The sequence below is a fragment of the Megalobrama amblycephala genome, linkage group LG9 (genome assembly GCF_018812025.1).
Source record: "Megalobrama amblycephala isolate DHTTF-2021 linkage group LG9, ASM1881202v1, whole genome shotgun sequence".
NCBI classification, from domain to species: Eukaryota; Metazoa; Chordata; class Actinopteri; order Cypriniformes; family Xenocyprididae; genus Megalobrama; species Megalobrama amblycephala.
In genome coordinates, this window is record NC_063052.1 from 41919243 (window position 1) to 42052491 (window position 133249).

The 133249-nt window shown below is 37.5% G+C and overlaps 3 protein-coding genes, 2 long non-coding RNA genes and 2 pseudogenes across 6 annotated transcripts; 2 read left to right on the top strand and 5 right to left on the bottom strand.

The window, feature by feature from the left end:
• The first annotated feature begins 29990 nt into the window (after nt 1-29990).
• On the top strand, nt 29991-30108 carry LOC125276301 (annotated as a pseudogene).
• Nucleotides 30109-30956: 848 nt separating this feature from the next.
• On the bottom strand, nt 30957-61118 carry LOC125275965. The gene is made up of 10 exons (XM_048203340.1): nt 60890-61118; nt 57540-57866; nt 51529-51828; nt 50832-51143; nt 41087-41386; nt 40150-40476; nt 37702-38010; nt 36532-36618; nt 31817-31855; nt 30957-31423 (listed from the first exon to the last, which is right to left on the bottom strand). Exons 1-10 carry the CDS (start codon nt 61116-61118, stop codon nt 31398-31400), a joined length of 2256 nt encoding a protein of 751 aa, XP_048059297.1. The 3' UTR covers nt 30957-31397.
• LOC125275967 lies at nt 61053-89665 on the bottom strand. The gene is made up of 7 exons (XM_048203343.1): nt 89265-89665; nt 88552-88896; nt 82620-82736; nt 72747-73076; nt 72000-72302; nt 65807-66118; nt 61053-61191 (listed from the first exon to the last, which is right to left on the bottom strand). Exons 1-7 carry the CDS (start codon nt 89545-89547, stop codon nt 61130-61132), a joined length of 1752 nt encoding a protein of 583 aa, XP_048059300.1. The 5' UTR covers nt 89548-89665; the 3' UTR covers nt 61053-61129.
• Nucleotides 89666-94362: 4697 nt separating this feature from the next.
• Nucleotides 94363-100021, bottom strand: LOC125275973 (annotated as a pseudogene).
• A 1273-nt stretch (nt 100022-101294) lies between these two features.
• Nucleotides 101295-110929, bottom strand: LOC125275974. Of its 2 annotated transcripts, XM_048203350.1 has the most exons (8): nt 110702-110929; nt 110580-110615; nt 110354-110407; nt 110191-110247; nt 109906-110120; nt 104276-104435; nt 104033-104129; nt 101295-102350 (listed from the first exon to the last, which is right to left on the bottom strand). In XM_048203350.1, coding segments are annotated over exons 3-8 (549 nt in total). In that variant the 5' UTR covers nt 110373-110407; nt 110580-110615; nt 110702-110929; the 3' UTR covers nt 101295-102349. The 2 variants fall into 2 exon arrangements, with proteins under 2 accessions (XP_048059307.1, XP_048059306.1); XM_048203349.1 differs by having other exon boundaries at nt 110580-110929.
• Nucleotides 110930-117686: 6757 nt separating this feature from the next.
• LOC125275975 lies at nt 117687-123751 on the top strand. The gene is made up of 4 exons (XR_007186560.1): nt 117687-117818; nt 118787-119393; nt 119541-119676; nt 122843-123751. It is a non-coding gene; the product is annotated as an uncharacterized LOC125275975 (long non-coding RNA).
• A 4730-nt stretch (nt 123752-128481) lies between these two features.
• On the bottom strand, nt 128482-133242 carry LOC125275976. The gene is made up of 4 exons (XR_007186561.1): nt 133090-133242; nt 132754-132829; nt 128930-128998; nt 128482-128634 (listed from the first exon to the last, which is right to left on the bottom strand). It is a non-coding gene; the product is annotated as an uncharacterized LOC125275976 (long non-coding RNA).
• Between the last annotated feature and the right edge of the window lie 7 nt (nt 133243-133249).

A 133249-nucleotide genomic window follows, 5' to 3' on the forward strand; every position in this document is an offset into this window, starting at 1 on the left:
TGGGATCCCTAAATGTTAATGGGATGAGAGATGGGAGAAAGAATAGGTTACTTTCAGAGATTACACATTTGAAAGATACAGGTGTGATTTTGTTACAAGAGACTCACAGTGATCAAAGCAATGAGGCTGAATGGGGCCTATGGTGGGAAGGAGAGCATATCCTTAGTCATGGATCCAGCTTGAGTGCTGGAGTAGCAGTACTTTTGTCCCCTGTGGTTAAAGTGAAAATTTTGTTGATCCAGGAAGATTGCTGATTGTCAGGGCAGAAATTAGTAATCTTATTTTTCTTTTTGTGAGTATTTATGCTCCAGAGAGAATTTGTTTGTTCACTAAATTAGAGGATTTTTTAAGACAACAACCTGAAGGCGATCTCATTATCCTGGGGGAGATTTTAACTGTACTTTGGATTTCACACAGGATAGAAATAGTGAGGAAGCTCATGCACAGAGTGCTTTGTACTGAGCCAATGTGATTAAAAATATAAAACTATCTGATGTATGGAGAGAACACAATCCCCTTTACGTCAGTATACATGAGTGAAGATTAGTGATGAGAAGGTTTCTGCTGCATGTTTGGATAGACTCGATGTGTCATATAATATGAGGAATAGAGTTTTAAATTCAACTATTTTTCCCACTTCAAAATCTGATCATAAATGTGTCACTATAGAGTATACTTTATTAAAAAGAATGCATAAAAGTCATTATTGGCATTTTAATGCAAAATTATTAGAAGATAAATATTTTTGTGAGAATTTTAAGTTTTTTTGGGGAGTCTTGGAAGAGTGAGAAGAATTTCTATGAAATTTGCATTCAATGGTGGGAAATAGGGAAAGTACAAATAAGATTTTTGTGAACAATATTTATCAGATTCTTCGTTTTGTATAAAAAAGTCATTGGAATGTCTTGAAAAAGAAATCATTGGTGTTGAGCAAAGTATGATTGCAAATGACTCTGTAAATCTTAAAGGTCTGTGGACTGAAAAGACTAACCTGCTGAGCTCAATTTGAAATGAAAGAGTGAAAGGAGCTCTTGAGAGGAGTCGGTTTTTAACAGTAAGAGATATGGACGCTACTACTTCTCTTTTTTTCAACCTCGAACGTAAAAAAGGACAAGAAAACTGATGTATTGTTTAAAAGACTCTAATGGTCGAGAGACTTCTGATCAAACTGAGATGCGTAGAATTGCTGTGGACTTTTACTCCAGTCTATATGCTCCTGAAAAATCAGATGAGCAATGTAGGAATGAACTGCTTAATGACCTTCCGGTTTTAACCTCAAAGGACAAAACATTTTTAGAGACTGAACTTCCCTATGAAGAAGTCACGGCTGCTGTTATGGGACTCTCTGTAGGTCGTGCACCTGGAATAGATGGACTGATTTCTATAAAGCTTTCTGGCCTCTTCTCGGACATGATTACTTTGAAGTTCTTCAAAAAGTATTACTGAAAAAAAAGAGATTTCAGCGTCCAGTTTTAACGCTGCTTCCGAAGAAGGGGATTTAACACTTATGAAGAACTGGAGACCTGTGGCAGTTTTGTGCTCGGATTATAAAATCATTTCCAAATGTTTGGCAAATAGATTAAATAATGTGTAATAATACATAAAGATCAGTCTTACTGTGTAAAAGATAGATCTATTGTAGATAACATTTAATAAGAGATTTGTATGACTATGCTTTTGATAATAAGATTGAAATGGGGTTTTTATCATTAGATCAAGAGAAGGCTTTTGATCGGGTGGATTACATTTTTCTCTTTGATGCTCTGAAGGCCTTTGGTTTTGGTGATAATTTTATTCAATGATAAGGTTATTGTACACTGAAGCCACATGTATGATAAAAATGGCTGGTGGCTTAAGTGTTCCTGTGAACGTTCAGAGGGGAATTAGACAGGGTTGTCCTCTTTCGACTTTATAGTATAATTATTGAACCTTTGCTATGTAAATTAAGAAAAGAACTTACAGGTACAGTTAATTTTTTAAACTCTCATCAAATTATCTGCATATGCAGATGACGTTACAGTTCTAGTCAGAGGAGATGACGATGTTGATGTAGTAAAGTTTGCTCTAGAGTGTTATTGGAAAGGCATCTTCAGCCAAAGTTAACTGGTCCAAAAGTGATGCCGTGTGGTCAAGTTGTTAAAAGACCGACACTTCCTGGTGGATTACAATGGGGAAGGGCAGGTTTTAAATATCTGGGAGTTTTTTTGGGGACAAATGAATACAGAAGGCAAAATTGGGAGGGCGTGTTGGAGAAAGTACGTGCGCGGTTGTCTCATTGGAAATGGTTGCTGCCCCAGCTGTCCTACAGGGGAAGGGTGCTGATATGTGATAACCTTGTAGCCTCTTCCCTTTGGCACAGAATGATGATCCTTGAACCTCCAGAACACCTTGTGAGACAAATTCAGAGATGTCTGGTGGATTTTTTCTGGTCGGGCCAGCGTTGGTTAAAGGCACCAGTGCTGTATCTGCACAGACAGGAAGGAGGACAAGGCCTAGTGGATATCATCTCTAGAGTAAAGACCTTCAGACCTCAAGTGGCTCAGAGACTCCTCTATGGGAAGGATGTGAGCTGGGCTGGGATAGCGTGTGCCTTATTGAGGAAAGCAGGCAACATGGGACTAGATCGCCACCTGTTCCTGATGGAAATAAACAAGTTGGATCTTGCAGGACTAACGTCATTTTATAGATCACTTTTAAAAACATGGACACTTTTCAACTTTTCCAAGAGAGCCAAATAATGTACAAAATTTGTGGCAGAGGGAAGAGCCATTGCTTTTTAACTCTGCACTGAATCTGGACATTTTTAAAGTCTGTGGGCGGCAAAAATCACAAAAATAGGACACTTGATACCTGAAGGTGAATGGTTATCAGCCAAAATTTTTGCTGAAAAACTGGGCATAAGATCAATCTGTGTGGAAAAGAAGATTTTGACTCAGTTTTTGCCACAGAGTTATAGACTTTCCTTAGAATCCTATAATGGAGAGATGGACACTTTTGATTTTCCAGAACTGGAATTTTACAGCCTGAGACTGAAAACTGGGAAGAAACTGAAGGTGACTATTATCTTTTAAGACACCTCAGTTAGAAGTCTTCAGCAATACAGGGAAAAATCACTGTACATGTTGTGTGTCAAGATACTGCATCTTCATGCTCTCACAAATGCACAAGAATCTAAATGGCAAGAGGTGTTTGGATTAGGTGCGTCTCCTAATGGCAGCTGGAGGACCTTGTACAAACCTCCTATTGAAAAAAGAGCTGGAGATCTTCAGTGGTATAACAGCTACTAACAGACACAGAGCACGTCTTGATCCGCAGGTGAGGGAGGGATGCCCTTTCTGTGGTGTACAGGAAACTGTTTTACATTATTTTTACATTGTGCTAGATTACAACTGTTGTTTCCGACAATGGATGAGTGGTGCCAGTTTTTTCACCTATGCGGTTTATATATGGGTCTGAATATAAAGCAAGTAAAAAAGAGTCTCAAGTCTTATTGAATTTCTTATTTGGACAAGTAAAAATGGCCATTTGGTTAAAGAAAAACGGTCTGGTAATGAGTCTTGTGAAGCTGATTCAATCCTCAGGGGTTTAGTAAGATCACGTTTAAAAATTGAACACACTTATTACAAACTAGTTAATGATGCTGAAACTTTTAAATATAAATGGGGTGTAAATCAATGTATTTGTGATGTTGATTGTAATGGAAATTTGAAATATTTATTTTAATCTCTTTTTTTTCCCCTCATATGTGATAATGTGAAGGTCTGAAATGTGATACTTGGTTATCTTTATGTTGTTTCTATGGGAAAAAAAACAACTTTTTAATTGTTGGTATTAAAGAGCTTTTTAAAGTCTCTCTCTCTCTCTCTCTCTCTCTCTCTGGCCAGATTCAGTCTGGTATCTTAAGATTTGATTTTGTACATCAGTTACTGAATATACAGTATGAACCAACAGATTTCTAGGACATGACATTAAAAATAAATAGATAAAAACTGTTGATCTACAAATGTATATTTATTTATATTGTGTAAAAGGAAACAGCTGTATCGGTAACTGAGTCAGTATTTCACACTAAAGGACAGACATGATTCATGACGGACGACACAAAGATCATACGGACCAGCAGTTTATCAATATATCTGACATCAACATTTATTAATTCAGTAAAAGATTTAATACGAATAACTTACAGATGAGAATAATGCAAACAGAAGTAGATTTGTACAGTAGGGCATACGGTATACGGCAGCGAGTGGAAAGAAACAAATCATTTTTCCTTGAGAAAACCTGAGAAGTGTAAAATATAAAGTGCATTTCTGCTTATAATCAGCTCTAGTGTTTGATAGTCTGAATTTAAGCTGGACTCACAGACTTTTGTATTACTGATAAATACATTTTAATATGGTACTTTATTTTTATGTTGGGAATGTTTTATTTGTCAAGTAAATGTCTGATTAAAACATTTAATGATTAATGGCATGAGTTATGGTTATTATAGGTAAGGTAACATAAGTATTATTGCATAATCAGAAAATAATCAATAGATCTATCAGTAGAAAAATAACAGATTATTTCTCACTTTCAATGGATGATTCTAGAGACATTTCCATCTGATCCTGTTTTAACAACAATCCCAGACTTCTTATATAATGCGCTTTAAATTCATCAGACATGATGGTCACATGACACTAGAAAATGCATGTTTAGTGTGTGTGGAGAGGGGAATGAGACAGAGACGAGCGTTAGAAAGCAGGTCAAGCTCAGGATGAATAATTCCAGGAAAGAGAGACTGAGGGAAGGAGGAAATGGGCGGATCCTCCAGTGTCACATGATTCATGTGTTTATCAGCAAAACCACATTGCAAAGATGACGTGAACCTTAATAATGTCGTACTAGAAACTGTTAGTGTCACATGATGAAACAAAACAATATGTTTGAACATAAATACAGTATTATAATATCTATGCTTGTACATTATTTATGATTCTGTGCAGTAATAATATTGGATAAATATTGGGTAAACTGAGGACAAATTACAATATTTATCTGATTTTATTTCAGCTTTATTTTCAATGAGCAAAAATGGTTTAATAGTTTTGTTGTAGGGTGTGTTTAAACACAAAACCATTTTCAACTAAAAACTGAAACGTTTCTTGTGTTTTGTCTGTTCATAACAGCGTTTGAGAGCCTGAAATCCCAAGCTTTTGAAAACAGGTTTTGGATAAGGATGACGCCTCCACGTGAACAACAAAAACATGAATTTGTGGAAACGGTGATGTCATGCGTGTGCTCATCATGAGTTCGTCCAATAGGAGTGTGTGTTTCTGTACAAAACATCCATCAGAGATCGCCACAAACCAAGAACAAACAGACCAAAGTGACGAGCCCTGACAATCACAGACATTCACACTCAGCTGGAGCAGAATAAAGCTCATTTCTGTCTTCATCTTCATTTATTACTCTCCATGGATAACAACTCTGAATTTCTTGTAGGACGTCCCTCTGCAGCTGCTGATCTGTAGTTTATAAGGTCCAGATTGTTCAAAATAAGACACTTTATCAGGTATTCGTCCTACACGACCCCCGAAGATGCAGCTTTGACAGAAACACAGATGTGAACAATAACATGGAGACGGGACTGCAAGGCTTGCTCACTTTGTTGTCCTTCCAGTTAAACTCTGTGTTTCATAATACTGCCCAGAGTGCATGAATGGTCATGTGACATCCTCTTTTGGTCGTGCTGTCTGGACGAAGAGCTTTTCTGAAACTCCAGTATGGACGAGGATCATTTTCATTTTAAAATGCTGGGTTAAGATTAAAACGCTCTAGTGTAAATGTAGCCTGAAAGTGTGAATTTGATTCAGGTCAAGTCTATCCAGTAGAAACACACACTGGGAGTGTCATTGGACAGCAGCGTGCCCAGTACATTATGGGCGTCTCTCTGTCTGTTTGGCAAAAGGGAAGACAACAGTCTCTTTTCTGAGGTTTCTCTAGTCAGACAGCACAGTTTTTATTTCCCTGTATACCACATAGTTTTTTTGAAAGACCATTTTCTATTAGTTCTTTGTCTCTTTAAATACCAAGAATAAACAATAAATACCCTATAACAAATAAACGAGTGTTGATGGGTGTTTAAAAGTCAAGATCTAATATTTTATTTAGTTTTTTAAAGACAGTTTACTGACACAGTTCTCGCTGTCTTCACCACATCACTTCAAAATGGCTCCAGCTTCTCTCATTGGCTGGATATAATATTTGCACATCATGCAGTTTACAAATAAGTTATTTTAAGTTAGGTTTACTTCATTTTAACTGAATTGTAATGCTAGCTGATGTTACTTTTTCACGTACTTTACACATACCCTTATGTTCACCTTTTAGTTTACATTTTTGTGTTGCACACACTGTATGTGAAAGGGTTAGTTCACCCAAAAAATGTAAATTGTCATTAATTACTCACCCTCATGTCGTTCTACACCCGTAAGACCTTCGTTCATCTTCTGAACACAAATTAAGATATTTTTGATGAAATACAATAGTTCAATGAGGCCTCCATCGCCAGTAATAGCACTCCCTTTTTCAATGCCAAGAAAGCTGCTCAAAACATATAAATGTCGATTGTTCTGTCAGTGTGTAATGAAGATTTTTAGAGAAATCCAGCAGTTAAACTCATCCAGTAGCTCCTTCCACACAGACAGACCTTTTCAGTAGCCTAATTCTTTTGTTAAGAAGTATTCATCCAATCAGAGCGCAGTTTACTGAATGACGTCAGTCAGTGCCTCGCAGTCAGTAAGAGATGAGCTGTGAATGCTCTGCTGCATCCTTTCCTTGAGCAGTTAACTTATGTGAGCGAGTTAATGACCAGAAAGTAAGTTGTTTGTTTCCTATTATCCTGTAAACTTATTGATGTGTATGTAGGCAGATTTCTTAAGGTGACCAGATTTCTGAAATGGAAACCGGGGACATTTCCTACACTGTAAAAAATGACCGTGATTTTAACAGTAAAAGACTGTAAAAGTGCTGCGGTGAAAAACTGTTGATTGGTTTACAGAAAGTTTCCGTACTATATACGGTGAATAACTGTAATAGATCTAATGGTACATTTAATGTAATTTTACGGTAAAATACCGTTAAATTCACAGTTTTTGGAAGTGAAAAATAACAATTCATTGTAAAATTGACAGTGAAAAACCGTATATTGACATTCCCACAATTCCCTGCGTGACACTTCACATTTGATATATTTTCGTTGAAATAACTCTGTTTCTTCTTAGTTTTTCTCATTTTTTTCTAATCAGTTATGTACATTAGGGTTTTATGTTACATCTAATGTTGTTAAATTAATGTTTATTGCATTTTTAAAATTTCATGCATGTTACCATGATGGTGTTTAGTGTGTGTGTGAATGACACTGTGTGCACCTTCTATATATTAGTATTGTGCTTCTCGGAAAAGCTGCTTGTGATGAACTTTGATTCATCATGTAACTCTCATCACTACTGTGTTTGGTGACTGTCAGTGTATTATAAAGGTACAAAACAGATATTAGTACTTCATTAGGTTAGTAAATTAACATTATATCAGTTAATGAAATACATTATTTTACCGTAAATTTAACAGATTTAAAATGTAAAATTCACATGTAACTCCGTAAGTATGTTTACGGTTTGATGTCATTTTTACAGTATTGTTCTGGTAACCACAGCTGCCGGTATTTTTCCGTAGAAACAACGGGATTTTTTTTTACAGTGTATGTAAGTGGTCAAAATACCACCAAAATCTCATTTGTTATTATCTATTAATTAAAAAACGGGGACATTTCTGATTTTTTTTTTTTTTTTTTTATTGTTGTGGGTTTCACATTTTACATTAATAAATATTATGATTTGTTAGTATTTTTGGTCTGGTTTTAATACAATTCACCAAAATAACTAGCCAGTAGGCCTAACTACAAAAAACTATTAAACTATTACACTATTTTGAAAAATCACATTACAAAATATAATGTGAGATAAATAACACAAATAATATTTGCAACATTTATTATTGAATTGAATATTTTAATTTTCACAAGCTGTTTATACTGTACGAAATTACAACTTTTGTCCAATGACATTTTAATTTTCTGTTAACAGCTTTACTGACATGAAAGGAGCTTTGTTGTGGTATTCTTGAGTAAAGTTCATAAAATGTAGACTACATTATTTCCCACTGGAATTTGTAAAATGTTCGGTATACCTCCTCTAGGGGGGTCCGGGGGGCATGCACCCCCGTAAGAAAATTTTGTACATTTTAAGGTTAAATGCATCAATCTGGTGCACTTTGGAAGCTCAAAATTAAGAGCTTCAACCCATGTACAGTGTGCAAATTGAACAAAGAAACAGCATTAACTTGTACCTGGACATTAAAGAGGGTTCAAACATCTTTTTAGCTGTGATATAAAGTCTACATCGTTTTAGGTGTTTTAGGATGCCAAACAATTATTACAATAAAATAATAATATAATAATGTTTTAGGCCTAGCTTTATAATTACTCATATGACAATAATATCCATATAGGCTATTGTAACAAATGCACTTTTTTTGTTTTTTTTGGTTAGGCTACTTTACATAACGTATAGGGAAATTAAAATACTATTTTTAGCCAATTTCTAAGATAAATCCTTGAGCTTTAATTTTGATCACCATGTCACCAGCTGATCGTGTGAGCAAATGTGCACACTTCTCTTTAAAACACGCAGCACAGACAGACTGTATACTTAATCACTGTATTTTGCTGTTTTATAAAGGCACAAAGCCATATCACAGTTTCAATTTTAGTTCGTTGGCAAAATACAACATAGAGACCATTTATGTTTTATATTTTCGGTTCATTATGAAATGGTGGCACAGGGTCATTAAGGGGAAACATTGAATGAATGTTTAGCTGACACATGTGCTAAAGTTGTCATATCAGTTGATATTGAAAACCCTTCAACCCGACCGAGAGAGAGTCTCGAGGCCTGCCGCTGCTCTGAGTGAGTGACAGGAGGCGTGTCTCTACTGAGTGAGTGACAGGAGGCGTGTCTCTACTGAGTGAGTGACAGGAGGCGTGGCTCTACTGAGTGAGTGACAGGAGGCGTGTCTCTACTGAGTGAGTGACAGGAGGCATGTCTCTACTGAGTGAGTGACAGGAGGCGTGGCTCTACTGAGTGAGTGACAGGAGGCGTGTCTCTACTGAGTGAGTGACAGGAGGCGTGTCTGTGTTCAACTGTGAACTCGCTGCCAGTGTATATGGATACTGTAGAAAAGCGGGATTGAACATATTTTAATAGAGAGATATGTTTAGAAAAAATATATATTTTGACAGCACTATTAAGAAACCTCTATGCTGTATGCTGGCCAGACTTTTATTGCAATGTATTTGCGGATTATTTTGAAGGAGATATAAAACGGGGACATTTCCGGGGACAGCTCCAGTCGGGGACGGAGCACCAAAAACCGGGACTGTCCCCGGAAAACGGGGACGTCTGGTCACCCTAAGATTTGTGTACCATGGGCTCATTTGTCCAGCATTGTGGCAGTCCACGTTAGGGCCTAAGCGCCAACTTGTTATGTTATATATGAGTCATTCTACGAAACCGGTGCCATTTCCACTTTGCATTTTTCAAAATTTTCATTATGAACAAACTTTTTTTTAAACAAACCTACAAATTGAAAGATATGTTAATCCTCCAAAAAACATATTTTCCCACCTCAGGCACAACATATTTATAAATATTATCCTGTTTATTCAGGCAAGGAAGCCATTCTTGTACCACCCCCTCACAGACAATATGTATGCTATTGGAGGAGTAAAACAAGAAATAGATTTTTAAAATCCAATGTTTTCCTAATAGAAAAATGTCCCTTTTTTTGGAAACCATCAATAGAAAATCTGTAATTTAATATATATTTTTTATTTTTAGATTTTTAATCATGAAACATGAATTTGATGTTTCAATGGCCTCATTGTTTGTACTGAAAAAATGAATTTACTTAAAAAATACAAATAAAGTTACATTTATCTGATCAGTCCACACAACAAGAACATCATTCAACATTAATTTATGTAATATTTCATTTTTTTCTATAAACTTTTAACAAAATGACGCTGTGACGGGGTAGTAAATGTGACGGGTGGTATGGACAAAGTGTTTCCCTATATGATCTGCTGGTTTTAAACCTTAAAAACTGGGGGAGGAGAGACATTCAAATTGAGTAAAAAGTGTGTGAGTGATATAGTGAGTGAGTGAGTGAATGAATGAATGAATGAACCAAACAGTGTTGCCAAGTCTGCGGTTTTCCCACGAAATTGGCTACTTTTACACTGTTGCCGCGGGTTGTTTTTCATGTCCACAGGTTGAAGCGAGCCCAAATAACATGATATTTAGCCCTTGGAATGCTCATTTTACCAAGGAAACCCTGCCAAATAAGAAGTTTTACTCCCCAGAATGTGATTTTTATCAGTGGACATTTTGGGATGAAATTTACCACCCCGTCACGTTTTTGTGGTAAATTTCATCCCATAATGTCCGCAAATCTCCCATGTGGTCAAGTTTCTCAACTAGCATACATGCATTCAATCTGAAATATAATTATCTTTGTATTAATAATGTTAAAAAAATGAATAAAAAACAGTTTTCCCTATCTATTTTGCGTGACGGGGTGGATGGTTTGAGCTTGACGGGCCCTGCCTAACATGAAAAAGCAACAAATAAACAATGTAAAAAAAAAATGTACATAGTTGCCTGCTTTTGGTGGCTATAAGGCTCAAATGATGTCACTTAGGCTTTGTGATGTCATTTAAAGGAACAGTGCATTATTTATAGATAAAACAAGTTAGTGTGACGGGGTGGTAAGTCAAACTGAGGGACGTGCACAAATCATAAAATATTTACAAAAAAAAAAAAAGGTTTATTGTGAATAAATATATTTTGTGTAAACAGGGTCACACATATAATCCTGAAAATAGTATATGTTTGAAAAAAAATATATAACTTATTTGGTGATATTTTAGATGCAAGTGTCATGTTGGTTAACACGGACATGTGAAATTGGCTATGTAATAATGAAAAATGATTAAAAATAGTATGCTAATCTTCAAAAAAAAAGCATTTTATCATATATCATGTTAAAAAGAGCACTTGAATGAATAACTTTAAGCTTTGGAAACAAACTTTGGGACATTTTTTGTGCCTTATGCATCTGATCAAATGTTGCGGGCCCAAATGGCACCCGTTTCGTAGAATGACTCATATAACTAATGTCTGAGTGCCATTATAGTGTGAGTAATATCTCTGGATTGTGATTTATATTGTTATTTGCTCATATTTGTATATATTACGTTATTTTTAGTTTCTTTATCTGCCGTTACTGCCTGTAATGACACGTTAAAATGGCGTCTTTCATATTTCCATGTGTGAGCTCGCGATGCCGTCTTGTGGACAGATTAAGTACTGCAACAACTTTAATAATGTGACCTGGATTGTGAATGTTATTGATTTAGCTGTATATTATTTGATATTTTCAGACCACTCACTGTTACCACTTCCTGTTCAACTTCCTGTTCAAACTCTGGTTCAACTGTGTCTTATGTGTTCTTGCCGACACACCAGTGCGGATACAAATCCACCTCCTCCAGCACAAGTCCTTACCCAATTCTTCATAATATTTTAAGTTTCACAACTTTTTCTTTCTCAAAACAGAATTAGTCTTTCACTTCATTTCTTTTGGATCTTGACGGACACATCCCAGCATCTGAAATAAAAATGTCTCTAAATGTGATGTGATGTTGTTCCTGGAGAGCCTCTGCATGTCTGAACGTCTCGAGTCTGACACACTCAGTTCAGTTCATCAATCTTTTTAAGAGTCTCTGACCTCTCGTTTTAATAAAGCATAATATTTCAGTCATATTATTAGAAATAGTTCCCATTCTCTCCTTTCTGTAGCTCATTTTGAGAAGGCATGGCAGTATCTGAAGGAGGAGTTTAGTTTCACTGAACCACTTTACAACAGACCTGCAGATTAATTCGCTTTAAGAAACATTTTCACGAGTGTCAGGATACGACTATTATCACAGTTCTGTTTCAAACTATTTCATAAAATGTTTGTTTTCATCTGTTTGTGCTTGTGTCAGGCTGGTGAGTATTTTTATAGTCTCACTTCAGTTTATTTGATCATTTAAACACATTATTCCATCATTCATTAATATTTTCCAGTTGTATAAGATTAATATCATCAGATATTTTTGTTGATGCTGCTGCTCCTTTCATTGACTGTATATTGAAATGAGTGAAGAATTAATTTGAGTGATTATGTGTGTTTGTGTTCAGGTGTGTTTGTTGCTGATGCAGTGAAGTCAGAGTCAGTGACTGAGGGAGAATCAGTCTCTCTGAACTCTAGTTTCACTCAAATACACAGAGATGAAGAGATCGAGTGGAGGTTTGGTGAATTTCTCATAGCTCGAGTAAAGAACAACAAAGAGAGCAAGTTTTGTAAGGAAAGTGTTCAGAGTCAGACTGAAACTGGATCATCAGACTGGATCTCTGACCATCATCAACAGCAGAACCACAGACTCTGGACCTTATACAGTCTCCAGAGACACAACGATCAACACGATCAATCTCACTGTCTATGGTGAGGAGAGAATTACTATCCTGTTACATCTGTTGACTAAATTCACCAGATAATGTTACTGAGAATATGATCAAATGATGGAGAATTCTGTGATGATGCTGATCATTTTATCCAGAAGATCACAGTGATTTCTACTGAATCTGATTCATTCTGTCATGTTTTCAGCTCGTCTGCCTGTTCCTGTCATCAGCAGAGACTGTTCTTCATCATCTTCATCATCATGTTCATTGGTGTGTTCAGCTGTGAATGTGAGTCATGTGACTCTCTCCTGGTTCAAAGGAAACAGTTCATTGTCCAGCATCAGTGTGTCTGATCTCAGCATCAGTCTCTCTCTTCCTCTGGAGGTGGAATATCAGGATAAAAACACCTACAGCTGTGTGCTGAACAATCCCATCAGAAACCAGACCAGACATCTCAACATCACTCAACTCTGTCACACATGTGGTACTTCACTGGCACTCTTTGTCTATGTATATTTTCACAAATTAAATATTTCTAGTTTAACATTGCTCATTTCTTCTCTCACAAGAGTTCTGTGGCTTCACTGAAGCTGTGATCCGATTGGCTCTCTCTGCTCTGGTGGGCGTGGCTACTGTGGTTGTTCTGGATAATGACATCAGATCCAGAAGTCTCCAACAGAAGAAGAGCGTCCAGAAATATCCATCAAACTCTGATTAATCAGATATCAGGAAGGTAGAGATGTTCTCGAACAACTGTAGACTTGATATTACAAGAAATAACTCAACACACATTAAAGGGTTAGTTCACCCAAAAATGAAAATTCAGTCATTAATTCCTCACCCTCATGTCGTTCCACACCCGTAAGACCTTCGTTAATCTTCTGAACACAAATTAAGATATTTTTGATGAAATCCGATGGCTCCGTGAGGCCTCCATAGGGAGCAATGACATTTCCTCTCTCAAGATCCATTAAAAACATATTTAAATCAGTTCACATGAGTACAGTGGTTCAGTATTAATATTATAAAGTGACGAGAATATTTTTGGTGCGACAAAAAAAAAAAAAAAAAAAAAAAAACACTTATTTAGTGACGGCTGATTTCAAAACACTGCTTCAGGAAGATTCAGATCGTTATGACGCTACTTTACTCACTACTTCAGTGTTGTCACATGAAAAGATATGATAAAATATTTACAAAAATGTGAGGGGTGTTCTCACTTCTGTGAGATACTATATATAAATTTTAATATTTTGTATGTCCTCCTCTGGCCTTGATAACAGCTTGCATTATTGTGTTCATGTATTTTACACAGTCTCTGTTGTTATTGACTGTAATTGGACATCTGAATAATTTACTATTTTTTTCTGCCTTTCTTGTAAAACAGTACATTTGAAAAGTTTCGAGCTCAAAGAATCGATGAGAAAATGATCTTGAAGTCCGTTATCTAAATAAAAGCATTAATAAGATTATTAGTTGTTTGCTGACAGATTGTCGGGTTTTGCTACTGTTCATCTGGAAATTATTCACAGCGCTTCACTTTTTGCACATTTTGTTATTTTACAGCTTTATTCCTAAAGGGATTAAATTCATTATTTTACTCAAAATTCTACAAACAATTCCCTTATAATGACAATGTGAAAGAAGTTTGTTTGAAGTCTTTGCAAATTTATTAAAAAAAAAAAAAAAAAAAAAATCACATGTAAAGTATTAACAAAGAGACGTTTTTCTTGTTTTTTTCTGCTGTTTCTCAGTTTTTAATCTCTCTTGATGATGTTTTTAGTGTGAACAGACAGTCTTTAATAAGTGCAAATCATTTCCTTTGAATAGACAAGTGATTATATTTGTTAGATTATTTAGTTTTTAGTCAGGAGAGATTTTTTAATGGTTATTTTGGGTCAAGAGCACATTTTAAAGATTTGTTCTTGTGAAATAAAACAATAAATCATTTAAAAGTTTGTCAGGATCTGCATGTGTCTTAAATGTAGCAATAACTTGACAAGAAGGAAGAAGGAAGATGGATGATTTGACACCAGGACAGAGATGAGCAGAACTGAATAAATCTGAACTATATATTATTTACACAAACAAGTTCAAACTATTGCATTTTTCTTTAATACATTAGGGGTTTTAATGTACAAGTTATGTATGAATCCAACACAAAACTTGCCTTTGAAAAGTAGGGCATGTTTAAAGCATAAATCATTTTTGTGCTATTTTTTTTTTTTAAATTTTTTTATATATATATATATATATATATATATATATATATATATATATATATATATATATATATATATTAAATGAATAAAATAGGCTAACATTAGATGCTCATGAAGAATCATCTGCAGAATCAGCTGTCAGATACATGAAGGAAATAGGCTATATATACAAAACGTGAGAAAAAAAACAACTTTTTTTCTTTCTGCTGGTAAAACATCCTCTACCCATTTTACCGGAGTAAAAGCAAGGTACAATCTTGGTGTGAGATGACTAACTACTGAGATAATGTTGATGAACTCATCGGCTCAGAATTGGATTTCATATCATATCATATATCACATAATATCATATATCATATCATGTCATTTCATATATCATATCATATCATATATCATATAATATCATATATCATATCATATATCATATCATACCTTGCGAAAGGGAAGACTACTTACACATCTCATGATGTTTAACACCTTCTGGCATTTCTCAACTATTTTGTTTATATGTTCAGCCCATGTATGTTTCATATCAAAATAAATAACTACCAATTTAAAAACCTTTACCCCTCCAACAATCTCTCATCCAGAAGATTTGTAATAGCGCCCCCTAACATATAACAACAAATCATGGATTGCTAGAGTAGAAGTATAGGCCAAATAAACTTTCTGTCAGTATAAGTCAAGTGTACTTTAAAGTGATTTAAAGCATATTTCTGAGAAGTACATAAAAGTAGACTGAAAGTATACTCTCGTTTTTAGTTTTAAAGAAGTATACTAATAGTACAGATGAATAAACTTCTTTTTCATAAGGATATCCTGCATTCTCCAAAACTCTTGGACCCGTTGTGAGGAAATTGCTGACAAAAGTATTTCTGCTGTATTTCCTGTGCTTGTGGAAAGAGGATGGACAGATGTGCCAATAATGTGATGAATACATTGATGAATGGTGCTTTTGTGTTTTCTTTCAGAGAGCTACAGAGGAGGATCATGTGGTGTACGCAGGAGTCTCGAGACGTTGATCAGATCTTGATCATTTGAAAGATTTCCCAATAAGTTTGCAGTTATGCATAATACCGGCCTGCATCATATTTGCTGAATGACATCTAGCACTTGTTTTGTATTGAGCCAGATGTTTTCTGTTACAGATATTATTAAATTACATTCAATAATTAAATTACATTAAATTACAAATATTATGGAAAAGCTTTATATATATATATATATATATATATATATATATATATATATATATATATATATATATAAATTTTTTTTTTTTTTTTTTTTTTTTTTTTTAATAAGTAAAGTAAATAAGTAATAAGTTAAGGCACAGGGTTAAGTATTTAATGAAATCATTTGATCAAAAAAAAAAAAAAAAAAAACGTTTCCAAATGTGCTTTTATTTGTGTTTTGTTTAATTTAAAGTTTCTGTGAATGATTTTTATCAGTTAATGGTTGTGGTGTTCACAGTCCATGTCAAAAGGTCAAATATTAATAATGTCATATTAATGATTTTAACAGTGTTTTAGTTTTATTTTATTTATGCTTGTTCTGTTCATGCCACATCGTAATTACTGTAATTAATGTAAATTATAATTTGTAATTTTCTGAGAGCTCCAACTTCTACCTGACTGCTGGAGACTCATTTTGGGATTAATAGTGTTGTGACAGAAGCACATAATTCTGAATCTGATGACATGAACAAATAAAATCATGTGTTTTCTCATCTCGTGATAACAGTAATCACGACATGGTGTGAACAAAGCATGTTTTCAATAGATTTGTCAGTCTTGTTTGTCTCTGTTGAAGCGACAACTAATGTGTTACTAACAGCTCTCTCTCTCTCTCTCTCTCTCTCTCTCTCTCTCTCTGTCCGACATTTTATAAAGTTCTTAAAAGTGTTCATGCAAGATATATCAATATTTCATATTTTTCCACATTTCTACATGCCTCCTTTTTATACATTTTTAAATAATTATGCTTTAACATAATATTACATTCTCATCACGGCTGTGGGTGAAAACACTCTGTTAAACAGTTCAAAGAAGATGCTGACGACTGGAGTGGAAAAAATGATGAGTGTGAAATGAGATGAAAAATAAACTGACCACACAGTCTCAAAAATAAATGTGTGAACTTGAGTCATTTCTTCAGTTTATATTCCTCTCTGCTCTTAGTGTGATCTTTATCTCTCATCATGACTATATTTGAGCACATTTGTTCACATGTCAGTTGAATCCACAGATGTTTGGCCTGATCAAGTGTCTCTACATTCATCTTTCAGCTGTTAAACTCAGATTCAGTTGATCGTTTGGTTGAGATCTGTCTACACAAACTACACTCAACCAAACCACAGATGTCGGGTGTGTCAGTCAAGCATAACCTGATATTGCTGAGTTCAACATGTTCCTGGGTCAACATTTTTGTTGATCCTGGAACAACATTCAAATCAACCAATCAGATTTGAAGGACAAGTTTACAGATTATGTCAAGTTTAGGCTTAAAATCATGAATTGGTGCTTCTACATCAGTGTTATTCATCTATCATTTCCCTCTGATTTTTGGGATAACTTATGGGTAGGGTTAGGTTTAGGGGTAGGAATAGGGTTAAGACTAAATTTTCAGACTAGAATGTTGTTCCAGGATCAACAAAATATGTTAAACGCATCTAACTCAGCAATATCAGGATGTGCGTCAGTCAACAACTCACAGCAAAACAACCACAGATGAGTTCAGTGCAGCGATCTGAGTGATTTACATCAACTAAACATGCATTTTTGAGCAAATATAGTAGCAAGTGATCAATTGAGAGTCGATGAGAGAGAAGAACTGTGAGTGTAGAGACACTTTAACCTTTAAACACACTGTGGTTTAATACGCTTCTGCTAAAACAAACGTTCATAAACAGTTTCAGATGTCACTGATGCCTTCAGGAGCCACAAGTGTCAAAAAGGTGACAATGTTTCTGTGTATTTGCACATGAAGGTGTGTGTGTGAGAGATGAAGTGTGAAAACCAACAGAAATGCAGTGCACAAGAAAATTATTTTTAATATTGAGCAATGAAACTCAATAAGACCACTGCATCTTAAACCTCCAGAATCAATCAATAAATAAATATATATATATCAGTCTGCAGTGATCAGTATCTATCAAAAGTGCTCCAAGGAAGGAACAGTGGTGAACCGGCGACAGGGTCATGGACGGCCGAGGCTCATTGAAGGCTGGCCCGTGTGGCCCGATCCAACAGATGAGTTACTGTAGCTCAAATTGCTCAAGAAGTTAATGCTGGTTCTGATAGAAAGGTGTCAGAATACACAGAGCATCACAGTTTGTTGCGTATGGAGCTGCAGATCAGTCAGGGTGACCATGCTGACCCCTGTCCACCACTGAAAGAGCCAACAGTGGACACGTGAAGTATTCCCTGGTGTCTGTGGCCTCTTTCAGCAGGATAATGCTCCTGCCACAAAGCAGAAATGATTCAGGAATGGTTTGAGGAGCACAACAACGAGTTTGAGGTGTTGACTTGGCCTCTAAATTCCCCAGATCTCAATCCAGTCGAGCATCAGTGGGATGTGCTGAACAAACAAGTCCATAGTGATGTCCGGTTCACGAACGAATCGTTCTTTTTAACCGGTTCTTTTCAGTGAACCGGTTGAACCAGTTCACCAAATCGGACTGAATCTTTCCAAACAGTTCGCATCACCAGTAAAAAAAACACTAATCCACAAATTACTAAAGTTACTCACTTTTGACGTGCCGAAATAAACCAACGTCCCTGAGTTATTCAGTTACTCCAACAGTACAGTGACTTAACCTGCTGTAAAGAGAGAAATGATGATGATGAGCAGCAGAGCAGCTGATATGAGTGCGCATGTGCAGCGCACAAGAACGAACTTACACGGCCTGTCACCGTTCTCGTTCTCGAGTCAAGAATCGGTGCAACGGTTTTTGGATCACCAGGACAACCGAGAACCGCTTCTTTCGAACATGTCCGATTTGAGAACCGATGAGCTGATGATACTGCGCGTGTGTGTGCTTTTTCAAGAGAACAAAAAGCACGTTAGTCAAGTTTTGTTGAACATCGGACAGTGTGATAATATAAAACACACTGGAAATATGTTTATGACTTAATTCAAAATACAAAAAGTTTATTGTGCTTTTCCAAATACACCAGAGCAGATTAATAGCATACAAAATACTGTACATAATAAACTACATGCCAGCATGAAATAGTTCTACAATTTTTTTTATATTAAAAGGCAATATAGTAAAAGTTGTGCAGTTGTGCTTTCAATTTAATTTTTTAAAAAGGTTGGAAACAATTAATTGTTTGTAAAACTATCAAACTAAACATTTATTTGTTTCATAAATAATCCATGGACAGCTTATTTAATTTCAAAACAAGGTGATATAAAGATTAAAAAAAATGACGTGGTTCGCGGTTCTTAAATCTCAATCTCAAAAACGTTTTTTGGATCACAGGTACACAACCACTTCTTTCCGACGGGTCCGATTTGAGAACCGATGAACTGATGATACTGCGCATGCGTGATTCAGCGTGTGATCTGAAGCTACCGAACAATAATGACTGTCAGAGCACTGGTTAACTAGGACAACTGATGCTATGAGAGGACTCGAATGAGGGGCCATGCAGGGGAAACGTAAGTTTATTTAAATACAAATAAATCGTAATGTAAGAGAATCAAGGTTTCTGCTTTGATGAAGACTAATTTATTCACTTTATAACTGTAAAACTTAGTTTGCACATCACTGCCTGTATATGTGTTTGAATGCTTTAGATGCACAACTAAGTTGTAAGAAATGTTTCAGATTAAAATGAATATTTTAGCTGACTGATGTTATGATTACTGACTTTATATATTCGAATGTGTTAAGTGTTTTTTCATCCCGGCCTGCGATGATGACGTCATTACGTCAGAGCGTAAAAGAACCGGTGAACCATTTTTTTCAACTGGTTTATTGAATCGAACTGTCCGAAAGAATCGGTTCACGGAAAATAACCGAACTGGTTTGTCCATGGAGGCTCCACCTTGCAACTTACAGGATCTGCTGCTAACATCTTGGTGCAGATCCCACAGCACACCTTCAGGGGTCTAGAGGAGTCCATGCCTCAACGGGTCAGGGCTGTTTTGCAGCAAAATATTAGGAAAATGCTCATAATATTAAGCGTAAGGGTCTCCAGCAGGCTGCCAGCGCAGGGAACCTGAGAATTTGCTCATTGGCAAAATGTTGGCCCCTTAGTGCTGGCTCTGCACGAGCAGCCCTCACTGAACCCCATGAATCCCTCACTGGACCCTCAATATTAATCTGCAACAATAAATCTGCAGCACAGGGTGCCAAACATTTACCATTAATGAAAATAACAGTTAATGATCATTAAGAAAGAAATGGTCAATGACTGCAGGAGCGTCTGTCACTCAAACACTCCCTAAATCACACTCTGTAAAATATAAATCTCTCTGATTCTGATCATTGAATCATCAATAAAGTGATCAACTTCATCTAACCAGAGTTTCTCTTGCAGTTTTTGTTTAATCAAAAGTGTTTCAGAAACACATTTACAGCAGCCAGAGAAACATTAAAGTTAGGAAGTCAAGGGTCAAGAGCCCAACTAAAGCAAACACTGACCTCCATAACGGTGACTTCAACTGTGATTTTCAATAAAACATCAACATCTAAAAGTTTAGTATGAAAGAAATAGTCAAACTGGATTGTAGTAAGTGAAGATGTTGAGATCTAGACAGATCTGTTAGTGTTTAATGTTCTGCCTGCTGCTGATCATGTGACAATGTTTTCAGCTTATTTAAATAAGGAGATGTTACTTTATTCCAGTCATTTGACCGTTTTATCATCTAACTGTTTTGTTATTGTATTAATTACAGATTATTTTTGTAATGTTTAAAGTTGCTCTGGGCCTGATTGGGCTGATCCACACTGGGCCATCATGGGTTAATGTGGGCAGTTCTCTGGTGTGGGCTGATTACAGAGAGGCCGCAGTGAGCCCAAAGCTGTAGGCCTCGCCTGAGAAAGCCTGTACTGGGCCTGTTTAGGTTTGATGTGGGCTGGACCTAGAGCACTGTGCCTGCAACGAGTCAGTATGGGCCCCACAAGAGCATGTTTGCAGGGATGTGAATAGCTCCCCACGTTGCTTACATAATTTAACACATTGTTATCTTGATTAGCAGCTGCTAACATAATTGAACATGTAGGTAACATGAATAACATGTTAACTTAAAATGGCATTAGCATGATTAACAGGTTAGGATGATTAACATGTTGGTAGCATGTTAGACTGTTGTTATGTGGTTGCTAAGGTACTCAGAGTGGTTTAATCTTATCATGGTTTCTAGGGTACTGGGGTGGTTGCTATGGTGTTGCCCTGCAATTTCTAGTGTATGCTATGGTATTCTGAGTGATTTCTGGCATGCTATGCGGTGCTAGGGTATTCTGGGTGGTTTCTAGGGTGTCGCTATGCAGTTGCTAAGGTACTAAGGGTGGTTGCTAGGCTGTTTATATGCAGTTGCCAGGGTATTCAGATTGGTTGCTAGGGTGTTCCTATGCAGTTGCCAGGGTGTTCTGAGTGGTTGCTAGGGTGTTGCTTTACAGTTGCTGAGATATTTGGGGTGGTTGCTAAGGTGTTGCTGTGTGGTTGTTAAGGTACTCACGGTGGTTGCTAGGGTGTTGCTATATGATTGCTAGGGTGTTATACAGATTCTAAGGTACTTGGGGTGATTGCTAGGGTGTTGCTATGCGCTTGCTAGGGTACCTGGGTTGGTTTGCTAGGGTGTTGCTAAGGTATTCTAAGTGGATGCTAGGGTGTTATGTAGATGCTATGGTATTCAGGGTGGTTTTTAAGGTGTTGCTATGCTGTTGCTAGAGTATTCAGGTTGTTTGTTTGGGTGTTGCTATGTGGTTGCTAGGGTATCTAAGGTACTCAGAGTGGTTGTTAAGGTGTTGCTATGCAGTCACTAAGGTACTCAGCTCAGTTACTAGGGTGTTGCTAGCATGATTAGCAAGTTATATTATTATTATTACTACTATATATTATTTAAAACATCCTCAATCTCATCCAACCCCCCTAGGAAAAGCCATTAAATATGAATAATAAAAACTGATGTCAATCCTTTAACATTGAATGGGGTCAAATAGACTCCAATAGGAACATTAATAACAATGTTCAGCTAACATGATTATTGATCCAGGAAATCAATAATCTGTGAATATGTTGCCTAACTTTACCAATCTGATCCAGTTCAGGTGTCTTTCACTTACGTCAAAACTGTCATTGAACTATAAACACTGAACATATTTCTTTATATTAAAGGATTAGTTCACTTTCAAATGAAAATTAGCCCAAGCTTTACTCACCCTCAAGCCATCCTAGGTGTTTATGACTTTTTTCTTTCTGATGAACACAACCTGAGAAATATTAATAAATATCCTGACGCATCCAAACTGTTTAATGGCAGTGAACGAGATCAACGAGTTTGAGCTGAAGAAAGTGTCTCAATCCACATCCATCATCATAAACATACTCCACATGGCTCCAGGGGGTTAATAAAGGCCTTTTGAAGCAAAGCGATGCATTTGTGTAAAAAATATATCCATATTTAATGTTTTAGTTATGAAGTAAAATATGTAGCTTCTGCCTGATCGCCTTCCGTATTCAACTTACTTTTTCAGCTATGAGCAGCCTGGAAGACAGCAGCTTCATCTGATCCTCCACAATCCTGTTCAGCTCCAGCAGAGTTACATTGGGGTCAGTGCGTGTGTTCAGAGAGGTTTAGCAGCCACTAGATGGCGCTCTGGCAGTGTCAGACATCTGAAATTATGTGTATCATTTCTAAAGCACTGAGAACTACAGTGAACAGAAGTTAGTGTGTGTGTTTGGAGATGGTCTGTGTTCCAGTCAGTGAATCTCAAGTTTGAAATGAATATGGAAAGTACGTATATAAAGGGGTCTGCAGATGGTTAACTGTTCTGATAGACCAATATTATTATTATGATGTTCTTTATTTTTGTTATCTTACCTTCATATTTAACACATCATGCATTGACATTCATGGCCTCAAAAATTAAGATCTGAGTAAAATGACGCCCCCTGATACACACGTTCATCTCAGAGACGTCCATCTGTGTTTGTTCATCTGCGTCTCTCTAAGCTGAAGACTAACTGCTTTTTTTAAAATGTGTTTATCAGTCGTTTTTCCAGATTTTTAGATTTTAGTAAACATCTTAGAGAAGTATTTGTGGATCAAAACACAAATGATGAAATGATTGTGTGTCATCAGCCAGTTTTCCCTCCAGAAGGCCCAGATTCAGTGCTTTATCTCCCCCTTGTGTCTGAACACGAAAATATGTTATGTCAACACTCTCACCAACATACCAGCTAATAAAGGTTACATACTGCAAATTGTCTGTTATTTTTGTGATTGTTTGGGGTATTCTGCAGCCCTTCATCAAACCTTTCAACACAGAACACCTCAGATTGCATTTAATCAATGCACTAATCGTAAAAACAGATCAAATATGTTCCTAAATTCTGATTGGTTGAGCAAGACAGACGTTCAGGTGGGCTCAGCCCTGTCCATGCCTACAACCGACCATGGGAATACTTTGGATAAAAATCAGAAGGTGTTGTTATCCTTGAGGACATGTCCAGTTTGCAAAAACTGTGCAAAGCGGCTGCAAAAGGAGGAAACTTGAAAAACGTTTACCTACATTCAAGAAAACAATCCTTCCATGCAGATAAAGGTACATGAAATGAAACCATACCCAATCAAAAGCGAGCAGATGGAAGACTCACCTCCAGCTCAAACTGCAACATTACATGTTCACACCATCTTCACGACTTCATCTATTTTTCTCCCCCCATCCCTTCAGCAAATTTTCTGTAAAAAGTAGTCCATACACTAAAGCGCAATGTTTGTTTACTTTAAAGTCACGTTAAATGCTAGAGATTTTGCGAGATGTCCCGTGTTCACAGTAGAGGTCTTTTCGAGCGGGTTCGGTATCAGTGGCCTCAGGCGCGTTGGATTTGGGTCTAATTTTATCGGGTCTGTCTCGGGTTGGGTTTTTCTTTAAAAAAAATTACCAATGTCGGGTTCGAGTAAGAAGTGATTCAGGTCAGTTCGGGTCGGGTACAGATTTTAGGACCCAAGAAGACTTCTAGTTCACAGGCGGGTGTGTGGTGTGCTTTCCTGGTCACATCTCGGCACTCCACACACCAGAGGAAGAACACGGTTAAAACTATGATTTCTTATCGTCATGTTTGTGGTCTCTCACATTTTGAAAATCTTATAAGTCTTTAAAGATCTTTAAGTGTGACCCTAGCTTAAGGTTAAGGCCATGATTTCCATGTTGCAGATAAAATGCGCGATTTAATTAATTGATAAACAATCGAAAACAGAGCAGTCACATCGCAACATGGTCTAGGAGTGTCTGTGGCCCTGTTTCCACCTGGTTTAAGATGTTTTTTGGTTGATTGGATCACAAGTGGACGAGGAAGACACTTTCCTGTTTACACCTGGCATTTTTTTTGGTCTCTTTTGTGCACTTTCACCCACTTCTGTCCGGATTTCTTCGAGGGGACGGCCTATGAGTGGGTAAATGTATGGACGTGCCCAGAGATGACGGAAAAACATGCGGAGAGCATCTTTAGTTTCTGCTCTGACAGCCGTGAGACCAGTCGAGCACTGTGAGTGTGTGTTAGAAATCAGTAACAGTGAGAGAACATTGTGCTTGGTACTTTTAAGATTATTTTAAATCTCCGTCTATTGTCCCTAGTCGTGCTTCATTCTCAGTTTGTCTTTTTTACTCTTTCAATGCATAGGCCTATGGGAAAAGAGCCATGAACATGAAGCCAATCCTTTCACAAAACCTTCTCTCAATCTTATTTCTGTACATGGCTTTTATACATGTGAAGGGGTGGTGTAGCAACTGCCCAGTGAGAATATACTTTCATGATATAGGAATGTGGTACATGTAGAAAAACAAGTCTAAATATGGTCAACTTCCGGTCAAGTAACCATCCTTCCCAGAGCTGCCTTATGGCCCTCTTTCCTAGACCAAGAAAGGGAGACCCTTTCTTGGCTGCTTTCCAAGAAACACACACATATACATAGTGTACATTAAAAACAGATGTGTGATGAAACAATAACAACTATTCTCCCCTATTACCCTTACAGCCTTAAAGACCAGGAGAGAGAAAACAGGGAGAAACAGAGAAAGAAAAGTCAGGCTGATAATATTTATCTTACAGTACTTCAAACCAAACTTGGGTCTTCAGCTGACAAAGTTTAAATCCCGTCCGGCTAGAGCTCTTAAAATGTTTAATCATTAGGTCAGTAGGTGGATAATAGGCGTCTTTAGTGGTTCGAACACATTTAACCACATGAGCATAATATACTACAAAAGCAATCCTGGTTGAATGCGTTTTTAACTACTTCTGGGAGTGGTTGAAAGTGGACAACCTCAAAACGTTTTACTCCCCGTTCACACCTGTATAGCGTCGTCCACTTGTGATCCGATCGATCAAAACCCATCTAATAGCAGGTGGAAACAGTATAAACTTTACTCAGCAAATGATTGTGTTCTCATTTTGTTCTGTTCCCGAGAGGAGTAGTCATGGGTTCCTCTGTATTTTGTAACTTAGCACTATTCTGTCAACATTGCGGCAAAGTGAGCAAGCTAAGTTAGGCTAGTTCAAATAAAGTGTGCTGAATGAATGTGATCAGCTGAGCCACTCAGATATTTCGATGTGTAACCCATTCAGAACTAGACAGCTATTTTTGATCACTGTGACTGAAGCACGAGAAATTCTCTTAATAACACTTTTAAGTATGTTTGCCACATGAGTTCAGGTGGAACTGAAGTATCTAGTATATATATATATAACCCCTCTACCCAGGTCCTACTCGCCCTGCTCTGCACGGACCTCGAACCTGGGTCTCCGGTGTGGGAGTCAGATGCTCTAACAAGGAGGCTAAAGGCTGTAACCTCTACGTTCAGTCGCTAGAACATCTCTCGAGACCAGAGGAGTGAAGTTTACTCGCACAGCAACTATATATATATATATACACACTATTACATTACACAATACCAATTAGTTTGTTGCTCCCTATATATATATATATATATATATAGGGAGCAACAAACTAATTGGTATTGTGTAATGTAATAGTGTGTACTTATTGCACAAGCTACCTATTACCCTTTCTACATGTGTCATCGTGTGTCTTCCACATCCTGAGCGTCGAGTTGATCTGCTTTTAGTGAATGCAGGAATTTTAACTTCCGCGCACATCATTCCCACACTGTCTTTAATATCCAAGCCTCGGTCCGCTAACACTAAAGCAACAGGCAACAGTTTGTTAAGATTATGTGCTTGTCAGATGCTCGCCCCCACCCCCATCCCTTTGAAATAAATGAAATTTGGCATTGGGGTGTAATAAATAAATAAATAAACAAATAAATAAATATTTATTTATTTATTACACCCCAAGGCCAAATTTCATTTATTTCAAAGGGATGGGGGTGGGGGGTGGGGTTCATAACAAAAGGACATATTTTGATTTGAAACATTTTCCTGAGATGCTGATTTATGACAAACAATTGGAGAATTTAAATGATAAGTACAAAATATTATCATAGTTTCTTTTCACTTTCACTTTCACTTTATAATCGCCCTCTACCGGTGAACCATTGAAGCGTTTAGAAACAGTGATGATGTAATGAAGCCTCGTTTACTGAAATCACGTGACTTTAGCAGTTTGACACACGCTCCGAATCACTGAATCGAAACAAAAGATTCATAAAGATTCGGAGAAGGAGTGTGTCGAAATCGACCATCACTGGCTGTTCCTTCAGCTCTCCTGTCGCTGTATCACCAAATCTTCAACGTTGATCATCACATGCTTTGTGTTTGTGTTCAGGTGTGTTTGTTGCTGATGCAGTGAAGTCAGAGTCAGTGACTGAGGGAGAATCAGTCTCTCTGAACTCTAGTCTCACTCAAATACAGACACTATTACCTCTATGTATATGTGTATGTATATAATTCTCAAACATCATTTCACTGAGTGTTTGTTTCTGTCATTATTGTTGAAACAGAGACTCAAGCAGAAGAAATCACTGATCCCACATTCAACAGAAGAAACAGAAATAAACCGGTAAGATCTTTGATTTCAGTGTATGGTATGTGTGTGTGTTGTTTCAGTCTGATTTTAGTGTGTACTGCTTTATCAATATATGTTGTGCTGCTGTGTGTGTGTGAATCATTAAACACACACACACACACACACACACACACACACACACACACACACACACACAGCAGCACAACATATATTGATAAAGCAGTTGATGTGTTTGTGGATTTACACTGTAGACCTTCATTTAGAGACACACAAACATTAGTCCGCTGACACACAACTTTAAAATACAGCAGTGAATCCTAAAGATAAATCCTTAACAATTTAGTCAATTTCTAGTTAAAGTCTAGTCACTCTAGACATTTCTACAGACACTGCAATGATTGTGATATGATGTCACACTTTATAAAAACATAAATTCAGCATATAACTGATGATAATAAATCCAAATGTACAAGAATAAAGTCTAAGCCTATGTTTGTTAGTGTTCACACTGTGACAAGATTCAGTGTGTCAAAAACACATGAGAGGATCCACAGCAGAGAGAAGCCGCACACGTGTGATCAGTGTGGAAAGAGTTTCTCTTTATTAACGTCACCTGAAGATACACATGAAGATCCATACAGTGGAGAAACCACATCACCAGTCTGAAATCACTGTAAGTATTAATACAAATATATATATATATTTATTATTAACACAGAGTTTTTCATTTCAAAAGCATTACTAAATTCAGTTTATATTTCTAACAAACAAAAATGGTGGTGAAAAAACTGAGCTACCACCAAATACAAACATTATCATTTCTGACTCTCTTTCTCTATGTGGTGATGTACATCTCTAAAAGCTGACACATGGACAATACTCAAACTAAACTGAAAAATAATACAGATATATGAATGTACATAATAATAATAATTTGCTGTCAGTTAGTAACAGTCTGTTTGTGAGCCACCAAGTGGCAGTTTTATGTAACTTCAGCAGCTCTGGACTGTGACCAAAATCATGAATCTTATTGGTTTGTCAGTATTTTTCACAGTGCAGTGAAGAGATGACATCACTTCTGTAAAAACAATGAATGACACATGAGTTACTGTTGTTGTTTTCATAAAAGTACATTTACTCGTTTTACATGTAGGTATATTTTAGTCAGAGTTATCGCTCTTCGTCTGCTTGAGCTCATTCTGCAAAGTTGAACAGAGACTCGCTCGCTCTCAGCACAAGCATTTAAAGGGTTAGTTCACCCAAAAATGACATTTCTGTCATTAATCACCCTACTCTACACCAGTAAGATCTTTGTTCATCTTCAAAACACACATTAAGATATTTTTGATGAAATCTGAGAGGTTTATGCAATATAATCAACACTTTCAAGGTCCAGAATGGTACTAAAGACATTCGTTAAAACAGTCATGTGACTGCAGTGCTTCAACCTTAATGTTGTGAAGAGACGAGAATATTATTTGTGTGCAAAAAATAGCAGCTTTATTCACCAATCTCTTCTCTTCTGTGTCATTCTCATATGTTGTTTACGTCCAGCGCTTCCAGATTCTGCATCAGAACTCTGACTTATTATTGGCCAAAGCTGGTCACATGATCAGCACGATGTGTGTGATGCTGACGCAAGAGCCGACCAATAATGAGTCGACGAACTGACGTAGAACCCGGAAGCGCTGGATGTAAACAACATTCTTCTCAGATTTCATCAAAAATATCTTCTCACTGGAGTGATCTAGAATAGAGATGATTCTGATGAATTCAGCGACACTAAGAAGGAAAAGTCAGCACTGTTAGACCTTCATGATTCTCCCCTGACTCACTTAAACATGTGGCAAACAGACCTTGAGTGTAACTTTGATGAAGTCCAGTGGTGCTCTATATGTAAGATTGTTTTACCTCAATATCCTTTAACAAAACGGAAGGACGGAATTATAAATTCCTCACCTCACTTTGAGTAAAATGTATCCAAATGAATCACCTATAGATGGGTCAATTATGCAAATCTTCTGGGAATGTAGAAAACAAACATTTTTAGGAAAAAAGGTACACCCACGATTGTGGATATGCTTTAAAAACTGCATGATCATATTTTGACCATAGCTGAAACTGTATTTTTTTTCTTATAAATGTATTTTTTAATGTTATTTTCTTCAACTATAAATCAGCACAAAGTTATTATTTATTGCTCTTGAAAGTTGAACAACAGATGATTAAAGTCTCATTTTATTGCTGGACATTTGTCATTACAATCAACACAACTAGACAATAATTCATGTTAAAAGATTTATTAGGAAGCAAAAGCTGTATCAGTGTTTGTCCACTAGAGGACAGAAGAGATCAGACATTAAGATCAGCAGTACATCAATATTCATCAATCACATGCTTATGAAAAAATAATAAAACAAAAGAAACAACACCACAATGTGGTATAATGTCACTAAATATTAAATCTGAACAAGTTTTTTTTCCATCTTTCAAAAGGCTACTGTAAGTGCTTCAGCGTGAATATAAAGGCACTATAAATTCAAATATTCATTAATAACATGCTTCTGAAAAAATAATAAAAGAACAACACTACAATGGTATTATGCAAAATGTCTTTTTCCATCTTTTTTTAAATAGTTCAATAAGTCTACTTTAAGTTCTTCAGCATGAATATAAAGGCACTATAAATTCAACTCACATTTACAATCAGACATGAAGATTCACTTCACATCATATCTTTAATATTCCCTTATTCAAGCATAATTACATCATAGAGCAAAAAAAGCCATACATTTAAAACTTTAAAAGAAATATATATAAAAAAAAAGTCAGCTTAAGTAGTTGGTTATAATTATAATTATTTTTACAATAATAATGTGACTTACAGTGAAGCTGAATAACACTGAATGTGACACACTAATGAATTTCTACACATGAAGCGAATCTCAAAGACATGTGTTTAGTTCTGAACTTGAACGTTAATCAGGCACTGGTGGCCAGCAGCCATATCACCCTGTAAGCCCAAGACTGTTTGCCCACTGAAGCTAAGCAGGGCTGAGCTTGGTTAGTACCTGGATGGGAGACCTCCTGGGAAAACCAGGTAGCTGCTGGAAGAGGTGTTAGTGAGGCCAGCAGGGGGCGCTCACCCTGTGGTCTGCGTGGGTCCTAACGCCCCAGTATAGTGACGGGGACACTGTACTGTAACAAGCACCGTCCTTCGGATGAGATGTTAAACCAAGGTCCTGACTCTCTGTGGTCATTAAAAATCCCATGGCACTTCTTGTAAAGAGTAGGGGTGTAACCCCGGTGCCCTGGCCAAATTCACTCCAATCACAGCCTCCTAATAATCCCCATCCATTGAATTGGCTCTTTCACTCTCTCTCCTCTCCACCTTCAGCTGGTGTGTGGTGAGCGCACTGGCTGCACACTGGTGGTGGATGAGGAGAGACCCCTGATTGTACAGTAGTACATAGGAAAGCGCTATATAAATGCCTCATTCATTCATTCATTCATTCATTCAATTACATAAAACATCAAATTCAAATACTGTGGTAAAACATCTTATAAAAATCATATTCCTCACACTCACTGTCGATAATCACACAAAATCAAAGCAGTGAGACTCACACTAGTATTGTGTTAAAGGGATAGTTCACCCAAAAATGAAATGTTTATCTGCACCCCCAGCGCATCCAATATGTAGGTGAATTTGTTTCTTCAGTAGAACACAAATGATGATTTTTAACTGCAACCGTTGCCGTCTGTCAGTGGTATAATGCAAGTCAGCGGGAACTTGGACTATAAGAGTAAATAAAACACGACTGACAAATCCAAATTAAACCCTGCGGCTCGTGACGACACATTGATGTCTTAAGACACGAAACGATCGGTTTGTGCGAGAAACCCAACAGTATTTATATCATTTTTTACCTCTAATACGCCACTATGTCCAACTGCGTTCAGCACTCGATTAGTGAGGTCTGATCGCGCTCTGACAACAAAAGTGATGTCTCACGCATATACTTCAATGAGTGCTAGACATCACTTCCAACTTTTCATTTTTGGGTGAACTATCCCTTTAACAGTGGTACAGGTATGAAGTGTAACATTCATTAAAATGATATAAGAAAGTGTTTGATTACTATGTTTCTCGGTTCATATAAAGTAATTTTCACATGCAGGTTCATCATCTCAACAGACACGGGCTCATTTCTCTCTTTCACTGATTCTAGAGGATTATGAAAGCAGAAATGTGTTTTTGTTGTTGGAAGCTGAAGTGTTGATGATGTCAGAGTGATTGACACTGGTGGGCGTGTCTAATCTCATTAAATGTAAACTCTCCTGCTCATTCACTCCATCCCGATCCTCTGCTTTCAGCAGCGGCATCATTACAGTCACTGATTCATTCTCTTCGTTTTTCTGTGGAGTCTGTCAGAAAATATACAGACAATGACAAATTAAAAGAGATTGTACTGATCTGGATTCAGTCATATTATATGAGACATCAAAACTAAAGTCAAGCTTTTACAATGTAAAATAAACATCATGTTTACACAGACTGTCAGAAGTTCATCTCACTTATTTGACAAGTTCAGTCTGGTTTAAGCTCTTTTCTCACAAATGAACATCATATTTATTGTTACTTGTGAACTCATGCATCTACTAAAATAAGCAACTAAAATATAAAGTTAATTCAGACTTTGTTTGAAATCTGAAAGAAAAAACTAAACTGAATAAAAACTAAAGTGAATGAAGCCACATCTCACACATCAAATCATGATCACACTTTAAATATATTCAGCACAAATGACAGAATCTCACCCTTCATCAATGGTCTCCTCTCCTCTTCATCTGTGACAGCTGCACATAGAAACAAAGAAATACAAGGAGAATGTTTGCCATTAGACCAAGTGTGTTTTTGTACTTAAAAACAATGAATATGTGTTTGACATTTTTTGACATCATTCAGATGCTGATTTATCAGTGTGAAATAGACAAAGACAGTTTGCTATTTCTGGTAAAAAGAAAACAATATATATTTGTGCTTCATCTACAGAGCACTGATATAAATAATGCTGAAGCAATTCACTGAGGTGATGCAGCAACTTAAATCATTTTGAAACTTTAAAGGTCCCGTTTTTCGTGGTTTTTTTTAAGCTTTGATTGTGTTTATAGTGTGCAATATAACATGTGTTCATGTTTCGCGTGTAAAAAAAACACAGTATTTTTCACATAATTTACTTATCTGTATACCGCTGTTTCCACTGTCATAAAAACATAGACAGTAAAAGAAATGGACACAGCGACCCATTGGAACTCAATTGAGACAAGTGAAGCCCATTTTTAGCGATTTTTAGCACTTCCGTTTCTGACGCGCAGACTCAAACTAAGCTTGATGACGTCAGCAACCTGTCTGACAGATGTAAATCTAGTTTAGCTGTGCGTGCAAACTGCCATCGTTAATCTTGCAGAGACGGCGAGCTTGAGCGGGGAGTTCTTTGGCGTGAGTGAGCAGGAGTAAGTATTCTGATTAATTATTTTGTATAGTAATTTAAAATGTAACGCCAGTACGCCATATTAAGTTAATGCATACTATTGCCTGCGAGCTTCTCCTCCTGTCTGTACGGTAATTTCTCTACTGTGCGACAGAGAGTCGAGTGGTTATGACGCAATCGTTAGCCTATTTTTACAAAAACTGTTTCTACGGGGCCATAATGTAACATAAAAGGTAATGGAGCCCTTTATACATTGTCGTGTATCTTTAGAAATAAATAATGGACAAATTGAGTCTTTAAACGCCTCAGATGTAAAGTTATTTGCTGTCAAAGTGACGCCAAAATGAATGGGAGTCAATGGGATGGCTAACGCAAGTGAAGTTCTGCTACAAGATGGCGGCACGCGACCGACTTCAACTTCCGGTCGACTTCCTTGGGCACTGCATAAAAACGGGCTGATGACTTCCTTGTTCTATGAAGTCCCTCCTTCAGAAATACGTAACGAGTTCTGATTGTGCCAGTGGTTCCTTGTGTTGTGATTCGACAGCAGCTTAGCGCATCTTGCCCGGAAAGGTCACGCCTCTTACCATAACGTGGAGATGCACGCGCTCAGTGTTATTGTAAACATGTCTTTAATTTTACCTTTATCAATTTGAGCCGGAATCAGACCCGGTGATTGGACTGCGGGATGAAAATAACAGCGTTTCGACGACATGGCGACAAACACACTCTACAAACGCAACTCTTGTGTATTCCTGTGGGCGGAGGTTAGTCCAAAAACTGTTTTAGTGACGTCATTAAAGAAGGAAGTAGAGGGATGTAGTCCAAACTGGCCGTTCGATGTAGGCGACTTCTGTTAAATAAAATATCTCGCTTGGCATTGAACTTTGAGCTTTAAAATTTTACAGATTTTATTTATACTCTAACAACAACATTACACACTAACTAAAGTTTGAAACATGGGATCACGAAGAACGGGACCTTTAATCATTAATTCAGCATTGTAGATTTTATACAGGGTGAATTCAGGTTGATTGGTACACTTTTTACCATTGAGATGACTTGGAAAAAGTGTCCCAATCAAACTGAATTAATTCTATCTATCTATCTATCTATCTATCTATCTATCCACACACACACAATTCCATGGTTTTCCGTATCAGGAGATTACATATATATATATATATATATATCAACAAGCTGGACGTGACACTCATTCATTCAACAGTTGACAGTCATTCAAGATTTAACGATCCAAACTTGCGAACATTTGTTTTTTACTTATAGTTTTAAGATTTCAGCATCAATATTTGAACAATGTTTTACAATAAAAAAAGTTAAAGTAATAGTAATTTATTAATTTATGTCAGGAGTGCAATCATGCTGAATCTAACTGATATTTATATTGACATAAAAAGAAAACGCATACCTATTCAATTGCACCTGCTTCCATTTATTTACGATTACAAGAATGCACAAAACAACTCCACTAAGGCTTTTAAATCCAAAGGCTTAAACATTTAGAAATATATTGATAACATACCCTATGTTTACGTCACTTTTCTGAGCCTTTCTATTGATTTTCCTCTAAATTATGCGATGATTGCAATCCGAGGACGTTTGCGCGATCTCTCTCAGGAGTTATAGCCTATGAGTTATACGGGTTAACCGGAGTGTGTGAATCTGCAAGATATGCATTTGTCAGGAATCAACAGGCACAAGGAAGAGACAGATAAAACATTAAACCAAATAAATGCACGATTATAATCATATAAGAATTGTCTTCGTTCCTCAAGCAGTCTCTGATATTTTCCATAAACGTGTGTATTTATCGCAATAGAGTGCCCCAGGGATGACGCATTTTTGTAGGCAAAACCCGGAAGCGAGTTAGCATTTTAGGACTTCCGGTTCCAACGCCAGTCAAGTCTATGGGTTTTTTTGAATGGGTTTTTGCTAAATCGCCTGAAATAAGGTCTGTGGTTAACAAAGCCTCTAAATACTTTCACGTTTTGATCTATGACATAAAACACACCAGTTATAACCCGCTTGTGATTTTTTAAACTTTTACTGTGTCTTAAAATTGGCGGTTGCTAACAAATTGCTAAAAGGGACTACTTCCTTTGGCGGGGACTTTAGACGTCATCATGACAAACAGGACATTTGGACAGCATTTCTCATGAAAAAGTGGAAAAGTATTCATAACAGCGCAGATCATAATCAGCGAGCATGTTTTTAAATAAAGTTGTTTTCTAAATAAATTTTGAGGAAGTTTGGTGGTGACGACGTTGATCCGCGACGGTGGTGTGCTGTAGTCCGTTTATAGCCTACTGTTAGCTTTTTATATCTGACCACTTTATTTAGGCTTTAAAATCTATAAATGTTGTGTTAACTTGTAAAGATTATCTTGATAGACAAAACGTGTAAGTGTCATAACCCTTTGTTAAACACAGAGCTTATTTTCTGCGATTTTCCAAAAGTCTGGGAAAAATGCATAGGCTTTCAATCGAGGGAACCCGTGCGCCGCTAACTTCCGGGTTGGCCTACAAAAACGCGTCATCCCTGGGGCACTCTATGGTTATCATAAGTAGCCTTTAGCATCGCATATGACAGTGGAAACGCGACTGGATCTGGCACGCACGACACGTTAGGAGTAAAATATCACATCATAAGGCTTTGGTGCATCAGTGACGGGTGAAGAACAGACAGCGGGTTGTTCATGTATTGCAGGGTCAGGATGCTCTTGAAGTCATGCAGCAGCACTTTTGTGGAAGGTCAGTAAAGTAAAGGGCAATTAAGGGCACGAAAACTGTTTATTGTATTGTGTCCGATTGTTTAGATTAAAATATCCAAAACCACTAGAACAGTGTTATATATTTTGTTGACTTGTGTACATTAGCCCAAATGTTTCCAAGAATATTTAAATCCAGAGAAATAAGCGTGTCCGTACGTTGCCTACCAATGACATCATACCTGCGTTACCCTTGATTTCCGAGGGTATTTATTTGTAGAAACCATGGAAACACCAGAGATGCTTTAATATATTCTGTGTTTTATTAGACAGGTGAGCAACTGTTTGGATACATTCATCAACAGAAAACCGATCATTGGTATATAGCTCAACACAGTCTTATTGTTTAAATTTCATTTTCTTGATTTACAGCTAGTATTATGTTTTACCATGACTAATATTGATCTGTCTTACTGCAGTGTGTAACAAGTGTCTCATAACAGTCGCCGAGTGAACGCTCAGAGCATTATAACAACTTTCAACACACAAATGTATCTAATATGATAAACAGCGCTGCGTTACTACACACATACGCTTGAGCAGAAGAAGCAGAAGTGACACTTGCGGCATAATAAAAGCTCCCCTGCTCTCGAGACGTGTGTCGCACTCGTCTCTCATTAGCAATCGCTCCAGCGGCCTCGTTCCACCTCAACATTTTTCAGCCACACTCTGCTTCATACTACAGTAATGTTAAATCTTAAATACATCAGCTCATCCATGAACATGATTTCTGTCCGAGTCCTGTCCCGATTCTTATCCACCAGCTGTAGACATGAAGACAGCACCTCCCATGATTCAGTGAAATCAAGGAGTCATCTAGCTACACCTTTGTTTTGAATAAGCGACCTCTAGTGGTGAAAACTACATAGTGTGCCTTTAACAAAAACTAGGAGAAAATGAAGAAGCCATGGGGGGAAACTAAGGACACTCTTACTGTAACGTAGGAATCAGGGCAAGTAATGGTCATTAAATGACTTTGATTAACTGATCATCAGCACATGTGATCAACTCTATAAAAGCAGGAATAAGGAAGATTATTCACAAGTGGAAGCTGTTTGAAACAGACACCAATCTTCCCAGGAGTGGACGTCCCAGCAGATTCTCCCCAAGATCAGACCGTGTGATGCTCAGAGAAATCACAGACAACCCAACAGAGACACCTCAGACTCTACAGGCCTCAGTTAACATGATAAATGATGAAGTTCATGACTAACTGTTTTTAGCTACAGGACGGTTGTCATCTCCAGACTTACAGAATATCTCATCTCCTGTCTGTATTTCAGGATTGGCACGTAGAGTCACATCCTTCCCCTTCATCACTGGCACTGACTTCTGTTCATCTGTCAAAGAAACAGAGAAAAATACAGAAGAGAAATCAGAAGCAGAAAACCAACAGCAGCAGAAATAAACAGAAGAAACATTGTCATATCACACCTGACATACTGGATCACAAACACATCATTTACTCTATTTTAAGATGAAAAGAGCTCAACTTGTCATTGTAGAAATCTGAATGTAAGTATAAATCTCTACAGCTCATGTGTGTTTGACTGATGAAACTGTGTTGAACTCCAGTCTGCGTTTCTAAGAGTAAAAATCCACTCAAATGACATGAAATATGAGTGTGTTGAATTGTGTTTGTGTGAAGAAGCGCTTCTAAGAGTAAAAATCAATAATGATCAGGAATAATGAGGAGGATTGTGACTGATAAAGTTGATCAAATGCAGACAGAAGACATGAAATCAGAACAGACAACAGCATGAGTGTGTTGAATTGTGTTTGTGTGAAGAAGCGCTTCTGAATGTTTGATTTGTGATCAGATAATGACTGTACTGCAGTTCAATAATGATCAGGAATAATGAGGAGGATTGTGACTGATAAAGTTGATCAAACAATCCTGCAGACAGAAGCAACACAGTCTGTGTGAAGAACAGTTTCAGAACAGACAACAGCATCTGAAAGAAGACTGTCTGAAGCTGCTTCATTGAGGAACCACATCTGTCTGAAACACCACAAACCAGGTCTGACAAAAGACAAAAATAAGCAAATAAATGAATTATTATTCATTATTCATTAATTAATCTGCAACTGCCTGTATTTACAGTTGACTTCAGTTGACCTTTTTGAGTCTTACAGCTTTGATAAAATAGAGACACATTTGCAAAATAATAATTTTTAACATTCATATCTAACAAAACACATTTTCAGTCAAGAATGATTGAACTCTGTCTAGTTTTGGAGTAATGAAGAGTGTGACATTAATTCCTCTAGAAGGTCTTGATCCTGACATTACAGTGTGTTGATTTCTACATCAGTATAGATCTGCTATGGAAGCAGTGCAGTGATATTTTATAAACATATTTTGACACAAGGTCTGTCATATACACTGCTGCTGTTTCACTGAAAGACTTTGTGTTACTCACCACAGACGATAATCCTGAAGAGTCTGAATGTTGAATAATCTCTGGTCTTGATCTCTAGTTTATATAATCCAGAGTGTTCAGGTCTGGTTTGTTGAATGATGAGAGATCCAGTCAGAGGGTTCAGCTTCATTTGGTCTCTGAATTCATCATCAGACCATTGAGGTTTCCCACGGTTCTCTCCAGTCATTTCAGCTATGAGTTTCTCTTCAAACTTCCACTGTATTTTATCATCCTCTTGTATTACAGTATCATAGTTCAGAGTGACAGAACGTCCCTTCAGCGCTGATTTATTCACTTGATGTCCTGCAGCTGCACAGAAACAGAGAAATAGAGATCAGAAATCAGAAACAGAAAACTAACATCATCAGACAACAAATCATTACTGATCAATTGTTCGACATCTCAAATGATTCTACCATATTATAGAAATTCATGAAGATATAAATGAATTTACCTCAAATCTAATGTGTTTTGACCAACAGAACAGCCTTCCACACAACAAACATCAGACTAAATAAGCTTGAATAAGATCCTCTTTTAAACAAAAGCAAATAGAGGAAAATTGTGTGGAAAAAAAGTCTGAATTCACGTCAAACAAACAGTAATTTGCTCAAAGAGCATCTGACATGTTCCTCTGTTCATTCCCAAATGCCAGAAAAAACTTTCTTTGTCGATCACAAGACAGATAACAAGCAAACATCAGCCTGTTTCACACTAGACGAGTAAGTGAAGCGTATAAAAGCTTGCAGGAACAGGATGTGAGTGAATTAAATGATCAGAGAAGTCCTGCGTTCATCACCAGAGAGAAGTCAGCAGATTCACTGGAAGACGGGTTATAATTACAAGGTCAAGAAATAAATAACCTATAAAATACAATCAGATCAATAAGATGCATTCAGAAAACCGATGGAGGGAATTTTATTTCATGGTCACTTAAAAGCGACACACTGATCACAACAGGAGGTGACATGAATGTAACACAAGCAAGGTATCGCATCAGTGATTTGATAATGCATTGTGTAGTGTACACTAGGACAGACAGGCTAAGACTGAGGAAGGTATAACTGAGCTACTGCCAGATTTTGCCATGGAAATGTATTAATAAAAAAAAAAGGATCTGGAGATCAGGGTCGTATTCATAAAACATTTCATCTCACCTCTAAGAGTTCTCCTAAATGACAGTAAAAGTTCTTAGCTAAGAGTTTTCTCTCAAAACCTATTCACAAAGCTGCTGAGACAAACTTTTACTACAGAATAGAGAGTCTTCAGATAAGAGTAAGGGCGGGGTTGACCTCGGGATGATGTCATCACGCTAACTAACTATGATTGGCTGATGTGGAGGAGCCTCTGTCAGTGATTTAATCAGAGAAATATTGTAGAACGAGATATCATGTTTCCATATTCAAAGAAGATTTAAAAAATGTAGGCTAAGGGTCACTAATTAAATTAGTATGTGTTCAGGTAATTGTCAGTCTCTCACATGTCTGCATCTTGAGAAATTGCAGAATTCAAGCAACAAATGATGTTTTATAAACAAAGTTCTGGAGAAGCACATTCAGATGGTCTTTCTCAGCTTGAGACTTAAATGTGCATCAGAGAGCTCTCACACAATGAAGATCTTTTGTGAAGAAAGACTTTCCACAACCAAATCAATCACATCACTTCTTAAAATATGGATCAAATTCAAACTGCTAAATATGAGGGTTTATTTATTTATTTATTTTGAGCTTTGAAGTTTTGTTTCCCCACTTTTAATAGATAGACAGAAATCTTGTGATGAATAAAAGTCTTGTTGGTTCAGGACGACATGAGGGCATTTTTGGCTGAACTATCCTTTAAAGGGGCTCTATGTAAGATTTTTACTTTAATGAAACATAAAAATACCCCAATATGTTTGCAGATATTTAGGAAACATGCTAAGTTCACCTACTTGTTCCTCAGAAATAACATTGCTACAGACAGATATGTGTGTTCCATGTCAGAATGTCTGTGTTTGTTGTGGTCTGTGCGAAACCATGTGCTGCAGTTTATCCAATAGTATTTCAACATCACAGGTTGCCAGTTGGCGGAAAACACCGCATATTGTAGCCATGGAAACCAGCAAACAAACTGGGTCAGAGAATCGCAGATTCTACTTGACCTAAAAAGCCTCTGAATCCATCTAAATCTCTCTATGAACAACAGCATATTAAAACAGATAAATCAACTCATCAGCTTACAGTGTGTAAGTCTCCTCAGCTTTCATTGTCAATTGCGCTCCCTCTTGTTGCGTGTCCTTGGCCACCCGCATCTTTGAATGAGGGGACGGGGCAAACAATATTTTGAATTTGGATTGCAGTACCTATTTCGACCACTGGGTGTCTTTCCTACATAGAGCCCCTTTAAGAACGACACAATACTGATCTAAAATAAAATCATAATTACAATGAAAGTAAATATTTCACTCACCAGAAACAGTAACATTGAATAACTTGAATGAGGATTTGCCATTTCTGATGATCTTTAGTTTGTATTCTCCAGTGTGGAAAGTTCTGATTCTCCTGATGGTGAGATCTCCAGTCTGATGATTCAGATCCACAATGTCTATAAATCTTAAATCACAGTAGTCAGGCTCACAATAAACAATTTCTTCTTCACACTCTTCTTCTGTGTTTTTAGCTACGAGACTGTTATCATCTCCAAACATCCAGAATATCTTATCTCCTGTCTGTATTTTAGGATTGGCACGTAGAGTCACTTCTGCCCCCTCCATCGCTGGCACTGACTTCACTTCATCTGTCAAAGAAACAGAGAAAAATATTTATACTTACATTCAGATTTCTACAATGACAAGTTGAGCTCTTTTCATCTTAAAATAGAGTAAATTATATGTTATGTTTGTGTTTGACTGATGAAACTGTGTTGAACTCCAGTCTGTGTTTCTAAGAGTAAAAATCCACTCAAATGACATGAAATATGAGTGTGTTGAATTGTGTTTGTGTGAAGAAGCGCTTCTGAATGTTTGATTTGTGATCAGATAATGACTGTACTGCAGTTCAGTAATGATCAGGAATAATGAGGAGGATTGTGACTGATAAAGTTGATCAAACAATCCTGCAGACAGAAGCAACACAGTCTGTGTGAAGAACAGTTTCAGAACAGACAACAGCATCTGAAAGAAGACTGTCTGAAGCTGCTTCATTGAGGAACCACATCTGTCTGAAACACCACAAACCAGCTCTGACTAAATACATTCATAAATTCATTCATTATAGTTCAATTAAAATTAATTAATCTGAAACTGCCTGTATTTACAGTTGACTTCAGTTGTGTTGATTTCTACATCTGTCTACATTTCTGTCATATACACTGCTGCTGTTTCACTGAAAGACTTTGTGTTACTCACCACAGACGATAATCCTGAAGAGTCTGAATGTTGAATAATAACTGCTAGTGATTTCTTGTTTATATAATCCAGAGTGTTCAGGTCTGGTTTGTTGAATGATGAGAGATCCAGTCAGAGGGTCCAGCTTCATTTGGTCTCTGAATTCATCATCAGACCATTGAGGGTTCTCACGGTTCTCTCCAGTCATTTCAGCTATGAGTTTCTCTCCAAACTTCCACTGTATTTTAACATCCTCTTGTATTTCAGTATCATAGTTCAGAGTGACAGGACGTCCCTTCAGCGCTGATTTATTCACTTGTCCTGCAGCAGCACAGAAACAGAGAAATAGAGATCAGAAATCAGAAACAGAAAACATCATCAGACAACAAATCATTACTGATCAATTGTTCAACATCTCAAATGTTTCATTCACTCAGATTATAAATATCAGTAATGAACTCAGCTTTCTCTGATTCTACCATATTACAGAAATCTACATGAAGATATAATTGAATTAAATGAGTCGATCTCAAATCTAATGTGTGTTTTGACCAACAGAACAGCCTGAAATCCACACAACAAACATCAGACTACAGATTTTGTTCAGCTTGATATTTGAATTAAGGTTGAAGATGTCAGTTTTCATATGGCTGGACATCACATTTGGCCACTATACTCTATGGCAGTTCATTAGGCTTGTTCGTCTTGATGCAGCATCGCACTGACGGATCGGCGGCTGACTTGAAGGAGTGCATGTCGGTAAGAAATTTTGTCTGACTTGAGACAGCGCTGACGCCATGTGACGTGTGGCATCAAAGTACCGCGAGTGTGATTCGAGATCAGCCGCCTGAGTCAGCCAGCAGTTTCTCAAGAGGAGCTGCACGAGCGCTGATGACGACACAGCTGTTTCATGATTGGCCGGATTCACCGCATGACAATGATCACATGTGTTTCCTGTTTATTCTAAAACCTTCAGTTCCACTAATGCTCACAAAGCTGTATTTTTATAACAGTTAAAGCTCTTTTCATGTAGTCGCAATGTTATATTGTGTCATGTTTATCAAAATAAAACTGATAAAAAACGTCAAACCCGCAACATTGGTATTTAAATTATATATGCTCATGTTGAACTTTATTCTTGTAAAAACAAACACTGTAAGCAGTACATAAAGACAGTACTGAATGAAAGTGTCTCTGAAACATCAGTGTACTAGTCAAATATTGCATTTATTTCACGATTTCACTCCGTTTTCAGCTCCTTCCCGCCTACACGCGGCTACTCTCACTGATCGGTTACATCCAGCCGCAGCCGATGTCAAAAACACCTGTTGACTTTCCAACTGACCATCAAACCATGCGGCAAAATCAAGCCACTTTTATGTTGACTGTGGGCTTCCCTGCAGTTGTTGGAGCATTGATGAACGTGTTTACATCATCGCTCCAATTGTAATTGAGGAGACATATATCAATAGAAAAAGATTCCACACCATCAATACTGATTTGTGATCATTTTGCAGAACGCAAAGCTATTTGTTAAGAATCTATTTTTTGGTGGATCCAAAATGGTCAATATTAATATTCATGCATTTATTCATATTTTATGTTAATCATTTATGACTTATGATTTATCAATATTACTTCTGATTTCATATATTCATGTACTCCTGCTTTATATATTAATTCTTATCATATTTTCAAGTATTTACTTGTTATTGTACCCTTATGGTTATTTTTATTTTATATTTAAGAGTATGTATGCTTGCTATATTCAATTGTTCTTCAAGTGTTCCAATGTGACAGGTCACGCTGACACGTTTGTGGTTCGATATTGGACGCCTGCCAAGTACTGCAGAAGTGATGTTTTCAGAATCAGTTGCTCATTTGACTCCGTTAAAAATGTGTCTGTTTCTATTTCTGATGACATGTGATAATGTAAGATCTGCAAAATTCCCTAAGGGGGTCAAAACAACCCCTATATCTATTTTTGACATCTGACCAGTCTATGACACAATGGGTAAAACCATTTAACCTTTTCTGATTAGAACAAAAACATCAGTTTGAGTGGGGTGGAAATTTCCTTATATGCTTATGGTATGGACTAGGTGCACAAGATGACGCCGGTGAGCTGCGGTGATGCGACTGTGCGCATGGTTACTTCCGCTCGTGCCCTTCTGGTCTTAGCGATGCTTGCATTTGGTGTTGGAGGAAACTTACATATGAAACTTGGCTAGATATAATAGAATTTTTAAATTAAAGAGAAGATGGTGGTCTATCAGAGACGAAAGAAATACTTGTTATATTATTGTGTAACGTTACCGCTGTGTGGAAATTCAACGAGATACACAGAGATACGCGTTCTTTGACTTTTAAACTCCTGTTGATTAAGTGGTTCAGGCTCTACGGTGATCCACAGGGATCTCTTTATCCATACAAAACACTCAAGTGTGTAATATCTCCTGATTTTGTTCTGACAGCTGGGGGACTAAATGGCACAAAAACTGCCTTCTCTTTCTTTGTGGAACAACACTGGACCATCATGAAGATCTAATGTTTGGTATTGTCAACCGAAGCATCAATCAGAGATAAATAAACATGGGAATATGATATGGACTCAGTGCATGCTTTTGTAACTTTATTTGGTAACATTATTATCGCTAACTGTATTATTAGTAGCCAATGTAATTTAAATGCATCATTCTCAGTGTGTTTGTATTTCCCCTGTGCGTTTCTATTAATTACTGCATTTATTTAGTTCAAGTGAGACAAGTAAGGAGCATCTGTTGCATAAATCTGTCTCACCTAAGCAACAGAACACTTACTTTTTTACTACGGGTAAAAAAAAAAAAAAAAAAAAAAAAAAAAATGTTAGCCTACCTATATTAAACTGTTTGTGCTATAGTTAAAAATGTAAATTAATTGCAATCTTTTCACAGCCCTTGTTTTTATCTAAAAAGATAATTGATGGAAAGAAATCGTAAATTAGCCATGTGATCATAGACACTTCGGTAAAGTTGGTTTTATATTCGCACATTCGGACTTCTGATAAATTCAGACTTTCCAATAAATGTGCAATAAATTAATGTTTGCGAATTTTAAGCAGCGACATGATATTGACAACCAACGATTGTCAACTTACAACATTTTTCACAGTCGATCAAAATAGGCAAGTATTGTTTTAATGGCATATTTACTTGTGAATGTCCACTGAATGTCCAATGTAGTGTGATTAACAAGGCTATTGAATACGGATGTCCGGATGTGTGAATATAAAACCAACTTTACCCAAGTATCATATTGATGGAGCAATTGATGTAGGTAAGTGAAAAAATATGCTCAGAATTGAGAAATATGGAAATAAATTAAATCACAGGGCAAACATGTGAATGTTCACAAGGCATTTTATGCAGAAAACTCTAATCGTAGTTGTATATTTACAGGCATTATTGTCATTGTATATGCGTATGCACAATGAGTTTGTTAATCTATTCTAATTCATGTATGCATTTAAATGCCATTGGCTCATGTGATTGTACTATATATCTTAGTTGTTTTTAAGTAATATAACATATTCTATAAACAACTGTAAGAGATCATTTTCGGCTTTCCCCGGCACTCTGCACCGGCATAAAGCGAAATCATGCGTACACTCACTGATCGAAAATCCAAAAGCGAGTTAGCATTTTAGGACTTCCGGTTCCAACGCCCTAAAGTCTATGGGTTTTTTGAATGGGTTTTTGCTAAATCGCCTGAAATAAGGTCTGTGGTTAACAAAGCCTCTAAATACTTTCACGTTTCGATCTATGACATAAAACACACCAGTTATAACCCGCTTGTGATTTTTTAAACTTTTACTGTGTCTTAAAATAAAAAGAAAATACAAAAATCGGCGGTTGCTAACAAAATCTCACATTGGCTCCGGCCTGGTGGACACTAATAGATCACGAGACCCATTTTATTGCTGCTTCAATAAATTCCTGAACATTTCCCTCGCGACTTCAATGGGACCGCGGCCACCTCGGATCGAATTACGGCAAGATAGGTACGGACAGACATTACAGCCAAAACCCAACACACACAAACAAACATGCTTACAGAGTGTATGTACAGTTATTCTTAAAATATGACTGTGCCAAAATTTACCCGTCATGTATGTCAAGTGCATGTATGAATTCCTAGTGTGTAAACTTAAATGACTGTAGTTGTGACTGTAATTGTGCTAGTTTCATTTCTAACGATTCAATTTCAATTTTTCAACTTCTTCTATATGCTTTTCTGATGTGATGAGTTTAGACTCTTTTTAAAGCTCTTTCTCTCCCTTATTCCATAATGTATGTCACATCCCTGTAAAATGCATTGTTCTATTTTTAATAGTACATTGAAGAAAAATTTACTCTGATCCAACCTCATAAATTATGCAAATCAAGCCACAAGATGAGACAATGGAAACTTTGCCCGCCAAACATTGCACCCTGCCTATTGGTTGTTCCAAAGATGAAGGTGTGTTAGCTTTGTTTTCCATAAAAGCAACAACACACAACTTTCCTTGTGTCTCTCGATTGTCTCTCGATTACCTCGTGCACGTCTCTCCCGGACGTCTCAGGTGACTGCATCTCCATCGCGCTTCTCATTCGGGACCACCATCTTCAGCAAAACAAACTTTCAAGTCCAGTTTAAACTTCCCGCGGAAACGGAAGAAGCCAACGAAACTGCAGCCGCGCTGAACTGAAACTCGACACACAGCCAATCCAAGTAACCGTTTCTTATTTAGATAATGAAACTGATTTCTGTGCTGGCTCTCAAGGACTGTAAGTTTTGCTACTTGCCTTCTCTCTTTCCCTTTCTTTACTTTCACTTCTGTATATCGTTAGCCTCATAGCATAATTGCCTAAGTCATTCATTTTCAAATGATACTTAGGCAATTATGCTATGAGGCTAACGATATATGTATACGCCCTGTATATTTAGTCGCATAACCTTTGTATTATCTATTTCGTATATTAAACACATTATTCATGCTCGATTGCTTGGCTGCTCATTCAACAAAAACCAGGTCACTTTAACGTTTCGATCCAGTATCCTTGCTTTACACATTGATGCTAGAATAGGAAGTCTTTCTCGTGGCCAGAGAAAAACCTTTTTTTTTTATAATAGTCTATGAGGAGCTAACGGTTTGCTGGAAAAACTAAGAGTTTCTCTAAATAATTATTAAACCATAACTAATCATATATGTAATTGATTATAATTCATTGTAATATATATATATATATATATATATATATATATATATATATATTTGTTCATTCATGTCATTCCAAACCTGTATGACTTTCTTTCTTCTGTGAAACAAAAGAAAATATTTTGAAAAATGTTTGATTCTAAACAATGTTGGACATTATTATATGGAAGAAAAAAAAATGTTAGTGTTCCATAGAGATTCATCCCCAACGCATACAAAAAGGGGCATTTTCTCTATATAAACCTGAGGAGCTGCACTGCTGTACACTCTCATGTGAACAGTGGAGGTTTTTTTTTTGTTTTTTTTGGAGCTTTGAAGTTCCCTTTCGTGGGAACTATCGACGCTACGTCAGTGACGTGATGGGAATCCTCTGCATTTTTGTGTTCGTGAAGCACTATTGTATCCAACCAATGAGAGAACGTGACGTCAGAGGCGGGCGACGTCGCGGACCGGAACGTATAAAACATGCCCGGAAACAAAGAACGCTAGCTTCTGTTGTCTTCAGTAAGCGCTATTTGTATCTTGTCTGTCTTATTTACTGTTGTCTGTCTACCATCTCGCCAGAAAGTGATCTCTTTGTCTGAGGACAAGAGTTTCTAACAAGTGAAATAGACACATAAAAGACATATATATATATAAAGAAAATGACGGAGAAAAGCCAGCGTTTCACTAAGTGTGCACCTCCTTGCCCGCGATTCATCGTGGAGGGAGATACACACGAGATGTGTGTGAAATGCCTGGGAGTTGAGCACGCACAGGCAGCTCTTGAGGGGGCTGTCTGTGTGCACTGTGAGCGGCTCACTCTCAGGGCGCTGCGCTCACGCCGGGCGCTCTTTGAGGAGGGCGCCGCGGCGAGTGTTCCCCGCGGGTCTGGTCCCGCTGCTGCCGAGGCACAGCGAAGGCTGCACTCGTGGGGTTCACAAATGGATCTAGCAGAGGGGGGAGAGACGGGCTTTGCCTTATCGCTCCCCTTACCTGCTAGATCTAGTGTCTCTTCTTTGGTGGTGGAAGCACGCGCTGCGGTTTCTTCCCCTCAAAGGGAGGCACCGGCACTGAATATATCTTCCTCCGAGGAGGTTGATGTTGAAGGTGTCGAGGGTGGTGATGAGGGACCGTCATCCTCATCTCCAGCCCATGAGGAGCTTATGGAGGTAGTGACCCGGGCAGTAGAGAAATTAAAAATAAGCTGGCCCGCGGAGGAAAGCGTTCCTAAAATTAAAAGCAGCCCTGGTGGCCACGGAGAGACATCTGTGGCTCAACCTAGATGATATTAAGGAGAAGGATAAACACATCCTTATGGATGCGCCGCTTTCCTCCGAGGGCCTGTTCGGCGACGCAGTTAATACTGTCGTCGACAGGTTCGAGGAGGCGAAAAAGCAGAAAGTGGCGTTCCAAAGGTTCCTCCCCCGAAAATCTCATCCCCCTGAGGCTGCTGGGCGGGGGCAGCCTCAGCCGATAGCCGGCTCCTCGGGACACAGGTCCCAGCAAAAGGCTAGTGTGGCCGCCCGTGCTCCCCCGCGGAAAGCTTGGGGACCGGAGCGTGCTGCACAGCCGAAGCCTTCCGGGGGAAGCCTTCCCTTCGGCCTATCACTATCACCCCGCACGTTCACGAAGTGCGTGGATGCAGCCTTGGCTCCGCTGAGACTCCAGGGCATCCGCGTGCTGAACTATATCGACGATTGGTTGATTTTAGCTCAAACAGAACGTCTGGCAGCTCAACATCGAGATGTTGTGTTGTCGCACATGAAGTGGCTTGGGCTGAGGCTCAATGCCAAGAAAAGTGTGCTGGTCCCGAGTCAGGTTGCCAACTATCTTGGGGTAATCTGGGATTCCATCACGATGCGGGCGCAATTGACTCCCGCTCGTGTGACTTCCATTCTCGGGGCCGTGAATGGGGTGAAGTTAGGCCGGTCACTCACTGTAAAACAGTTTCAGAGACTGTTGGGTCTGATGGCAGCTGCGTCCAACGTGGTTACTTTTGGCCTTCTGCACATGAGACCCTTACAGTGGTGGCTCAGGACCAAGGGGTTTTCTCCGAGGGGAAATCCTTTTCGCATGATCAAAGTCACGCGGCGGTGCCTTCGTGCTCTGGTCATGTGGAAAAAGCCTTGGTTCCTGTCCCAGGGACCCGTGTTGGGAACTTCATGTCGTCGCGTAATGCTTACGACAGATGCGTCCCTCACGGGCTGGGGAGCGATCATGAGTGGTCGCTCAGCTCAAGGTCACTGGGAGGTACACCAGCTCTCCTGGCACATAAATCGGCTGGAGATGCTGGCAGTGTTTCAGGCTCTGAAGCACTTCCTCCCCGACCTGAGGGGCCACCATGTGTTGGTCCAGACAGCCAACACTACGGTGGTCTCCTACATAAATCACCAAGGGGGACTGCGATCTCGTCCACTATGCAAACTGGTCGGTCACATCCTCCTGTGGACCCAAGGGAAATTACTCTCGCTGAAGGCGGCGTATATTCCGGGGTATTTGAATTTGGGGGCGGACGCTCTGTCGAGGCAGAGCGCGAGTCCGGGGGAATGGAAGCTTCACTCAGAGGTAGTGGAGCTCATATGGAAGACATTCGGTCGAGCGGAAGTCGATCTCTTTGCCACAGAGGAGTCATCTCAATGCCCTCTGTGGTACTCTCTGAGGCACCCAGCTCCTCTGGGGTTGGATGCCATGATACAGACGTGGCCGAGGCGACGTCTGTATGCTTTTCCCCCAGTCTCTCTGCTCCCGGGAGTTCTGGACAAAGTCCGTCAGGAAGGGGTAGACCTGATATTGGTGGCTCCTTTCTGGCCAACAAGAATATGGTTTGCGGACCTAGTATCGCTTCTTCACGGCTCTCCTCTGGAGCTTCCAGTCAGACAGGATCTCCTGTCCCAAGCGGGCAGCATGATTTTACATCCCCGTCCAGAAATGTGGAAACTGTGGGCCTGGCCTCTGAGGGGGCAAGGCTCATAGAATCTGGTCTCCCAACCGAGGTTGTGGAGACCATCCTTCAGTCCAGAGCTCCATCTACAAGGAAGCTTTATATGTATAAGTGGAAGGTTTTCGCTACATGGTGTAGTCATCATAGGGTGGACCCGGTCCACTCATCTGTCAGCTATGTGCTTCAATTTCTTCAAGAAAAGCTTTCAGAAGGCTTAACTCACTCCACATTGAAAGTGTATGTGGCTGCTATTTCAGCCTATCATGTTCCTATGGGTGGTGTCTCGGTAGGTCGAGACCCCTTAGTTGTTCGCTTCCTTCGTGGCGCACTGAGGCTGAGGCCTTCAGTACGCCCAACATCTCTGACCTGGGACTTAGCCATTGTGTTACGAGGGTTGGCTGAGGCGCCCTTTGAACCTTTGGAAGATGTGTCAGATAAAATGCTTACATTGAAGACTGTGTTTTTACTGGCCATCTCATCCTTGAAAAGGATAGGTGACCTTCAAGCTCTTTCGGTTCTACCATCATGTTTAGAGTTTGCACCAGGCATGGTTAAGGCCTTTCTTCATACAAGGCCTGGTTACATACCTAAGGTCCCCACTAGGGTCCCAGGTCCTATTGTTCTGGAGGCTTTTTATCCCCCTCCGTTCACTAATCCAGAACAGGAAAAACTTAATTTGCTGTGCCCTGTGAGGGCGTTGGATGCATATGTCCACAGAGCTGCCCTGTGGAGGAAATCAGACCAACTGTTCGTATGTTATGGGTCCCCGAGTCGAGGGGGCCCAGCGTCCAAACAAAGGATGAGTAAGTGGGTGGTTGAGGCCATCACTTTGTCTTATAAAGCCCTAGGGCACCCGTGTCCTTTGGATGTCAGGGCACACTCAACTCGAGGTATGGCTGCTTCAAGAGCTCACATGTCAGGAGCTTCCTTGGCGGATATTTGTGGTGCTGCTGGATGGTCATCCCAGCACACCTTCATCAGATTTTATAATCTTAATGTGAGTAGTACTCCGGGTGCTTTGGTGTTACAAGATAGCAGCCAGGCACTCGGGGGCACGGCGTAGTTGGGACAGCGTTCCCATCACGTCACTGACGTAGCGTCGATAGTTCCCACGAAAGGGAACGTCTTGGGTTACGAGTGTAACCCTTGTTCCCTGAGTAAGGGAACGAGACGCTACGTCACGTTGCAGTACCTCCAGCATGCCTGGAGCGCTTACTTCAGACATATCACAGAAGCTAGCGTTCTTTGTTTCCGGGCATGTTTTATACGTTCCGGTCCGCGACGTCGCCCGCCTCTGACGTCACGTTCTCTCATTGGTTGGATACAATAGTGCTTCACGAACACAAAAATGCAGAGGATTCCCATCACGTCACTGACGTAGCGTCTCGTTCCCTTACTCAGGGAACAAGGGTTACACTCGTAACCCAAGACGTTTTGTTTCCCCAGAGTTTTAATAGATAGACAGAAATCTCTCAGTTTTGATGAATAAAAGTCTTGTGGGTTCAGGACGACACGAGGGCATTTTTGGCTGAATTATCCTTTAAGAACGACACAATACTGATCTAAAATAAAATCATAATGACAATGAAAGTAAATATTTCACTCACCAGAAACAGTAACATTGAATAACTTGAATGAGGATTTGCCATTTCTGATGATCTTTAGTTTGTATTTTCCAGCGTTGTCAGTTTCGATTCTCCTGATGGTGAGATCTCCAGTCTGATGATTCAGATCCACATCAGGTTTAAATCTAAAATCACTGTACTCAGACCCTTCTTCACACTTCTCTTCTGTGTTTTTAGCTAAGAGCCAGTTATCATCTCCAAACATCCAAAATATCTTATCTCCTGTCTGTATTTTAGGATTGACACGTAGATTCACATTCGCCCCCTTCATCGCTGACACTGACTTCTGTTCGTCTGTCAAAGAAACAGAAAAATACAGAATTCAATTAAAATGAATTAATGTGCCTGTATTTACAGTTGACTTCATGAAAAAATACCACATGACCTTTTTGAGTCTTACAGCTTTGATAAAATAGAGACACATTTGAACACATTTTCAGTCAAGAATGATTGAACTCTGTCATTAATTCCTCTAGAAGGTCTTGATCCTGACATTACAGTGTGTTGATTTCTACATCAGTATAGATCTGCTATGGAAGCAGTGCAGTGATATGATGAACAGCTCAGAGTTTCTCCATCATTAATATAACACAACTGGAACACTTTTATAATCATATTTTGACACAAGGTCTGTCATATACACTGCTGCTGTTTCACTGAAAGACTTTGTGTTACTCACCACAGACGATAAGCCTGAAGAGTCTGAATGTTGAATAATCTCTGGTCTTGATCTCTAGTTTATATAATCCAGTGTGTTCAGATCTGGTTTGTTGAATGATGAGAGATCCAGTCTGAGGGTCCAGCGTCATTTGGTCTCTGAATTCATCATCAGACCATTGAAGGTTCCCACGGTTCTCTCCAGTCATTTCAGCTATGAGTTTCTCTCCAAACTTCCACTGTATTTTATCATCCTTCTGTATTTCAGTATCATAGTTCAGAGTGACAGAATCTCCCTTCTCCACTGATTCATTCACTGGTCCTGCAGCAGCACAGAAACAGAGAAATAGAGATCAGAAATCAGAAACAGAAACTAACATCATCAGACAACAAATCATTATTGATCAATTGTTCAACATCTCAAATGTTTCATTCACTCAGTTTATAATATCAGTAATGAACTCAGCTTTCTGTGATTCGACCATATTACAGAAATCTACATGAAGATATAATTGAATTAAATGAGTCGATCTCAAATCTAATGTGTGTTTTGACCAACAGAACAGCCTGAAATCCACACAACAAACATCAGACTACAGATTTAGTTCAGCTTGACTATTTAAAGACTCTCCTTTAATCTAAAATAAGAAAATAGAGGAAAAATGTGTGTAAAAAGTCTGAATTCTACGGTGGCCCAGTAGTGCACAACACAACGAAATCAAACCAGTGTTGCCAACAGATTTTCAGGGAAGTTGCTAAAGGCGGGTGAATTTGTTGCTAAAAGTTGCTAAATGATGTTCTGGGATGACGTCATCACGTAACCATGACGCAAAACTGAATTATTGCGTAAATACAAATAAAAAAAGTGATTTGAAATCACCCGTTTAGATTTGTTCATAATATAAATAGAATATAATAATATAAATATATTATAAAAAGTAATATAGACATATTTTTGATCAGATATTTTTATTTGAATTATTGAACAGTTACACATTTTGAACAATTATAGTTTTAAGCAGTGTATTAGTTAGTTAGTTAGTTAGTTAAAAATAGGGCACAATGTACTGTGTTAATATGAAGGAATTATCCGTATTGATTTTTCACAGGTGTTTTAACTGTATTATGATTTACACATTGCATTTTTCTACAGTTTACAGTGTGCCTAACTGAACAACAATTATAGGCACAAGCTAATGACATGCTGTATCATAAATGAACAATTATTATTGAACAACTGCAACTATCATCTTAATTCACATATGAAGTGTGTACTGTCATCTTTCTTCAGCTCTCTCCAGACTATCCATGACCAATTTGTTACTGTATTTGTTAATCTTTGTTAACGTTAATAAGCATACAGCAGTTCATTGTTCATGTTAGTTCACTGTGCATTAACTAACGTTAACAAATACAACTCTTGATTTTAATAATGCATTAGTAAATGCTGGAATTAACATTAACAAAGATTAATAAGTGCTGTAGAAGTGCAGTTCATTGTTAATATTAACTAGTTAACATAAACTGTTACCTTTTATTTTAATAAACATCAAAAATCTAAAATGTTTGCATTATACCTGAGACCTTGATGAACACTTTACAGTTGGTTTTGTGACTGTAAGCTATTCTCTTTAAACACTATTGAAGGTAGAAACATGAATACCAATGTTGTAACTTTAGAGACGGTCCCTAAATTTGCGAATATCAAACGTTCAGCGTCAAACTAACTTTATACCAGTATCTGCTTTCTTAGAGCCTCTATAGTATAACCTACATCACAAATGAGGTGCGAGTTTGGTCTTTTATATCACTGTACGAGTCCATTAAGCCATGTTAACAGTTTATATGTCCTGATGGCAGAGGAATCCTGTGACGGATGAGGGAAACCCTAGAATTACAACACAGTGCCGCGATATAAAGTTGAGGAAACTAAACAACAGAGAGAAATATATGTCTACCTCAGATTTAACGTTTGATCTGTACACCAGCATCGGGCAATAACGTTATAATCTCGTTCAGTGTAGAGAAAGCTGCTTACATGTAGACTACACAGGTAACCATAAAGACACTGAATTGAACATAAATGCAGCTTTTGTGTCTTTATCAGCTTTTCTGCATTTATACTGGCCCTGATAATCATCACACATTCACCTACGCTTGCTCCATTTCTGTAAATCTGTTTTTATGAATGAATGAATGAATGAATGTTGTATGATGACTTATAGCCATTGCTCTGGTCTTAAACAGCCGCTAGCGGCACCTGCTGGTGAAGAAGACTAACAGCAGGTGGATATCATGCATCGGCACTCTACTGCTTTTCCTGCAGTTCCCCAGATGTGAAATGAGGTGAAAATAAATTATTGAATTTTTAATAATGAAAATGTGTGTGAAATATTTGTAATTGAAATATTCACAGCTTAAATATACAACCATGTTGAATTTCAGCCCATAAAAATTCAAGCCTTAAAAATACAATGCATCAAAATGCAAGCACAGCTAATGTAATGCATGTTTGTTTGTTTTTTTCAATTAGTGCAATTCAACAAGCTTTTTATTTCAAAACATTTGGCATTAAATTACTTCCATACAGGAGACAGACATTATACACTGTAGTAGATAAATGCCGCGAGGCCTGCAAATTGTCACATGAACAAGCAACTTCTGTACAATCGGACTGAAATCTCAGGACTTCCTATGGCAGCAATATATCCAGACGCTCTTCAAAAAGGTCGAGGCCTAATGCAAGTATCATACAACATATTAAATTGATACTAGTTAGTTGAAATTGTGAACTTCCTTTATTACAAGGGAGTTTTATGATGAACACTGATGATTCTTTCCCTGGTTTTTGGTTTCTTCATAGCTCCTATTGTTTCCCACTTCCAGTTCCACTCTATCATTTATCATTTTACCCATTTATGTGTGTATGGATGTGTTTTTGTGTTTGTTAGTTAGCTATGTGTTCGTGATTTATTTAATAAAACTTGTGCACAATACATATTTGGTTCTGACTCTCTGTCTGCAATAGATTGCCTCTTAAATGATCAGATCTGATAACCAGCTCTGTAAATTCTTATTACAAAGCACTGCAAAACCGAAGAAAGAATTAGTTTTCTATGGCCATGAAAAATACCATTCTCTTAGAATTAATTAATAATTAATACTGAGTGTTCACAGGATGAACTGAGTTATTGATTGTAATTTTAATGTAGCTACTTCAAGTTAATCTGATTCAAATATTCATAATTAATCATAATTGATAATCAGTGAGTTAGGAATAATTATTAATATTTCCCCTTTGAGCTAATATTGCTACCTCACTTCTTAATTAGGATCAAATTAAATGAATGTCTTGTGGGTTCAGGATGACATGAGGGAATTTTGGCTGAACAATCCCTTTAAGAACGACACAATGCTGATCTAAAATAAAATCATAATTACAATGTAGGATTATTACTGAACGAAGCACATTAAATGACCAAAAGACTCCACATTCAAAAGATCAAAGAGAATCAACTCATTCCCTCATCAAGACCTGCATGAATCACAATATTGCTGAAAGATCCTGTTCTCCAATTGCCACCATTTGGAGACCATTTACTGAAGGGACAGATCAAAAAGACTATCTCTCACTTTGTTGACGAAGGAACAGATGGATCAACAAAGTCCAAGATACAAGGCGTAAATTCCCACTGTTATCAGGAAAACCTAGACCTGCGACACATCTCGAGGTGAAGATCACAGCAGGGCACCATGGGAATCAACCACAAGAAACTTTCCCTCTGCCCAGCTTTGCATTTCAAAAGACATTCCAAAGTTCAACAGAGACAATTTAGAAAAATACTGCTAGACATATGAATTCTTTCTGTGTGTTTTAAATATTGATTATTGGTAAATTTGAAGAAAATCTACCTCTATTACAGAAAGTGTGTACTGTTTGGTATGGTTATGATGGATGAATGCTTTCCAGTATTTTGGTGCAAAATTGATTTATGTAAGATTTTGAATCAGCAATATTAAATTTTCAAAGTTCTGACCAAAATCCCTAAGTTTGAGAACAAAGGACTGTGAGGACAGTATGCTAATTGCATACAAGGACAGGAGAACTGGGCGTTGAATCCTGCCCAAAACAGGACCTGATTGGCTAAAACAATCGGAAAGGCGGAACCAACAAACCGTTCAAAACTCAATACCGCGCATTGTGAAATGGCTTTTGCTTTTCCTTTTTTGGCTTCTGCTTTTGCACTTCGTCTTGGCCTTCACTGAGGCGGCAGACCGAACATCGTCCTGCCTGCAAGCCAAACCACTTCAAGACTCACTCAAACCCCTGCAAGAAACTTCGTTGAACTTCGCAGCCGAGGACTCACCAAAAGTTCTTTGTTTCCAACAACTCCCTGAGACGCAGAGAGACACTCACGCAGCAACGTGTAAACCCTGCTATTCAACAAAGAGTCCATTTCCTGCAAAGCCAACTATTTCCCCATGGACGTCGTCCTTCAGAACTCTTGACCGAGCCATGCCGCTTCCTTCAACTCCGTCACGAAGGGAACAAGCAGCCAACGCAAGTAACACAGGTCTCCTAATTTTGCTGAACTGGTGCAATTTTATTAAAGGTCCCGTTTTTCGTGGTTTTTTGAAGCTTTGATTGTGTTTATAGTGTGCAATATAACGTGTTCATGTTTCGCGTGTAAAAAAACACAGTATTTTTCACATAATTTACTTATCTGTATACCGCTGTTTCCACTGTCATAAAAACGGGCTGATGACTTCCTTGTTCTATGAAGTCCCTCCTTCAGAAATACGTAACGAGTTCTGATTGTGCCAGCGGTTCCTGTGTTGTGATTCGACAGCAGTTTAGCGAACCTTGCCCGGAAAAGTCACGCCTCTTACCATAACGTGGAGATGCACGCGCTCAGTGTTATTGTAAACATGTCTTTAATTTTACCCTATCAATTTGAGCCGGAATCAGACCCGGTGATTGGACTGCGGGATGAAAATAACAGCGTTTCGACGACATGGCGACAAACACACTCTACAAACGCAACTCTTGTGTATTCCTGTGGGCGGAGGTTAGTCAAAAAACTGTTTTAGTGACGTCATTAAAGAAGGAAGTAGAGGGATGTAGTCCAAACTGGCCGTTCGATGTAGGCGACTTCTGTTAAATAAAATATCTCGCTTGGCATTGAACTTTGAGCTTTAAAATTTTACAGATTTTATTTATACTCTAACAACAACATTACACACTAACTAAAGTTTGAAACATGGGATCACGACATGGGATGTGTGACAAGTGTCTCATAGCAGCCACCGAGTGAACGCTCAGAGCATTATAACAACTTTCAACACACAAATGTATCTAATATGATAAACAGTGCTGCGTTACTACACACATACGCTTGAGCAGAAGAAGCAGAAGTGACAACTGCGGCATAATAAAAGCTCCACTGCTCTCGAGACGTGTGTCGCACTCGTCTCTCACTAGCAATCGCTCCAGCGGCCTCGTTCCGCCTCAACGGCTTTCAGCCACACCCTGCTTCATACTACAGTAATGTTAAATCTTAAATACATTTGCTCATCAATGAACATGATTTCTGTCCGAGTCCTAATACAGAAGAAACATTGTCATATCACACCTGACATACTGTATCACAAACACATCATTTACTCTATTTTAAGATGAAAAGAGCTCAACTTGTCATTGTAGAAATCTGAATGTAAGTATAAATCTCTACAGCTCATGTGTGTTTGACTGATGAAACTGTGTTGAACTCCAGTCTGTGTTTCTAAGAGTAAAAATCCACTCAAACGACATGAAATATGAGTGTTTTTTTTGTTTTTGTTTTTTGTTTTTTTTTTAGTTTTGAAGTTTTGTTTCCCCACTTTTAATGGATGGACAGAAATCTTTTGATAAATACAAGTCTTGTGGGTTCAGGATGACACAAGTGCATTTTTGGCTGAATTATCCTTTAAGAACGACACAATACTGATCTAAAATAAAATCATAATGACAATGAAAGTAAATATTTCACTCACCAGAAACAGTAACATTGAATAACTTGAATGAGGCTTTGCCATTTCTGATGATCTTTAGTTTGTATTCTCCAGTGTGGTTAGTTTCAGTTTCCTTGATGGTGAGATCTCCAGTCTGATGATTCAGATCCACTTTGTCTTTAAATCTATCATCACTGTACTCAGACTCACGATAAGCAATTTCTTCTTCACACTTCTCTTCTGTGTTTTTAGCTAAGACATGGTTGTCATGTCCAAACATCCAGAATATCTTATCTCCTGTCTGTATTTCAGGATTGACACGTAGAGTCACATCCTTCCCCTTCATCACTGGCACTGACTTCTCTTCATCTGTCAAAGAAACAGAAAAATACAGAAGAGAAATCAGAAGCAGAAAACCAACAGCAGCAGAAATAAACAGAAATATCACACCTGACATACTGGATCACAAACACATCATTTACTCTATTTTAAGATGAAAAGAGCTCAACTTGTCATTGTAGAAATCTGAATGTCAGTATAAATCTCTACAGCTCATGTGTGTTTGACTGATGAAACTGTGTTGAACTCCAGTCTGTGTTTCTAAGAGTAAAAATCCACTCAAATGACATGAAATATGAGTGTGTTGAATTGAGTTTGTGTGAAGAAGCGCTTCTGAATGTTTGATTTGTGATCAGATAATGACTGTACTGCAGTTCAATAATGATCAGGAATAATGAGGAGGATTGTGACTGATAAAGTTGATCAAACAATCCTGCAGACAGAAGCAATACAGTCTGTGTGAAAAGAACAGTTTCAGAACAGACAACAGCATCTGAAAGAAGACTGTCTGAAGCTGCTTCATTGAGGAACCACATCTGTCTGAAACACCACAAACCAGCTCTGACTAAATACATTAATAAAGTAATTCATTATTATTTCAATTCAAATTGAATTAATATGCAACTGCCTGTATTTATAGTTGACTTCATGAAAAAATACCACATGACCTTTTCTGAGTCTTACAGCTTTGATAAAATAGAGACACATTTGAACACATTTTCAGTCAAGAATGATTGAACTCTGTTCCATTAATTCCACTAGAAGGTCTTGATCCTGACATTACAGTGTGTTGATTTGAGCAACAAGAGGGGAGAGCAGGGTAAGTTGTCACACTTTTCACACTGTCTAACATTTACTGAGCGCCTATACATCACAATGGTATAACATGTCATACCAAATGAAAGAAGGAAGTCTTGGGCACATATGTTGTTATTCATTACATTTTCATATCTTATCTCATTACGGAGTTGTAGACTGTTGAATAGAGAATGTGCACTTGTGACAATTTGCCCCGTCGGCGGCCACCTACAAAATTTCAATTAAGTGCCCTTCGTGCTACGTTTCACGTACAGTTATGAAATTCGGTAGAGAGATGTAACAGCCCAATACCCACAAAAAAGCCCCTGGGTGCAAAGTTTGTAAACCCAACAGGAAGTGAGATATTTTGAATTTTCTCTACAAAATTTTGGCAGTTTTAGCCTCCTAGAGCTTTAATCAGATCAACATCATATTTGGTCAGTCTAATCTAAAGGCCTTTAAAACGTTAAATTGCGAAGATCTAGAGTTTTTGCTGAAGGGCGTGTCCGTGGCGGCCTGGCAAAGTTCGATGTTTCACCATGAAACAGGAAGTTGTTGTAACTCGGGCATACAATGTCTGATCTGCCCCAAACTTCACATGTTTTATTAGAGTCCTGACCTGAAGACATCTTCATAACAATATTCAGTTACAGTCATAGCGCCACCTGCAGGCAACAGGAAATGACATGTTTTACACTGTGATTAACTCCTCATAGAGATCATAAACATCATATATGGCCAGTCTAATCTTAAGACCTTTGAGATGTTAAATTGCAAAGATCTTGAGTTTTCGTTGAAGGGCGTGTCCGTGGTGACCAACAAAGTCTGATGTTTCGCCATGTAAGGTGAATGACTTTTTTGAGGGCCGAAACATACTCGAAAACTCATGAAACTTTGCAAATGCGTCAGAAGCGGTGAAAATTTACGTCTGATATGGGTTTCAGAATTAAGTGTGGCAAAATGGCTTGATAGCGCCACCTAAAAAATTTCAACGAAGTGCCCGACACTACGTTTCACGTACAGGTATGAAATTTGGTACACACATCTAACAGCCCAATACCTACAAAAAAGTATAACTTAACATGTTTAATCTCTGAACATAACTGACTTAACATGTTCGAACCTCTTTTTTGAGCATGTTCTATGTGTTTATTTATACTGGGGCAAGTTGTCACATGTGACGACTTGGCCCAAACTGACATGTGTGCTAATGTTGGCTAAATCTCAAGGTTAGCTCAACATAGCACATCAGCTAAAGTATCAAAAGACACGTTATTGTCTCCTCTATGTTGTGCAAAATAATAATTTTTAACATTCATATCTAACAAAGTTGTATTGCATAAAATTTAAAGTGCAAATTTTGTACTTTTTAAGCCAAAAAATAAGAAAATTGTGCTAACCTCAGATTAGAGCGATCTTGACCACATGTGAACAGGAAGTTGACAATAGAAGAAGAAGTCAAAGTGGCTATTTGATTATTGAGATAGAGCCTCTAGTTTTGGAGTAATGAAGAGTATGACAACTTACCCCGCTCTCCCCTATACACTACCAGTCAAAAGTTTGGACATGGTAAGATTTTGTAATGTTTTTAAAAGAAGTCTCTTCTGCTCATCAAGCCTTCATTTATTTAATTAAAAATACAGTAAAAACAGAAATATTGTGAAATAGTATTACAATTTAAAATAACAGTTTTCTGTTTGAATATATTATAAAGTAATTTATTCCTGTGATCAAAGCTGAATTTTCAGCATCGTTACTCCAGTCTTCAGTGTCACATGATCCTTCAGAAATCATTCTAATATGCTGATTTGATGCTCAAGAAACATTTATTATTATTATTATCAGTGTTGAAAACAGTTGTGTACTTTTTTTTCAGGATTCCTTGATGAATAGAAAGTTTAAAAAAAAAAAAACATTTATCTGAAATACAAAGCTTTTGTAACATTATACACTACCGTTCAAAAGTTTGGGGTCAGTACGAATTTTTATTTTCATTTTTTTTTAAAAGAAATTAAAAGAAATTATTTTTTTTTTTTTTCAGCAAGGATGCATTAAATCGATCAAAAGTGACAGTAAAGACATTTATAATGTTACAAAAGATTAGATTTCAAATAAATGCTGTTCTTTTGAACTTTTTCATCAAAGAATCCTGAAAAAAAATATTGTACACAATAAATGTTTCTTGAGCAGCAGATCATCATATCAGAATGATTTCTGAAGGATCATGTGACACTGAAATACTTTGTGTTACTCACCACAGACGATAATCCTGAAGAGTCTGAATGTTGAATAATCTCTGCTAGTGATTTCTTGTTTATATAATCCAGAGTGTTCAGGTCTGGTTTGTTGAATGATGAGAGATCCAGTCTGAGGGTCCAGCTTCATTTGGTCTCTGAATTCATCAGTCCATTGAGGATTCTCACGGTTCTCTCCAGTCATTTCAACTATGAGTTTCCCTCCAAACTTCCACTGTATTTTAATCATCCTCCTTGTATTTACAGTATCAATAGTTCAGAAGTGACAGAATCTCCCTTCAGCGCTGATTTATTCACTTGTCCTGCAGCAGCACAGAAACAGAGAAATAGAGATCAGAAATCAGAAACAGAAACTAACATCATCAGACAACAAATCATTACTGATCAATTGTTCAACATCTCAAATGTTTCATTCACTCAGTTTATAAATATCAGTAATGAACTCAGTTTTCTCTGATTCTACCAAATTATAGAAATCTACATGAAGATATAAATGAATTAAATGAGTCGACCTCAAATCTAATGTGTGTTTTGACCGACAGAACAGCCTGAAATCCACACAACAAACATCAGACTACAGATTTAGTTGAGCTTGACTATTTAAAGATCCTCTTTTAAAAGAAGCAAATAGAGGAAAAATGTGTGAAGTCTGAATTCACGTCAAACAAACAATAGTTTGCTCAAAGAGCATCTGACATGTTCCTCTGCTCATTCAGAAAAACTTTCATTGTCGATCACAAGACAGATAACAAGCAAACATCAGTCTGATTCACACTAGACGAGTAAGTGAAGCGTATAAAAGCTTGCAGGAACAGGATGAAAGTGAGTTAAATGATCAGAGAAGTCCTGGGTTCATCACCAGAGAGAAGTCAGTTTATGATTATGGCATTTTGATTCAAAATTTCAACCTCAAGAAATAAATAACCTTTACATTACTCACAATAAGATTAATAACATGCATTCAGAAAACAAATAGAGGGAATTTTTATTTCATGGTCACTTAAAAAAGCGACACACTGATCAGAACAGGAAGGTGACATGAATGCAACACAAGCAAAGGTATCGCATCAGTGATTTGATTAATGCATTGTGTAGTGTTAGCGTTTCTCAAACATTTTCTGCCATTCCCCACTTTGGAAGGGTTCCGAGCCCCACCTGTCCACAATCGCCCCAACAAAATGTTAATAAACTAGGCTTTAAATTTAACTGTTAAAATGAAAACTCTAAATGTATTGTTTTACTGTATATTTAAATGTCTGACACCTAAAATAAACATTATGTTGTTGAAAACACAGTATAGTTGTGACAAATGACAAGCGCTGCTACTGCGGTCAAGTGGGCCACGCGTCTCAAATACACGGTCAAGCCAGCCGCACTTTTTTTTTTAGTTTGCGCGTCTATTCCTGCACTTACGGTATGTGTGCCGGAAACGGTCTAAATGCATTTAAAGATGGAGTTTCCTTTATACTCTTGCAGTTAACCCTAAAAAGGGCAAGAACATAAAGAGACATCAGATAAGTTATTTATTGCTTTTTTCCCCATCTTATTATTCTTTTATTAAGTCTTTTATTTTCGAATTTAATCTTTGTATATGTGCTATACATAATATATTAATGTTAATAGTAATGGTAATTATTATGAATCATTTATTAATTTGAATTTTTAATTATTTTTTGTTATTGATTTTAATGTTTTTTTATATTATACATTATTATACATTATGAATATTAATTAATGTTATATTAATCTGAAGTTTTATACTATTACATTTTTGTTGGATTGTAATGTTTTATATTCTACGTTTATTGTTCTACATTATTAATGTTAATATTAATCTTAATAGTAATGGTAATTAATATAGATCATTAATTTTACTTTTATTAAATTTACATTTTTGATTTTAATGTTTTTATATGTACTATAATTATTAAACATTATTTATTAATTTTAATGTTAATTATGATACATGGTTAATGTAAATTGTTTTATATATATATATATATATATATATATATATATATACATTATATATATGTATATACATTACATATATATATATATATATATATATATATATATACACACACACACACATATCATTTTACTGTACAGTTTGGGAGAAAATTAAAGTTAAACCCACCCACAATATCAGAGTGCATTCAAGCACTTGCACTGTGGCCCATATTCAAACACTCATAAAAATATTTTCTTTATAGGTTTGCTCATTCTTTCAATTGATGTTTGTTCAAGGTCACCCTGACTATTACTGTACTCATTGTCTTATTATTTTACTGTACAGTTTGGGAGAAAATTAAAGGCAAACTCACGCCCAAACATCAAAGTTCATTCTAGCACATATCATGTCCCAATTTCAAACACTCATAAAAATCTTTTCTTTAGAGGTTTTCTCATTCTGTCAATAGATATTTGCTCAGAATGGCAATGGCTATTGCTGTAATTATTTCCATGTCATTTTACTGTACATTTTTGGATCAAATTAAAGGCAAAACTCCAATATCAAAGTGCATTCTAACTCTTGCAGCCACCGCAGGAGTCGCAGGTGGGAGGAGTCATGTTGGAGTCGACTTGGTGGCAGACAACACCCTGAGGACACCCAACGGAGATGCAACCGAAGATGGAGACCCAGATGGACATGATGTGCTCATGTGCAGCCGATGGTCCTGGTGACCGAGGTGGAGCCGGTGGGACTGAGGATGGAGGCAGAGCTTGGGGGAAGGTGGAGCCAGATGGAGCCGTAGGTGTAGGCAGGTCAATGCTTGACCAAGGTGGAGCCTGAAGGATGAGGGAACCCAGAGAAGCTGTATGGCCCATGGTGGATCTGAAGTGTCGAAGGGCCGAGGTGGAGCAGGGGGCACAGAGGCTGGAGACAGGGGATCCTCTGTGCGAGATGGAGCCTGAAGACATCTCTTGGCATCTCTTGCTGGCACGTGGAGGATGTAGAAGGCTGAAGGACAGCAACGATGGTGTGGCTGAGGAACTGGCTGAACGAAGAGGTGGGAGAGGGAGGCTGGGTGGGAAATACAAGGGACACTGGAGATACAGGAGACTCTGGAGATATAGCCAGATGGTACACCAGAGACCAGACAGGAAGAGGCCCCAGGGCAGAGCCGCAGGTGGGAGGCAGAATAGCGCCCCGCTGGAAAAACAGGGTAGAATCACTTCTCCGAAAGAGTCTATCAAGATCACTTCAACAGATCCTTCTGTTCATCAAAATATTTGCCAGAGTTTGACATACACATTTCCACAGCAGTGGTGTTGTGGGCAGAGCCTTTTTCCCAGCTCTCAAACTCCACAATCACTAACTTAGTGATGAATGGTTTTGCCAGCTTGCGCACCTGGTCAGACTCTGTAGGTGGTCTGGGCTATAAAACACTCTGTCCTTATCATTGGTATGGGCTCATCTCGCATGGTGGCCGGTCTCTACTGTCTGCGGAGGGCTCAAACAACATCTCCGTCACATCGTTCATCATTGGTGGTGGTTGTCTGGCCTCTGGCACTGGAGTGGGACTGGTGGTGAAGTCAAACAAAGGAAAATAATAGAACGAGTCTACTAGCTCCATTTCGCTCGCAGACCACCACGCTTCTTGGGCATGATTTACTCCTCAGTCTCAGGCAACAGGTCTCATGTCCTACAAGCCAAAGTGCAGTCTCTGCTAGAAAAAGGTGATGTGGAGATAGTTCCCTCAGAATGCAGAGAGTCAGGCTTTTACAGCTGCTACTTCCTCGTTCCTAAGAATGATGGTGGTCTCAGGCCCATTCTTGATCTGTGACGTCTGAACTGGATCCTCATGAGATTAATTTATATTGGTCAATCTGAAAGACTCTGACTTTCATATCTAGAAAGCCCCCCACAAAAGGCCATTCTTGAGATTTGCCTTTGAGGGAGTGGTATACGAATTCCTTAAATAAAAATAATTACAGTAATAGCCATTGTCATTTTGAGCAAATATCTATTGACACAATGAGCAAACGTATAAAGGAAAGAGTGTTTGAATATGTGATGATTAAGTGCTAGAATGCACATTGATATTGGAGGTGAGTTTGCCTTTCATTTTCTCCCATACTGTACAGTAAAATGACATGGAAATTAATACAGTAATAGTCAGGTTAACCCTAAATAAAAATCAATTGAAGGAATTAGTTAACCTATAAAGAAAATATTTTTATGAGTGTTTGAATATGGGCCACAGTGCAAGTGCTTGAATGCACTTTGATATTGTGGGTGAGTTTAACTTTAATTTTCTCCCAAACTGTACAGTAAAATAATATGACAATGAGTACAGTAACAGCCAGGGTGACCCTGAATAAAAATCAATTGAAGGAATTAGCTAACCTATAAAGAAAAAATGTTTGACTTGAAAATTAATACAGTAATAGTCAAATAGTCAGGTTAACCCTGAATAAAAATCAATTGACAAAATGAGCAAATAAAAAATTATTTGAGTCATAATAAGATGGGGGAAAAAAAGCAATACATAACTTATCTGATGTCTCTTTATGTTCTTGCCCTTTTTAGGGTTAACTGCAAGAGTATAAAGGAAACTCCGTCTTTAAATGCATTTATACCGTTTCCAGCACACATACCGAAATTTCCTCTCGTTTGTTGCGCCCCACTTGTCATGTCTCTATTCCCCACCAGTGGGGCGTGCCCCACACTTTGAGAAACAATGTAGAATGTCCAAATCAAATTCAAACTGCTGAAGTATGAGGAGTTTTTGGAGATTTGAAGTTTTGTTTCCCCACTTTCAATGGATGGACAGAAATCTTGTGATGAATAAAAGTCTTGTGGGTTCAGGATGACACAAGTGCATTTTTGGCTGAACTATCCTTTAAGAATGACATAATGCTGATCTAAAATAAAATCATAATTACAATGAAAGTAAATATTTCACTCACCATAAACACTAACATCGAATAACTTGAATGAGGATCTGCCATTTCTGATGATCTTTAGTTTGTATTTTCCAGTGTGGTCAGATCTGATTGTCTTGATGGTGAGATCTCCAGTCTGATGATTCAGATCCGCTTTGCCTATCAATCTAGAATCAAAGCACTTATACTTTTCTTTGCATATTTTTTTTGTGTTTTTAGCTAAGAGATGGTTGTCATCTCCAAACATCCAGAATATCTTATCTCCTGTCTGTATTTCAGTATTGGCACGTAGAGTCACATCCGCCTCCTTCATCACTGACACTGACTTCACTTCATCTGTCAAAGAAACAGAAAAATACAGAAGAGAAATCAGAAGCAGAAAACCAACAGCAGCAGAAATAAACAGAAGAAACATTGTCATATCACACCTGACATACTGGATCACAAACACATCATTTTAAGTTGAAAACTTCTAGAAATCTGAATGTAAGTATAAATCTCTACACCTCATGTGTGTTTGACTGATGAAACTGTGTTGAACTCCAGTCTGTGTTTCTAAGAGTAAAAATCCACTCAAATGACATGAAATATGAGTGTGTTGAATTGTGTTTGTGTGAAGAAGCGCTTCTGAATGTTTGATTTGTGATCAGATAATGACTGTACTGCAGTTCAATAATGATCAGGAATAATGAGGAGGATTGTGACTGATAAAGTTGATCAAACAATCCTGCAGACAGAAGCAACACAGTCTGTGTGAAGAACAGTTTCAGAACAGACAACAGCATCTGAAAGAAGACTGTCTGAAGCTGCTTCATTGAGGAACCACATCTGTCTGAAACACCACAAACCAGCTCTGACTAAATACATTCATAAATTAATTCATTATTATTCAATTCAAATTAATCTGCAACTGCCTGTATAGTTGACTTCATGAAAAAATACCACATGATCTTTCTGAGTCTTACAGCTTTGATAAAATAGAGACACATTTGAACACATTTTCAGTCAAGAATGATTTAACTCTACATTAATTCCACTAGAAGGTCTTGATCCTGACATTACAGTGTGTTGATTTGAGCAACAATATACACTACCAGTCAAAAGTTTGGACATGGTAAGATTTTTAATGTTTTTAAGAGAAGTCTCTTCTGCTCATCAAGGCTGCATTTATTTAATTAAAAATACAGTAAAAACAGTAATATTGTGAAATATTATTACAATTTAAAATAACAGTTTTCTGTTTGAATATGTTTTAAAGTATTTTATTCCAGTGATTAAAGCTGAATTTTCAGCATCATTACTTCAGTCTTCAGTGTCACATGATCCTTCAGAAATCATTCTAATATGATGATTTGATGATCAAGAAACATTTATTATTATTATTATCAATCTTAAAAACAGTTGTGTACTTTTTTTCAGGATTCCTTGATGAATAGAAATTTATTGAAATTAATGAAAGTTGAGGAAATTAATGAAATTCATACTTTTTTCAGCAATGATGCATTAAATCGATCAAAAGTGACAGTTAAGACATTCAGTGCATGCAGTGATATGGTGAACAGGTCAAAGTTGCTGAATGATTAAAGTCCCCATGTAGTCAATTATTTTACCCCTTAAAACTCATTGTTGATCACCAAAATTACATATTTTAAAAAGTGAAAACAATTTCTTCATGCCTTAAATGAATGGCCGGCCTGAGAGACAGGGGAGTTTAGGAGCCGAGTCTGGTCCGACTCCCTCACATCTGCCAGGTTCAGCCAAAGGTGGACCACCAAGGTGGACATCACCTGATCAATCGAATGCGCAGTAACCTTAGTCGCCCGAAGGGCAAGGTCGGCGGCCGTGCGGGCCTCCTGAAGGGCCGCTTGGTCAGCACCCGCCTCGTGCAAGCTCTTGAGCACCTTAGCCTGATAGACTTGTAAGGTGGCCATGGTGTGCAAGGCGGAAGCGGCCTGACACGCAGCTCTGTAAGCCTTGGCCACAAGCGTGGATGAGAACTTACAGGCCTTGGACGGGAGCTTGGGATCACTGCGCCACGTAGAAGTGCTCGGAGGACACAATTGCATCGCAACCGAGCGCTCCACAGGGGGTACCGCAGCATACACTCTAGCCGCCCTGCCATCGAGGGAGGTGAAGGCAGAGGAAGCACCAGAACGGTTTCGGGCAGTTAAAGGTGCCCTCCATGAACTGGTAACCTCCTCATGCACTTCTGGGAAGAAAGGAACCGGAGGGGAACGCTGCTCTCCCAGGGGGAGGCACTGCAGCCGAGTCTTCATCTCCCGAGGACTCAAACCTGCCTTGCGACGCAGCGATTGACAAACGATCGTCCTCCGGAGCCCCAAATAAGACGTTGGGTCCCCCAGAAGGGGAGGCAGCAAGCTCATCCGGAAGCTCCACCGGCTGAGACGCTTGAGAGGGAGGCGTGGCCCGAGGAGGCTGACTCGTCGGGTTGTTCCACACCATAACCCTCAGATCACCCTGGCCATCAGCCGAAGATCGGGGTGTGGCAGAGGGGACTCGATACTGTTTAAGGTAATCGAGTCTAGATCTAAGCATCTTGATGGTCATGCTCCCACAATGAGGACATAAACCATCCACGAACGCCGCTTCAGCGTGCTGGAAGCCAAAGCACGTGAGACAGCGATCATGGCCGTCAAGAGGCGCCATATACCGATTTAAAAAGACGCGACCTGGAAACCCGTAAGCTCTTTTAGAAACACTCTTTTAGCACTGAAGCGCTCAGGGGAAAAAGGCAAGGCAGGAACACTGGAATCCTCTGAGATGCGCCGTCACACCAGTACTGCAGAGACTCGCTGTAAACACTCCGGTGAAGGCACGATGCACTTGGCTCCGAAGCGAAAGCTTGAATGTTGGCTGCTCGGGCTGCTCCTTATATACCCACAGTGTGGGGCGGAGCTTGCGCATGCAAATTCCGCAGACCAAGATACTTATCGTATCATTGGCTCGTTTTGTTAACACTCGAAGGTGATTGGGCTCTCGGGCGAGACCCCATTTCGTCAGTCTCTGACGTAACGTCAAAGTGACCGACTGAAAGGGAACTGTATCCACAATATACAATGGTTTTGGGGTTTTGCTCGAGGTTCCACAATAACACTCTTGCCGACTTGGTTAACAAGCCCTGAATGTGAGTCTCGCCTCTCTTTTTATATGCCAGACTCCACCCCTTTTGGCCTAATTGATTAAGAGGTAAGTATTATACATTGGACATTTTAAATCCTTCACAACACTCATTAAATCAACCTTAAACAATAATTCTTACAGGTAATTCAAATAAATATATTCATCATCCTCAATAACACAGAAACACGTAAACTTTCAACACATATTTTACACATAATCTCCCCCCCACCACACACAAGACAATGGTTTAGCCGGCTTCCGGTTGCGCTGCGCCGGCGCGACCAACCATTACGTCATAATCAGGCGCCCATAGTGTGCTCTGTTTGGCCGATGCAGCGTTTACCCACCAAAAGACCGACTAAACCCAGACAAACAAGCAATCGAACAAAGACAAAACACAAGACACGGACAATGTGTGTGTAAAATGATTGGGCATGAGACTGGGCTAAAGGGAAATGTGGTGTGGAGGAATGTCCATGAGCCATCGGCCCGGCGTGTGCACCCGCTTTGCCGATGGCAGAAACAGCAGGTAAGGAGAGGGAAATGGAGAGTGAATGGGGTATGTATTCAGGTGTGTGTGTGTGTGTGTGTGTGTGTGTGTGCGTGTCCAGCGGGAAATGTCTACTTTATCACAGGGTCGTATTTCATGAATTAAACTGAAAGTGTCTTGTTGTCGATAGGGGCGGCACTTTAGTAAACCCTCCTATGGGTTGTCTTTCGGGGAAGTGACAAACGACCTATATGGTCGTATTGGTTGGAGAACATGTTGGGTTAGACAGCTGCCTTCTAATAATCAGTATCCTTACAAATGCTTGAACAACTCTGAACGTCAGTGGAGAAAGACTTATAGTTCATCATAACATCGTAATAGACTCACTATATTAATAAATCTACACAATTTTTCACATCGACAGAAAATATACCAGGATAACCTGGCTTCTCTCGAGATTTTCCTGCTTCACAGCAATCTTAAGCCCCGTTCACACTGCCAGCGACAAGCAGCGACAAAGCGACAGGATCCCATTCATTTCAATGGAGCGCTGGCGATTTCTGGCGACAAGAGCGACAGTGACCGTTGCCGACAGAATGTAGGCGTGTCAAGCGACGGGAGACAAGCGACAAAAGTTCAGATATTTCAACTTTATGCAAATCAGGAGCGAATTTCGAGAGCGACAACCAATAGGAGTGGAGCTCACGTCACCGTCTCGAGTGCAGGCAAGACAGACAGGACATAGTACTGGAGTGATTTCACTGTTTTATATGATTTGGCTGTACATACATGGATATAATAAAATGATGTGTGGAAAAGAAATGGTTGGCAGTCTTGTGAGTTTGATTCATACATTTTGTGTTGTTAATTATATGATGCTGTGAGCAATTTAGCACCACTGCAATTACAGTTTCCCCTGCATTGGGTTGATTATTAGGGACAATAATTGATTATTTGTCAAATTCGAATGACGTTTTAGTATTTTTTGACAGTATGAGTGAGTTTAATTTGTTGATGGACCAATCGTTAATCTAGTTAATGATTTAATGCACTGAGCTCTGCAGTCACAACACTCTACAACAGCAGAATGTTACTTTTAATTATTTTAAATTAGTCAAATTAGAATGATTTCTTAGTTTTATATATCGTTTGTGATTGCATTTTCTATAGATATGATCAGACATGCAGTCTACCAATGATATTAGAGCGACAGCACTAGGAACGCCCACAAGCGACTCACAGTAGGAGACCAGCGACATGCAGCGAAAAAGTCGCTGGCGGTGTGTATGGGGCTATAGTGCTAAAGCTGTGCCGGCACGTTGTTGTGATTGGTTACAAAGTAGTCTGTGACGTCACAAACACCACCAATTTCAAACCGCAGGTTTTTGGTTCACTGCAGTTTCAAACATAAAATACTCAGCAATGGTGCTGACTTATGAATTTACACATGGTTCGTCTTAAAGGTGCCCTAGATTGTTTTTTTACAAGATGTAATATAAGTCCTAGGTGTCCCCTGAATGTGTCCGTGAAGTTTCAGCTCAAAATACCCCATAGATTTTTTTTTAATTAATTTTTTTAACTGCCTATTTTGGGGCATCATTAACTATGCACTGATTTTTTTCAGCACGGCCCCTTTAAGAGATGCACTCCCTCTGCCCCACGAGCTCTCGAATATATATACATGGCATAAACAAAGTTCACACAGCTAATATAACCCTCAAATGGATCTTTACAAGATGTTCGTCATGCATGCTGTATGCATGCTTCGAATTATGTGAGTAAAGTATTTATTTAGATGGTTACGTTTGATTCTGTGTGAGTTTGAGGCTATATACTTTGTGGCTAAAGCTAACATTACACACTGTTGGAGAGATTTATAAAGAATGAAGTTGTGTTTATGCATTATACAGACTGCACGTGTTTAAAAACGAAAATAGCAACGACTCTTGTCTCCGTGAATACAGTTAGAAATGATGGTAACTTTAACCACATTTAACAGTATATTAGCAACATGCTAATGAAACATTTAGAAAGACAATTTACAAATATCACTAAAAATATCATGATATCATGGATCATGTCAGTTATTATTGCTCCATCTGCCATTTTTCGCTGTTGTTCTTGCTTGCTTACCTTGTCTGTGCACAGTTAATACTGCCTTTCCTTGTGTAATGCGTCGAATGGGCTGGCATTATGCAAATATTGGGGCGTACATATTAATGATCCCGACTGTTATGTAACAGTCGGTGTTATGTTGAGATCCGAGTGTTTTCCGGAAGTCTTTTAAACAAATGAGATTTATATAAGAAGGAGGAAACAATGGGGTTTGAAACTCAATGTATGTCTTTTCCATGTACTGAACTCTTGTTATTCAACTATGCCAAGGTAAATTCAAATTCTGATTCTAGGGCACCTTTAAAGCATATTAAAAACACTGCCTAGACATATAAACAACATTAAAAACTTGATTTTCACCACAGGGGGTCTTTAATATAACACAACTGGAACACTTTTATAATCATATTTTGACACAAGGTCTGTCATATACACTGCTGCTGTTTCACTGAAAGACTTTGTGTTACTCACCACAGATGATAAGATCGAAGAGTCTGAATGTTGAATAATCTCTGGTCTTGATCACTCGCTTATATAATCCAGAGTGTTCAGGTCTGGTTTGTTGAATGATGAGAGATCCAGTCTGAGGGTCCAGCTTCATTTGGTTTCTGAATTCATCATCAGCAAACCATTGAGGGTTCTCACGGTTCTCTCCAGTCATTTCAGCTATGAGTTTCTCTTCAAACTTCCACTGTATTTCATCATCCTCCTGTATTTTAGTATTACACTTCAGAGTGACAGGACGTCCCTCCAGCACTGATTTATTCACTTGTTCTGCAGCAGCACAGAAACAGAGAAATAGAGATCAGAAATTAGAACCAGAAAACTAAAACAACATCAGAAATCAGAAAATCAACACAGATCATTTGCTCCACGTCTGTCACTCAAAACACAGGAAAATAAATCCATGCATACTGTACATATCCAAAACAAACAAAGCTTCAAAATTAATTTACTGCTGTTTAGCATTGCTAAATGAAGAGTGTGACTAAATAAACTTCACATTGTTCCTCATAGCTGCATTGAAAACAACTGTAATTCAAATAATGTATAAAATATGCTGATCAAATGTCTACCAAATACCTGACTGTGCAAGTGTACCTACAGAAACTGATGCCGTTTTAAAGGACATGACATACAACATATCAATAAATTATCTACAGAAAAAATCTGAATGTATGAGGAAGCATGTAATCATTATTATACTGAGCGACTCACCCTTGACATAAACGATGAATCTTTTGTTCAAGTTCTGCACAAGTCTTCTGCACAAGTTCTGTACAAATCTGCCTCCTCTGATCTTCAGTTTATAGACTCCTGTGTCTTCAGTACTGGTGTTTGTGATGATCAGAGATCCAGTCTTCTTGTCCATCTCCAGTCTGCCTCTGAATCTCCCATCATGAGGAACAGTGATCTCTCCAGTCCCTCTTTGGATTTCAGCTATGACAGTCTTCTTTTCATCTCCAAACAGCCACTGTATCTGATCATCTTTGTTTATTTCAATGCCAGGGGTTAGAGTGACAGATTCTCTCTCTATGACTGTCTTCACTTCATGTCACAGCAGCACACAGAAACAGAGAAAAGAGGAGATTGTAAGAGAGTGAACTGAAGGACTGAGAGGATACTGTGTGACTCTTCATGTGCTTCTAATAATCACTTCATCATTTGGACTTTTAAATAAAGATCTGCATCAATGCAATAATGTTTCATGTTAACATACATTAATTTGTTAGAGGGTTAGTTCAGCCAAACTGAAAATAACTAATTACCCTCATGTCCTTCCACACCTGTGACTTTTGTTCACCTTCAGAACACAAATGAAGATCCTTTTAATAACACCGGAGAGCTTTCTGACCACATAACTACTGTTCCCTTTTGTGGGAACATCGACGCTACGTCCAATGACGCAATGGGAACCCTCTGCATTTTGTGTTCGTGAAGCACCTCTGTATCCAACCAATGAGAAGACGTGACGTCAGAGGCGGGTGACGTCACGGACCAGGAAACTATAAAGCACACCCGAAACAAAGAACGCTAGCTTCTGTTGTCTTCAGCAAGCGCTATCTGTATCTTGTTTGTCTTTTTTATTGTTGTCTGTCCAAGTTATATTACACAGTGATCTCTTCGTCTGAGGACAAGAGTTTCCAAGCACAACATAAAAAGACACATATATATATATATATATATTATGGCGGAAAAAAAGCAGCAGTTCACTAAGTGTGTTCATCCCTGTCCTCGCTTCATCACGGACGGGGATACACACGAGATGTGTGTCAGATGCCTGGGGGTTGAGCACGCACAGGCAGCTCTCGAGGGAGCTGTCTGTGTGCACTGCGAAAGGCTCACTCTCAGAGTGCTGCGTTCACGCCGGGCGCTCTTCGAGGAGGGCGCCGCGGCGAGTCTTCCCCGCGGGTCCGGTCCCGCCGCTGCTGAGGCTCGGCGCGTTCTGCACTCGTGGGGTTCACAAATGGATCTGGCAGAGGGGGGAGAGACGGGCCCAGCCCTATCGCTCCCCTTACCTGCCGGACCCAGTGTCTCTCCTCTGGCGGTGGAAGCACGCGCTGCGGTTTCTTCCCCCCGGAGGGAGACACAGACACTCAATATATCTTCCTCCGAGGAGGTTGATGTGGAGGGTGTCGAAGGGGATGAGGAACCGCCATCCTCATCCCCAGCTTATGAGGAGCTGCTGGAGGTAGTGACCAGGGCAGTTGAAAAGCTAAATATTGACTGGCCCGCGGAAAAACACGAAAATAGACCTAAAAGCAAGTTGGATGAAAGATTCCTTCCTGCACGGTCACTACCCCAGCGTCGGGGTCTGCCGTTCTTTCCCGACCTCCACACCGAGGTGTCGAGGTCGTGGAGAAGACCTGTCCAATATCGTGTCTTCAGCTCCCAAACGTCATTATATAGTAACATCATGGGGCTGAAGCACCACAGCTATGGGGCGATGCCTCGGGTAGAAGAGACGCTTGTGAGCTATCTCTCGCCCGAGTCTGCATCGTCCCTCAGGACCCCGACATTGCCCACCAAGCCCTTAAAAATAACATCTAATTTGGTGGGCAAGGCTTATTCGGCAGCGGGTCAGGCGGCGGCGTGCCTGCATACAATGTCAATCTTGCAGGCATACCAAGCTGATCTGCTGGGGGAGATAGATGAGAGTGGGGAAGCAACATTCGATGCAATCCAAGAGATCCGTAAGGCGACAGATCTAGCTCTCCGGGCCACCAAGGAGACGGCCAAATCAATAGGCCGCTCTATGGCAGCCCTGGTGGCCACGGAGAGGCACTTATGGCTCAATTTATCAGAAATCAAGGACAAAGATAAGAATGTCTTGATGGATGCGCCGCTGTCTCCTGCTGGCCTGTTCGGCGACGCAGTTACAACTGTCGTCGACAGGTTTCAGGAGACACGCAAACAATCAGCGGCCTTCCAGAAAATTCTTCCCCGCCGCTCTCATCCCCCGAGGCTGCTGGGTGGGAGCAGCCTCGGCCGACAGCCAGCTCCTCAGCGCACAGAGCACAACAGAAGGCCAGTGTCGCCTCCCGTGGTCCCCCACAGAAATCATGGGGACCAGGCCGGGCGACACAGGCGAAGCCTTCCGGAGGTAGGACAGATCTGAGGACCGTCATTATCTCCCGGAAGGCTTCAAAGAAGAGGTCCTGACATTATTAGTGCAGGATCTCTCGAGGGCAGCCCCCTCCGAGAGGATTTGGATATCGGGTCCTCCTCGGTGCCCTCAGGGGACCGTCTTGTCAACCCTGCCACCCAGTGTGCGTCAGGGCGCAGCGGTCTCCACCGATCCTCCGAGGAGGGTCGGTCCGCGCTTGATTCGTCTGTCTGCCGGTGCGCCGCGTCAGATGGACGAGCCAAGTGCTCAAAAAACACCAGAGACCAGTCTCGAGAGACTGGTTCCCTTAGTAGAACATGTGGAAGAATGGAAACGTCTCCCAAACATTTCGAAATGGGTACTGCTCATAATAGAACAGGGTTACAGAATTCAGTTCGGTTCTACACCGCCCAGGTTCAACGGGGTGCTTCCCACAGTGGTAACCCCAGAGCAGTCTCTGGTGATGGAACAAGAGGTTACGACGCTTTTGCAAAAAGGAGCTATAGAAAGGGTTCCTCCTCCCAGCAAAATGTCAGGCTTTTACAGCCGCTACTTCATTGTTCCAAAGAAGGATGGAGGGTTGCGTCCGATCATAGATTTACGTGTGTTAAATCGAGCTGTAAAGAAGTTGAAGTTCAAAATGCTTACACTCAAACAGATCATTCCCCAGATCAGGTCCAAGGACTGGTTTGTGGCGATAGATCTGACGCATACTTTCATGTATCCATCCATCCTTCTCACAGGAAGTTCCTCAGGTTTGCTTTCGGGGGCGAAGCTTACCAATACAGGGTTCTTCCTTTCGGCCTATCACTATCACCCCGCACGTTCACGAAGTGCATGGATGCAGCTCTGGCTCCGCTGAGACTCCAGGGCATCCGCGTGCTGAACTATATCGACGACTGGTTGATACTAGCTCAAACAGAACAGTTGGCAGTTCAACATCGAGATGTTGTTCTGTCGCACATGGAAAGGCTTGGGCTGAGGCTCAACGCCAAAAAGAGTGTGCTGGTCCCGAGTCAGGTTGCAAACTATTTAGGAGTAATCTGGGATTCCACCACGATGCAGGCGCAACTGTCCCCTGCTCGTGTGAATTCCATTCTCAGGGCCGTGAATGGGGTGAAGTTAGGCCAGTCACTCACTGTAAAACAGTTTCAGAGACTGTTGGGTCTGATGGCAGCTGCGTCCAACGTTATTACTTTTGGCCTCCTGCACATGAGACCCTTACAGTGGTGGCTCAGGACCAAGGGTTTTCTCCGAGGGGAAATCCTTTTCGCATGATCAAAGTCACGCGGCGATGCCTTCGTGCTCTGGTCATGTGGAAAAAGCCTTGGTTCCTGTCCCAGGGACCCGTGCTGGGGACTTCTCATCGTCGTGTAATGCTTACGACAGATGCTTCTCTCACGGGCTGGGGGGCGATCATGAGTGGTCGCTCAGCTCAGGGTCTTTGGGAGGACCATCAGCTCTCCTGGCACATAAATCGGCTGGAGATGATGGCGGTGTTTCTTGCTCTGAGACACTTCCTCCCAGACCTGAGGGATCACCATGTGTTGGTCCGCACGGACAACACTACGGTGGTCTCTTACATCAACCATCAGGGGGCATGCGGTCTCGCATATTATCAAAGTTGGCCAGCCGCATCCTCCTCTGGTCCCACGGAAAGCTCCTCTCTCTGAGAGCTGCTTATATTCCCGGGCGGTTGAATGTGGGGGCGGACGCTCTGTCGAGGCAGAGCGCGAGTCCGGGGGAATGGAAACTCCACACCGAAGTGGTGGAACTAATATGGAAAACATTCGGTCGAGCTCAAGTCGATCTATTTGCCACAGAGTCATCTCAGTGCCCTCTGTGGTATTCCCTGCAGCACCCAGCACCTCTAGGGCTGGATGCCATGCTACAGACGTGGCCGAGGCTGCGCCTGTATGCATTTCCCCCGATCTCACTGCTCCCCGGAGTTCTGGAGAAGATTCGCCAGGAGAGGGTCGACCTAATATTGGTGGCCCCTTACTGGCCGACCAGAATATGGTTCTCGGACATAATGTCTCTTCTTCACGGCTCGCCTCTGGAGCTTCCTCTCAGACAGGACCTTCTGTCGCAAGAGGGCGGTACGATTCTCCATCCCCGCCCAGAAACATGGAAACTGTGGGCCTGGCCTCTGAGGGGGCAAGGCTCATAGAATCTGGTCTCCCAGCCGAGGTTGTGGAGACCATCCTTCACTCCAGAGCTCCCTCCACAAGGAAGCTGTATTCATACAAATGGAAACTGTTTGCCGCATGGTGTGGCCAACATAATTTGGACCCTGTCCAGTCTTCAATCAGCTATGTGCTGCAGTTCCTTCAAGAGAAGTTTTCTGAAGGTTTAACCCCTTCAACACTAAAGGTGTACATCACAGCCATTTCGGCTTATCACAGCCCTGTAGGGGGTTCCTCGGTGGGTCGAGACCCCCTAGTCATGCGCTTCCTTCGTGGCACGCTCAGGTTGAGGCCTGCGGCGCGCACAAAAACTCCGACCTGGGATCTGACCATTGTGCTCCAGGGGCAAGCTGAGGCTCCGTTCGAGCCAATAGAAGAAGTATCAGACAAATTCCTGACACTGAAAACTATCCTTCTGTTGGCAATTTCATCCCTAAAAAGGATTGGTGATTTACAAGTGCTGTCAGTCGCTCCATCATGTTTAGAATTTGCGCCTGGTATGATTAAGGCTTTCTTACACACCAGACCGGGCTATGTCCCAAAGGTGTCGTCGAGGGTCCCAGGTCCCATTATACTCGAGGCGTTCTGCCCGCCTCCTTTTACAAACATGGATCAGGAAAAGAAGAATCTGCTTTGCCCGGTGAGGGCATTGGATGCTTACGTCCACAGAGCTGCCCTGTGGAGGAAAACAGATCAATTATTTGTATGTTATGGGTCCCCTAAGAGAGGGGGCCCAGCATCTAAGCAGAGGATGAGCAAGTGGGTGGTTGAGGCCATCTCACTCGCATACAAAGCAGTGGGACACCCATGTCCCTTAACTATTCGAGCTCATTCTACTAGAGGTATGGCTGCTTCCAAGGCTCTTTTGTCAGGAGTTTCCTTAGACGATATTTGTGGTGCGGCTGGATGGTCATCCCAGCACACCTTCATCAGATTTTACAATCTTAACTTGAATGTCACTCCAGGTGCTACAGTTTTACAAGATAACAGCCAGGCACTTGGTGACACGGCGTAGTTGGGACAGCGTTCCCATTGCGTCATTGGACGTAGCGTCGATGTTCCCACGAAAGGGAACGTCTCGGGTTACGAGTGTAACCCTTGTTCCCTGAGTAAGGGAACGAGACGCTACGTCGCGTTGCCGTACCTCCTTCATGCCTGGAGCGCTCTTGCTTCAGACAATACTCAGAAGCTAGCGTTCTTTGTTCCGGGTGTGCTTTATAGTTTCCTGGTCTGTGACATCACCCGCCTCTGACGTCACGTCTTCTCATTGGTTGGATACAGAGGTGCTTCACGAACACAAAATGCAGAGGGTTCCCATTGCGTCATTGGACGTAGCGTCTCGTTCCCTTACTCAGGGAACAAGGGTTACACTCGTAACCCGAGACGTTTTCAAGATCCAGACCACTAGTAAAGACATCATTAAAATAATCAATGTGACACCAGTGGTTTATCCTCAACTTATGTTGACCTGAGAGCAGACACTGTCATGTGAACGCACATTGGAGATTAATATTTTGTAAATAAAGTCATAAATTATGTTTTTTGTGCAAACATGTCAATTCATAAAATTGAGTTCAAACCACTAAAGTAACATGAATTACTTTAATGATGTCTTTACTAGTGTTCTGGACCTTGAACGTGGTCATTGTGTAAACTGTGAATGGAGGGACAGAAAACTCTCAGATTTAATTAAAAATATCTTAGTTTGTGTTCTGAAGATGAACAAAGGTCTTACAGCTGTGGAATGACATGAGGGTGAGGAATAAATTACAGAATTTCCATTTTTGGCTGAACTAACCCTTTAATAATTCACCACTGAAATGGCACTAAAAAAAAAAAAAAAATCAGGTTTTAGTCAAACGAACAAACTTGTTTGTGAAGAGTTCATTCAATATTTTGCTATATTAAAGATAAACATCTGTTTTAAGTACACACTCATTGTCACATTCTGTCATTATTTACTCGTTTTCATAAAGCTCAGAGATGATATTTAAACACCAGAAATGCAGTTCATCTGCTACAAGTCTTCTGGACCCATATGATAGCTTTGTGTGCAGATTAAGTATTTGTTTCCTCAAAATCTTTTCTTAAATCTTATTTTTCATAGTCAAAACACATCAAGTTCACCTATGAAACATTCAACAACTAATTCCCTATCATTGACGACAGGTAATCTGGTGGTCTGTTTGTGACCAAATACCTTTTGTGTTGCTTTTTGAAAGCTTTAGTGAATGGGAAGACAATCAATGAATAATTACTCATATTTCTGTCTGTTCAGACACAATCACATGCCTTAAGACTTCCAATGAGCAAGTAAACGAGTCACATGACACTTTTAGACAGATGACACTTGCTTATTGTTTGACAAACATGAGTTCTAAAAACTACTGTGTAAAGTGCTCCTGTTTTCAATGATAAAACTGGGCTAATGATGACTGAATTTATATTTTAGAATAAACTATCTCAGTCTTTACAGGGATAAATAACACTAACTGACCAGAGATGATGTGGTAATGGACATACAAACTCTTGACATTTTCTTGTTTTTCGGTTTAGAGTTTCTGTATTAAAGGATTAGTTCACTTTTAAATAAAATTTTCCTGATAATCTACTCACCCCCATGTCATCCATGATGTCCATGTCCTTCTTTCTTCAGTCGAAGGAAACAAGGAATAAGGGTCTCAGCAAAACAGTCATTTTCAAAAAAAAAAAAAAAAATACAACTGGAACTGGCGCCATGGTCGTTCCGTAAATTGAACAGGGAAGGTGTAGGACACACAGCGTAAGCTTTTTGAAGAATATGGAGGGCGGAATGGCGGAAGCACGTTCAAGGCGATAATTTCTGTTTATAAAACATATACGGTTGTATTTTTTTCGAAAATGTCTGAACGTTTCTCTAGATAAGACCCTTATTCCTCGTCTGGTATCGTTTAAAGCTCTTTGAAGCTGCACTGAAACTGTAATTTTGACCTTCAACCGTTTGGAGGCCATTGAAGTCCATTATATGGAGAAAAATCCTGGAATGTTTTCATCAAAAACCTTAATTTCTTTTCGACTGAAGAAAGAAGGACATGAACATCTTGGAAGACATGGGGGTGAGTAAATTATAAGGAAAATTTAATTTGAAAGTGAACTAATCCATTAATAGTCTATGATGTTTAACTGAATGAAGAGCTCAGGCAGCCCCAATAAAACTTAAAGGGATAGTTCACCCAAAAATGAAAATTTGATGTTTATCTACTTACCCCCAGTACATCCAAGATGTAGGTGAATTTGTTTCTTCAGTCGAACGCAAATTATGATTTTTAACTGCAACCGCTGCCGTCTGTCAGTCAAATAATAGCAGTGGATGGGAACTTCAACTATAACAGTAAATAAAACTTCCATAAACAAATCCAAATTAAACCCTGCGGCTCGTGACGACACATTGATGTCCTAAGACACGAAACGATCAGTTTGTGTGAGAAACCGAACAGTATTTATATCATTTTTTACCTCTAATACACCACTATGTCCAACTTCGTTCAGCTTCCGGTTAGTGAGGTCAAAAAAACCCGTTCTGACGACGGAAGTGATGTCTCGCCCATATACTTCAATGAGCGTGAGACATCACTTCCGTTGTCAGAGCGCGATCAGACCTCACCAACCGGAAGCTGAACGCAGTTGGACATAGTGGTGTTTTAGAGGTAAAAAATGATATAAATACTGTTCGGTTTCTCACACAAACTGATCGTTTCGTGTCTTAGGACATCAATGTGCCGTCACGAGCCACAGGGTTTAATTTGGATTTGTCTATGGAAGTTTTTTCGACTCTTATTGTTCAAGTTCCCAATCTCTCCTATTATTTGACTGACAGACGGCAGCGGTTGCAGTTAAAAATCATAATTTGCGTTCGACTGAAGAAAAAAAGTCACCTACATCTTGGATGCCCTGGGGGTAAGCAGATAAACATCAAATTTTCATTTTTGGGTGAACTATCCCTTTAAAATGACAGAAAAAGGACAGCAGGATGATTTATGGGCTGTCTCTGCTAAATTTGTCAACCTTCAATAGCAAAAGAACAAAACTACATGAAATACATGATCAAAAGATCTTAAAGGTGCCCAAGAACGTTCTTTCACAAGATGTAATATAAGTCTAAGGTGTCTCCTGAATGTGTCTGTGAAGTTTCAGCTCAAAATACCCCATAGATTTTTTTAAATTAATTTTTTAACTGCCTATTTTGGGGCATCATTAACAATGCACTGATTTACACTCGACGCCGCCCCTTTAAGACGCGAGCTTCCTGCCAAACGAGCTGTCGACTATATTACAGCGCATTTACAAAGTTCACACAGCTAATATAACCCTCAAATGGATCTTTACAAGATGTTCGTCATGCATGCTGTATGCATGCTTCGAATTATGTGAGTAAATTATTTACTTGGATGTTAAAAGTTTTATTCTGAGTGAATCTGAGGCTGGGCTCCGTGGCTAACGGCTATTGCTACACTGTTGGAGAGATTTATAAAGAATGAAGTTGTGTTTATGCATTATACAGACTGCAAGTGTTTAAAAAATGAAAATAACGACAGTCTTGTCTCCGTGAATACAGTAAGAAACGATGGTAACTTTAACCTCATTTAACAGTACATTAGCAACATGCTAACGAAACATTTAGAAAGACAATTTACAAATATCACTAAAAATATCATGATATCATGGATCATGTCAGTTATTATTGCTCCATCTGCCATTTTTCGCTGTTATTCTTGCTTGCTTACCTAGTCTGATGATTCGGCTGTGTGCAGCTCCAGACGTTAACTGGCTGCCCTTGTGTAATCCCTTTGATAATTGTTGGGAACGTGGGCTGGCATTATGCAAATATTGGGGCGTTCACCCCGACTGTTACGTAACAGTCGGTGTTATGTTGAGATTCGCCTGTTCTTCGGAGGTCGTTTAAACAAATGAGATTTATATAAGAAGGAGGAAACAATGGGGTTTGAGACTCAATGTATGTCTTTTCCATGTAATGAACTCTTGTTATTTAACTATGCCAGGGTAAATTCAATTTTTGAATCAAGGGCACCTTTAAATCAGCATTTTAATCATACAGAGATTCAGCAATTAGTATTAATGTAATTCAGCTCAACTCTGAACAATCACAGATCAATGATTACTGCACTAAATCAACCACAATTAGAACTGGTAAAAAGGTAGAAATATTGATTGTGAAAAATCGTATTATACATTTAAACTGTACAGAACTACAATAAAGCTCAATGTTTTTCCTCTTGCTGTATAAGCTGCAATACTTACTCGTTTGCTTTTGTAGTTCAGAGACTTTGTAACGATGATAAAAAACACCAGCAGCTGAAAATGCCAGCAGAACAATCCCTGCTAGAGCAGCTGGAAACAGAGCTGGGACTGGAACAGCTAAAGAGAGACAGACAGTGTGAATGAGTCTGATCTATAACAAACACTATAAACATCAGCACTATATAACCTGAGTGAAGATCTGATACTGTAATGATAGTCATTAGTGTGAATGAGTCTGATCTATAACAAACACTATAAACATCAACACTATATAACCTGAGTGAAGATCTGATACTGTAATGATAGTCATTAGTGTGAATGAGTCTGATCTATAACAAACACTATAAACATCAGCACTATATAACCTGAGTGAAGGTCTGATACTGTAATGATAAAGAGTCATTAGTGTGAATGAGTCTGATCTATAACAAACACTATAAACATCAACACTACATAACCTGAGAGAAGATCTGATACTGTAATGATAAAGAGTCAATAGTGTGAATGAGTCTGATCTATAACAAACACTATAAACATCAGCACTATATAACCTGAGTGAAGATCTGATACTGTAATGATAGAGTCATTAGTGTGAATGAGTCTGATCTATAACAAACACTATAAACATCAACACTATATAACCTGAAGATCTGATACTGTAATGAAAAAGAGTCAATAGTGTGAATGAGTCTGATCTATAACAAACACTATAAACATCAACACTATATAACCTGAAGATCTGATACTGTAATGATAAAGAGTCAATAGTGTGAATGAGTCTGATCTATAACAAACACTATAAACATCAACACTATATAACCTGAGGATCTGGTACTGTAATGATAAAGAGTCAATAGTGTGAATAAGTCTGATCTATAACAAACACTATAAACATCAACACTATATAATCTGAGTGAAGATCTGATACTGTAATGATAAAGAGTCAATAGTGTGAATGAGTCTGACCTATAAAAAACACTATAAACATCAACACTATATAACCTGAAGATCTGATACTGTAATGATAAAGAGTCAATAGTGTGAATGAGTCTGATCTATAACAAACACTATAAACATCAACACTATATAACCTGAAGATCTGATACTGTAATGATAAAGAGTCAATAGTGTGAATGAGTCTGATCTATAACAAACACTATAAACATCAACACTATATAACCTGAAGATCTGATACTGTAATGATAAAGAGTCAATAGTGTGAATGAGTCTGATCTATAACAAACACTATAAACATCAACACTATATAACCTGAGGATCTGGTACTGTAATGATAAAGAGTCAATAGTGTGAATAAGTCTGATCTATAACAAACACTATAAACATCAACACTATATAATCTGAGTGAAGATCTGATACTGTAATGATAAAGAGTCAATAGTGTGAATGAGTCTGACCTATAAAAACACTATAAACATCAACACTATATAACCTGAGGATCTGGTACTGTAATGATAAAGAGTCAATAGTGTGAATAAGTCTGATCTATAACAAACACTATAAACATCAACACTATATAATCTGAGTGAAGATCTGATACTGTAATGATAAAGAGTCAATAGTGTGAATGAGTCTGACCTATAAAAAACACTATAAACATCAACACTATATAACCTGAGTGAAGATCAGATACTGTAATGATAAAGAGTCATTAGTGTGAATGAGTCTGATCTATAACAAACACTCTAAACATCAACACTAACCTGAGAGAAGATCTGATACTGTAATGATAGTCATTAGTGTGAATGAGTCTGATCTATAACAAACACTATAAACATCAACACTATATAACCTGAGTGAAGATCTGATACTGTAATGATGAAGAGTCATTAGTGTGAATGAGTCTGATCTATAACAAACACTATAAACATCAACACTATATAACCTCAGTTAAGATCTGATACTGTAATGATAAAGAGTCATTAGTGTGAATGAGTCTGATCTATAACAAACACTCTAAACATCAACACTATATAACCTAAGAGAAGATCTGATACTGTAATGATAAAGAGTCAATAGTGTGAATGAGTCTGATCTATAACAAACACTCTAAACATCAACACTATATAACCTGAGTGAAGATCTGATACTGTAATGATAAAGAGTCATTAGTGTGAATGAGTCTGATCTATAACAAACACTATAAACATCAACACTATATAACCTAAGAGAAGATCTGATACTGTAATGATAAAGAGTCATTAGTGTGAATGAGTCTGATCTATAACAAACACTATAAACATCAGCACTATATAACCTGAGTGAAGATCTGATACTGTAATGATAAAGAGTCATTAGTGTGAATGAGTCTGATCTATAACAAACACTCTAAACATCAGCACTATATAACCTGAGTGAAGATCTGATACTGTAATGATAAAGAGTCATTAGTGTGAATGAGTCTGATCTATAACAAACACTCTAAACATCAACACTATATAACCTAAGAGAAGATCTGATACTGTAATGATAAAGAGTCATTAGTGTGAATGAGTCTGATCTATAACAAACACTATAAACATCAGCACTATATAACCTGAGTGAAGATCTGATACTGTAATGATAAAGAGTCATTAGTGTGAATGAGTCTGATCTATAACAAACACTATAAACATCAACACTATATAACCTGAGTGAAGATCTGATACTGTAATGATAGAGTCATTAGTGTGAATGAGTCTGATCTATAACAAACACTATAAACATCAGCACTATATAACCTGAGGATCTGGTACTGTAATGATAAAGAGTCAATAGTGTGAATAAGTCTGATCTATAACAAACACTATAAACATCAACACTATATAATCTGAGTGAAGATCTGATACTGTAATGATAAAGAGTCATTAGTGTGAATGAGTCTGATCTATAACAAACACTATAAACATCAACACTATATAACCTGAGTGAAGATCTGATACTGTAATGATGAAGAGTCATTAGTGTGAATGAGTCTGATCTATAACAAACACTATAAACATCAACACTATATAACCTCAGTTAAGATCTGATACTGTAATGATAAAGAGTCATTAGTGTGAATGAGTCTGATCTATAACAAACACTCTAAACATCAACACTATATAACCTGAGAGAAGATCTGATACTGTAATGATAGTCATTAGTGTGAATGAGTCTGATCTATAACAAACACTATAAACATCAACACTATATAACCTGAGTGAAGATCTGATACTGTAATGATAAAGAGTCATTAGTGTGAATGAGTCTGATCTATAACAAACACTATAAACATCAACACTATATAACCTGAGTGAAGATCTGATACTGTAATGATAGTCATTAGTGTGAATGAGTCTGATCTATAACAAACACTATAAACATCAGCACTATATAACCTGAGTGAAGATCTGATACTGTAATGATAAAGAGTCATTAGTGTGAATGAGTCTGATCTATAACAAACACTATAAACATCAGCACTATATAACCTGAGTGAAGATCTGATACTGTAATGATAGAGTCATTAGTGTGAATGAGTCTGATCTATAACAAACACTATGAACATCAACACTATATAACCTGAGTGAAGATCTGATACTGTAATGATAGTCATTAGTGTGAATGAGTCTGATCTATAACAAACACTCTAAACATCAACACTATATAACCTGAGAGAAGATCTGATACTGTAATGATAAAGAGTCATTAGTGTGAATGAGTCTGATCTATAACAAACACTATAAACATCAGCACTATATAACCTGAGTGAAGATCTGATACTGTAATGATAGTCATTAGTGTGAATGAGTCTGATCTATAACAAACACTATAAACATCAGCACTATATAACCTGAGTGAAGATCTGATACTGTAATGATAGAGTCATTAGTGTGAATGAGTCTGATCTATAACAAACACTATGAACATCAACACTATATAACCTGAGTGAAAAGTCTCTATAACAAACACTATAAACATCAACACTATATAACCTGAATAAACATCAACACTATATAACCTGAGAGAAGATCTGATACTGTAATGATAAAGAGTCAATAGTGTGAATGAGTCTGATCTATAACAAACACTATAAACATCAGCACTATATAACCTGAGTGAAGATCTGATACTGTAATGATAAAGAGTCATTAGTGTGAATGAGTCTGATCTATAACAAACACTATAAACATCAGCACTATATAACCTGAGTGAAGATCTGATACTGTAATGATAAAGAGTCATTAGTGTGAATGAGTCTGATCTATAACAAACACTATAAACATCAACATTATATAACCTGAGTGAAGATCTGATACTGTAATGATAAAGAGTCAATAGTGTGAATGAGTCTGATCTATAACAAACACTCTAAACATCAACACTAACCTGAGAGAAGATCTGATACTGTAATGATAGTCATTAGTGTGAATGAGTCTGATCTATAACAAACACTATAAACATCAACACTATATAACCTGAGTGAAGATCTGATACTGTAATGATAAAGAGTCATTAGTGTGAATGAGTCTGATCTATAACAAACACTATAAACATCAACACTATATAACCTGAGTGAAGATCTGATACTGTAATGATAAAGAGTCATTAGTGTGAATGAGTCTGATCTATAACAAACACTATAAACATCAACACTATATAACCTGAGTGAAGATCTGATACTGTAATGATAGTCATTAGTGTGAATGAGTCTGATCTATAACAAACACTATAAACATCAGCACTATATAACCTGAGTGAAGATCTGATACTGTAATGATAAAGAGTCATTAGTGTGAATGAGTCTGATCTATAACAAACACTATAAACATCAGCACTATATAACCTGAGTGAAGATCTGATACTGTAATGATAGAGTCATTAGTGTGAATGAGTCTGATCTATAACAAACACTATGAACATCAACACTATATAACCTGAGTGAAGATCTGATACTGTAATGATAGAGTCATTAGTGTGAATGAGTCTGATCTATAACAAACACTATAAACATCAACACTATATAACCTGAATAAACATCAACACTATATAACCTGAGTGAAGATCTGATACTGTAATGATAAAGAGTCAATAGTGTGAATGAGTCTGATCTATAACAAACACTATAAACATCAGCACTATATAACCTGAGTGAAGATCTGATACTGTAATGATAAAGAGTCATTAGTGTGAATGAGTCTGATCTATAACAAACACTATAAACATCAACATTATATAACCTGAGTGAAGATCTGATACTGTAATGATAAAGAGTCAATAGTGTGAATGAGTCTGATCTATAACAAACACTATAAACATCAGCACTATATAACCTGAGTGAAGATCTGATACTGTAATGATGAAGAGTCATTAGTGTGAATGAGTCTGATCTATAACAAACACTATAAACATCAACACTATATAACCTGAGAGAAGATCTGATACTGTAATGATAAAGAGTCAATAGTGTGAATGAGTCTGATCTATAACAAACACTATAAACATCAGCACTATATAACCTGAGTGAAGATCTGATACTGTAATGATAAAGAGTCATTAGTGTGAATGAGTCTGATCTATAACAAACACTATAAACATCAGCACTATATAACCTAAGTGAAGATCTGATACTGTAATGATAAAGAGTCATTAGTGTGAATGAGTCTGATCTATAACAAACACTATAAACATCAGCACTATATAACCTGAGTGAAGATCTGATACTGTAATGATAAAGAGTCATTAGTGTGAATGAGTCTGATCTATAACAAACACTATAAACATCAACACCATATAACCTGAGTGATAAAGAAAGTCATTATTTATCAGATCTACTGTATTTACAGGTGTCAGACAGGCTGTTTTAGATAATAAAAGTTCAGGGTGAGACGTTATGAATTATTTACAGACAGCTGATAAACAATCATTACTTTTATAGTCTTGAGTTACTCACCGCTGAGAGTAACAACGAATCTCTTGTTTAAAGTCTGATTGCTGCTGCTGATCTTCACTTTATAAACTCCAGAGTCTGTGATTCTGATTTTTGTGATGGTCAGAGATCCGGTCTGATGATCCAGCTTCAGTCTATCTCTGAATCTCTCATCAGGATCATTATATAATCTTAGACTCTTGGTCTCTAGATCATGTTTAGCTATGAGTTTTCCTTCATCTCCAAACCTCCACACTATCAGCTCTTTTCTGTGTGTTTTAATATCAGTCTGAAGAGTGACAGGATTCCCCTCCGTCTCTGATACACTCTTCATTTCACCTTTAAAAGCTTCAATAACATCTGGAGACTCTGCATGAGACAGATTCACAGATATTAAACACTAAACACAGTTACTGGCACTAGAATATTAACTTTAACAGTCAAGTATCTTGTGGTTACTGCATAAGGCATATATGAACCATATATTAATTAGTTTATGATATTTAATCTAATTTAAGTGCTGAATATAATTTTCCTTAAACATATTTCTTTAAGTGTATCTTTATTTGTGTTGATTGAGTCTGCTCCTTCTATAGGCGAAAGCTATTCTGTAAGATTGTTTTGTAAGATTTTCCAGCTGCAGTTTAAATATCAGCTTAATTGATTTTAATTTATAAAACAACAATAAACATCTAACATCTTCAAAACATCTAATTATTCAAAAATAGTGTCCTCACCATAGACATTAACACTGAAATTCAAACGTGAGGTCCCATGGTTGTGGTTGATCTCTAGTCTATAAAGTCCAGAGTGTTTAGTTCTCATGTTTGTGATTGTCAGAGATCCAGTCTGATCCAGCTGCAGTCTGTCTTCGAACATCTCAGGGACAATGGGATATGAAATATCATTTCCCTCGATTTGAGCAATGACTGAACGTGAATCCTTAAACCTCCACATCATCTGAATAATTCCCTGTATTTGAGTAAGATCAGGGTTTAGAGTGACTGAATCTCCCTCCATCACAGTCTTCACTTCATCTGTTCCAGCACCAAACACTCCTGCAGAACAAACACAAACAGTTTCTCAGAGATTAAACTCATATAACACTGCTGCTCATGTTACTGAACAGAGTTCAACAGAAATCAATCTTGACTTATAAACAATATTTAACTTACTACAAGGCCACTATTATGCTCATTTATGGGTTCATAATTTTGTTTATGGGGTCTGCAAAATTTGGTTTACATGACTTAATGTTCCAGAAAACAATTTTTATTATAATTTACATTGTTGCAGCACCAGTTTTCACCCTCTGTCTGAATGCTCTATTTAATAGAATCCTCAAGAACAATAAAACTGTATAATTCCCCAACAAATGTTAAGATTGGGAGGTAATGCACTCTCAAAGTTACATAATACAACACCAAAAAGGTAATACCCCAGGTGACAAAATTACAGAACTGGTCTGTCATACATACACATGAAATGAATGGACAAAAATAACTCAAGAGTACCAAAATATCACTTTGAATATCCACATTTCTTAAGTGCACTGAATAATATGCTATGAACAAATATTAAATGCTGTGGGTCAGCAACAGGTGTGGCACACATGTCCTGAAAACAAGTGAAGCCAAATCATTTCGATCGCCCCCTGGTGGGTGGCTGAAGTATAGGTCATAAACCCCAACATTTCCATGTAAACAAATGCGACATGAGCCAAATGAAACAATCAAATTACACTTCAATTTCAAATTGATTTCTGTCATTTTAGGTAGCTATTATCACGTTGATGTATGTTCAACTGTTCATTTTTTAAACAGTTTGGTTTTAGTTAAGCTATCTGAGAATGCTTTGACGCACTAACACGGTGCATGATTGCCTGGCAAGTCCAGGGCTGCGTTTCCCAAAAGCATCGTAAGCTTAAGTTGATCGTAGCTCCATTGAAACCAATGGAGCTACGATCAACTTAGGCTTACGATGCTTTTGGGAAACGCTACCCTGAATGATATATCTTCTACAAGATATATCAGTCTGGGGTGAGTTTCCCGAAAGCATCGTTGGTGAACCATGGTCGTAAGTCCCATTGAACTCTATTGGTAACGACGGAACTTGCGACCATAGTTCGCTTTGGGAAACGCACCCCTGGGACTTACGACCATGGTTCACCAACGATGCTTTCGGGAAACGAACCCCTGGTCAGTCCGCCCTCCATCGCGATTCGAGTCAACTCCAAACCGTACCGTGCAATCAGATTAGTTTATTTCAGTGACGCAAACAGCGTCACTCTAGCGCGGCGAAAGTCCCTTCAATATCAACAAAGATTGCGCACGGGAGACCCGAGAGTTTGTTCTATTCAGCCGTGAATTCAGTTTTAAATGACCAAAAACACATTAATTATTTACTTTTTGCTGTTGACTCTCTTGTCGCTTTGCTAATGTCATATCCGCCCTTCTCTGATTGGTTTACTCCGCTTCCTGTTTGCTCGGATTTGCTCCGCCCTAGAAATCGAATTGATTCAATGGCCGACCAGACTCATCCGCTGGTACAGTGGTGAGGCTGGATTTTCCAGGCAAGGTGCATGATGCCTAAGGGAACATCTGCCAATTTCCCAACTGCTTAAAAACACCTGATCTGGGTAAATTAAGCTGACTTTTAACATTTAAAAAAATCCAAAGCTTGTAGTACATTAATATTTTTCAGACTGACTTACTGTAATTTTTGCCAGTATCTTGCTTACTGTATATACAGTACACAAATATTTCCATTAAAAAAAGTTACTGCAATTCACCAATACGTGTTAAAAGAAAACTTTTAGAGGAACTGCAGCATTTTTTTTTTCTATTTCACCTGTACTAAATCATACTTCTAACTATAAACATACTACAACATTTAGAACATTAAAACATGATTTACTGTAAATTAAAAATAAGAATATTCGTATACTGTGTGTTTGTATACTATGTGATAGAGTTGTCAAAAGTACAGGCTTCGGTACCACATCGGTACTGAAATTTTAAAAATGTGACCCTTAAGCGATGTTGAGCGGATTCATAAACACCTCTGACCCTAACACAGACATATCAGATGAGCGCATCAACACAATCAGAGGTTTTTATGAATCCGCTCAAAATTTCAGTACCGATTGGTACCAAAGTCAGTACTTTTGACACTCTTCTATGCATCATTCCGTGTCAAATCAACCAGAGGTCNGTAGCTCATTTTCTCATGGGTGGGCAAAGCAGAGAAAGGGGAGGTAACCTTTCCCCTTATGATGACATATAGGGAAGATTCCAGATTGGGTCGTCTGAGCTTTCATTTTCTAAAACGCGAAGCAAAACACCCAGTGCTCGGTTTACACCCATCGCCTTTTCTAGCCACTGAGGGACCATATGCAGGCTAGGGGAACTCATATTAATGTTAAAAAACCTCATAAAGTGAAATTTTCATGCCATGGGATCTTTAAAACAGTTCATGTGAGTTCAGTGGTTCTGCCTTAATATTATAAAGCGACGGTAATACTTTTTGTGCGCCAAAAAAACAATAACGACTTTTCAACAATATAGTGATGGGCCGATTTCAAAACACTGCTTCAGTGCTTTACGAATCGAATCAGTGATTTCGGATCTCTATTAAACGGCTAAACTGCTGAAAACATGTGACTTTGGCGCTCTGAATCATTGATTCGATTCATAAAGCTCCGAAGCAGTTTTGAAATCGGCCCATCACTATATTGTTGAGAAGTCATTATTTTGTTTTCTTGATCACAAAAAGTATTCTTGTCACTTTATAATATTAAAGTACCACAGGAACCAGGGTCTAAATGAAGTTCCAGGTCTGAAAGTACCTGCTCGCTACGTAGTACTTTTTCAGACTTTCGGGGGGTGGGACTTGGGTGCTGAACATTTTGATTGGTTGACTCCATGCAGCATTTTATTTTTAACCATCGTTTTTTTAAAGTCTGTTGCTGTGTGTGCAATAAGAGTTGTTTGCTACTCGAATCAACAACAGAGTTTAACAAATACAAGTGATGGACTGACAATGAGGTTCAGGTTTTATTAAGCTTATATGCAGAGGATGAAATCGAGTGGGAACTGGAAAGTCATGCACAGTCCTACATCACCAGACTATCTTCACTGTACTTTAGACTGCTATGGAATAACCCTCGCAGCTAACAATAGGTCTGGGGGGAAAAAAGTTCCTGGGACAAATTGTTCCACGAAATTTCGGTGGAAAACGCAGCTTATATGAGCATGAAACTCAGACAACTTTATGTGTGACATGAAGATTTTATTAACCAGACTGAGCACTTAAACTACCTTAACATACATGCATACAGTTTACCAAGAGAAAGAGAAAGCAAGAAGTTACAGCATTGTTTGAATTTCAGCAGATCTACAGCCTTAAGCAAACCATCAGTTTAGTTCTAACAAACCCTTCTTTAAAAGGGAAGTAAGGATACTAAATGTTTTAAATAATGAGACAAAGTTTAATACTTGCATGTCTCACCCAAATTTGTGGAGGCACCCATTGATCTTTGCTGATGTTGTCTTGATGAGAGAGATCCAGTTGGATTCAGAGGATCATTGGTGAATGGAAAGACAAGGCCGAAACCTGGCACAAGCTTGGGGGGTCTTCAGAAGTCTTCTAGGTCAGCATCATCTTCATATCAGCATTCTTCTATAAAAGAGACCCGTGATCTTGAAGTGTGAAGATGCCACACCCTCTTGAAGGTGAGCCAATAAGATGATGTTCCTTTAGAAGGAACTTTTATGAGTTTTTGTTCTCTAGCAGGATATTAGCATAAGAAATTGGATTGGATGCATGAGAGAAGAACTTTTTAGATTCTTATAATACTAATGTGTCACAGAGTTAGCAACATAAATTACTAAACAGGAAACAAAAGTTGGAGTCCATCGATACCAAACATGCTACCCATGTGATTTTAGTTAACCACAATATGCAACTCTGAAACATTAATACCAAAGGAGTTCAAAAGAGAGACCTATATTTAGGCCAAACCCTATAAAAGGTAAATCGTGAGATGGGAAAATTGGGTACGTTTATACATTTCTCATGTGGTTTTATATATAGAATAAAAAGGATTTATTTGTCCTTCTCAAAAAGAATTAAATCAGAATCACAAGTCTCTGCAAATTCTTTCTGATTGGTTACAGGAAGACTGAAGGTTTACAGAGTCTTGTTGAAAACTGCATTTGTTGCGGTTTTCTGAGGATGGTTCATAGACCTTTATTGAGACAGTTGATTATTCATTAAATATAATGAATACTTTGTGTTTGTTTGGTCCATATGCTACATATATGACGTGATAGTATGTCCCAAAGCTTGCACACTCAAAAGTATGTACTTTGTGTTCACAAAAAGAGTACATACTTTTAGGGCGTAGCATAATTAGGCAAATTGGGACGTAGCATTTCTTTATGAATGGGTCATTGAATCACTTTCTCAAATGATTCATTCAAAACTGTAGATTCATCCAGAAGCGAAACACCACATTCTGCTCGAGTTTTGTTTGTGTGAAACAGACAATATTTTTTGTAAAATGTATGTCAGCTATATTAACTTGTCTTGTAACATGCCCATGTTAAGTTGTATTATGCCAGATGTGAACGATTGGCCATAATTTCACCAATCCTGAAGCGTGCGCAACGTCTTTTACAATTTAACTTTCGCACTACATGATTTTGGTATTATAAAATAAAAAAGGGATTTCATGATCTATAATGACAAATGTTTAACAAAAATGGCAATAAAATTATACTTGTTATAAGATTCGAACAGCATAAAAAAAATGTAAAATGTGTGATGACAAACTAAGTTTGATTACTTTTTATTACACTTTTTACAAAATGAAATGTCATTATCCATGCAAGTGATTTCTGAAACCTCTTACTATATACAGATCACTACAGCTGCTTTCAGGAATGAGTTTGCAAATGACATTTCATGTCTTTGTGATATTTGAAACTCATCTCACACTGAGGACATGTGTAAGGCCTCTCTCCTGTGTGAAGCCTCATGTGAATGTTAAGGTTTCCTTTATGTATGAAACTCTTTCCACACTGAAGGCAGGTGAAAGGCTTCTCTCCAGTGTGAACTCTCACGTGAACCTCAAGGACTGATTTGGTTAAGCAACTCTTTCCACAGTGATGGCACACATAAGGCTTCTCTTTGGTGTGAGTTATTAAATGCTTCTCAAGGCGATCGCTGTCTGTGAAATTCCTTCCACACTGATGGCATGTAAAACCGTTTACTCTCAAGTGAGTCTTCATGTGCTGATTAAGGTATACTTTACGACTGAAACTCTTTCCACACTGAGCACATATGAATGGTTTCTCTCCAGTGTGAACTCTCATGTGAGACTTAAGATATTCTTTTTGTGAGTAGCTCTTCTCACACACTTTACAGGTGAAAGGTCTCTCTCCAGTGTGACTTCTCATGTGGTAATCAAAGTTTCCTTTATGTGCAAAACTCTGTCCACACTGTTGGCAGGTGAAAGGCTTCTCCCCGGTGTGAGTTCTCAGGTGTACAGTAAGCTGTTGTTTTTGAGTAAAACTGTGTCCACACTGTTGGCAGGTGTAAGGTTTCACTCCGGTGTGAATTCTGATGTGGGAATTAAAGTTTTCTTTACGTGCAAAACTCTGTCCACAATGTTGGCAGGTATAAGGCTTCTCTCCACTGTGAATTCTCATGTGTACAGTAAGGTTTTGTTTTTGAGCAAAACCCTGTCCACACTGAGGGCAGATGAAAGGCTTCTCTCCGGTGTGAATTCTTAAGTGGGACTTAAAGTTTTCTTTCTGTGTAAAACTCTGTCCACAATGTTGGCAGGTGTAAGGTTTCTCTCCAGTGTGAGTTCTCATGTGAACAGTAAGGTGTGGTTTTTTTAATAAAACTCTTTCCACACTGATTGCATACATGTGTCTTAGCTTCTCTTTTTATTAATGTAGTCTTTTCAGTCTGTGTGGATTTTTCTCCAGTCATGAAATCATGATCTTCATCACACTGATCTTTCTCTTCTACTTCATTCAATTCTTGACTTTCTTCTTTCAGTACCATCATCTCTAAAGAAAATAAGAAAAAAATAAGTAAATGCAAATTAACACCAGTTTATTGGCACAAAAGAACATACATCAAAATAGTGCATTAAAGGGTTAGTTCACCCCCCAAAAAAAATTGTCAATTATTCACCATCATGTTGCTTCCAAACCCGTAAGACTTCCGTTCATCTTTGGAACACAAATTAAGATATTTTTGATGAAATATGAGTATATGGTATATGACGCAATATAATCACCACTTCAAGGTCCAGAAAGGTACTAATGACATTTTAAAAGTTGACGTAACTGCAGTGTTTCACCTTAATGTTATGAAGCAACAAGAAAACTAATTTGTGCTCTGAAGATGAACAAAGGTCTTACAGGTGTAGAACAACATGAGGGTGAGTAATTGATAGAATTTTCATTTTTGGGTGAACTAACCCTTTAAAGGGATAGTTAAAAAAAATTATCCCATGATTTACTCACCCTCAAGCCATCCTAGGTGTATATGACCTTCTTCCAACGAACACAATCAGAGATTCTAAAATTATCCTTAGTCCTCCAAAGTTTACAATGGTTGCAAATAGCTGGCCACATTTTGAATTTAAAACTTTATAAAGTAAAATAATGAGCTTCCAGCACAACAGCCATACGCATTCGATGTACGTCAAAAAAAGCGCTTAACTTCAACGACGTAGTACACAATGACACAACGTACTACGCGTTATAGTGTGGGACATAGCGTAGTGTAGAACATCATGTCATTGTGTACTACGTCGAGGAAGTTAACACTTTTTGTAGTATGTCGAATGCGCATGCCTGTCATGCCAGAAGCGCGTTATTTTAATTTATAAAGTTTTAAATGAGGATATTTGTTTTACACAAAGGAATGGATTCACTTCAGAAGGCCTTTATTAAAAGATTAGTTCACTTTCAAATTAAAAATCTGATAATTTACTCACCCCCATGTTATCCAAGATGTTCATCTTTCTTTCTTCAGTCGAAAAGAAATTAAGGTTTTTGATGAAAACATTCCAGGATTTTTCTCCATATAGTGGACTTCAATGGAGCCCAAACGGTTGAAGGTCAAAATTATAGTTTCAGTGCAGCTTCAAAGCATTCTACATTATCTCAGACGAGGAATAAGGGTTTTATCTAGAGAAACCATTGCTCATTTTCCAAAAAAACAAAACAAAAAAAAACTTCTATACGTTTTATCAATAAATGCTCATCTTGAACTAGCTCTCTTCTTCTTCTCTATTTGAAGAAGTTTGAACTAATTGTTATATACTTGCACTAGCATATTGTATATGACAATTTAGTTCAAACTTTGATCTGTGGAGGGCAGTAATACACTTAGCAGTGTCTACACTGCCGGAATTCAAATAGAGAAGAAGAAGAGAGCTAGTTCAAGATGAGCATTTATTGATAAAACATATAGACCTTATGTAGCCCTGCCCCTTTTCAGCGTTGCTCTCGTTGTCTTTCGACTTCCGGTTTGTATTTCCACAGCGATATTACATTTATGAATTAACTGCTCGTTTTAAAATCTTCCCGACCTACTGACATTTGTTAAGACATCTGCTTTAAACATAACAATGCTCATGATAACTTTCATTAACTCTACAACAAGTAAATCCACTTAACCAACTAATTATTCTTTGACAGCGATGCCATAGAAATGTACAGAGCTACCGCAAAACGGAAGTTCAAAGACAATTTTATAAAGATGGCGGCGCGCTTGTTTCTCTGGTAAATAAGGTCTATAGAAGTTTTTTTTGTTTTTGTTTTTTTGGAAAATGAGCGATGGTTTCGCTAGATAAGACTCTTATTCCTCATCTAGTATCGTTTAAAGCCCTTTGAAGCTGCACTGAAACTGTAATTTTGACCTTCAAACGTTTGGGCTCCATTGAAGTCCACTATAAGGAGAATAATCCTGGAATGTTTTCATCAAAAGCCTTAATTTCTTTTCGACTGAAGAAAGAAAGACATGAACATCTTGGATGACATGGGGGTGAGTAAATTATCAGGAAATTTTAATTTGAAAGTGAACTAATCCTTTAACCCCCTGTAGTCATATAGATTTATTTTTTATTTTTTTTATGGATGGATGCATTTTTTGTCTACAAAATGTGGGCAGCCATTCACAACCATTATAAACCTTGGAGGACTATGGATATGTTTAAATGTATCTCCGATTGTGTTCGTCTGAAAGAAGATAGTCATATACACCTAGGATGGCTTGAGGGTGAGTAAATCATGGGATCTTTTTCATTTTTGGATGAACTATCCATAAAGCATCAAAGTAATCAGCATGTATGCTATACAATAATCCTATACCCAATAAGCTACTGAAAGTGGAGTTACCCATTATCTCAGAATCTCTTCTCAATTTTGTTAACTGTTTGCTTTCTTTAGGACACAGCAAGACAGTCCAAGAAAGCTGGCAGTTATCAAACTCCTTAACACTTGAACCAAGAGAGCTGGATTATTATGGGCCAACCCCAAATCTGCCATTCATGTCAATAATATAAAAAAAATAAAAAATTTGTCCACGTCTCAACTAACCTGTTTGTGTCTCAGTATTTTCTTGTTTCACTCTGAAAGTTTCTTCAATCTTAATGTCTTCACTCTCCTCTTTAATAAACTCCATCTTTATAATAGTGTCACGTGGATCTCAGCTGCTTCACCAGGAGTTTTTCTGTGTGTTTGTCCTGTTTAAGATGAGAATAATTAAAAGAAAGAAAAATAAATCCACACTAAATATCTGGAGGCGTCTCAATCAGCTCTAGTTCAGTAATTCAGAGAGATAGTTTAAGGTGCAGTAGGTGATCTGGGAAATGCTAACTTTAGCCTGCTAGCACTGAAAGCATACAATCCCACAGAAGAAACATACTGAGGTAAAAATTCAAAAATGTTGTTTTTTTTATTTATAATATAATATAGTTAAGTAATATAACATGACAAGGGAGCTATTTTGTGAATATTCTCACGATTGCAAACGTTACATTGATTTTAGTTCAATAAACAAGTAGTTACACACCCAATATCGATAGACCAATGAAAATAGCTCCAAACAAAGATCACAGCAGAACTATTGCGTATCTCAAAGCAACTCTCAGCGATATTTTGTTACTGAATGATTCAGCTTTTTGAGTTGTAATTTTGCTGTGTAAATTATGTAATTTAATTGGTAACAGCCCTATAGTGCATATTGAATTAATTTATCAAATGTAAGAATTTGACATGAACAATGAAGCATACATTTTATAAGATTAAAAAAAGGCCTTTATAAAGGTAAAGAACATCCTGGGGAAAATATAAAAAATATACAGATTTAAGAATGTATATGAAAAGTTCAATGTATATCAATGCATATCAAATAGCCTTTATGACAGCGAAAATATTGTTTTATTCTTACATGTAACATAGGTATGTACTATAATGTGTATTTCTATCACAGGTTTGGTCTTAAGTTTCATACAAGGTGGTATTAAAAAGGTCTTAAATTTAACTTGTTTGTATCTAGACACCCTGGTGTGATGTCTGCATGAACAGGCTGTGCAATGGTACTATACAAACACACTGTGACTGACAGGGAACACGTACTATCATTTCATTCAGACAGAACGCAATGATTGAACGAACATTTTATGCTCCTACGTCTTCCACAGACAATATATATTTATAAAATACATTTAGACCATTTAACAGTGTTTGCTGTCAGGATATGAGGAGACTTTCAACCAGCATAACAAAATGTTTCTGTAGAAAATCACCTATTGCACCTTTAATGGCCTGATTAGACACACAAAAAAGCTTAGAACTAGCACTAAAATTACATACACTTAATATCTGTGATTTATATTTGGTATTTTAATATGTACATTTATTAGATTACACTAGTTTAATAATTAGATGTCATTACACACGTTTTACAGTATTACAATGTTACATTCAACAAATATTAAGCCATTTTACAAAATCTAAAATTCCCTGAACAGGTTGCAATGTTTAAGAACACAAACCTTTCTCCAACCGAATCATAACAAATGCAGGAGCTCGGCGCAGACTTATGACGTCACATCGCCAATATAAAAGTCCCGTTCAGACGCTGCTGTGTAAAATCACAAATGTGCTTAGAAATTATAGGCTACAATATACGAATAATTAAATAGATGTCAGAATAATTCAGAGTTTAATTATTGGTGAAATACATACATACATACATGAATGTTTTCTTTCCAATGATGTGTTGAAAATATTAATAACTTCTAATGAAAAAGATAAAAAAAAAAAAATGAAAAGGGCTAAAATAATGAAAAGCATTTAAATTCAATACTGAGTAATATGACTATGGACTTAAAGATATGACTAACTGAATTTGACTTCATCAACCTAAAATTAAAACCAATATTTTCTCCATAATGTTTTGCCTTCACGACTTGTTAAACAAATGAAACTATTGGCCCAGACTTTGTGAATATCATAAACAATAGACCCTTTTCACAGACTGTGATGGTGTGTTTTAAAGGTCATCAGTATCGTAAATCCTGCAAAGTTTTTTATATTTTAATTTTTTTTTAAAAACGTAGGTACATTCATAACACTATACTTACTATTATATTACCATTGCATCAAATTACAAAAACCTAGTTAATGCTGCTCTGAGGGTGTTTCTAATACAGCGGCAATGATAGTGACAGTAAAAATGACATCTTTCTCTCTTCTGACTGCCGTTATCAATCTCTATTTTCCCCCCTCTTTTTGAAAGTTGTGAAAACACTATTGTGGAGTTTTTCTTTTGCTATTTGAGCAAATGGAAACACAATATATATATATATATGTTTTCTCTCATTCACAGCTATAGAATTTTACCCTACTATGATGACTTCTGCTTCTGAGAAACCCTGAAATATAAAAAAGGTTCATTGTCTTTTGACTGGGACTGTTCTAAATGAACTTCAGTAACACTAATCCATAAGAAGTTCTTACATGATTCCAAAGTTTACTCCAATTTTATACCTATTTCTTATTATGCCCTTCTTATCTACATTTTTAGAAAAATAATAATACTTATACAGTTGCAAAATTATTTGAGTATTAACTGTATTTCAGTTCATTTCCAGTCTGGCTTTAACAGTGTTGGGGTAGTTACTCAAAAAATGTAATTAGTTACTAGTTACTTCTGTAAATTGTAATGAGATTACTTTACTAGTTACTGCATTTGAAAAGTAACTTCACTACTTATTACTTTACTTTACTTTTTCTTAATTTACCGTGTAGATATATGGACAAACATCATAGCCCTATCATCACTTAATCTTTCTGCATAGAGTTTATTGTATAAATACCCAGCTAACAATTTTTGGTTCCCAGAACGTTCCGGGAACGTTCGTTTCTGGTTCCCAGAACGTTCCCGGAACGTTCCCAGAACAAAGATTCTAACGTTCCCTGTTGGTTCTCCAGGAAAGTTTTCTTTACGTAAATAGAACGTTCCCTTTAGGTTAGGGGAACGTTCCCGGAACGTTCCCGGAAGGTTCCCGCAACGTTCCGGGAACGTTCTGGGAACGTTGCGGGAACGTTCGGGGAACGTTCCGGGAACGTTGCGGGAACGTTCCGGGAACGTTCTTAGAAGGTTCCCAGAACGTTCTCAGAACGTTCCCCTAACCTATACATCCAGATATTCAAATAACACAGTCTACAAAAAATAGTCTACTTAGTTTATTGCTCAAAAATAAAAGAATCATACGAATATATTATTACAATAAATTTCATTTACAGAAACAATCTATAAATAAGTCATATACATATTTTTTTTAAACAACACATATCATACAATTCCATTGAAAACATTAATAACCATGAACATGAAAATTCTAAAACTTTAAGAATCATAATAATTTAATAAATGTTAACAGTTCATATATCATATGCTAATTATTATCAAATATATCACGAGAAACTATAGTCATTGCTTATTGTTCAGAAAACATAAGAATTGTTTGAACCATGAATAATATTATTAAAATAATTATTATCGAATATGAGAAACTATAGTCATTGCTTATTGTCCAGAAAACATAATAATTGTTTGAACCATGAATAGTAATATTATTAAAATAAGTTTTATCAAATATGAGAAACTATAGTAATTGCTTATTGTTCAGAAAACATAAGAATTGTAAGAACCATGAATAGTAATATTATTAAAAGAAATATAATTTGTATTTACAGAAACAATCTCTATAATCTATATACATAAACCATGAACATATTTTAAACAACAAATACAAAATTGAACGTAACAATCATGAACATGAAAATTCTAAAACTTTAAGAGATTATAATAATTTAATAAATGTAAACAGGTCATATATCATATGCTAATTATTATCAAATATATCACGAGAAACTATAGTCGTTGCTTATTGTTCAGAAAACATAAGAATCGTAAGAACCATGAATAGTAATATTATTAAAAGAAATATAATTTGTATTTACAGAAACAATCTCTATAATCTATATACATAAACCATGAACATATTTTAAACAACAAATACAAAATTGAACGTAATAATCATGAACATGAATATAATAAAACTTAGAGTTATAATAATTTAATAAATGGGCTATATTATCGTATACTAATTATTATCAAATACATCATGAGAAAGCCACATGTTAATTTAAACAACATATTTACACATCATATAATGAAATATGCAAAAAATATTTCACCACACATCTTCAATTCCCCATCATCTGCAAATCAAAAACAAATACACGAAAAGGACATGAGTCAAATTATAAACATTTCACTGTGCTGTTGAGTAATAGTTATGTCATTGCAGTTTTGCCGATGTCTTGTGGACTGATTGTTATGCGCTGATATTATGATATGCATTGTAAAAATACATCACTCAGGTAGTACTGATATATGATACTACATAGGCTATTTTATTTCCCCTCACACTACAACAAATCTTTAAAACTTAATAGTATTATTCAGAACAGAACAAGAATGAAAAATCTAATATATAAACGTCAAGCCAAAATGAATTCATTTAAAACTTGAAACAGAAACCGGCGTTATAACCTACCTCTCTCATTTGGCACAAATCCAAATGTTATATCACGATGTATTTGGATGCTAAACTATAATTTAAACTCTGTGATTGTACACAGACTATTTAAAATGAGCAGTGTAACTTTTTATATAGTTGACTGTATTTTATTTTGACAATGAACAGGCTGCAATGTCAAGTTACTAAAAATTCTTATGTTGTGCGTGCCCGTGAGGCGCCGGCGCTATCACTTGAATTTTCTTATAAAAGCGGAAAAACTTAAAATACTTAGAAGTTTATGGTCATAAGAGTAACATCATTCATTCGAATCTGTGAAGGGTTAGGCTTATTATTTTTGTACACTCACAATAAAAACAAAACATTGCTTGTAAAATAAAGAAAACAAAAGTAATTTTCGGCCGTCTCCTTTTCCTTTGAGCTTCTCAAAAATGAACCGAAACTCAGCATATAGTCTATTACTTGTCGCATTTTTTTCTTTCATTTTTTTAATCTGTTAATCGTTTAAGTGAAATATATTTCGCGTATAGGCATAGGCTGTTTATTCCTTTTATATGATTTTACCCTATTTTTTTCTCCGAGAAGCGCTGCCGGTGCGTGATGATGATGATGAATATGAATCCTCGTGTTCTGTTGTTTATTCTGCTATTTGTGCCTGTATTGTAGGCTAAAACTAAACCCCTGGATTTTTTGTCTTCATTCTAATTTTGTTTAATTATAATTTAGCATAATCTTGTCGGTTAATGAAAGGTGAAAGGATAATGATCGCGTCGGTTGAAAGTCAGGGGGAAAAAACGAAAGGATATTGACAAGGCAACATTTCTCATTTTCGTTTAGTTTAGGTTTTTCAACTATTATTTATATTTTATTATATTTCAGGTTTATTTCGATTAGCATAAATGTTTTTAATAGTTTTAGTTTTTGTTAGTTAACTATAATTGTTACAAATGTAGCGCAAAAGCGCAATAGGCTAGTGGCCATAGATGTGCTGGATGTGATGGCGCATGAGAAATATACGCATGACAAAGCAAGGAAGACTGTTCCAGAAGTCGCGATACAGTGTTTGGGTTAATTATTAATAACTGTGTGGATCCATTTGAGAAAAACGAGTCTCTAATTTTTCATTACTTGTTTAAGATTTATTATATATGCGAATATTTAGAAATAGTCTAGTTTTTAGGTCATAAATCTACTCGATAGAATTGATGAGTCATGCCATGATATAAACTGAATGTCAGAGTCATACTGAGTAATAAAAAAGAGCCTATTAATGACAAAACAATGGTGTAGGCTACCACCAACTCTTACTGACATAGCATTGATAATTGATAATCTCAAAACAAAATTAGCATTATTGCTTACCATTTTAAATGCCTGTGTGGGGCAAATTTTAGCACCATTGAAATAAGGTCTTCCACGTCAGCTGCCTTTAAAGACCTAAAAAGCTTTTGCGTTGCTCCTAGAAGAAAGAATAACATAGAAGGTTGATTTATGTGAAAATTGGTGTTAGATTTGAGATATGGTACCATAACAATATTTATTTTATTTCAAAGTGCAAAATACAAAACAATGATTGATAGTAGTTGTGGAAAAAAAAAAACTTGCCTATAATTATATCACAGATAATTAAGTCTTTGAAGGCTAGTTTCCCTTTTTTCCCTTTTAAACTGTAGGCACTCAAGACGTTGTTTGATGCAACCTTGCGCAACATTTTGCGCACGGCTGCCCCTGAATTTGTTCCTCCAAGCGATCGAAGGTAGTTCATCTGTTAGAAAACAAACAAACAAAAAAATCATAATTAAACAACACTGTTATTTAGAATTTTGCTATTATGATAGCAGCTGAAAGAGTGTTTTGTTTGTTTGAATGAATGGAAACTGTTGAATCCATGGCCGATGTGTTGAAAGTTTTTAAATGAGGAAGGGAAAGAGAGACAGAAGCGCGTTCATCTCCATTGTTAAGATTTACTGTACTTTGCAACAACACCTGTTCAAATATATTTTATTTTGAAATGTCTTTATCGTAATTATAGTTTTTAATTAATTGCTTTTAAACTTAACAAATAACTTCTGTTTAGGGTTTGTAACTAAACAAATCAATACATTTCATTTTAAGGCTTTCGCGCAACTTGTTTCCGTCACAACAAGGCAGACATGCACAGGTTTACTAAGAGCAAAAAATGTAAAATCAATAAGATAACTGAGGAATTAGTCATCAGATGCCATGTCCGTTATTTGCAGCAAAAATCTGCAAAAATACAGCAAAAATCTGTATCTCAAACAGATTAATTTAAATAAGTTATTTCACCACCTGCGTGACATCATTAACTAACGTTTGCATCCGTAGGCTACTATGTTAGTTAAGCTGGAGATCAGGGCTGGATTTCCCGATAACGTTGTTTCTTAGCGCGCTACGAAGACTCTAAAGGTAGACCTTAACTGAATATAGGCTACCGTTTCCAGGCGTGTTCCCCGAACTGGGCTGGGTTTCCGATAACGTTGTCTCTTAGCGCGCTACGAAGACTCTAAAGGTAGACCTTAACTGAAGATGTACCGTTTCCAGGCGTGTTCCCCGAACTATACCTTATGAGGTTGCTTAAGGTATATCTTCTTAAGTGCGACGTTACCAGGTGCTGTCCATGGCGGCGGTGCTGAAATGGTTGATATCGATGGCTCGAGAATCGATAATTCTCTCTATACAGGGTCTGCTTCACTGCGTTATGTGAGAAATCAGTGTTCTTCATAAAAAGAAGTACTTCGGAAGTAGAAATTGCATTTATCAGGACTCATGGGATGTTATAAAATTAATCCAAATTGCAAACTAAATCTACATTGTAATTTATCTACATTCTGGGGGCGCGGAGCTCCATCAGCGTGAGTTTAAGGCGACCATTATTTAGAACAAAGTTTTAATTCCTTGGAGACGCGTCATGCAGCTGACAGACATGTAGGTGTCGCGTTTATATCGTTTATTTATTTTTATTTTTTTATATTTACAAACTTGTTAACTATATCATGAATTTTATGATATATTCCGATTGTAAAATATGTGGAAGTGAATGTGTTTTGTTGCGTGATGAGTTTGCACGGCAGATAGAGCTGTCGGATATACGAAATCTTCCCCGAAATACATATAGCCTTAGTATGTGGCCGGTGAACAGCGAGAAGAATAGAGTAAACTTTATTGTTTCATAAACAATGTGTATCTGATATGAATAAAACACTTCGTCAAATTATAATTGAAAGGGTTATTGTTGCAGCTTCCGTAGACATCAGTGTAATTTGAATTTAACAAATTATAAATGTCTTTTTTATGCAGTAGCCTTCTTAATTCAAATGTGTATTTAAATGTCTGAAACCTAAAATAAAGAGCGATGAGGTTAAAAACACTGAATAGTTGTGATAACGTTATGACAAGCGCAGAGCGCGCGTCTGTCTCTGGATCAGCGCTAAAGCACATTTGAATTTAGCAGTGATTTTTTTGCATTTTATTCTTGCCATAATCCTAATCAAACACTGGGTGTATTACAGCTTCAGAATTATATTCGTATTGACTGTCAACAGTGATAAGGTATAGCTAAGAGTGGTCCAGACCAACCTTACGAAAGTATGACTTACAGAAGGTATACTTAACTAAGAACGTTTCGGGAAACACATATTAACGTTAAGGTACAGCTTAAGGTATAATTTAAGAGCGACGTAGAGTTAAGAAGGTTTCGGGAAACCCAGCCCTGTTCCTTAGGAGGTTGCTTAAGGTATATCTTCTTAATTGCGACGTTAGGTGCTGTCCACGGCGCTGGTGCTGAATTGGTTGATATCGATGGCTCGAGAATCGATAATTAACTCTATACAGGGGCTGATTCACTGCATTATGTGAGAAATTAGTGTTCTTTATAAAAAGAAGCACTTCAGAAGTAGAAATTGTTATTTTTGAACAGTTTTAATTCCTTTGAGACGCGTCCTGCAGCTGACAGACATGTAGGTATCGCGTTTATATCGTTTTTTTCATTTTTAATTCAAAATATTCACCAACCATTTAACTATAACTTAAAAACACCGAATAGTAGTTGTGATACATGACAAGCGCGGAGCGCGCGTCTGGCTCTGGATCAGCGCTAAAGCACTGTAGATGTCGCAGATAAAGAGCATTTTCTCGCTGAATATTTTGGTCACTTGAAAGTTTATTTTTGTTATAAATGTTGTTATAAATAATTGAATACTTGTTTGGGTATTGTATATTTTATTTGCATGATAGCTAGCAATAGTGACATCTAGTGGAGTACATGACTAGCGTTTGATATGTGACTTTTTTTTGCTGCGTGAGCAACGGAAAACATGAGGTGATGACACGAATTGAGAGGTGATCTGATCTGACACAAAGATTGAGAATTTGATAAGAAGATGTCTCATAATGTCTCCTGGATCCTTATTGGAAGGCACACGGTATGTTTGCTTATATTTTGTTCATAATTTAAGGTAGCTATTGTGTGTATTATGTTTAATAAGCTATGGGCTTAATTGAACGACGTCATGGCAAAATTCACTTCACAAATTTGATTGTAATTTGTATTTATTTTCAGTTTTTTTCACGGTGTTCATTTGATGGGTGATGTCGACTGTCTCTACTCCTAAGAAGAAGACATTAAAATTGAAGCAATCAAAGGCATCAGTTGAACCGTGTTTTTTTTTAGTCACGGAGAAAAAATTCAGGAGTCGTTATAGTGAAAAAACGTGTATTCACATTCCCTGGAAGAGTGCCAGATTTCATCGTGGAAAAAGAAAGATCGTTGTCAGACTTCGACGTGAAGAGCATCCAATCGACCCCGCTGGAAAACTGCAGCCATTGGTGATGGAGAAGATGTTGCCATTCATGGAACAACGCGATTTCGTCGCATTGAAACTCCATTGTTTATCGTGACTGCATTCCTTGCCGTGCAGAAGAGCAACGCAAGAAGTTATTGCTGCAGTGACGAGATAGCCACAAGACGACAACGTTGCAAAGTTTTATGACAATTCGGTTGTCAATAAGAGTTGCTACCTTTGGGTTCACAGGTCAGACTGTATCTTTTCAGCTTGAAATTTAATTTCTTGGTTTATGCTGCCTTAACATTTTTTTATAGTTGAAATTGTATGCAAATGGTTGAAACAAATATTTGCTTAGTTTATAGAAGTGTGTAACTTGTTTAATAATTGTCATTGAGCATTTTCTTGTGGTATTACAGCTTGCTATTAGTGTTTAAAGCTGAATAATAGTGTGGTTTAAAGACCAAGTGACCAAGTGATTAGAATCAAGTGATTAGACCAAGTGATTAAAGCTCTTGAAGATGAAAAGGCACAATTAGAGGAGAAATTAGAAACTGAAATTGATGTCTCAGACAGACAAAAATGTGAAGAATGCTTAGCTGAAGTTAATGCAGATCTGGAAGTTAAAAGAGACTCCAGGAATCATCATCATGAGTTGAGCAAGAAGTTAGGTGATCAGAAAGAGAAAGGCGTCCAACAGAAAAAATGCTTAAGTTGAGACGTGACGAGTTAGTTAAAAGAGAACGGAAGTTTATGTGATATCAGCAGTAAAGCTCAGTTTATCAGATCTAAACTGAAAGAAGAGTGCTCTAAAACCGAGTTAGACAACATGATGGTAACTGCAGAAAAACGTGAAGCAGAGTTATATGAGAGCATTCATGCATTGAACGTCCCATCTCAAGATATAAGAAGGAGAATGGATAGCTGCGCTTCGGTTACTAGTGAAATAACTGCACTGAAAAGAGGCTGCGCACAAGTTGGTACTAAAGTGTTTGATGCGGAGGCTGTAAAAGAAACACTCCTCCAGCTACTTCAAAGAGATGACGCCAGGTCAGTTTATGGATCAACTGTTTCGAGAGCTGAACGAGATAGTCAGCAGGGAAGCCATATGTCAGTAAAAAGAGCGGAAGCAGCGGCACGCTTAGCTGCGAAACGTGCTGAACTGAAGAGAGAAAAAGAAATCTCAGCTCAAAGAAAAGAGGTGCTAGCTCAACAAGAGAGGTTAAAAATGCTGGAGGAGCAAAGGGATCTTGAAGTCATGGAAGCTGAATACTTTGTGTATGCAGAAGTGGAATCAAGATTGAACGCTGAAATAGGAGATACTAAAGAGAGAAGCACATTGCCTCCATGTCAGCACCCTCTGCAACACAATAACCCTTCATGCATCAAGGTTTCCCAAGAAACTTTAGCTCAACCTTGGTCTGAAAAGGAGCTGGGGACAAAAGTAGATGAGGTCTTGTTAGTGAAGGCATTAAAAGAATCCCTGATGATGACCAAACTTCCAGCTCCAGAGCCATTCACGTTTACAGGTGATCCACTCAAGTTCACTGAAACGAACTACACAACCCCAGCGCAGAGGCTGTTCTATCTTAAAAGGTACATAAGTGGAGATGCACTTAGTGTACTAGAGGGAACCTTTTATAGGAGTGATGAGGATGCATACACTCAAGCTTGGGATGCCCTGATCAAACGCTATGGACACCCTTTTGTAGTTGAAAGAGCATTTAGGGCAAAGCTGAGTAATTGGCCAAAAATCAGACCTAAGGGATCACTGAAGTTAAGGGAGTTTAGTGATTTCCTCATCTCCTGCAAAAATTCAATGCCTCATGTAGTAGGTCTAGAAGTTTTGGACGATTGTGAAGAAAACCAAAAATTGCTTCAATTTCTTCAACAGTTGGATGAAAGGGTTCAACACAACAAAGAAGGACATGTGGAAATGCCCTTACCTTTCAGAGAGCTTCCTCAATTACTAAACAATAAGCAGCATGCTACAGTTCATTTGAAGCATTTGAAAAGAAAACTGGAGAAAAGTCCTAAGTACAGAGAGGACTATTTGAGATTTATGAACAGTGTCTTTAAAGTTGGTGATGCCAAAGATGCAGATGCCACACCAAAAGAAGGCAATACTTGGTACATTCCGTACCATGGGAATAATTCTTAAGAAGCAGACATTATAATTGAAGCAAACAAAGGCATCAGTTGAAGCGTGTTTTTTCTAATCACAGAGAAAAAAATCAGGAGCCGTTATATATATGAATTTAGCAGTGAATATTTGCAGTTTATTTTTTTGCCATAATTCTAATCTAACACTGGGTGTATTACAGCTTCAGAATTATATTCGTATAGACTGTCAACAGTGATAAGGTACAGCTAAGAGTGGTCCTAACCAACCTTACGAAAGATAGTTGTACATTTAAGTGACTTATGTATTACCAGCTTGGTCCTTTTGTCCTTATTTCCCAGTTCTGTGTTTAGTGTATCCAGCTCATCCACAGTCTGGCATGGTCCATTTTCCAGGATGTCCCCCCCTTCCTCAGTCACTGTCACCGTCCCAGCAACAGCAGCCAGTATGCTTCTTTGCATCGCTAAGATGTCTTGCTGGGTTTCTGCAATGTCTTGCAGTTTTTGCAAGACTTTTGTGCGATAGTCTGTGAAGCAATATTGCAGATTGGTACTTGAAAATACAGTATAGTGTGAAAAATCAAAAACGTGACTTACTCTTTGTTGCTGCTTCTGAAGAACACTGGGGCTCTTCTAAGAGGAGCTGTGAGGCAGCTGTGGCATTACATTAGAATTTACTTTTCAAAGTTTAGAAGTAAATCACTCTATCTAGAATGGTTAATACAATAATATAATAATATAATGAAATTTTGTAAAATACCTTGAAGGGGTTGTGCCATACACGATAGCCGGGATGCTGGCGGTGATGCTTCTGCTGCAAAAATAAAATCCAAACAGACTTAGCATTCATAAGTTGAAGGGATAAGTATACATAAAAAAGAGAGACAAGTCAAAATGTATCTGTTGCCAGTGAGAAGGCAGAGAGAGAAATATTTTTTTTTAATTATGTATTTATACTTAAAAATATATTTGTATATTCTACAAACCATTGTCCAGAGGCTGAAAATTGGAGAATGGCTTATCTGTGAATATAAAATAAAAAGGAAAAGGCATCTAATAGGTTGGTTAAAAGTTATGTGTTAATCATGTTACATGTTTAACAACTTACATTTGGGTGGAAGAGGTTTTGAAAGGGTTTTATTCTCAGTTGGGAAAACTCTGCTATCATCTAAAATTAAAAACAGAGTTCACAAATAGAACTGAAATTAATAAAACAATTATGACACATCGTGCACTCCATAATGTTTGAGATAAATATATATATTTTTTCTTAACCCTTGTGCGATCTTTGTTTGGGGTACATTCAGGGTCTCTCTTTAAATCACTTTATAAAAGACCCACATTTTACTGTTTCTTGTCCTTGATTTCTCTGAATGTCCTGTAACTGGAGATCTCAACATTGGCAGTCTAGTGCAGTGTGTGTGTGTCTGTGTGTGTTCTTTTCACCACAACGTTGTAAATTCCTGACTTTACTATCTTAGTGGGGCCAGCAGTATAAACCAGAATGTGTGTGTGTGTGTGTGTGTGTGTGTGAGAGAGAGAGAGAGAGAGAGAGAGAGAGAGAGAGAGAGAGTGAGTGAGTGAGAGAGAGAGAGAGAGAGAGAGAGAGAGAGAGAGAGATTGTGTGATCAGTGCTCATGCAGGATTGCTAAGAAAATCATCTCTTGTCTCTTTTCTACCATTATGGCATTTCTTGTCAGCTGCCATTCTGGAATGAGCTTCATAACTGAATGTCTTGATTGCACTTTGAAACAGCCAAGTATTCTTGAGTCACACGGATCTCTGAAAAGTGGTTCAGTTTTTTCAAAAAGTTTGCACAACAGCATCTGGGAACCTGAATCATCCAATTCTTCTCTCTCTTCGATGGCCTCGCAACAATGTCCTTCAGCAAGAATGAAGGCATTGTTAGGCCTTTTGATTTTGGACTTGGAAGTATCCACAGACAGTGGGGAATTTGACGTTTCCCCCAGCCGTTTGACCACTTGAGTAAGTGGCTGCTTTCCTGATCTTACGAGACGTTTCAGTTTCCCAAGATAGTTCTCAAATGGGAATGCGCTGCACGCATCAAGACTGCCAAAAGCCATTGCCTGTTCCGGTAGATGTACCATTGAATGTATATTGTACACCATGAAGTGACTTCCATAGAGTTCTTTTGTTTCTCCAACAAAGTATGTCATCAGCTCTTTACAGTAGCTGTTGTGGTCCACTGCCAGAGTAGGGCAGAGCAGAAGACCCAAGGCAACACTGAACGCCATGAAATGTTCATACAACTGGTCTGCCAGAATTCCCTTCAGCACGATCTTGCCAGTGTATACAGCAAACTGACGCAGTTCTGTTGCCTTCCACCTGTCGATGTCTTCTAGGTTCCTTGGTTTTCGGGCAAAACAGCTTGGAATGACCTCCCTAAGTGACAGCAGCCTTTGAGTCACTTCATTTATTTGACCAGCAGACATTCTCACCTTTCTGTCTCCTCTAACCCACTCTGTGATGAGCTTTTTCATTACACCCAGGCAGGCTTGGTGCATGTAGTCAATTGGAAATTGCTCTACCATGTCCAGTGGGAGGTTCAAAAATGGAGACATTGGAATGTCTTCATTCTCCTGACGTCTTGTCATTTCAGCACGGTATGTGGCATTGGTGCGTAGAGTGAGGTTGTCCACCTCTGGGTAAGTCACTCGACCAGAAACCCATGTGCCCTTCTGTGTGCATTTGTCGCACCCATAATACCCAGAATACTGCTTGATCTTTTTTACCATGGCTCTTGCGGGTGCGTCACACACAACACATCTGATTTTTATATCTTTTCCATCCAAACCATTTTCAAGCAGTTCCTGAATGTCCTTTATGGCTTCTTCTGTAAAATCCAGGTTTGCTGGTTTGGTGGGTCCAAGTGTCAGTGTTACAGGGAAGACACTGATGGGTGTCAGGTGAATGGCACAGAGGATGGGCCAAAGATGTGCCCTGCTGCTTTTAAAAATGGGCAGGCCATCTATATTAAATGATAGTTCCAAAGTGCTAACTCCTTCTGTTACCTCCCTTGGATAGCGCTGCAGCTGCATGTGAAGGGTCTCTCTTAAATTAAAATGGACACACTCCATTCCAGACTTTATCACTGATTTAACAAGTCTTGGAGTTTTCAGCAATGTCCTTGCTGTTGATGGAAGCTCTGGGTGTCCATTTGTTTTAAGTCCCCTCAGGAGATCATCTAAGGCATTATGTGTGATTAAGTGTTTTGTTGCCCATTCTTGTAAAAATGTTGTGAGGGAAGTTGAGGCTATTTCTTTTTCACTCTCAGTTCCTGAGATGAAATTTCCTTCACTGAGCCCATCATCCACACTGCCAGGTCCAGAACTGCAGCTTTCCCCACTGACCCCAATTTGCACACTTTCAATAACACTTGACAAGTTTTCATCAATGGAATTGATGTGTTGAGGTGCTATTGGAAGAGGTGTTATTGAATGAGGTGTTATCGGATGATCAGATGTTTCTGACGATTCCTCTCCTATAAACCTTTCAGCCAATGATCTTCGTGCATATTTCCACTGCCTTGTGTAGCGCTGCCTCTTGGATTTTGAATCCATTCTAAATTAAAAATATTAGACTTGATAAAAATGTGGTAATGGCATATTTTGCAATATTTCACTGTACCTACACTACATGGCCAAAAGAATGTGGACACTTAAACATCACACTCACTGGCAATCTTCAATCTTCTTATTGAGATTAACAGAAGTTTAGATGTTGATGTTTGGTTGAAAATGTTTCATTTGTGTGTTTGGTTTAGTTGGGCTATCGACCCTTGAATTTTCTCATTTTAGTTCTCTTTCAGTATTGTAGGTGTTTTCAGAAAACTTTTCTGCATTGATAAAGGAAGACATTAAAGATGTCTTTAACATCTAACTTTAAGTCTCAACATGGGCCAGAAAATATTGATGTTATGCTGCATGTTGCTTTATTTAAAAGCAATAACTGTGAAATCAGTAACACAGTGATGTTTATATTATCGCATGCATAATGGTTAACTGCAAGAGATTTGCATTTTACAGTGAAATTGTTTGATCCCAATTGAGGAAATGCCTGTAAAACTTTCCCTTTCAAAATTCTTTCCATACTTTTTTAAACCTCTCTGTAGATTTTTCAGACCATATTTAAACATAAATAGTAAATAAAGCAATTTTCAGCATAATATTTGGTATATAGCACAATCATATTTTCTGTTTTTGTTGTTGTTGTTTTCTTGAAGTGATGTGTCCTGCATATGCACCTCTGATACTGTCTTTAATGTTGCACTATCACAGCAAAGTCTGATTTAGATGATTGTTTGCTCCTCGTTTGCTGTTTGAGTGGCACATGTACATTTGTTAAGAGAAGTTTAAAAGAGTCATGATTAAGTTAAAGATAAACATTTTTGTGTGTGTAATAAAAATATGCACCTTGAACTCATTGTCATGTTTGAAAATCATTAAACGATTACAAAATTTTTGCCTTGAAATCACTGAAAAATTAATTTTTTTTTAGAAATTTTAGAAAACTGTATTGGGGCAACACAAATATTTCTATATACTTCTTACCTTTCCCTGAACTGTGGAGACCAGAGCAGCTGAGCACACAGTGCTTGCTGAAGCTTTGGCACTGATGGGTCAAGAGACTGGGGGAAAGGGGAGGGGGTAGAAGAGATTAGTGTTCTTGCTAACAGAAAGTGTCCATAATAACAGTTAAGTTGTGACCTGCCATTAAATAGAACAAGAAGAATTCAGCCCATCTTATTTGGGTAATTTGGATAGATAGTACTGTCCTGAATATACAGTACTAAGTCAAAAAATAGCTGAATATATAAAATTAACCCGTTCAAAAATTTGCATACCCTTGATTCTTAATATTGTGTGTGGTTACCTTGTGATGGTTGTTCATGAGTCTCTAGTTTGTCCTGAACAGTTAAACTGACCACCGTTCTTCAGAAAAAATCCTTCAGGTCCTGCAAATTCTTCAGTTTACCAGCACCTTTTGCATATTTGAACCCTCTCCAGCAGTGACTGAATGATTTTGAGATCCATCTTTTCACACTGAGGACAACTGAGGGACTCAATGCTCCAGAAGAAAACATGACGCATTAAGAGCCGGGGGTGAAAACGTTTGAACAAGAAGATGATGTGCAGGATCTGGAGAATTTTTCTGAAGAACGCTGGTCAGTTTTACTGTTCAGGACAAACAAGGGACTCATGAACAACCATCACAAAACATAAAAACAGTCGTGGATCATTCAGGTAACCACACACAGTTTTAAGAATCAACGGTAGGCTATGTAAACTTTTAAATGGGGTCATTTTTATAAATTCTGCTCTTTTTTTTTCTCTTGTGCACTTTATGTAAACAACCATTATGTGAAATACTTTATTCAGAACAGATAACATGCAATTTTCATGATCCTTTTTTGTTAAAATGATTAACATTTTTTGCTGATTCTGCAAGGGGTAAACTTTTCAGTTGAGATTTCAAAAAACAAACAAACAAAAAAAAAAAATGGATTTGAGTTGGGGGTAAAACAACAAAATATTTTATTGAACAGCCATGTCTAGATAGGTAAAACAACATTAAAACATATGAAGTTACCTGAAAGTCTAAGATGACTTGTGTAGCTGCTGTTGACACAAGGAAAGGGGAGAGAAAGTAGAAATGTCTGAATATGATTTAAAATGCATTCAGTTTCATCAGTGGTTTTTGACTAAGGTTATGATGAACATGACAAATCATAGATGCAGGATGCATTTTAAAGAAGAAAAAAAAATCTTCAGTTATTTAAAGAAACCCAAATATGTCTGATTGTTAGTCATACATATACTTACAAAGCCAAAAACGTTCTGTGCTGGGCTCTTAAAAGAGCCTTTGGGTGTATTTAACTGCTGTTAACACACAATGAAAGAGGAGAGAACATGAGTATACAAATTAAAATGCTTTCAGTTGCATCAGCGATTTCTGACTTCTCAGAATGTGTAGAATTATAACTTACAATAATCAGACGACAATTGACACTGAAAAAGAGAGAGAAGAGAATAATTATTTATAGTATAAATTACAAAAGTTACTTAAGGCTCTTGAACTATTAATAGCTTCTGAAAGTGCATGAAGATGAGAAGACTGCAGGCAGCAGTGCATCTGATAAAACTTTACAATAACAAGTAAGAAACCATATAAAGTCAGTAAAATACATGGTCATTCTTGAATATAATCATAATAATAACAATAACAATAGTAATATGCTAATTATTATTATTATTATTTGTATTATTTGTATTATTACTATTAAAACTAAAATAATAACAAAACATAATAACTGTTATTATTATTATTGGTATTACTAATACTAGTAACCAAATAACAAGTAAGAAACACAAGGGGATAGAAACATGTCTGAATATGATATAAATTAAAATGCATTCAGTTTCATCAGTGTTTTATGACTAAGGTTATGAGGAGCATGACAAATCAGAGATGCAGGATGCGTCTTAAAAAAAAAAAATCAAACATACTTACAAAGCCAAAAACGTTCTGTGCTGGGCTCTTAAAAGAGCCTTTGGGTGTATTTAACTGCTGTTAACACACAATGAAAGAGGCGAGAACATGAGTATACAAATTAAAATGCTTTCAGTTGCATCAGCGATTTCTGACTTATCAGGATGTGTAGAATTATCACTTACAATAATCAGACGACAATCGACACTAAAAAAGAGAGAAGAGAATAATTATTAGTATAAATTACAAAAGTTAATTAATGATTAAATATTTAAATATTAAATAATATCAATAATAGTGGTAATAATAGGCCTATTAATAGGAAGAATTATAAAAATAATAACATTAAATAATTTATTCATACAATAATAGTATTATTGTTTATACTACTACTACTAATAATAATTATTATTATTATTAATACTGTTAACAATAATAATCCAAATAAAATATAATAATTGTATAATATAATCATTTAAAATATAATAATTTTAAACATTAATTAATTACATATATTTAAATATGAAATATTAATAGTAGTAGTATCAATAATTATAATAATAATAACAATAATAATATTTTTTTAATTAAATTAAAAAATTTCAATATTTAATTTCATTATACAGTTTTCATCTTACAGCGGCTTTTGTCTCGCTCTAGAAGTGACGCGTGTGCGCGCTCGCAGCCCTGAAGGCGCTACTTTCCATACAAAGTGAATAGGCCTATATTATAATTACAAAGTGAACATATTATAATTGTAGAATTTATTTCTTTTTACGCAAGGTTAACAGGAAAGACATAACTCTGAAATGAAAGAGCTTCTCTCAATCCGAGCGGATATGCTCTATTATCCCAAGTGACGTCACACAGACTAACGGCATTTAACGGTATTTAACGCTACCAGGTATTTGACGGTGCTGATAAATGGATAAAAAGACAGAAATCCATTGTTTATGTGAACAATATATGTACATTTACTGGAAATGACAGTTAATCAGTTTTATGACAATTTAAAAGGTTCGTTATGTAAAAGTGGCCGTTATTTAGTGGTATACCCTGAGTATAGGCTATAATTAGATTTTATTATTTGCTTTCTTTCTTCAAGTTTTAAATGTTATTTACATTTATAGTGGGTTCATACATTTACATTAAAGTCATTTATACATTACAAAGTAATTTACCTAAATCGGTTAAATAAAAAAGTACTTTACCTGAGAAAAACTCGCAGGATGGGATTTCCTCTCACAAGGTACCGTGCTCTGCGCGCGGTGGTCACAAGACCCCAGCTTATATATGCCCGCCGGCAGGTTTCGCGGGCTTGGCACGCGAGTAAGAATTTAAATGAAGACATATATATATATATATATATATATATATATATATATATATATATATATATAAAATGTAAATTTTGATTCCTTGTATATTATATATAAACTTAGATTTATTGTATTATATATTATATTATATTATATTATATTATATTATATTATATTATATTATATTATTAATTAATTAATTAACAATTTTTTTGGTGATACCTGGATGTGGAAATATGTATAATATAGTATATAATGTATATAATATTAAACAACCCATAGGTGGCGATATCGCTAGTGAGTCGCCAAAGATGCTGGAAGAGAAGAAGCATGTATGCACGAGAGAACTACGTTGCGTGGGACCATTTGATGTTTTTGACGTGCAAGTGGTTGGAGGTAAGTATAGTATGATATGTGTTATGTTGAAATTGTATTGTATTTTATCGTAGTAGTCATTTGTGGGATATATGTGTGTTTTCCCCCCGACGTGCACCACAGTGTATGCAGTCTATGGTATGCACGCGCTAAATAAAATTACTTTGAAAATGGATCACTGTTAAAATCTATCTTTACTATTGAAACTTAATCAAATGTGTCAGAGAAGTTATATGTTATTAGGTGTTTATTACAAAGAATACCATGACAAATAATGGCTATTGAGTAACGTTAATCACATATTTTGTAGAGGGGGTGAAAATTAATATGTCACCTGAAATTAACCCAAATTACAGGGGGTAAAAATGACATTTAGTGAAAGTGAAGACCAAGTATTGATTTTATATCATTCTATTAATTTTGTTTATTGAAAAAAAGGTGAAAGTGCCATGTGAAGGCCAAGTATGGTAACCCAGAATTTGTCCTCTGCTATTAACCCATTGAAGTTAGTGCACACACATTAGGTGTAGTGAGTAGTGAAGACACACACACACACAGAGCAGTGGGCAACCATTCACTTTTGGTGCCTGGTGCAATTGGGGTTTAGGTGCCTTGCTCAAGGGCACCTCAGTAATTTCCTGCCTGTATTGAGACTCGAACCTGTGACCTTCAGGTTACAAGTTTGACTCCCTAACCATTAGGCTTTGTAGGTCTATTCTGGAAAATCTGTTGTTTTTAGCAATATTTGTTGCTATTTTAATACCCCATACCTGTAACTAAAGAAATATTTAATATATCTTAATATCCTTTTAGATTCTGGTTCTTAAACTTTCTTTTGTTATTGTCATTTTGAAGGCCCTATACTGTTTAATTCTAGAGATATTGGGATCTCAGTATAATTTCATGAATAAATTGTTAAATTGACACCTTTTCAGTGGTCTGAAAAATGCATATCATATGCTAAATTATGACTTTGTTTTTCTCCATAGAGTTCTTTTGATTTTGGACTTGGAAGCCTCCACAGACAGTGGGGAATTTGACATTTCCCCCAGCCGTTTGACCACTTGAGTAAGTGGCTGCTTTCCTGACCTTACGAGACGTTTCAGTTTCCCAAAATCGGTCCCGGTAGATGCACCATTGAATGTATATTGTACACCATGAAGTGATTTATTTTGTTTCTCCAACAAAGTATGTCATCAGCTCTTTACAGTAGCTGTTGTGGTCCACTGCCAGAGTAGGGCAGAGCAGAAGACCCAAGGCAACACTGAACGCCATGAAATGTTCGTACAACTGGTCCGCCAGAATTCCCTTCAGCACCACTGTATACAGGTTCCTTGGTTTTTGGGCAAAACAGCTTGGAATGACCTCCTTCCCTTGGAGTGACAGCAGCCATTGGGTCACTTCATTTATTTGCCCAGCAGACATTCTCACCTTTCTGTCTCCTCTAACCCACTCTGTGATGAGCTTTTTCATTACACCCAGGCAGGCTTGGTGCATGTAGTCGATTGGAAATTGCTCTACCATGTCCAGTGGGAGGTTCAAAAATGGAGACATTGGAATGTCTTCATTCTCCTGACGTCTTGTCATTTCAGCACGGTATGTGGCATTGGTCCGTAGACTTTTTTTACCATGGCTCTTGCGGGTGCGTCACACACAACACATCTGTTTTTTTATGTCTTTTCCATCCAAACCATTTTCAAGTAGTTCCTGAATGTCTTTTATGGCTTCTTCTGTAAAATCCAGGTTTGCTGGTTTGGTGGGACCAATTGGCAGTGTTACTGGGAAGACATTGATGGGTGACAGGTGAATGGCACAGCGGATGGGCCCTGACGTCTTATCATGTGTCACTGGTGCATAGAATGAGGTTGTTCACCTCTGGGTAAGTCACATGCCAAGAAAGGAAGCACCATAACAGCATCATATAATTTATTACAAGTGACCATCAGATTTTTACATCACTTTAAAAATGTAAATCAGATCCGTAAAGCTAAAGCAAATTTCTTTATTGAGATAATTAAAGGGACAAATGGAAATGGAAAATTAATATGGGAAAATTTAAATGATCTGTTAGGATGAAATAAAGATATAAATTTCAAAGATCTGCAACTTCAAGTTAAAGGTATGCTAACTGATAATTTAGACATTATCGTCAATAGCTTTAACAGATACTTTATTAGCTCAGTTGAGGATTTGACAATGCATTTTAAATGCCCAAACATCCCATACAAGCCTCTAGATGCTAACAAATCAATATTTAGTATACAGGATATATCTGTTCCTGACGTTATAAAAATAATTTCATCTCTAAAAAGTTCAAAAGCCAGAGATACTTTTGGTTTCACTAATGATCTTTTAAAACTCCATAAAGAGGCTCTTGCAAGCCCAATTGCACACCTGATAAATCTATCTATAAAACAGGGAATAGTGCCCTAAACATGGAAGACTGCTAGGGTTATCCCAGTCTTTAAGGCTGGTGATAAGTCAAAACCAGAGAATTTTCGTCCAATAAGCATTCTACCAATAATTTCAAAATAGCTGAAAAATGGGTTGCCTCACAGTTAATTGAACACCTAAACAGTAGTGATACCCCTTTCCATCCAATTCATTTTGGATTTCGCAAACATCACTCTACAGAAACAGCCACTTGTTATTTTCTTGAGAATTTAAAAAGCGGGCTTTGTAGGGGCTGTTTTTCTGGACTTGAAACGAGCCTTTGATACCATTAATCATAATGTGCTTCTTGCTAAATTGACTTATTTTAATTTCTCTGAAAGAGCACATTGTTGGATGCAATCATATTTGTCAGACTGAAAACAAGCTGTACAAATAGGAAATTCACAAGTCATCTTATCTTACTTGTTCTGCTGGAGTCCCACAAGGCTCAATACTGGGACCGATTTTATTCAGTCTCTATGTTAATAACTTACCAAATGTCTGTTCAAATATAAAAATGCAATTATACGCTGATGATACAGTATTGTATTCTCACGGCAGCCAGCAGTGGGGCCAGAGCCATTCTGTCTTTGTCAGTGGAGATAGACTAGATGTGTTAGAACAATTTAAGTATCTTGGTGTGGTCTTTGATTCACATCTGACATTTAAGCAACATGTAAAAAAAAAAATCACAAATATTATAAAATTTAACTTGTCAAATTTCCAACGTATATGGCCTTTTCTTACTGTTAAGTCAGCAAAGGCTTATATGCATGCAATGATATTTACATAACTTAATGTTATACAATCTGGTCTCATACAACTGAGAGCATCTTAAAACCCCTCAAGGGTTTTTGGCGACTTACTTAATGTACAATGGCGCAGAACTAAATTTAGCCAAATGGTGGTGTCTAGCTCAAGTTAGGAATTGTGACAATTACTTAACCTTTAAAAAAAAACCTTAAACAATGGCTGAAATCAAACCAGCGATGTACCCATATGTAAATAATTTTCTTATTGGATGTCTGTTCATAGTGGCCTTTTAACTTCTATGTGACTGCTGTTTACAGTACTTAGTCTTTGTTGTTCTGTGTAATATGTCTACATGTATGTTGTTATGTTTGTAAATAATCTGTATTTTGTGTTTTATGATACCTGCCTTAGGACAACGGATGAAATTGTGCTAATTCCAGCATATTTACACTGATGCTCATTGCTGATTTGTTGATCAATGTGCACTGTCCTAATTCAAATAAAAAATAAAATAAATAAATAAATCATATAATTAAAATAGGAAACAGCCAAGCTGGCAAAATAATATAAAATGTTTAATAGATAAATAAAATTTGTAAATGATTGTTTTGACACACCCATTTTAGATCTTGGAGTCACTACTAATGAGCTGATAACCTTAATCAGGTGTGTTTGATTGAGGGGACAACGTGCAGTGCTGGTGGGCCTCCAGGAATGTGGTTGGGAACCACTATCCTAATTGTTTACATTTTGCATAAAGTATAATAGCTGTCATCGTTCAGATTATTAATGCAAGGTTCATCCAAACTGTATTTAATGTAAAGCTCCAATTAAATTAAGATAATTATTCACTCACAAATAAATCTCTCAATGAGTAAAATTGTCTCTATTGACTACACATTATGTACAGTTGTGCTCAAAATTATTCATACCCTTTGTAAATATAATCAAAGAAGGCTGTGAAAATAAATCTGCATTGTTCATCCTTTTGATCTTTTATTTTAAAACTTTATAAAAATCCAACCGTTCATTGGAGAATAAGAATTTTAAATGGTTAATAATACTAATAATAATCTCATTGTGAAATAAATGATTTTCTATAATACACATTGCTCACAATTAATCATACCCTTTTATTCAAAACTTTTTTAACCTCCTTTTGCCAAGATAGCCATTATATGACTTCTAACAGGGACAGTCAAGTTGATTTTTTTTTTTTTTTTTTTTTTAATCTTTTGCTGTTTGATAGAATCAATGATGCCATGTATCTGAACAAGATGTCCAGGATATCCGGCGGAAAAATAGGCCCACAATATTCCAGCAGTACTTTTCATAGCTCTTATCTTGACAAAAAAAGAGGTTACAAACAGATTAAAAGGGTATGATTAATTGTGAGCAGTGTGTATTAGAGAAAAAAACATTTATTTCATAATGAGATTATTATTAGTATTATTAGTATTATTAACCATTTAAAATTCTTATTCTCCAATAAACGGTTGCAGATTTATTTTCACAGCCTTCTTTGGTAATATTTACTAAGGGTATGAATAATTCTGAGCACAACTGTATGTAATGACAAGTAAGTTTATATTTTTAATTATTTCCCTGGTTCAGAAAGTAACAGTGGCTGTGATAAACTTTCACCTTATAAAGACAGTCTAATTTTGTTTCTGTCAAATATGCCTGCTCCTGAGCAAGTTTGAGCTTAATGACTTCAAAGAATCTAACAATCCTGGATCATCTCTAATCATCAACTGTAAATACTGATGATTAATCCACATACGAAAAACAAACCCCTGTTGTTTACCTGTCGATGATGATTATCATTATTAATTTAATCTCCGATCATTATTTTACAGGTGTTCATCTGTTTCCTTATTTGGCTGGTTTGGAAGGATTACAGAAAAGACACAGATGGTTGAATGGTCAATGACACAAAACAGGCAGAAGAAATACAACACAAGTACAAGGGTTAAGTTAAACATGAACTTTTCGTAGTGTCCATGGAAATGTGCAAAACCAATCTGACTGGCTTCTAGTTAATCCTGCCTGACTGTGTAGTGTCATTTTAACATAAAGCTTCCAGAGCCCTCCAAGTGTCAGTCTCCAGCGTTGCAGGCTCATGGACATGTGCTACAAAAATTCTTGGCGAAACTCTCTGCAAAAAAAATAAACCTATATATAATTTACTCATTACTACATGTGACAATAGTGTTTATAGCACCTTAAATTGTAATTTACTTTCCCTAATGTTGCTCCAGTCATGTATGACTTTTTGTTTCATGGAACAACACCTAGTTGTGAGCTGTCGACAAAGCCCTTAAGACCACAGTAGAAGTTGTAACAATTTAAAACATTAACCCCCCCCCCCCATCTTTTAATATCTAAATAATAGCCAAGTGAAATCAGCATTACAATGTTTCCAATATGCTTCTAATTTATTATCTCCCTTTAATAGTGCTGCAGCTGCTCACCAAGGCTCTCTCAATTTAAAATGGACACACTATCCCTGACATCGCTGCCTATCACTGTTTTATTGTGTATGGGGATGTTCTTTATGTTGATTTTGAGTGATGTTGATTATTTTGTTGCTTACTGTTGTGTACATGAAGCTGAAACCATTCTTTACACTCTTGCCCCCCCCCCCTCCCCCCTTTTTTGGTCCTGCTTTAAAACTATTTCCCCAGTTATATCTTTTTAATGCTGTAACAAGACCTTGTTCTGTTGTTCCATTTGTTCCTGTTTTAATAAAACATTTTAAAAATGAATTGCTATTGTATTGTCGTCTTTAGTCTTGCCCAAGAGATTACAACCCAAAAATGTGTGTGTAATGGTAAAAAACACAAATATTTACATTGTCTTACCTGACTGCCTCTTTTTTCTTTTTTTTCCTAGTGAGCTGAGTACAGAAATGTTTGACCACTTATTCATGTAGTGCAGCTGTTTGAACACTAGACCTGGTTAATGTACTGTCTTACACCATATTATACAGATGGATATTATACAGTTAATATTCGTCCGAAAATGTTTACAACAAAACACAAAAAATATTGTGCATGAGCGTCCTCTACTGTGAGATAATGGTAATGTAATATCTGGCTTGTTGAATTAACTGATCACAGTTTCGGTGAATATTTTTTATTACAAATTACATCTTAGTTTTTAAAACATTTTAAAGGACTGTAGAAAGTGTGCACATCAAATTTGATTCATTTTCGGCTGCTGTGAATGGTTACTTTTGAACTTTGTCAATGCATTATAATCTCAAATCACACAGCTGCACTCATAACTAAAAATAACCTGTAGGGAACGTTCTGGGAACGTTCTCTTTAGGTTATAAAATGAACTCAAAAAATAACCTACAGGGAACGTTCTGGGAACGTTCTCTTTAGGTTATAAAATGAACTCAAAAAATAACCTACAGGGAACGTTCTGGGAACGTTCTCCTTAGGTTGTAAAATTATCCCAAAAAAAGAACCTGCAGGGAACGTTCCCAGAACGTTCTCTTTAGGTTATAAAAATAAAACCAAACAATAACCAACAGGGAACGTTCTGGGAACGTTCTCTTTAGGTTATAAAATGAACCCAAAAAATAACCTACAGGGAACGTTCTGGGAACGTTCTCCTTAGGTTGTAAAATGATCCCAAAAAAAGAACCTGCAGGGAACGTTCTGGGAACGTTCTCTTTAGGTTAAAAAAAAGGGAACCAATAGAGAACGTTCTCAGAACGTTCTTATTTGGTTCCCCAAAAAAATAACCAAACGGGAACCATATGGGAACGTTAGGGGAACGTTCTGTGTTTACTGGGTACAGCCCACGTGATCAAATAGTTGCGCGCGCATTTTGGCAACGGAAGTGGTGTTGTTGCCTATTGGTTTTAACGTGTTAGCAACTCTGAAAGTTTTTCAGGGCTCTCAAGTGTAACGCACTGAGCGTGACAGTCACTCATTTCGGTCTTTTGTCACGCACTCCCGCCACACATTGTATTTCTCACGCAGAAAAAATAGTTTTCATATATTTAATATGCCGCTGCGCCGGGCAGGAATCAAGCGCGTCTCCCCTGGAGTAGCCTGCCACTTATCAGCCAATCAAAAAAAGAAAGAGGCTACACAGCCAATCAGAAAATAGCACTATTGTATCTCGGTAAGATTTAACGCAACAACCAATGAAAAAAAAAAAGCATATCCTGGAATTGTTCACCATCATTCTCTTTCACCCACAGAGGAAAACACTGGAGTAGAGTCCTGCGCGGGACTGATTTCCTTAACCCGCACCCGCCCGCTCCCGCTGAATATCTGACCAGGGGTGCGTTTCCCAAAGCGAACTATGGTCGCAAGTTCCGTCGTTACCAATAGAGTTCAATGGGACTTACGACCATGGTTCACCAACGATGCTTTCGGGAAACGCACCCCAGGACCGCCCGCTCCCGCAACCCGCATGCTCCACTCCCGCCCGCGCCCGCAATGTTTGTGTCCACTCCCGCCCGCTCCCGCGGACTTTCTCTCAGAGCTTGTAAAAAATAGGCCTAAACAAATACTCTCAGACGAAATTCGTTCAAGTTAACATGCCAGACTTTAAGCATGATTGCGTTTAAATAAGATGAAGTAGCTACCCAGATAGCAAACTGACATAGAATCAACGTAGAAACGACGTTTCTCGTGACATCGAAACGATGTTGATCTCCGACGTTGATCCGGCATCAGTTTGCTCATCGGGGTAATGTTGAATCAACGTCAGACACTCCATTCAAATCTAACGGAAAATCGACGCAATTGGTTTGCTTACCGAACGTTGAAACGATGTTGATTTTCGGATGGTTGAAACGACGTTGTAGAATCAATACATATTCAACATAAAATCGATCTAATTGGTTCGCATACCTAACGTCGAAACGATGTTGATTTCAGTTGAGTGAAACGACGTTGTAGATCAACACGAATTCAACATGAAATCGATCTAACTGGTTTGCTTACCCAACGTTGATGTTGATTTCATTTGGGTGAAATAACTCTATACAATTAACACATTTTCTACTTAATTTAAAAATCTCAAACACTTAATACTAAAAGATAAGCCTGTTTACAAAATAATCACACATCACATTCAGTTAACATTGTTTTAATATTTACAAAATACAGGTACAAATAGCCTACATCGTTAGAGCATACAAATCTTCTATACAAGACTAACATAGAAAAGGCATTTACACTCAAATACACACAAAGAGGTATACAAGTTAATTATTAGCTATTATAAATAGTCTCAAGCTACAAATTAAAAGCAATATTTACTCAAGTATAAAACTGGTCATGTTCTTTTGTACCAAATGTGTTATTTTTATTGGAGCACAAAAGGAGATGTAAGGCAGAACATCAAGAGACTGACAGCCTGAGTCAGAATTCACTATCACTGCTTCTTTTCTAACTGTGACTGAGACTTTACGACTCTCTCCTTTTGTGTTCAACAAAAATAAAGACATATGGGTCACTAGATGATTTATAAAGAAATCTTACCCTTGAAAATGGAGGACAGAAGAATATAGCAGATGAATTGGTTTTCCTTTGCAATTAAAATGTAAGTTCCTTGCTCTTGTAACAGGAATGTAAACTCATCAGGGGCGAAAAGGGTGACAAAGATGTAACCCACAATTTCAATACAATGGACAATAAAATATATATTTTTAATTACTTTTTTAATTTCAAGGTTTATGAATATTTAAATTTATTTCATAATTATTATTGACATTTATATCAAAATTAAAATATTTCATCTTTATCTAAATGTAAACCAGTGTCAATTCATGAAGTACCCCAATGATTTAACGGATTCACTCCTGTAATTGGATAAATGCGAATGTCACTCCTGAAAATTTGCAGTGCAGGTGGTTCTCTAGCAGCGTAAAAATAAAACTGTGAATACAGAAAGCAATGTGCATATTTATTATAATATTGCTCATTTAATATAAGTCTATAGCCCCCAGCTGTTAGAATAGCGACTCAATTATGCACATGCTGTATTATATCTAGCATTATTGTAGTGAAACTGAGCAACTGACAGTGGAAGGAGTAGACAATATTTCAGTGAAGTCATCAAAATGTTTTAGGAGTTGAAAACTTAGTTCCTTTCTCTCTCAAAAACACAACACAACAGTTACAGCTTTTAAATTTCAGAGTGTCTATTTGAGTGTAATAGTGCAAATAGCGTCCCTTGTTGGCAAATGCTATTTACACTAGCTTTTGGGCCACTCAAGTTTTAAAAAAGAAGCACAGAAGGCAACGTCTTCAGTGACACAGCAGTAGCGAGTAGGGAGTTCTGGCTTTTGATGCAGGTTCAAATCTGCCTTTTGCTAAGCTCACATTTATTTTTTTCAATAAAAATGAAAATAATGTTCTAAAAGCGGAACTAAACTGAACGAGTGTTTAATAATATTAAAAATGTTTATTGTGGGTAGGGTTAGGAGAAGGTGTAGGGAGGGTTTTATTCTACCAATAAGGCAGCATCCATTTAATCATTTTAATAAATACAATCATTTACACTCTATATTATTGCATCCTGTTAATGTACAAAAATACTGAGGTGCAAATAGTATCTGCCAATATTAAGTAGGCCTATAGAATAGCATCTATTTACTCTTATTGCAAAGAATTGATACTTTACATGGTGTAAATAGAATCTATCACTATTTTCACCTAGTGTAAGAAAATGTGCTATTGTCACTTAGTGCAAATAGCCGCTGCCTTTAATTTTTTTCATTGCAGGTGCACTAAACCTATTCTACAAATCACAAATTAAGAAATTCATAAGCTAAATTTTTTTGTAGATCAGTAAAACTTTGGCCAATCATGCACATTTCTTTGGTGTATGATTTTGTGAATCACCTACACTGTTTGGCTATTCTCATGTGGTAACATTAAAGAAATATTAAGTGCTAGCTAAAAACAAACAAACAAACAAACAAACAAAAACAGTTTGTAATAAAAAAAACATCATACATAAAAGAGACTTGTATCCCTTTAATATAGACTAAAATACTGAATGTCAAATAGTAGCATTTATAATAAATATTTAGCTACTGTTCATTTCTCGCCAAAACCATACTTCTACAGTGCATGTAATTTCGGGGTGGTGCAGTGTTGATTACTGATTGATTAATAATGACAAGATCAGATTGTCAGATTGTATATCTTTACATTTTGAATATATTTGTTAAAATTTGAATTCATGTTAATAAAAAAGATACTGCAAAGTGCGACATCATATCAGGACTGTTACAGTGTCCTGAAGAACACGGCTTAAATGTGAGCATATGAATTTCTTAATTTGTGAAATAGGATTTGTGCACCCCCAATGAAGAATTTGAAAAGGTGTAGCTGTTTTTGTAACTGGAGAAAAAAGTTTGCAACTTTTAAAAATCCTTTCAAATTATTTAAATAAAAAAATAAAAAAATAATTTACTGATGTATGACTATTCTTTAAAATTAGAAATCCCACTGTCACAGGTGCTCAGTTTTGCTATAAGTAATACCCTCACAGAACATGGTAGTAATCAGCCATCCATTTAAAAGCAGAGGTCTTTGTGGTGTACTGTTGGTACATCTGTCCAGGCCAACATCTGATGTCCTGATGCCTTCAACTGGGGATCCCTGAGAACCTGCAATAGAAATAGTACAGATCAAAATCATACATCATACATACCCATTACAAAGTATCTCATCTGGTAACACAAATTATCATTCCAGGTTTAATTTAAGTTTAGCTCAATATACAATATTTGTGGCATGATAATGCCCAAAATAAATTATTTCAACTCGCCCCTCTGAATATTCCTTCTAACGTGGCATTTTGTGAGAAGACCAATGACCTTGTCACGTCTTCTTTTACATTGTAATTTTCATATAAGATGATATAATTAATGCAAAATATGAAACATCCATGCATTTACAAACCTCATTTGGATAAATACAATGGTGGAAAACTTGAATCAGTGTTACACAGGAAAGCCTGTCAGTGATGTGCTGTAAAGTAAAAGGAAAGACACGAATAACACTGTAAAACTGTGTTTTCATAGTGGGTCCTTTTATAATAAAGTCATTATATTATGTTTTTAAAAGATCTTGTTAATTTTGTTTAATAATATGAACAATATTAATAGTAGTAATAGTAGTAGTATATATAAATGCTAGAAAAATTTCACCATGAGCTGTCTGCATGTAAATGAACATAATGGGAACAGAAAGTAAAAAACAGCTCCATCTGAAACTTTTCAATCAAATCAAAGGAGTACAAGCTCCTGTTCTAAAATTATAGTACACAAGACACACAAATGAGAGGTACAGTCTCTCCCTAATCTTACAAAATAACAACCATCCTGACAAACACATGTTGTATGAAGACTAGAGTTGGAATAAAACACCCCTCCTAATCCTCACATATCATATAAAGTATTTCCCCTCCTCAAGTCCATATTGTCCTTTCATCTTCAGGAAGCCATCTTTCAGCCTCCATGCAGTGGTTGGGTAGAGCTACATTAGGTTAGGACAGCCTTAAGAAGTTATTTCATGTGACTCATAGAAATTATGTCAGTTATGTCATATGGGTAGGGATAGGTATCGTTATAGTTCTAACGGTATTGCTACTGTTAATTATTGATCGGGTACTTCAACGGTATTCTTATCGGTTCTTTTTATTATATACAAATTAAGAACATAATTAACATTGCTTTATAAATGAAATCAACTGAAGATAAAAGACATTAAATCTCTCAAGATCTCAGCAGAGGAGGATTAAACAACTCTAAACAACAACTAACACCGTGTCTACACCAGACATGACTTTTTTTGTGTCGCGCCTCAACAGCTAAAAGCTGACCGACTGTTGCAAAGTACTTGGTCTACGTCAAAAATAGAATGGGAAACCAGCTTACTGTCAGGAATTTGTTGTGTTGCGTCACTCCTCATCCAGTGTAGACAAAATTACAGATTATAACAGGTTCTATTATTAAACATGCTGAGAAGATGTTACTGTTTATGTGATCACAGATATCCCGTGCATCACAGCACATATGAGCTTTGAAGCAGTCTGTCTCAATCGAGATGTGTTAAGGTGATGATACACGGGGCAACTTTTGAGCAACGTTGCTTGGGCACTTTCCCACTGAGAATGAGCAACAAATATATATCTGGATACGTTAGATCGGTCGTGGGCAATTTTTTGAGATCCTCCAATCAGAATGTTAGCAGCCGATCACGTGACCGGTTCGGAGATTTCAGAAAAAATTCAAACAAGATGGCGGCCTCTCAGCGGCAGTGGAGCGGAGAAAAGGAGTGTGAACTTTTATCTTTTTACGCTATTAAGTTGTCATGCGTCAACCCAAAACAGGGAATTTACCTCATATATTGCTTAAAATACCAACAACTGTCCGAAAGTAACGTAATGCTGTAATGAAGCCATTGAATGATTTCAGTTAAATACTAAAAAGACGCGTCTGTTTAACGGCTGTAGTAGCATAGGCTGCAGGGCGTTTGACATTTGAATAGCTTTTGATGCGATCGACGCGGGTTCGAATCCGCCTTTTGCCGAACTCGCTCTTCTCCCTTTTCCTGTCACAAATCAGATCGGAAAGGCATTTATTTTTAATAAAAATGAAGAAAATATTTGAAAAGTTGAAATAAAGTGCCTAACAAGTGTTTATAATAAAGTATTTATTGAGTTGGCAATAGATTTGCTCCTCTCTGATTAGTTGCTGCCAACTGTCTGTTGCCCTGTGTCTCATCAGGTTGCCCGTTGACAGCAACATTGCTCAAAAAGTTGCCCCGTGTATCATTTATAGGCTGCCCACAATATGCGCGGCAATATCCATCGGCAACTGTAACAGATTTTAGATTTTTGAATTTCATCTTGGGATTTCAAACAGAAACAAGATTTTTCTTACCCCCCCCCCAGAAAACAAGAAATATTTTATGTAATTTTAATTATCTAGAAAAAGCATTTTGATTTAACAATTTCTAGATATTTGGAATATAAACAATACGAAAATATTAAATAAGAAAATCATTTTTTGTAGTGCAGGACATTTTTAAATATATCTCCGATTGTGTTTGTCTAAAAGAAGAAAGTCATATACATCTAGGATGGCTTGAGGGTGAGTAAATCATGAGATAATTTTCATTTTTGGGTGAACTAACCCTTTAAGGCAGGGGTCTCAAACTCAAATTGGCGGAGGGCCGTTTCTGTGATTGACACCTCATAGGAGGGCCATATTAACATTCAAGTGCAAGAAAGCGCAACATTTCAGAAAATTACTTTCCTTTGCAATATTTCTCATTTACTTCCAATTTCATTAGGCCTACTAACATATTATACTATAAATATTTTATTTACCATACTAAATGTAAACAGCAGTGTCTCTCTCATTGTTACAGAGTGTAATATAATTATATAATACTATTACTAATATAATACTACTAATATAATACTATTAATTGCAATAGTCTGGTGCAACTTCTCACATCCAACAAGGTGCATGGAATAAAAAAAAAAAAAAATAGTAATTTAGGAACAAAACCAGCAACACTTGTGGCGTGGAGGGGTCAGAAATAAACAAAAAAACTGGAGCTATATATATATCAACTTTATTTTGCCAAAAAATAAAAATCTCTCATTGTTACATACTTTATTAGTTTTTAACATTTAGTGGAAGTATTTTCACTTACTTTATGTTAGCTTAAATAACATTAAAATCTTGCACTGAACAACACTGTACTGAACAAATACAATCCCTGAATGCATTTGTACACTCCTCTGTTTCTTGACAGACACCTGGCAGAGCTTGTGCTCACACAGCTGAGACACATTTGCCCAAGATGCCGTTTGAGCATCGGTAACGTTTAATGGTTGCATCGGACGCGTTTCGGTGGTTTAAATCGACGCTCGTGACTTAAAGTCGAGTGCTTTTACTGTAATTTAGGCAAGCGCGCTCATAATAGAAGCGACGCGGTTGAGAGCGCGGTTCATGGTTGCATAGCAACGACAGATGCCACTGGAGCGAAAGCGCATTGGAAAGAAGAATGCGGCGCGGCCGCTTAATGTGACGCGATATGTGAATGCCCCTAGAACGGCGACTTTTTCTTTGCATATCAGAGAGGTACTAGATAATAATAATAATAATAATAATAATAATAATAATAATTTAGCGGGCCGGATTATGTTTTATTTTTGAGATCAGTTGCGGGCCGTAAATGGCCTGCGGGCCGGCAGTTTGAGACCACTGCTTTAAGGTCTTTTTTTTATCCTTGGTTGATTTCATCTAAGGCTGTGGCTGGAAGTTTTTCACTTTTTCTGATGTTGTTTCTTTCCTTCAGTAATTCTGCTCGTTAACAGCAGGACTGGTTTACGTCACGTGACAAGCATTGATAACGACACAAGAGTGGGTAACTTCTGTCCACCTCGTCTATAGGCAAGTATTGATTCTGGAATAAAAATGTTTTTGTTTTTTTTAAATCATAAACAAATTGCGATAGGTGAATCGATTTTTTTCCCCCCAGCCCTAACATCTATATAGCAATAATGAATAGTGCGTGTAATTTCTCCAGTACCGACGGCAGAACCAATATTGTTCAAGCTTATCGATACTCTGGTCTTTCAGAATTTAGCCCCGGGGCCTGTTTAATACCATGTTTCGGTACCCATCCCTACATATGGGTGAGTTCATAAGGATGAAAGCTTGAGTCAGTCTCTTGATTTGTGACTGTGCAGCTATTGTGAAACTCACCATCTTCATGTATCAAGTGTGAATGGCATCTTGTCCTGAAGAATCACAGCTCCAAACGCTAGAGATTACATCTCATCTGGTAACAAGAGCATAGTACAGCCATAACTGTAAGAACTGTAATGATATCTTTACCCCCTAATATTGCATTGATGATATAAATTCAAACACATTAGAGGCTAAGAGTATGAGCAATGAGTAAGCTGCCCAGATTTCTGTCGAAAATAACTTACTTGCCTAAAGTTGTCGACCCCCTGGACCACAATCAGCATTTATAAGTAAAAATATTTAAGAATATATCATTAAAAAATGCATGCACGTATACAAATAAATAAATACCTTTGAGTGGAACAGTATGGCGTCTGTCACTGGCAAACATAACTACAAATAGAGAGAAATAAAATAAAATAGATTAATGACCATGATATCCTGTTATCATAATAGTTAAATAAATGATTATAACTACAAGCATTATAACATTATACTTGTCACGTATGTT

What these genes read in the sequence shown, in the direction of transcription:
- LOC125275965 (XM_048203340.1), bottom strand. Translation starts at nt 61,118, where the DNA reads ATGATTAAAATACAGTGGAAGTTTGGAGGGAAACTCATAGTTGAAATG. An exon ending in ATTCAATGTTACTGTTTCTG is followed by an intron (nt 38,011 to 40,149) that starts GTGAGTGAAATA and finishes GTTTCTGTGCAG; the next exon opens with CTGCAGGACATCAAGTGAAT. An exon ending in GAGGAGACCATTGATGAAGG is followed by an intron (nt 31,424 to 31,816) that starts GTGAGATTCTGT and finishes ATTTTCTGACAG; the next exon opens with ACTCCACAGAAAAACGAAGA.
- LOC125275967 (XM_048203343.1), bottom strand. Translation starts at nt 89,547, where the DNA reads ATGGAGGGAGATTCAGTCACTCTAAACCCTGATCTTACTCAAATACAG. An exon ending in CTTCGATCTTATCATCTGTG is followed by an intron (nt 66,119 to 71,999) that starts GTGAGTAACACA and finishes TTTCTTTGACAG; the next exon opens with ATGAAGTGAAGTCAGTGTCA. An exon ending in ATTCGATGTTAGTGTTTATG is followed by an intron (nt 61,192 to 65,806) that starts GTGAGTGAAATA and finishes GTGCTGCTGCAG; the next exon opens with GACAAGTGAATAAATCAGCG.
- LOC125275974 (XM_048203349.1), bottom strand. Translation starts at nt 110,646, where the DNA reads ATGCCTTTTCCTTTTTATTTTATATTCACAGATAAGCCATTCTCCAAT. An exon ending in TATGGCACAACCCCTTCAAG is followed by an intron (nt 110,248 to 110,353) that starts GTATTTTACAAA and finishes GTAATGCCACAG; the next exon opens with CTGCCTCACAGCTCCTCTTA. An exon ending in AGGACAAAAGGACCAAGCTG is followed by an intron (nt 104,436 to 109,905) that starts GTAATACATAAG and finishes GTTTTCTAACAG; the next exon opens with ATGAACTACCTTCGATCGCT.